The following is a 144,179-nucleotide window of genomic DNA, read 5'->3' as shown; positions in this document are numbered from 1 at the left end:
CCTTGCACACAAGTAGGTCCACGAGGTGCGCTCACCATTGGCATCACTGCTTATTGACCTTATACCCACCATCAAGAATGGTGGTCTTTTATTGGCTGTTGGTGATATAACCAAATCTGTTTCAATCATTAATCCTATTGGGATTGAAGTAGATCCTATATACAGCTTTAATGTTTGTTTTCCAACGATGCTTGTTTAAGAAAACGCCATAGACAATAAAGAGAAATATAATGTTTGTTTTGAGGACTAAAACAAACATTAGCACCCGTTGCTTAAACAAACATCATGTTGTAATTGATGTTGTAAGATGATAAGAGCGCCCCTCACTTCACACGGGTGTGATTTCTTTATATACAGCCTACTGTAGCCTATGAACATGATGGGATGACTTTAAACACCAAATATATTTCAAGGTTTTGGGCCTGTCTTTTCTTTCAGGTCTTATTACACATTTTGCCATTGCACAAACAACCATATTGCCCAACATGACCAATGAAACCACCACCAGTGTCACTGTGACTGCAACAAACGCCACCAATGGAAACGTCACCGATGGAAACGTCACCGATGGAAACGTCACCAATGGAAACGTCACCGATGGAAACGTCACCAATGGAAACGCCACCAATGGAAACGTCACCAATGGAAACGTCACCAATGGAAACGTCACCAATGGAAACACCACTGGTAATGCCACTTGTGTTGCGTGTCACCCTCCCCCCTTCTGTCTCCCCATTTCCTGTCAAACTACTGTGTACTTAGTTACTACCCGAGTGGAATAGAAGAGAGTGGCGACACGCTTTGATCTCGCCGCAAAGCGGGTGCCTATGGGCTATAGTTCCAAACATTGGAACTATCCCATTGAGATAGAATGAGCACTTCCGCATTCTATTGTTACAATGGGAGTCAACGCTAGTGTCGCCACTCTCTTACTAGATTACTCTGGTTACTACCTACCAGTAAGACGCCCTGAGGGCGAGGTCCTGCGCACGCATCCGCCTGGGTGACGGCAGACTGCTGGCCGAGCGCTGGCGCTTTGGCATGGGGGGTCAGATCAACATATGGAATGAATTCTGTACTGACCATATGGAGCATGTCTTGAGTGTACAGGGTTTGATGAGGTCAGATCTACATATGGAATGTCAGAACAGGTCAGCTCCATATATGGAGATCTAAGAGGGGGCAGTGTCTTGAGTGTACATGGTTTGGTGCAATTTGAGATCTAATGGTCAGCCCACTGAAGAGAAAAATGGATGAGGACATCTCCTCACACTGCAGTCTTATTTGAGTGAGTTCCCAAAAAAACTATTTAGATTTGTGAAAGGTGAAAAATCAGCTTCCTCACACCCGACATACGCTGTAGTGTAAGCAACAGTATGTCATGCACATGTGTACGTTCAGATGGTTTAGGCAACCCACTGAGGAGAAAAATTAATGAGGACAGACAGAAGGACAGTTTTAATAATGTTATAGTAGTGTAGAAGGGTTATAGTAGGAGAGTAGCATAACAGACTGGACCAAATTCGATTAGTCTCTAGACATTTAGAGTCTATTAACACTAATTAGTGTCTATTTCCAAACCGGACTAGTGGAAACGTGATGTACTGTTAAATAATGAAAGGGGTGTACTCATGGACACACAGATTATACTGTACACACTAAACAGCTCATACTATACCGGTGAAATTGATACCAAACTGAACAGAGCTAACAGACAATAGCAAATGGTGCAAAGATAAGCTGTGAATTATGTTACCTGTTACTTGTTACCTTGAATGATGTCCTTATAATTATATCTAACCTGTTCAATGATGCCCTTCATGTTGAAAGATGCCCTTCATATCTGCCACTTCATCTCTCACTGTCCCAGAACCCACCACAACATCTGAGATTCCTACAGCCAAGACTATGACTATGCCTTCCACTGTGACAACTGCCATTGTGACAACTGCCATTGTGACACCTTCCACTGTGAAACCTACCAAACCTACCAAACCTACCAAACCTACCGAACCTACCATCGGGCCAAGCAGTACGTCCTTCCATATTCTCTTCTTCAATTCTCAAAAGTTGACTTATTTTAAATATTGAAGTTTTCAGATGTTTAGATGTGTCAGTTGCCAGTTTATTTTGCTGGTCATGATTTTGATCTCCCTTTGTTTTGTTACATATACTCATTCATAAAAGCTGAATAAATGGAATAAATAAAATCTTCATTGTTGAACCAGGTACCACTGCCACCAAAGGATCAAAGAACCCACTCGATCCAGGTGAGTTTACTACAAAACAGAATAATATTTTCTCTCTGTTATGACTAATTATCTACTACTATTTATAACGATTAACATTTTCAAATCCAGACAACAGTGCACAATGAGACAGAATAAATTGTACTCTTTTTTGCCCTTACACTCATGAATTGCATGAATGGCCACCCACTGCAGCCATTTACGTTACACTCATTGTGGGCCTCGTCGTTCTACTTGGGGTGGGAGCAGCCTACTGTTTCCTAAGTCGGCGATCTAGAGTGAGTATTCTGTATGTCTCAAATGACAACCCTCTATGCTATGTGAAACGTGCGTGCGTGCGTGCGTGCGTGCGTGCGTGCGTGCGTGCGTGCGTGCGTGCTTGTGTGCATGCATTCATGCGCAATATAGGCTACAGTATACATACAGCATGCTTACAGTATCTGTGTGTGTTAAGAACCACCTGACCCTGCTACTTCTACAGAGGTACATGGTTGACCAGCATTCCAGACAGGAGGATGACGCTGAGATTCCCCTGAACGATATGGATGAGAGATCTCCTGACACAGCATCACAGAACGGTATGTCAATGTCTCAATGACTCTGTTGGAGGGGATGCTACTGAAGCAGCACATGCTTGTTTGATTGTGATGTCCTGGTTGTGCGGGTTCCGGTGTCACAAACCTTTTCTGTAGTATTACAACCTGAACCTTGTATGGTGATCTTTAAGCTTTTAGATTAGTTTAGCATTGTTATTTATACTGTTATTATGTCGGTGTATTGTGGAGCACCCCCAACCTGAGTTTTTCCACAGTGCATGTATTTGGATATCCTTGTGACAATATCTTGAATCTAGAATCTTGAATCTATGTTCCCTCATTTCCTGGTCTAGTTTTCTAGGTTCTGTGTTTCTGTTTGCCCCAGCTGTAACTGATTTGCACCTCTCATGTTGATATCAGTCAGTCCTTGGTGACTGGGGAACTCATCACTTCTTGACTACTGAGATTAGGGACCATGCAGTCTAGCCTTGGATTAAGACTATTTTATAGTCTTAGTGACCAGCACTTTCACCAGTAGCCTAAAGCCTATAGTACTTATAGGCCTACAGTACATGCTTGCACCAAAATGTAATGTTAACTAGCGGTCCGGAGTCTAATGTACAGTATTAGTCCAGATTTTTTCAATAGATTTTAGTTCCGTCTGTGTCGGATTCTGTTGGAAATTCCCTGTATTCCTCAATGGGCGGTAGTGAGAGGGTGCATCTGGTGAAAGTCGAAATTACACTCAATGTAAACAGGAAGTAAATGAGGGAAACAAAATTCGGTTCGGGGCACAGATGGGATTAAAATATGGACTAATACATTGCATAAAGACTCTGGACTGCTAGAATGTGAGGACAACTCACACAACCTGTGAATCACACGCCAAGTAATCTCGCCTCACCAGGATTTCCACATCGGAGGAAAGCCTGGTCTCTGTTCCAAAAGTGCTGTGTGAACCGGTCTGGAATGGATGATATCGTTACTTCATGTTGTAGTATTGTTTTGTAGTCATCAGGCAGGAACAATCAAACAGAACTTCCTTTCCCCTCAAACTGGAAGAATAACAATAAAAGCTCTCGTAGCCTGTAGCTTTTATTGAGAAAAATCGGTTTGAGGGAAAAGTAAGTTCCGGAAGATTGATGACTACAAAACAATAATACAACATGACGTATCGATATCATCCGCTCCCGACCGGATCATAAACCCGAAATGGAATGGTGCCCACTGCCCAGGCTACATGCCAAGGCACCAGAAGAAATAGAAACTTTTTTTATTGTTGTGTTTTGATGTTTGATGATTTATTTTTTTAAGAGTGGTCCTTTTGAATTGTAAGAAACATCATAATTCTTACTGTTATGCAATGATGTTTTCTAATGAAACTTGAAACTTGTCATCATTGTATTGTGTCACATGGTGTTGTCTGTGACGTTCACTTTCACCTGTCTCTCCGGTGTTAAAAAATGGGTTTTGAACACCACTTTGCCTAGTGGCTCTCTGCATTTGGGTTCCCACTACTGACACTGGCTTCTAATGTTATCAACCCATAATCACCAGTATGTTCTTATCGAGACCATGTCAAGACCATGCAATGGAGCCAGTATGGACATGTCCTACGTACTGCCTACCGTGAGTAGTATAGGCGACTAGAAATTACTGCCGCCAAAGCAAAAACATTGTGAAACTCATGGTGAAACTGCACTATACAACAACTTTACTTACGTCACGTGGCCGGTTAAGACTGAGGTTAGGGTTAGTAATAGGGTTAGTAGCCGGACGATGCACCAAATGTGACGTCGGACAATGGCTGACAACAACAAGAACGTCAATATGTAGGAAATGTCCATACTTGCTCCATTGCATGGTCTTGATAAGAACATATTGGTGATTATTGGTTTTGTGTGTATTCCTGCACTATCTGCATTGAGAGATCTCTGAACATAGAAATTGATTTATTGGAGATTCTGCCTTTCAACTATTGTGTATACATTTTGTTTTGATTGTATTGTTCCACCTTTTGCTTTGGCAATGTAAACGTATGTTTACACACACACACACACACACACACACACACACACACACACACACACACACACACACACACACACACACACACACACACACACACACACACACACACACACACACACACACACACCAAATTTCTCTATGTGTAAAGCCTAAACCACACCTTCAGTTGCAAGGAGTTGCATTGGTGTGGTTTATCTCAAAATGGTTTTGTTGCAAGGAGTTGCAACAGGTGTGGTTTGGGCTTAAGATAGGGTCCAACAAGTTGTACAACTATCTAAATAAATGATTCTGTGGACAGATCATCCATTCGAATATATTAACGAGAGATTAAAGAGAGAATTGTCAGAATAAACAAAAAAGAGAGGACGCATCCCACACATTACATACGTATAAAAGTTACTGCCAAGGAGCATTGTTACAACATTGTTATTACCATGGAGCATTGTTATAAATGTACGATGATCATTTGATCATGTAATGGTAATAGATTAATCTGTATGACGGCACAGTTTGATCTTTACAATTTAGGCATTTAGCAGATGGTCTTAATCCAGAGCGATTTACAGTAAGCAGGAACAATACAAGGTAATCAAATACATGGAAATAGTCATCAAGAATCATAAACAAGCTAAGAACCTAATATCTGTCTACAGTAGATTATCTGTGCAGTGAAGCTATGAGTATACATTTTAGAGTGCTATGTGCTACGTCAACATAAAATGCTAACTATAAAATGCTGAATTATAAATCTTTCAGGGATGCAGACATTTTCTGACAGTGGGGACACAAAAGAGGCCAAGGACTCTGAACCAGAGGACACACCTGGAGGACAAGAGGAGCATAAAGGTTAGAATAGTTGTCTGAACAAACCAGTGTTGGTTTTGAGAGCAGATTAGTTTAGTCATAGTCATAGTCTTTTGAATACAATTGAATTTAGTTTTAGTCATAATTTTAGTCATCTGAAATGTTTTATTATTAGTCTAGTTTTAGTCGACTAAATATAGGTTTTTATTCAACTAAATCTACAGTTGGTTTTGTCGACAAAAACTAATTTTTGCAGGCCTTGATGGCATCGCAATGGCTGATTTTACTCTTGGTTGCATTCTGAAAATCGCCAATCTACAAGCTCACGTGTTGCAGATCTGCTATTTTCAGAGTGCAATAGCCGAGCAAAACCAAACATAAATGATTTGTCTTTTAGTTATAGTGGATCTCTATTCCACTAGTCCCTCCCTAACATTTACAGTATGTTAGTCTAGTTTTTATTTGTTGAAATTGTCAATATATATGTCATAGTTTTAGTCATCATAGCTTAGTTTTTATTTTGTTTTCGTCAGTGAAAAAACGTAGTCGACAAACTTAATTTTTTCTTCTTAGTTTTAGTTGACAAAATCAACACTGGGACAAACAAGTCTCACATTCAGCTTTGACAGTTTACAAGAGAACACAAGATGAGATTTGATGATATTCACATGGGTAAATTGGAACCCATGCAATAATAGTGGAATGACTGTGCACAGGATTACATTAGATAATTGACACTGGGTGGGGGGGAAATGGGTTGCTAAAATAGTGCTTTAATCATTTATTTAAAAAAAATAAAAGAATCATAACAAACCTTGGGTAAGCCTGGGCCATGTACATAAACTGAACACGAGTGGCCTAACAATAGCTGGCATGATAAGAGTGCATTCATGCGTGCGTGTGCATGTGGCCTATGTCAAGGTATTTCAGAGAATATGCCCAGTTCAGGAATCAGGATCAGTATGGTTACAGATAAAATACAATCTAGCAAGATTACTGGCATCTCTTATTTGTGTTAACGTTGCTAGAACGGTCAATAATAAGTTAATAACCCATGGGAGTGCACTGTGGCCGGAGTATGCTGTGTCACCTGCAGCTTCCTCTTTAGCAAGAACAGTCAAACTGAATAAAAGGAAGTGCTCACCACAGTACTGAGGCATTTCATAATTTACCGTATGTAAAACAAAAAAGTGGCTAATACAACATGAACGTTCATGTAGAATGATGATTCATGATGAGTTCTTGATGAGTTCTTGATTCATGATGATGTCCCTTTTCATGAATGCCTCCATCCTGCAGTATATTGCAGACCATCATATCTTCAACATAGCACAGCAGATAAAGCCAAATATATTGTGAATTTGTGACACACAACTCCAGTGTCTCTCAACCGGACTACTACCGTATACTTGAGTTACCAAACAGTTTGTCATAACTTCTGCTAACAAAAACAAGAACCAAAATTGGTTTCCCCAAACACTACCACTTGATGGCGGGGCAAAAGTGAAGCAGAATTCTATCGGTCAAAGAGATTGTTGTACGCTGTGTATGCTTGCTGATTACATAATTGTTTTCTTTAGAAATTTGAGAAAACTTTTTGGACAGAGGTCACACAGTCATAAGTCTGATTTTGTCAGATTATTCGTACAACGGTGATGTGTGGTGGACATATAGCATATCTACAAGCACGTGTAGTGCACTTTATTTGTGGCATGTTTTCTCACCACCAGACACATTCAGTGTATCACAATTCTGAACAAGAAGGAAACTCAGAATGACGTACACAGCCTCCTGTGTCCACAACGTTACAAAATGAGAACCTGAGATGAGTCAGATCAAGTCAAGATAAAGCCTTTTTGGTTTTGTATCGCACATTTCATGCTCAAAATCAAATACAAACGAAATAGATACAAAATATGCACACCATAAGATTAAGAACACAACATAAATGTATGATGAAGGTCAAAGGCTGGGATGGAATAGAGTCCCAAATGATAGTGAACACATTAAGCCCAATTAAATGCAAACCGTTGTTTGGGTAAGGGTCTAAGAGGCGAGAGTGGATGTGGCATCAGGTTATTAACAGTCACTTGACTCACTTAGCACTGCACTATGAGCTATTTGTAATATAAAGCATACTTGTAAATGGCTCTGATTATTTATTTTATTATATCCTTTCGTTTCAAGATGAGAAAAACTGTAGGATGAGAAAAAACATTTTGAAAAGTTCTGTGCAATGCTGAAATCAACCACTTGATGGAAATGGAAGCCAGGCTGACACCGAGCAGTTGGTTGTAACTGATTTAGGAAGTTTGTACCCAATGTTTTTCTCAGTTGTAGTGTAGTAATCAGACATTTTAGGCAGTCAGTTTGATTTAAATGTATAATATAAAAAAAAGCTTCAAAGGAAATGGGTTGCCCAACAGGGATACAAATTCACCATAATTACATGCAGGCCATAATCTTAAATATGTCCAGTGTAGCACGTAGGACTCAATACAGTTGTTGTACAGTAACCTGGCTACAAATTAAATGTATGATATTGGCCTGGGCCGTGGCTCAGCGGTTCAGGCACCTTGGCCGGTAGTCCGAGTCTGACAGTGTGCCGCGGGTTCGACTCCCGATCCCGGCGGCCTTTACTGCATGTCACTCCCCCATCACTCTCCCCCATTTCCTGTCAGCCTACTGTCTGTCCCTCTATAAAAATATATATATATTATATATAAATAAAGGCGAGAGCCACAAAAATCAATTAAATGTATGATACTACTAATACTATACTGATATCATGTTTTGATGTATCTTAGTAGTGCTTGCTTGAAAAATTACTATAGCTTGTATAATAGTTGCTACCGAGTATGCACAAGGTCCAGATTTCTGCCAAACTATCGCAAACATTCACAAGTACAAGTGTCCTCAAGTGTCCAACATCATTTTAACTCCTTTACACGCTTTTTAACGGACTTTTTAGAAATAAATTAAAAAAGACAATTATGTATTCCTTTCTCCATTTCCATTGCTGCTCTTTGTTTGTTATTGAATGAAATGTCCTTATTTTCCTTCGAGTTCTTCCCAGGTTTGGTTACAAGTGGTTTCAATCATGTCTGAACCTGCCTCAATGCCCTGGGCCACACTTTGCTCAAATGGACAATTTTCATTGCCAGTTGTAAAAGTAACTACTTTGCAAATGGGCTTCTTTTCCTGTCCTGGGAAAAGGTGAACATAAATGTATTTAGAAGGTTTCACACAGCAGGTACGTAGACAGGCATCCGATCCAGGTTGCTAATTGGGATATACTGCTATACAGGTGCACCTGGCCTTCAAAACAGATAATAAATCATTCTGAAGACCAATACTGTAATAACCTATAGGCTACATCAGGGGTGGGCAACTTTGACGATGGAGAGGGCCACTATATTTCCACACTCACTCCCTAGGGCCATATATTACTGTCGTAGCAAAAATAGCTATATTTTTGCTATATTCGAATTGAAATCTTTTTTTGCTATTTTTGAATTGGAATCCTGAAAATTAACATTTTGATGTAATTTCAAATGCCTTTAATTATACGTGTGTTGAGCATTGGGCTACTAATTTAGACTGCAGTAATTAAAGCGGGTCATGTTTGCATGTTGTGGAATTGTAAACAGCTGAAACCAATATTATATCAGTATTCTGACATTAACCTGAGGGCCGCATTGAGTGAAGGTGGGGGCCGCATGTGGCCCCCGGGCCGCCAGTTGCCCACCCCTGGGCTACATGATATTGTGCGTGCATGTATGCATATGCATGCATTGCACACACACGCGCGCGCACACACGCACGTGTTATTATTTATATTATTATTTATTATGAGCAAACATTTGTAAAATAGCAGATTTTGGACATTTTGTTTTCCAAAGAGCAAAGGCACGTTTGTGAGTTAAAGCATATCATTAATTGAGGCATCCCATGATAAATAATTGCGAATTGAATTGCCTTAATACTTAAATTCAACTTATAGCCAATAAAAACAGACAATTAGAGACTCACTGAACATTTTTCTATTACTGTAAGTATAGGCCCTATACTTTAACTTCAGATCTGCTGGGAACAGGAGTCTAAAAAACACCACCACCAACATAATAATTTCCTTGTCAGTTATCACATATAGAGGCAAGAATTGCCTGCCTGTTCAGTTTCTAATGACAGATGTCTCTTCCGATCTAGGTCCAGTGAACGAGAATGCTTTGCAGGTTGAGCATGAGTCACCCTCTAATAGCTACCAGCAGCTTCCCAAAACCAGACTGTGTTGCGCTTACTTTTCTGTAGTTTAGAAGATGTATTTATTTTTTGCCTGAGGGAGAGCAGAGTCAGGGAGGATGAGAAAGTACCACGGAAAGCACCATCTCTGAGTCATGATGTCTGAAAAGTAGATTTTCTCAATGAAAATGTCTGGGTTTCTGAGGCTACTGTGAGAGTTCAGGTTTTTGCTTGTTGTCGCCTTTGTAGGGATGTGCTGTATGGTGCTTTGAGAACGTCCTCATTTGAGAAAGTACATGTATTAAAAAAAAAAAAAAGGATAAAATGTACATGTTTGGCGTAATGTAATCGAATAGTCAAAAAAGTGATATTCTACCAAACAACCAAAGTATTATTTTCCATGTTCTTCATCAAAACAGATAGAATGTCTTGGAAGTCTATCTCTCTTGGTCATGGACATTAACAATCAGGCTATAACATAGCTATGTCTGGAACACCCTGCAGTCACCGATTCTAGCCTATTCCACCCCCTGTCTCCCTTCATACGCATCAGCTCGGGGTCAGGTAATGATGGGGGTTGGCATACTTTCCCACAGCCATCAACAGCTGTGTGGCTGTGGCTCATTCAGACCTGGTCAGTAATCACCTTATTTTACTGGCCGGCCCAGGGGGCCCCCTTGTCAGGTGGGTAAGGCGAGAAGCCCCCCCTAAACTGTGGGCAGAACCACTTGAGGCCACGTGATTGAAACTGCTGTTCTTATGCAGCAGGTAATTACAAGACACAGCAGTGCTGACAGTCAATCTTTATATAGACATATACTTGGGCGAAATGTATTTACAGTATTGTACAATTTATTTTACTTTTTTATATTCCTATATTACTTTATTTATTTAAGGATAATCATATTATGGAACATTTTCAAATAACATTTCTTTGTCCACAGGTTTTTATTTGTAACCAAAAAAAGGCAAATTGTATGAATTCAGTGCTTGGTGTTTTTCCATTTGATTTCTAAAGACTTTACGCCTGCAGTTTGAGTTGTGCCACTTCGGTTTATAGCAATATAATTTGAAATGGATTATAGTTTATCCATGTTAGAATTGTAATTTATTTTAGATAAATACATTTTTCGGAAATAATAACTTTTATAGATGTTTTATTTTTTTCCTTTTTAAGTGGTGAAAATAGCTGTGGTGTATTCGAATGCTGTGCCCCCCCCACACACAGAATTTTAATTTATTTTAGATAAATCCGGACAGTTTGAGCTTCAGTTTTCGGATCCAAACGACATTACAGTTGAACCAACCAATAGGAAGGAGTTAAAGCAGGGTAATAGATATTTACAGTATTGACAGTTCATTAGAGAAACAGAAAATATAGATTGAGAGTCCACAAACTGCCAGCACTATCAGGTTCACAATAACAAGTGCAAATAGTAATATGAAAATAAAAATGGACTTCTTTCTGCTGTATTCACAGCCAAGGCTGAGTATAAATCATAATGACTACAACATAGGGAATCTGTCTCAGCTCGGTATTCTCAACAACCACTAATGTTTAATGTTTCTGGTGTTATTCCCAGCTGAGACTGAGGACAAACCTGCTGCAGACACGTCCAGCACTGATCCTCCTGCCTCAGCTCTGTCCGCTGATTCTGTGGACAAAGTAGTTCCAGAGGAGACCTCAGTTGCTACCCCTCCTGCAGAAGAGAATTCTGAAGACAAGACTGATGACGAAGGCACCATGGACACCTCCAACCAAACTTCACTGGACTCCCTGAAAGAGCTCAATGGAAACAACAGCAACAATGTGATCATGACGAAGACACCAGGTTGGTGCCATGGGCTTTAGGTTACTCTTTTATGTTTCTCCAAGACTAAGAGCTGTAGCTAAGTGCCAATGTTATAAAATTGTGATTCAAAAGTAAAAGTATTGTAAAAATCACACTCGTGTGAAGTGAGGGGTGCTCTTATCATATCATATGTCAAACTCAAGGCCCGGGGGCCAAATCAGGCCCGTGGATGAATTATCTTTGGCCCGCGGGATGATATTTAATTAGTATTAGAACTGGCCCTCTGGTATATTGCACGGACCACCATAATACTACAAGTCCGACAATTCACTGCGAGTGCATTGGCACATATCACATACTATGAAATCAGTGCTTGGTGAGGATCATAGAACAGGAAACTGAGCTTAATAATAATGCTTTTTCAGTTTTAAATGCATTTACTTTTTTGCTGTTTGCCTGGGACGTCCTCATGACCGCGGTGCCCGTGTGTTGAAACACAGTCCGGCCCTCGACCTCGACCGATTTCTTTATTTTGGCCCACTGTGTATTTGAGTTTGACATCCCTGTATCATCATAGATCACATTCCGTGCTCAGCCAATCAGCTGGGCACATTCCGTGCTCAAACGAACAGACACACATACAAAGCTGTGCATAGGAGGGGGTAGCGCCCCTCAAAAATGCTTATCACAAATCATCGCTGTCAGACAGAAACCTTGTACCGCTTTATCTCCGCATTCAGCGTTATTGTCACATCACAGGTAAAAAAGAGGGTGAAATCAGTTTTTGTGCATAGTTCCCATCATGTAATTATTTCCATGAAAAACAAAGAAAGGGAAGAGGGGGTGTGGTAAGGAGATCAAGGCAGGAAAAGAAAGAAAGTTTGAGCGCTTTTACCACTGTATGTGTCTACAAGCTTTTACCAGTGTCTACAAGCTTTTACCACAAACGGTACAAGCAAAAGGTCTCTTATTCTTTCATGAATTAAGGCCCTATTTTATACTTTGTCGTATGGAAGTGTCGCAAAAACGTGGCAAAAATAGCCAACATGTCACAGTAGCCGTTTTGAACGTACAAGGTTTCCGTCCGACAGCAATGAGATTTTGTTATTCTATTTTGTAACCCATTTTTCACCCCTGTGTCAATTATCTAATGTGATCCTGGGCTCTACACACCCTCCGCCAACCTAGTCCCCATATATGGGGGACATGGGGAAAGCAACGGACTTGAACTCATGCTTCCTTCATGCCTGAGTGTCCAAGTTGCTCCTGACAGTGGGGAGTTTCCCTGGTTGGACATTTTGTTATTCTTGGTTGTAACCATTTTCAGAAAACTGTCCTCCAGTGACCCCACACTCTTCAGCGTATCCTCATGCCTCAGTGGAATCTGTATCTTGATTTTTAGTTCCAGATAATTATTTAGGTATTTATGTTTAGGTATAGTGGAGAGAGTCCCGTGTGAGAGGGTAGAGAGAGAGGATGACTCATGAGCTAGATTCAAACCTGTTGAGTCACAACCGGGGCTACCATACCTACTGGCTAGATCACTTGAGCTCTTCCCAGAATCTCTGGGCCAAGAGGTCAGGCACAGCAGTAGTTTGACCTGCTACTGTATATCGTGATATGATATGTACACTTCCGACGAATCCAGGTGTAGGCAATCAATACTGAAGTGTCAAGCTGTGCTTAATGGTAGCCTACAGGGCACCCCTCCGTGGATGTGTCTATACACTGACAACATTTCAACACTGGGAAAAGAAGTCACTCAGTACTTGCTTGAGCTTTTAGTACTGTAAAGTGTTGAAATGCAGAGGTAGAGGCCTACCTCTGCATGGGGTTGATGTTGACAGGTCTATGTCCATCTTTTAGGTCCAACATGCCACCTGCTCACATTTCAGTGAATTTCTTTTAATTGGGTGAGGGAAGCTGAATGAACAACTTGACATTCATGCAGGATCTACTGTACATTAAAGAGTTGTGAAACTCTCACTACTTTCTCGGAATGTTCCATTCCCACACACTTGGAAATAGTAACTTTTATAGATGTTTTATTTATTTTTATTTTTAGTGGTGAAAATAGCTGTGGTGTATTCGAATGCTGTGCCCCCACACTAAACACAAGCTGTAAATGTCACAAATCATCAGTAGTACTCAGATTGTTTTGTAAAAGTAACAATACAAAGAAATTGTAATTGAGAAATTCAAAAGTATTGGCAAAATCAATGATTCACCATGCAACTGCAACATGCAACTATGCAACTACTTCAAAACTAATCAGTTTTGTATTTATTTGCACAGATAGCAACATTATTCAGCAACAACATAATAAAAACAGATTGTGCAGAGATTGAAAAACCCTATGGGGTTTATAAAATTAATCTCACCTTAATTCATAACAAAAAATGCAATACAGTAAACCGAAATTAAAACATATAATCAACAATCCATTCTCATGTTTTCCATCTTTTGACCTGAACTGCACCCAGGCGTTATCTTCCCTGAGGTTCCCCTGGACAGCCCAGTGTGAGGATGACAGACAGACCACATCTCTTGGACCAGTGGTAAGTACACATTTCAACCTCAGCTTTCATACGTACATACGGCGAACATTTTGGTCTTACTTCACCAGGGGGGGGGGGGGGGGTGTGAAGTAAGATGGCAAGTAGGAGAAAAATGGCAGCTGTGTGAATATGGTTTATTTATCCATTGTAATGATATGAGACATCCTCTGTAATACAAAATTACTAATGTCAAAAACCAAAAAGGTCAATCATTTCGCTACACAAATGTAATAATGGTATTGATTCATATAATCATGTTTCCAGTGATCAGCAAAAATAAGAGGGATTGTCATTTTACTTCTCTCACCTCCTGCTCCCTCCACCCTGCCCCCAGTGGCAGCTGCTGTAGCACTCAGCCAGCTCAAGTGTTGGTAAAGGGAGAGCCTCAACAGTCCCAGAAATGACTCCTGGGAAGTGCCAAGTTTCATGCTCCCGTCCTGAATTAACCACTTAAACCCTGGATACTTACTTGACCAGAGTCCCCCATGGGCCTATAGGCTCCTTCCCCTTTTCCCTCTACACCAAATAGCTGAACGTGTTGCAACACGACCCGTTGTGAGCTTGTAGATCAGCCTATTTAACAGAATGTTCACCCCCAGAATAGGGACGCTATGGGTTCATGTGGCTAACGTAATATAAATAGAGGAGTCATAACCATCAAAATCTACTGATAGCGCAAGGTCATTAACATGCGGATGTCTCCGCTTCCCCACCCTTGTAAATCACTTTGATAAGTTTTACATACAGTGGTGTATATAAATAAATACACACTGTGGACGCAGTGAGGATGCTTATTCCTGCAGAGAGATGTTTGTAACCGTCATTTGCATTCCGCAAGTGAGCCTTGTTGCCAGTGGCTATACTGTAGGTTCAGTATCAACAACTTTTATCACACACAAGAGTGGCGAGAGTGAGTTGACTTTTTTATTTTTTATTTATTTATTACATGTCTCTAAAAATGGATATAGGTACGGTATCATACAGTATAACATTCCTTTTAACCGATTCCCTCCTGTTAGGCGGTAACGTGAGGCCAGTGCCAGTGAAATGCACAACATAAACAAAGAAAAAGAGCCCTCATCCTGCCGACCCGGAAGTGATTGTCCTCCATTGTCACGCCAGTCTCGCTCCAGGCTGTGTAGCGCCGACCGGACAGACTATTATTATGCTTAGCACGACCTCGAATTAATGTTTTATTAAGCTCCCCACCTCGTGTAATATTGCTTAATTAAATGACATTAAAGAAACCCGAGATTTCGCAGGTTTGGCACATGGTTACAAGCATTAAACTCAAGAAATCGCAGGTTCGGCATAGATTGGGTTAATTGCTTGAAGGCAGAATATTTCATAATTTTGTGTGTTATTTTGCCACAAGGTAAAGGGTTTTCTTTTGTGTGGTTCTTAGATATTTACAAGCTTTTGCCACAAACAGTATACAACCAAAAGGTCTCTTAGCTTTTTCCACAAAAAAAGAAAAAGAAAATAATATATACAGTATAAATCCATAGCAGAAATAGCTCCATATATTTCACGCTTACAGAATCACTGCTGCTCTTGTGCATGAAGCAGTTTGTTTTTGCAACTGTACTACAGACCATTATGTACAGTACTTCTACTGGATGAGACACTCCAGCCAATGGGATTTTTGTACAATTTTATTTGATGCGCCACGCACGCACGCACGCCACGCCACGCCACGTCACGCACGCACGCACGCACGCACGCACGCACGCACGCACGCACGCACGCACGCACACAAGAGAGCATCAGTGTTCCCTTTGGAAATCTGCAGAAACAGTCAATTGCCTTCAAACATCCTCATTTCATTTGGGACTTTAATTGCTCTGATACTTTAATAATTGTGTGAATTCTGAAGTAATTTATAGTCTGTGCCTCTGTGGTGGAAAAACACTTTTAACAGCGCCAATCAAAATCCACAAAAAATTAAAGGAAATTAAATTACATTGAGAATGATAGGCTAAACGTAAATGGAAAAGAAGAAAACAAAATGGCTTTGCTTTCTGCCTGTCCTTCTGGTGCAATTGGTTATTGGTACCTCCCAGACGGGTCCCCCCACTCCCCCCCGGTCTAGTCGTCACAAGCTTGAGGACGTTTGGCCCATATCCGCACCTGTGCTTTCTCCCTCTCTTTATCTGCTCAGAAGCTTGCCGCCATGCACCCAGAGGCCAGGGCCATGAGGCCGGAGGAATTCACACCACACTTAACAGCCGATGATAGGAGCCCCACATCTGAGGGCTCTCTGCATGGCTCCAACATGTAGTGCGTTAGCAGTCATGGATCATGTCCCTATATGCACAAACAGACACACACAGACACAGGCGCAGGCACGCACACACGCACAGCCGTGCACGCACGCACGCACGCACGCACGCACGCACGCACGCACGCACGCACGCACGCACGCACGCACACACACACACACACACACACAAAAGGCTTCCAAAATCTGTAGCATCTTCCTGTCATCAGAGGCTGTCAGTTCTCAACTTCTCACTCTCTCAATCCGTGGCATCGCTCCCTGTCATCAGAGCCTTGTCATTTCTCACTCTCTCAGACCAACCAGTTTATCTTTGACTCTTCCTGTGCTGGGTCAGATTTTGTATGTAGTGTGTAGATCAAAGATTGCTAAAGTAAAACTTTCAGCCTCAGCAAAGCTCCAGAAAGAAGGCAGTTTCGGGCGGATTCTGTATTCAGTATTCCTGTCAGCAAAGATAGTTCCAGCCAATCATTCTCAAGTGTTTTCTTGTGTTGTGTATGGTTTCTTCGGTATCTTCTTTGCTTTATACATGATATTAGCAGTTGAATCATTCTGTAAAAGCTTAAGTCCAACGACCAGACAATAAAACAGACAGATCCAGTATATTGCTGAACAATCTTATTATCTTATTCTGCTGTTGCAGTTGTTGTACTCTTCCGTCCATCCGTATGTGAATTTCCAAAGTATTTTTTAACATTGGGATTCAGCAGAGTCCTAGCCTGTAGTAGCCCTCCAGCCTACAACCTACCCCAGCCTATTTAGTCCCTGGATCAGGTTAGAGGGGGTAAAGATTTGTCAGCAAACCCATGGCGCCTTTCCTGTGGCTGATGGATAGGACTTCTCCCCTTCTTTCTCCAGGGTTTATTGTGTGAGGGATTAGCTTTGTGTTGGTGGCCAGGGGGTTCAAGAGAGGGGTGTAATAGCTTTGTGTTGGTGGCCAGGGGGTTCAAGAGAGGGGTGTAATAGCTTTGTGTTGGTGGCCAGGGGGTTCAAGAGAGGGGTGTAATAGCTTTGTGTTGGTGGCCATGGGGTTCAAGAGAGGGGTGTAATAGTGTGTTGGTGGCCAGGGGGTTCAAGAGAGGGGTGTAATAGCTTTGTGTTGGTGGCCATGGGGTTCAAGAGAGGGGTGTAATAGTGTGTTGGTGGCCAGGGGGTTCAAGAGAGGGGTGTAATAGCTTTGTGTTGGTGGCCATGGGGTTCAAGAGAGGGGTGTAATAGTGTGTTGGTGGCCAGGGGGTTCAAGAGAGGGGTGTAATAGCTTTGTGTTGGTGGCCAGGGGGTTCAAGAGAGGGTGTAATAGCTTTGTGTTGGTGGCCAGGGGGTTCAAGAGAGGGGTGTAATAGCTTTGTGTTGGTGGCCAGGGGGTTCAAGAGAGGGGTGTAATAGCTTTAACCAGGGGGTTCAAGAGAGGGGTGTAATAGCTTTAACCAGGGGGTTCAAGAGAGGGGTGTAATAGCTTTAACCAGGGGGTTCAAGAGAGGGGTGTAATAGCTTTGTGTTGGTGGCCAGGGGGTTCAAGAGAGGGGTGTAATAGCTTTAACCACTTAAGCCCTATTTTATACGTTGACGTACGGTGGTGTCGATAGATGATCGAGCCATTTCCAGAGGCAAAGGTTATTTGGTGGTCCTTCCTTGGCATAGAAAAGTTTGGGAACCCCGGATCTTCTATTTTGTATTTAAAGTCTAAAAAAATCTAGTGTGAACTGAGCGGTGCAACTATATATTTATTGTTATTGTCACTGTACTGTACTGTACTGTGCTCTGGACTGTACTTACTGATAATATTTGGAAAAAACCTTTGAGAAATGACAGAGTTACCGTGTGGGGGTCACCGGAACATCCAGACCTCCAGGAACGCGCACAGGGGGCCGGCCCGGTTCCGGCGAGCCTTCCCACGGTCGAGAAACGGTCGAGAAACGGTCGAGTTACTGTGTTGCAGCTTTCCGTGCTCGGACAGACACAGGGACACAGGGACACGCATACATACATAGGGACATACAGCTGCGTAATGGAGGCACCACTCAAAAACACCATAGTCAGAAAGTTATTTAAAGTTTTTATTTATAATGAGAACAAAACAGAACAGAAGAGCTGTGCCACTGCCCACTGGTGACACATGAAAAGCTTTTGGAATTAAACCATTATACTGTCATCTTACATTCACCGACCTGACATTGTAGTTTCTAATAATAGTAGCGTCTAGAGTGCTTATGCAAGACAAAATCAGAAGACAATCTAGCACACACACACACACACACACACACACACACACACACACACACACACACACACACACACACACACACACACACACACACACACACACACACACACACACGCACACAATGTAACATGTGCAACTGTTCTTCTCACACATACTGTAGTAGAATAGCTAGTGACGCAGAAAGAAAAGAAAGAAAAAGAAAAGGAGGGGAGAGGAAGAGTGAGAAAGACAAGATGTGAAGGATTGACTCCATCCCACCTGTTTCCTGTGATGAGTAAGTGCACTGCAGTTGAAAGTCCCCTCGCCATCGTATGGCTGGAGATAATGGACATGGGGGATCTGATGGGTCATAAAGCAGCATAATTAGACCTGTTATTTTACAGTCAGGATGTGGGCCTCATGTCTGACAAGCAACACTGGAGAGTGTCTCCCGTGTGTGTGTGTGTGTGTGTGTGTGTGTGTGTGTGTGTGTGTGTGTGTGTGTGTGTGTGTGTGTGTGTGTGTGTGTGTGTGTGTGTGTGTGTGTGTGTGTGTGTGTGTGTGTGTTTGCATGTGCGCGCGTGCGTGTGCACGCGTGCGTGCGTGCATGCATGCTTGCGTGCACGTGAACTTGTGACTGACAGACACACAAAAATAGAGACTAAAGGGGGGAGATAGAGAGAGACTGACAGAAGGATAGACAAAACAAAACAAAAATAACTCAGACAGGAAACCACAAAAGGCAGTACATGAGCAGCGTGCGATCAGTGTGTTGGTAGTTCAGAGACAGGTCATGGAGATGTCTGGTCCAGCCAGCCTGATGTGTATCATGAGGTCTTTGTGACGGAGCTGATGGAACCAAAGCTGTCATCCTACTGCTGTGCATACAAGTGAATGTAAATGTAAGAATACGGTCCCGTTATTTTTTCTGTACTCTTCACTTAATTGACCTATAGGACACAACCTAAACATGAAACAAAAGTCCCAAAATGACTTTTAGAACTCGTCAAGACAATAAATCGTTAAAATTGTGGATGTAGATTGTAAAATAAATTGCCTCGTAACCATTTGAACACATTTCATTCTCTCATAGTTATCCTTATTTTGGCCATGTCATTCATTACAGGCAAAAAAATAAAATAAAAAAGCACAACTAGAAGCTGACGATATGATGTGTTGTTGTGAGCTTGTAGATCTTCTATTTTGGCAATGATTATATATTAGGCTAGAGCTGAATAACAGCCACTCTGCACATACGGTGTTGCTGGATGCAGGATCCCTATTTGGCTAATGACAGCAATTGGGCCAAACTTCCTGCCTGGATGTGAGGATTTGGTGTGGTTGAGATTGGTGGGTTAAGTCAGTTGTCTCACCTGGGCAGCTTTACAGCAGAGAGACACTCCCTCTCACATGTGCATGTGTGCACACATACACACTCTCACTCACTTGTGTGCACTCTCTTGCCCACACGCAGCCACAGTTCTCACATGCACGCATGCACGCACGCACACATTCATGCATGCATGCTCTCTCTTATACACACACATGCACGCACGCACGCACGCACGCTTTTAGCGACTAAAAGAGTGTTATTGAAATATGGAGCTTCATTATGCAATGTCATTTTCATATATCATCATGTGTATTGAATTTTATATTAAATAATCCATTATAGGGACATTAAAGGTTCTCCCTCTAGTCTCTAGTTAGTATGATAGAATTGCATAGCTTGTGTAAAATGGTCAATGAGAGAAACTGTATCAGATGCAATGTAAAACAAACCAGCATAGGTGGGCGTTATCAGCTACTTCCCCAATCAGAGAATAAGTGTAAATAGATAATTCACTGGCATAAAGCATAGACTGACGTGAAGCAAAAATCATTGAGTGCAAGTGCATGTTCATTTTGAGGGTCAGCCATTAGGCGTAGAGATGAGATGGCTGTCTGGGAGACAGAAGGGCCCCGGGGTCTACTGAGACAGAGTCCCCGAGAGAGTTACTTAACCCCTAACCGCTAGCTTGTCTGAGACAAAGATTTAAGACAATGATTTAATTAAATCATTTTGAATAATCAATTCAACTATTTCAGTCATAGTCTCATAGAGATAATATGATGACAGCTGTTTTAACTGACTGAAATGAATTAAGGATCAAGTGGTCTTAGCACTATATAGAAAGGAATTCACTGGTATCAAATATAACTTCTCCTGAGGTTATTACCCTGTGAGTGCCTGTTTTAACTCCATCAAAATAAGATTAGGATTTCTGTTTTTATTATTGCAATATGATATTGTTTGTGCTGCTTGCCAAGCTGTGGTAGGCTATCAATGGTGGAATTACAAACTATATCGGTCCACAGGAAACAAACGGTTACAGGGGAGAGAGATGCAATAGGCCATAATTCACACTGCGGCGATTACGTTAATGAAATGCCACCCCTTTGACACCCTGCTTTTTCAATGCAAAATGCCAACATGTCCGCCATGTGAATATGGTCTATGTTCTCTGCTCTCCGTGAGCTGTGTGTGGATGGCTGTCAAATAGCTAGCTCAATGCTCAGGTGTAGTCACACCCAGAGCCATTGACATTGAAAGAGTAAACGGAAGGGGGACAGAAACACAACATGTATTGTGTGTGGTCATCAACATCCATGATGTTGCAATGTTTGGAACTACCGGTATTGGTGCTCAATGGAAACGTTACTTCCACATTCTTCTTATTCTTGTTACTTGCGCAAGCAGAGCACGCAAGTACTGCGATCGGCTGGGTATGTATGTTGGTGTTGTCCACCTACCAATAAGTATGTATGTACTGTATGTCGGTGTTGTCCACCGGCCAATAAGGGACCACCATCTTGATGACTTAACTAAGGTACGTTTGGTGATCTGCTGGGTATGTATGTATGTCGGGGTAAGAATGGTGGTCCCTTATTGGCTGTTGATGGTGACGTAACTAAGGTACGTTTCAAGGTTGGTATAAGGTCAATAACGGGTCTAAAGGATTTAGAACAGCAGTTGTAATAGACATTAGTTAGTAGCAGTACTTGCGCGCTCTGCTTGCACACAAGTAGGCCATGCATGGCCTACTTGTGTGCAAGGCGCAAGTTGGCACCTCGACAGAGTGCATTTCTAGTTGTTATCTGTGACACTACAAAACAAATTCCATTGAATATAATGAATATTATGTGAATATTCTTTGTTTACATGAATCACTATTGCTGTAAAACAATTGGCCCGATGGCGTGAGCGGAGATTGACTCAGGCCAGATGTGACTGCTTAAATCAGTCTTTAGTAGTCGTCAGTGGCGTGCACAGATATACACTAGGTGGTGCTAGAGCACCTGCCCTTTGCCCTCTGGACAGCAATGTGCCCTTTTGAAAAAAATAAAATATATATATATATATTTTATGACCATGGTGACATTGATCAATTCTTGATAAAAAGCTTCTAATATATTATTTATGCCCCACAATATATAAATCTCACACTATTAAGGCAACCGGCCGGTTCCACACGCTGCACAAGGTGCCCTTTTTCACTTGACCTGCCCCTCTAAATGTCTGTGCACACAACTGGTAGTTGTCATCACCCATCCTAGTGTAAGTGTTCAAACACACCACATGGACCCTGGTTGTTGAATTGGACTTTTACTTGTCATTATTGCACAGGGACCCTTTGAAGTTACAGAAAAAACCCAGCAATTTAACCAATTATATGTGTGACAGTTGTGCCATTAGAACATTTCACAATGATAGACAGTTTGAATTATATGTGTGAAAGTACACAATTTTGGCGTATTTGTCCTTTGACTTCTCTGGATAATTTTTGGTCATTATCTTTCACTTTTTTGTCAAACTTTACGTACCAAAGGAAAAAGGGGTCAGAGACAACTCTATTGCTTTACAAACAGTTTAGGCAGGGTTAATTGTTCACATATCAATTGATCATGTATTTTGCTTTCATAAAAAAGATGGGTGTGCTGATATAGTGAGTGTTGCAATAGAACTCAAAAGGGAGTGTGCTATGGTGAATAACATCATAGCTGTGATCAAAGGAAGGCTGATCAAGTGCATTTTTAATGAGAGACTCTGTTTCACTTACACGGTGTCCCTCTCAGTTTCATTGTATCTCAATCTAACAGGATTGGACTGTCCCCTCTCCTTACAAGAAAACAATTGTCACTGACCCACATTTAATAGCATTAATAGAATTGCAGTGCATGCTGTACATTTATCTGGCGTGTTAGCTTCTTCAGTTGCACTGACAACATCCAGAGGTTGCAATGTTTGGAACTACCGGTATTGGTGCTCAATGGAAACGTTACTTCCACATTCTTCGTATTCTTGTTACTTAAAACATACCTTTTTATACTGTATAAAAAGGTATGTTTTTCCTTCACTGCGTTCCTTGACCTTCAGAGGCTCCTGGGTTGAAGCCTGTGCCAAGGGTCAGAGGTCAGACAACCCTAATTAAAGGGTCCATACTGACTGTGAGGAGAGTGATGTGGCCATGGTGTGAGAGTCAGCTGGAGCACATTCTTTACCTGTCACAAAGCAAGTCTCTGCAGAGGAATATGAGGCTTCTGCACGATGGCTTCTCTTGTATATTGTTTCCCATTTTGTACTTCCTCTTTCATGCAAACATACATACAGAAAGGACATACATTACTGTATATACACAGTCAGCTACACGATTATGTATAACATTGGCCCATAAGGGTTTACTGTGTGAATGTTAAATTTCCTTATCCCACCTGAAGGCACCACATCTAAAAGATCTAGAAGATATGTAATTCCAGTATTTTAAAGGCATTTTACCTTTAACCTTTTCAAGTCCATCTCCTTTGTTACATAAATATGTAGATAACAGATAAGGGAAGGCTCGAAGACCAATTTGTTGGAAATATATTTAAGATATAACCAATTTGTTGCATATAAAATGCAGAAGGGACAATTAATGATTCACCAATAATATAAAGGACTGTATAACTGAATTACTGAGCTGCACAGAGCTATAACTGTAAAAATACTTTTAAGAAAGTAATCCAAGAGTACTAATAAATACTCAGCACCACAATGGTAAAAAAATGGTTACCAAACCTTTTAGATAACAATTAGCTTTAACAGGATTACTTTAAGAGAAAGATCAACATCCAAATGTTAATCTGAGCAGGAAATACTCTTTTAGAAAAATACCTTAAGTACCCAATTAAAAAGATGAGTCCACCAGAAGAATGATTGTCCAGTCAGAGCAGAATATGGTTTGGTCAATTCATTTTCAGATCAGAGAGACAGAACAGATACCCACATACAGCCAAATTACATAATCTCTCACCCTGTGCCCCAAAATGCACAGGGTTCTCTCTCCCGGACACATCATGTTCCAGGCATTAATACTGTAGATCACGTCAGTTGTTGATAAACTTTCATTGGCTGAATAGACAGTTAATTTCCACAATATGCCACGCTGGCGCTGGTTGTCGAGCACTTATTGGACCAGCACATGGATGATGAGACTGGTATCGTGACAGCTTCCTTGGTTCCGTCATTGAGGGCCATAAACCGGGAAAGCACAGAGGCTGGCGTTGCTATGGCAACCTGAAGATAACATTCTTTCCCTGCTAGCTGTAAACTTTCGACAGAGAGAAAGACTCCTATCTACTTTTCTCACTAGGCACCAAGGTCAAATACATGCAGTTCTCATATCAAAATAGACCTCTCAGTATGCGAGTTAACTTTGACTGGGGACAGACATTATGGAGACTGAATAAGGAATCAACAAGATATTAAATCTGAATGTGACGTCAGGAAATCCATAATATAAATATGATAAAATAATATAAAGGATAAGATGAACAACCCGGAGTAAACAGGCAGTAGGCTAGGAGTAAACTGATGATAAAAGGGCAAGATGACAAAATATGACCTATATGGAACACGGTCTGGGCCAAAGGGAACATTTACACAATTCCACAAAAATAACAGACCTACAATAACTCAAAATTATCCATCATCCTTAGGACTACTATTGAGACGAAGTCACAAAGTTCCACCTGTCCCTGTCTTGATTTTCTGATGACCATCAGATGACCATACATGCTGCCCCTTAACCCCTAGTGTTTCAGACAGTTTTAACAAAACCAACATGTTTAGTCCATGTTTTGGCAGCTGCCTGCAAAAGTGCCACGGAAGACATGTCTCAGGTTAGATTGGGCCATACTATCAGCAAGGGAAAGACGAGAGGCGAGAGATGCGAAATAAAAAATAAACATTAATTCATTCATTTCAATTTGTGGTCATTATTTTACACTGAATATAATACAGAAAGTCCCCCTCCTGAGCTTGTCAAGAGACACTAAACACCATCTCGGCCTACATAAATAGAATATTGCTCTTCATCACAGGCTTTGTGGAAGGCCTATAGTCTTAGTTGTGGCCAGTGGCCACCAACATGCTCTGACATTTTGTGGTCTGTACTATTTCAAGCTAGACTTTTGTTCTATTTTTGCACCATGAAGTTCGATCCATCAGTGCCTATAAAATGGAAATATCTGGGTACATACACTGCTGTATAGCATTACTTCATGAATAATGTTGCGGGACAATGCACTCTGATGAAAGGCGTGGTACATTCCCCATGTCTGAAGAAGATATAGCTTCTTTGTGTCAAATTAATATGAAAAGTGACACAGTTCATCAGGTACAGTAACCATTCACCTGTATCAGCAACATGAAATAAGGATACTGTAAAAAATATATAATAATAATCTAAGTAGAGGTAGTAGCAATTCACTGTAGTTTGGAAAGTTATCAGTCAACAGAAGAAGCTCCTAAGCTTTGTTTACAGACCTGAACCCTTAGGGCAGATTTGTCAACTAGATAAACGTTGAGGATTGTGCCTTAAATGTTGGATTAGATCGCTAATAGAATCTGTCAGTTCTTAGAGCTATGTTGTACATTTTCAGAAACAACATTTCCGTGTGGGCTTGTTGTGTGTTCTGTAACAGGAACATTCAACCTTTTTTTGTTTGTAGAAGGAAGTTTGTACGTTTAGAAGACAAAGATGTGTGATTGTGTGTATGTGAAAGTCACCATTGAAATTTGAATGTTTACGCGCTACACTTTGAAACAGATCAAACTGCACCGGGTACTGAATGACAGCTGTTTTCATTCCACAATACCATGAGACAAGCTTTCACAAAGCATATTATTGCAATAGTCCCACTGTGTCTGTCTGCAACATGAATATTATAAAACTAGAAAAAGTGTCCTTCTGGGCACAGGTCTCCACCAGGAGGATAGGAGTGTGTGTGATATTTGGCAAAATGGGTACAAAGCGGGCTACTCCTGAAAACTTTAGAAGCCAATCGTAGCCAATCAGGATGGATTCTGAGAAATCAAACAAACCTGTCTTGATCACATGACTATGGAGAGCATGTGTACCGGTTTGCGTGAAATTTTGATAAAATCTGAAGGAGTAATATTAGAACATGTGTTTTACATATGTCGGCCTCCTGGTGGCGCTATAAAGAGCAGATTTCCAGGCAAAGGTTTTTCTTTGGCCTCTAGGGAGTGTGCATACAAAGTTTTACACAGATCCATGCAGTTAGAGGTAAAAACACTAATCGGCCAGTTATAGCGCCACCATGAGTCTGAGTTGAAAATGTTCCAGTGACATTTCTTCCTCTGCCTAGTTGGAATGTGCGTGCACAATTTCACGGAAATCACACGATGTGTTCATGATTTGCGGCATTTTGTTTGAAACTGAGCACTCCTGCGAACTTCGGAAGCCAATATTAGCCAATCAGGATGGAGTCTGAAAAATCTGAAAGACCGGTTTCGTTGAATGGCTCTAGAGAGACTGTGTACCAATTTGCGTGATGTTTGGACCAAATCTGTAGGTGTACTGTCCATTTTTATTTATTTTTAAACCTTGGGGCAGAGGTTCAGCTGTGGCATTCAGGGAGTGTGTGTGCAGAGTCTGCGATCAAGCCAACGGTGCCGGAGATTAGCTGTCCACAGACGGACAGACGGACGGACGGATGGACACACGGACCGATCTGTGTACAACTTGTATTTGCGCACTCCCTAGAGGCCACTTTTTCTAGTTTTGTTCTGTAGTCTGTAGAGTTTTGATGTTCTCTGCCACATGACATTACAACTACTGCTACAGTATAAGGTTGTTGATTTTAACAAGTTAAAGAAAACACCCTCATATAGCTAATGCTGTGTTTTCACCATATGCAGTATGCTCACTGATTCGCCCACCACCACACACCCCCAGATGGTTGTTTTAAACATTCCCAGGCTGGTCTTTGTGGGGTTTTCACGGGGCTGGTGTGATCAGCAGCCCATGGTGACAGACGGACATTCACCTGTTGGATTCCCCTCAGGCCTCGACTCTGCATTCCACAGCCACTTCTGCTCACACTGATGACTTTATTGTACCTCTGCCTCTGACTATGCTATACACACACTACGTAGTGTGGTGGTTTTCACCTCAGCATTTTCCATTCACATTACACAAGGAACCTGTTGAGCTATTTAAAATAGATGCAAATTATGTTAAAGAAAATAAAAACCTAGTGTAGTGTAGGACTTTGAACTGTGGTGGTGAACCAGTTTCATATTCGGATCTGAAAATGTCATTGACCGTATAGTCAAGAAGCAGTGTTGCTCTTTGTGCATGACCCTGACATCTCTCATTATAGCTCACTCCTGGGTCATTACCCACTGGTTAAGTGGCTGGGTTAAGACAATAGTTTAGTGTCTACTCCTCAGGATGAAGTGCCTTGGATGTTTAATGGTTGTATCCTTTGCAGACTAGCCTTTGTGATTTGTGACTTTTAGTATCCTGGACAACCTGCAGGATAAATGGCATAACATTTGAGTTGACTACCCACTGTAACAGCCTAACAGGGACAAATCTGTCAGCATCCTAGAGTATCCTAGAGAATTCCCCAGATAACTTAGCCATTCAATTTTAATGGCATTTGACTGATCCCATGCAGAAATAGGCTACTCAGCAACTCTGATCCCGAAGCAAGAAATATACCTATCTGCATAGAAGAAAGGTAGAAGTGTTGGTTGTTGTTTTTAAAACAACTAGATATGGAATTTTAGAATTTCAGGTCATGTCAGATGTACTTGGACTTTTCTACACTTGCTGACCTTGTAAATCACAGTTCTAATTTATGTAGGAAGTGTGCCATCTGCATTTGACTGTTGATTACTTAGCCTTGGAGCAGTTAGTCCATCACACATCAGAAGCTGCTTCAGTTGTTCCTCCTGTTTTTACATGCCTGATGTTATCTCAGCAATAGCCCCAATAAAGACATTTATTATTACATGTTACTTTCACATATGTAATTACCTCGGCGAAGGAGGTAATGTTTTTGACCCTGTCTGTCTGTCTGTCTGTCTGTCGGATATCACTCATGGATTTGCACAAAACTTCGGGGATAGGGTTGTCCTGGGCCAAGGAAGAACTGATTAACTTTTCATGCTGAATTGCCAAAGTGTGCATGGTAGAGGGCGTGGTCTCTTGCAAAAGACACATAACATCTGAAAAGATTTACATAACATAATGTTTGATGCAAACAAAGATGCATTACTGGCCCAGGAAGAACTGATTAACTGGTCAGATGCATCCTGTTCAATAAGCCTATCTCACAGAATTTCCCCGCCCCCCTTAATACGCCCCCTTTCGGGGTTAGTGGTGATAGCGTGACGTCACTCCATAGACGCTACATGTTAACAGAGGTAATTTAAGAAGTCTACAACTTTTGTTTTCTCAAGGTAAGGTTTGTTCTATCTGTTCGAGCTGATTTACCATCTTGTTTGCTTCATAATAATATTGGTCTGTCACATTTTTACATTAGAAAATGTACTTAGATTCTCCAGAGAAAAAAAACGTGTAAATGCTAATGTTAAAGACACCACTATTTACCGGAAGTGGGCGTGGAAAGCGGGCTGTGAGATAGGCCTATTGACCAAAAGGGGATGTGGGCACCACAACCATTGCAATCAAGCTCAATGATTTCAACACCTTGTAGACAAACTGCCACCTTGGAGGAGCACGTCAGTTTCTAGTTTATGCTCAAATTTCCATTAACTGAACTAAATAAAAACTACAATAAAAAATGAAAACTGTAAAAACACTAACTATTAGCATTTTAGAAAATAAAAACGAGCAAATCCTCTCTACAGAGATCTCCATTATACACATGGGCACAAAAGGGACACAGACAGATGGTTAAAACGGGTGCTATGACAACGGGTATTGCATACTAGGTTCCCAACTTGCATCGTAGGCCAGTGGCCGACGGGTCACGGGCACAGGTCTAGTAAAACAAATTGTATAAAGAGAACGGCTGTACACAAATGTATCTATATTATTGTGCATCTTCTGTAATGAAACTCCACAGTGCTCAATAAACACATCACAAACAACAACTAAAAAAACAACAATTAGGCCATGGACGAACAGTCATAATATCAATTATTCTGTGTACCAATTGCCTTTTCCAGTATGTTAAGACAATTACACAAAACAAGTAGTGAATGTCATAGAAGAAAGAAGGATTTATGTGGAAAAGACCTAAATCCTTGAAATGGTTCTGACATGGCTTAAAGTGATGTCCACACAGAGACAATCTGCCCCAGTAGAGAAAAACCTAGCTAACAAAACCATTTACTTGTTACCATTTTTTGCTTTTCTATTGGCAGACTGGATTGAAACATATGAACCATCATTCCATGGGATTCAGTTCAGCATTTAAATTTTTCTTAACAAGGGACTAAATCCCTTGAGGAATGTCCAGTCTTTCAGCAGCTAGGTTTTTCCTGCTCTCGCTGTAGAGACCAACTAGCCAACACAGATCTCTATCTCTCCCTGTGGCCCAGGGCAGGTGTATGCATGTGAGGCCTTATACCTGCAACTCAACCCCCGTCTCCGTAGTCACGTTACCGGTCCCAAAGTGAACCTCCTCTTTATTGGGCACAGTTGAGATGAACTCAGGTCACATTTGAGATTGTAATGGGTAGACCCAAGGTCAGTTTAGGGAACAAAACAACCCCTTTTGAAGGGCGCTTGCCCCTCCTATATCCAGCATTTAGTGTATGTTCACAAACTTTGTCCTACACAAACATTAAATTCCCATTGACAATGAATGGAGAATTTTACGTCATTATAGTGTCTGAGCAAATCGGCATAGTGTCTATTTTTGTCCTACATAAACATTAATTTCCCATTGACAATGCATGGAGAATTTTACGTTATAGTGTCTGAGCAAATTGGCATAGTGTCTATTTTACGTCATGATGATGTACGATGATAAGAGCGCCCCTGCCCCTCACTTCACATGGGTGGGCTTTGAATGGATGTCAAAGGCCCTCAAATCTGAGGCATTAAGCAGTATTTCTACTTATAGTATTAAGGGCATCCTAAAAGCCAAATTCATGGCCAAATTCAATAACTAATCCATATATTATTTATTCTACGGTGTGCTGAAAAAACAAAAGGAAGGAAACAAATATTTTATACCAAACTAGAGGTATAAAAGCTTCTGGTCGTTAGACCTTCTTTCGGGACTGAATGATTGAAAGCTCGCAATAAATTCTTAGATACTTGTATTTACTTAAATATCTAAGAACACTTGTTGCTGTATCTATGCAAAGTAAAGCATTTACTGTATTTCTCCACCAACGTATTTCAGTAAGTAGATATGTATACGCTGCTTATAGAATTTTACACCACAGCCTTCACACCAGATATTTACAAAGCCCACACGGGATATTATGTTGATCCACCTAATCCATGACTTGGGGATGAACCCTCCAAAGAGCGTATTCAGGTCACCTGAAGGAGTGTAGACGCCCGTTCAGAAGAGGCTTAATGGTTATTCATAAATCACATTTGCTAGATGTAGAGTGGGATTATGTCAGGGATCCTTTCACTCAAACAGATGTTTCTTCGCAGAGGTCAAAGGTCGTGGCAAAGGTCTCATAAACTTGGCCCAAAGCAGAAGGTATATGGTTGATGGCGGGACATGTGACTGTGGGACAGGACACATAACTTCCAGAAAACCAGCTCAAAGGAATTTGTATGGATGAGTAACGTAAAGAGAGAGGCAAAGAAGCCCTGGCACTCATTTATTATGGCTCCAAAGAGATTGCTTGATTGACCTAGATCAGAGGTTGCCATAGTTTCAGCAGTCATGTACCCCCGGTGACACGCAACACCACAGGTGATGAATATAAAAGTAGATTAGACATAGATAGATTAATAGATTGATATTATTTTAATATACTTAAATTTAGCATATACCAGCAGCTGTTGCAACACACTCTGCACATGCATGCGAGAGAGAGAGACATTTGTAAGAATACAAGCACTCGTCAGGTGGGTGACACTGAAACAGAATTTCCCCTGCCCTGTGGGATCAATAAAGTGTATTTTACACTGATTAATGACCTTGAGGTTTATTGAGTGTCTCTGGTCATCAACAGATGTGTGCCTTTACAGTGTTGTGATGCTTTATACGCTTTTGTAATTTGAAGCCTGTATGGTGTCTGCAAACCAAAACCAAATGTTACAACCAGACAATAAAGCAATTAAGCCCCAAAAGGCCGTGGTAGTAGGTACACAGGGATTTTAGAACAGCTAACAACGCCCCATAGCTTAGCACTGTAACCCGCAGCCTTGCATGGCTTAGTGCTTTTATACAACTTTCACCAACAAATCATAGACACAATAATGTTAATGTTTTCCCACTCTGTTTTATTTTCTTTCAGGTTAAGAAAGATTTCATGAAAATGGTGGAAGGAATGAAAACGCTCAACTCTGGAGGTCATATTTTATTCATCATAATATTGTTAAAGCTTACACACTGCATCATTGCAATGACGTTTTTGGCAGTAAAATATAGGATGAATATGAAAATAAGGATGAATTTAAAAGTATGCAAACAAAATTAGTATTTACTTATTTTTTTTACATCATATTGGCAATGGAACGGGCTGCTTTGAATATGACATTGGAAATGATGGACCATGGATTTTAATAGATCATATTAGTAAAATAGGTTTCATACTTGAATTGTTAAGTAAATGAATTGGAACTCCTTTTTATTTTTATATTTTTTTTTATCTGTTTTATTTTATATTGTACATGATGTTGTGCTCTATTTCATGTTTGTCCAAAACTGTCAATTAAGACAGATTTTTGAGTGGTGTAAACCACTCCTACAACTGGCTTTGTTAGTCTGTCTGTCTGTCTGTCTGTCTGTGCTCAAAAAATGAGCACGGTTGCTATGGTCACCCAGTTCACACGGGTGTGATTTCATTACGTCAGACATTACGTCAGACCACAGCTATATAAGACCTTACACCACTCAGTTCACACGGGTGTGATTTTTTTTAAAACATCTTCACGATTATTGGTTCAGATGTGAGGACTATTTGTTAATACATTAATTGTTTTTGTATAGACATATTATATTGATGATAATTTGCAACTAAATTGATTTGTCAAATCAAGTAGGCCTATTTCATAGTTTGCTTTCCTGTTAGAAAGATAATTTACCATTGTAGTCCTGCCACGTTGTTTTCTGAAATTCTGTCTGCTTCATGACATTAATAATGGTTATCTTCAGCTGTGTATTTGTCTTGTTTTTTTATAGGATGTTTTCTGTGGTGTATACAGTACTGTATCATTTCATTGGACATCCTTCAATATATTGATTCAATTGTTTTCAATTTAAAGTCGAGATAAGGCTTCAAAATTCACATCAAGTAAAGTCATTATAGCTTTATGTACAGTATGTACTTGTACAGTATATGCTTTTGAAGTCACCATGTGTGGCTTGTGTTCATCACTAACCCTATTGATGTACATTTAACACTTTCAACACTCTCAATGACTCTCATCATTGTTTATTGAATATTTATTCCTTGTTTAGTTAACAACTTCTCATATGACAGTGATTTTATTGTTCTTGACTACTTGACTTTTTACTGTAGCAACTCTTTGTAATTGCTTTTTAATTGCATAGAATTTTTCTGTGCAAATAATAAACTCAACTCAACATAACTATTAATTGGAAATTATTTCTATACAAAATGTGTACAAAACCTATGGGAAGGTGTCATCATAACTACACACTAACTAATACCATTTAGCTATAGAGCGTCGCAGTCCCGCCTCCTACCCTGGACCAGAAAATGAAACCCAATGCATTATTCTCATAGACATTTCTTAAAGTATTTATTTAAAGACGGTTACGCCGCGGACAAAGCCAACTCGAGTCGTGACAACTCATGACAACACAAACAATATTTTGGACCAAACAAATAATTAGAAAGAAGAAAAAAACGGCAGGTTACAACACTTTTTTTGTTGTTTTTCTTCTTTGTAATTATTTGTTTGGTCCAAAATATTGTTTGTGTTGTCATGAGTTGTCACGACTCGAGTTGGCTTTGTCCGCGCCGTAACCGTCTTTAAATAAATACTTTAAGAAATGTCTATGAGAATAATGCATTGGATTTCATTTCCTGGTCCAGGGTAGGAGGCGGGACTGCGACGCTCTATTATAATACATATTATGCAATATAACATGCAACAAAACAATACGTCCATTTAATACACTACACAACAATGTATATTGTCTGTAACAGCAGACATAAATGTTATTATATTCATAGTATAACCTGTTTAATAGAAAGAGAATGAGGCCAGAGACATGACATTTCTTCTGTGGCTCCTTTGGCCTGTGTGATATGAGTGAGAGTGAAGAATCCATTTTATGGGTAATCCTATAGGAAGCTGGTGGCGCTTACCATGACCCATAGGTCATGATGAAAGTGACACCAACAAGTATGACAGGAATGAAAGACGTGGGAGTAGTGGGACAGCAGCAAAGAGAAGAGGGCAGGGGATATCCACATGACTTCCTTTACAAGTTATTTTATCTACTAGCACCTGTGCCTTAACTGCGAGACGCCGAGACACATGCAAATATCCCTACTTAAATTACATCATGCAAACAAAGCTCTCAGATCCTGATGCACAGATAAGTGAGTTCAATGAAAAGAAATTGAATGAACAATATTATGTTTGATACTCTGTGATTAGTATAGTATAGTTCCTTATATAGTCTAGATATCATAACCATAATTACTCATTTATATTCCTAAATTAAACAATGCAGAATGGAACAAAGCAAACAGAGCCTTATTTGCAAACATAGGTGTAAAGTGAGGCATAAAGTGAGCCACAAAACGTATAGGCCTCAGTTTGTCCTCATTTGTCATTTCTCCTCATGACTTGAAATTGTTATTCAAGTAATTAGTGTTTTTTCAACAACACTAATTCTCTGCTGCTAGGCCTACTGCACCCTTCACTTGATACACTTGCACCCCTCGCTCATTTTACCATAAGTGCAAACATGAGCTCCATGCAGGTGCAATCACATTTGCTTCAAAGTGACAGTGTTAAAAGACAGGAATTCCCTGACACAGTGCCACACACATTCCTGGGTCAACTCTGAGGAAGGAAGGGCAGTACGCTAGTCCTCAATTTTTAAAGTAGGCTACATTTTAACAGTGAAAAGCTCATTATTGGCGATAATAATTCATGTAATAAGATAGACCTGGTGTAAGTTAAGTTTCCTTAGACAGACAGTTATCAGAGACATCTAGTGCTGACATCAGGTCACTGTAGAAACTCCATATATGCATGGGTTTGGACGACTGGCCTCGTCATCGTGACAGGCATTCGGCCGACCCTATATAAAGAGTGGTTGTTGCCCTTGAGAAAGGGATGCAAGCAGCATTTGCTACGCTCCACGGGAGAGACTCCATTGCCCTCCATACGAGACAGCGATATTTGGCCTTACAACCCAGATATCGTTGTGTCCGAGATTTAGACATAGCGGTTAAGTTCTCACCGGACACCACTGTGGCGGGTCCTACTCAGACAACCTTCCCGAACTGAGTAGTATTGAGCAAGCGAGCACACACACACACACACACACACACACACACACACACACACACACACACACACACACACACACACACACACACACACACACACACACACACACACACACACACACACACACACACACACACACACACACACTGAGGGCTGGTTTTGTATGTATTCAATTCATCAAGACACAGAAATCATCAATACTAGGAGCAGTAAATATATATTTACAATCTAGTTCATCAATGGAGGCTAATTTATTTTGGCAAGCTAGAACAGGGGTTCTCAACCCGTGGGTCGCGACCCCTCGGGGTCGGCCAAAGCATTTCCGGGGGTCCCCAGCCAAAAACGTTGAGAACCCCTGAGCTAGAAGACATCCAAGGGGTCCATATTGCAGACAGGTGCTCTTTTTGGTAACTCAAAGGATTTTATTTAGAACCCTTTTAAACACCATGAGACCTTTCATTTGGTTTTGGCCATCTGAGGTGAGGTGGTGCTATATCAGTGCCTGTTACCATGCGCTTCTATTCTCCCTTCCATGATAAGTGCTAACCACACAACCCGTATCCATGCACCAGCGGGGCATTCCTTAATCCACCATGAAGGCTGGCTAAAGCGCTGCACTGGACCAGAGCGGTTCTATATGCGAGCCTGGAGCCCCACAGCTAGACCCCCTTTGCATGATCTGACCACAGTCATGAGATGACATGCGCCAAAATCCAAAAGCAACCAAGTGTGGCAGAACCCTAGCTTGCTCTTCCTCCTCACACCCTCTGAACTGGATCCAAATGTCTCAGGATCCTCCTATTTATATGCTGTGTATATTTACAACAGGCTGCATGATTGGGATGCTACTGCAGAGTGAGAGCAAACGGAGAATGTGGTGGTGGGTGGGCATTGGAGAGAGGGGGGGGATTCTGAAGGGGATAAGGAGTTTGTCAGAGGTGACCATTGTCACATCAGTTTTACATGTAAAAAAGTGGGTGAAATTGTTGTGCGTACTAGTTCCCATCGTGTATTTTTTTTCAATAAAAACTAAGACAGGGAAGAGAGAGGGGGGGGATAAAGAGATCAAGGCAGAAAAATAAAGAAAGTTTGAGCTGTGTGGGTAAACAAGCCACAAACGGTACAACCACAAACGGTACAACCAAAAGGTTTCTTAGCTTATTTACAAAAAAATGAAAGGAAAAAAGGAAAAAAATATATATACACATTGTACCTGAGATATAAGAATACGATATATACAGTATAAGGTGTGTGAGCATAGCAGCCGCTGTGTACTGTGCATTATACAGTATATAGCCTACTTAAGGACATTATTAAAGGTGCTAGGACATATGTGGTCACGGTGTTTCTATTGTCTTTTCTTTTTCTATAGAGAGGGCGAGGTCGCGCTGAAACAACAGAACTTCTTAATACGGCACAGTTGAGAATCAGGAGTTAAACTATAAATCTGGTGTCAGTGAGGTCAGATGTAGAGTTGCTGACCGGCTCCATATATGCAGATCTAGTATGTCAAACCATGTATGGCTATCCAGGGTTTGATGAGGTCAGTGTCGTGATCTTCATATATGTAGATCCAGGTGATGATAGTCAGCTCCACATATGGAGATCCATGTGTTGTACCAACTTGGTTAATTTGTAAGTGTGACTCGCGTTGAGGCATCCACTGGTTATCATGAGACTGTCACAATATGGCCATATATTGACATTGAAGAAAGAAAGGCCTAGCAACTCACTTTAATTCTCCAGAAGACTTTTATTCAGCGACACTGCAAGCAGGACATACAACGTTTCGACTGTTAAAAGTCTTTATCAAGTACAGTATAAGTGAGATAACAGGAAATGATGTATTTTATACAGAATGTGAACAAAGCCATCAGCCCCAGCTGGTGACAAGGGGTGGCTCCAAGAATTAACTGTGATTCCTTATTAGTAACCATGATTATCTAGACATTCCCATATATTTCCCCCGATTTTTCATTGACCAAAAAATGCACAATGAAAAACAGGTATGGCCATGGGTTCATGGTCATACCTGGCCATACTGTATAGCGTGTCTTGAGTGTAGAGGGTTTGATGATGTCCGAACGACATCGTTGTGATGTTCATATATGGAGACAGCCATATATGGAGCGTGTCACGAGGCCTGATGGACTGACAACCATGTATGGAGGCATGAGTGACGGAGCAACGGACGTGTTTTGCAGGTTTTCAATATGTCGCAATAAATATATAGTAATAAATATATAGTGCAGTCACATAATGTAAGTGGATGCTTTTATTAATCTGAACAGTGCAGTATAATAGTGGAAAACATTAAAAATACATGCATGGTACAAATAGTGTTACAAATATTTCCTGCTGACATGTCATCTGTCCTGACAGACCACTGTATGCAGAGATGAATGTCAAACAGAGATTCACTGCAGTGAGTACTATGAACTGTATTGACATGGCAATTTGATGTCCGTTAGCGAGGTATAGTGGTGGCGTGGGCACGCACGCACGCACGCACGCACGCACGCACGCACGCACGCACGCACGCACTTGCATTCACACATTCTTGTGTTTCCTTTTGACAGTGATACTTACACATGTCCTGCACAGTTGGGCTCAGCCATTCATCAACACCCTGTATAAAGCAGCCAGGTTGTGAGATGTTCAAAACGATAAAGTCTTACAGATATGTCAGGAATGCAAAGATGACCTGCAGAACTGTTACATTTATGAAATTGGTAGTTATTATTTTATACTAAAAATATTGTACAGTATGTGTGATTTAAAAGAGCAACACTAATTGTTTATCATTTAGATCACAGTCACACCGTCACACGCTGCATGTTTACTTTTCAATTTGGATAGACATTGCACACCATGGCCTTGACATTACAAGGCCATGGTGGCCTCCTATGATGCATGGAGTGTTCCATGCTCTTGGCCAAGGTCTGTGTGCGGAACATGTTCTAGCCTGGACAGCCCCTTCTGGCACAGGTGTGAGACTTTGAGCCTTTGAGAGGAAGTTGCTGTGCTGATCAATTCCTCACTGTCAACGCTCACTATAATCTCTTTGACTCTCGTTTCAGCAAAGGAAACATAAAGTAAAGTATAACATAAGTCTGAGAACAACATTGATACATAAAAAAAAGACAGGACATTGTGTATTACAAAAGACACTATTTGTCTACAATTACAATGTAGGCATTTAGCTTCTCATTCAATGACTTACACATGCTTATTATAAATAATCACATAAGTAGAGCAGAGAGAACCATGTAGGGCCTCAGAGAGACTAGGATACTAGGACATCATCGAATCTACCATCTGTCTAAACACATTCTAAATCACATTCTTAACGTTTGTGGTCAGGAGGAAAAATGAAAACATGCAAATCGAAGAATAAATTAAAATAAGAACAAGTGACCAAGATATCTCATTGTCTGCATATAGTAGCCTCTTGGTTAATTGTGAGATTCAATCAAAATGTATATATTATTATTATAATATTAATATTTGTGTCTCCTTATATGCTCTGGTAGGACGTTCTAATTATTCTATTTAATAATTTACCGACAGCTGATGTTTCCATCTATCTATCTTTTTTGTTATGGTTTTCACTTCTCCAACGAGCCAGCGTGACCCACATATCCATTTGTAAATGATCTGCAGGAAGCAGGAAGACAGTTATAAATTCCCAGTTTTGCCCTGGGTGGCAGTTTGAGGGATAGATGACTGGAACCACTCAGCCTTTGTTTCCCATTCCGTTATGAGGTCATTAGGGTCTCCTGTCTGCGTGAGCTGTTCTGGACGAAGCAGAGAAGATGAGACTGGTCAGCAGGATCTGACCAAATTCAACTTCTCTTCCCTGTCATTGTCTCTTTACCCCCGACCCTAATCAACAGAAGATCTCCAGTAGACAGAAGGTGAAACCTCTTAATTAGTGTGCATACAGACAGGTTAATGAGGGTGTCTAAAAGAATGGTTTACAACCATGAATAAAGTCTGTATAGCCAACTAGAACTAATGACGGCTATGTGCCCTTGAGCAAGACCTCAGCTCTTTCCTGTGAGCTCTTTCTCAATATGGCATGCTTTTTTAAGCACTATAGCCAAATTAGCCATAGATCATCATATTCTGCAATGCTAAACAATAGCTGTTTACTACAAAGCAGTGAAGTGAATGAAACTGTGTGTGTTACCATTTATAAAAGGTTTGGTGTGTTTGTTTCTATAATTGCAGCCTCCAGTACGTGTTCATTCCATGGCTGGCAGGGTGAGGAGGCCAGGGCAAGACTTATTTAAGGGGGGGGGGGGGGGGGGGGGATAAAAGAGACATGATGCAGAATGTTTGAAGGCATGTGGCATCCAGGATATTCAGTGCACACTAAAGGGGACGTCCATTCCAGAGAGGTTCTACTGTATGTGACGTACAGTGCCTCATCCTCTCATTCACATACTCCTATTTTCATTATCATTATTGAAGTTCCAACCTCTTTCGGTGAGCCATTCGTTGTTCAGTGACACACTTTTCAATAGCCCCACCCTCCCTGCAATATGAAATGTTGTCTCATGGCGTCTCTCTCTGTAGTACAAGCCATTAGATCATAGCCACATTTTATTTAAGGGTAGAAATGAAGAGTCAATGAAACAGACATCTAGCCTATTTCAGGTTTACATTTAGATTTTTGTCATTGATGTCCTTCTACAGAGAACTCAGTCTGCTTTCACTGAATCCCACTACTATGCATGTTTGAAAAATCTAAAAAATTGTACAGCAACAGCGAGGAAAATATGTGAGTGTGTGACATGCAACGCATACTGCACAGCACCATGTCTGATGCCCATCTCAAATGATGCTCCATAAATGGCCACCAAGTATTTTTATCTTAACATGACCTTGTGCACCACACTGAGCACACATTCTCACATTCACCACATCCAAAATATGACAGCTCAGTTTCTCTCCATGTTGTGCTTTGTCACCATGACTGCAACAGGACATCCCTCATGTTCCCGCTATAGGGGAGAACGGGGTAAGATGAGCCAGTGTGTTGAACCGATTTACACAAATAACATTTCTACACATCAGGTAGAATGAACGTTATATCAATATTACCCAGGTCAAAAATTTTAGATAAGTTGGTGATTTGCCAAAGGATAATTCAAAATATATAGGCCTATATTAGAGTATTAGACAATCTTATGGTATGTACATTTTATTCATTAAGCTAAAGTCCCAGATTATTACCCAGCTTGGTTGCTTGATTCTGATCAATATTCAATATTCTATAGCCTTGAATCGATTATATAGTCAATGGTCAATCACTGAAAGTATCGTTCTGTTGTTTTTGAACAGCACAATGACAGATTGTGTGCTCAATAGCAGACGCTGTCTAATCAAAGACTCAGAGCACCTGGCTCATCTGGCTGCTTGATTTTTGCCGTATCCAACATTTTGCAGACATGTAAACAAAACACAATGTAATTTAAGCTAATGTACAGCAAAACAACAATAATGTTGATTCTATTTAATCATCATGTTGTTTTCTGAGAAGGAAACAACATGTCCGGGTCGGTATAAGCTCTCGCTCTTTGGACCACAAGTCATGGGTTCGATCCCGGGCAGCGCCAACTCAACGTATGAGTAGCACGGCTTGGGTGCGGCAAGTCATGCGGGAAGTACTGGGAGCTGATGGTAGGTGTTGCGCTCCACCTCAGCAATCCATCTCCCAGGGGTCTAGTGTATTATAACAGGGACATGACTCCTGCGTGTTACCAGCATATACCGACAACACTCCCGACCTACTTCTAGTCTACTTTTCGTAAGCAATTGAATCTTATTAAAATAAATCAAATCGTTTCGTTGTTACTTTTGTCAATGTATTAATTTCGTCTGTTTCTTTCTCCATGGGGAGCTGGTCATTATTGAGAAATAAACCCCTGTCCCCCCGTCTATGAGGTTTATTTCCTGCTCCCCACTGATATCCGTTTAAGATTTTTCTCTTTGTTGTTCCTGCACAAAATTTGTTTCTCATCTCTTCTTTCTTTGTTTTTGTTTGCATGTTTTTGCTTTTTTTTTTGCTTTTTTTTTTTTTTACTTTTATCATTTCGGTTACTCTAGCTGTTCCGTTTTTATGTGCAAATAAACGTCATACAGCTAAATAATGTAACCTTAAAAAACGGATGTATTTGTATTGTTATTACATTTTATATGAGTATTTCACCATTTCAGTGGTGTTTTTTTCCTTGTGTATCCATACACCTGTCTGTCCTGCCAAGCTGAGCAGACCATAAAGTTTTGGAACACCCTGTCAGGGAGGTCACATGGATGCCACTCTTACTTTGTACTTTGTGTTGTTTCATTTTCCTGTGCTGGTGCAGGTTTAATAGAAAGAGTCTCATCCTGGCTACTGCTCAATGTATCTAAATTATCATCTGAACAAACACGTGCTGTATTTCACTCAGATTTTTTTGTTTTAATAGAAAAATCATGTTATATCCGTTGTTGACGGATATGACAGAATTAGAATACATAATGTATTCTAATTCCTTCAGAGGTTAGATGTATGTTTTATAGTCACATATTTGTTATCCATGAGTCAGGAGTTACAGGACACTTTGACTTTGACACTTTAAACAGTGGCACAGATTTTCTGTGGCGATCAAACCTGTGATGTTTTGGTTGTCTCTCTAAACCACTTGGCCCCCGTTTTTGAGCGGTATGTAAGAGAATGTAGTAGAAAGCTATTCTACCATGTGTCCTATTAACCACATTCCCTATTCTGGGGGCAAACATGCAGCTAATCTCTGTGACGATATTTTGGTGTAGAGGGGAAAAAGGAGGGGTCCTAGTGTAGAGCCCTGGGAGACCGTTCAATGAAGTAGAGTTTAAGTGATTAAGATCCCACACACGGGGTTATGACTTTGGAGAGTGAAGGGATGTCCATGTATGACCTTGGTCAGGGGAACTCTGATGGGAATATGATAAAAGAGATGACGTGGATCATTAACACGGCCCAGAGCCCTCTTCAAAGACCCCTCTGTTCATGTGAAGCACAGTGTGAAATTAGCAGGCAGATCAGCAACGATATGAACACAGAGCTCACTTCAAAGTGATGACTAAACTGCTATAGGCAGGTTGCTTTAGAGCTCTGTCTGCGTCCATGTCTTTAGTCATTATTGATGTCCATTGCCGCTTTAATTGTGATGGCTCTATCACTTTAACAAAGAAACTGTTGTTCAAAATATTTGGTTACCAGTGGTATTATGTTATTATATATATTTTGTTTGTTTTTGTCCTCGTTTATGTATGCAAAACTATATGCATGAATGTATTTGTTGTATTGTTCTGTATTTGCTGTATGTTGTTGGACCCCCTCGAAAACGAGATGATACATCTCAAGGGGATATCCTTTTCTCAATAAAATACAGTATATGTGTCTTGCCAAATTGTGTTTTGCTTGTTATCACACTCACACGAAATAAGAGTCAGTTGCATACAATTGCATACAATGCAGTTACCCAATAGAGGGCACCAATATCAGTGCTACATTGACTTTTTGCCATACTGTTAGCTGAGCTCATTATTAGCATGGAAATTACTGTTGTGTTGACATGCAACAAATCTGCCACTGCAAGTGTACATTCAATTCAGATTTTTTTAATCCAATCAAAGTGGTTGTGATCAACTTTATTTTGGATTTACCTAAATTGAACTATTTATTTTCATCCTTTTCTGACATGACATCCATGTATACTATATACAACTTAGTGACAAGTAAACGCATTAGATTGAGAAATTACATAGAGAAATGATATAGCATCCACCCATGAAGAAATTAAATAATGCTAATGAACAACTAAACATAGTCAAAGATATAAGAAGCCTACATTTGATATATTGTTTAAATGAAGGTAAAAGCTTGCCAAGTCATAGACATGACTATTGTAAAAGAGAAAAAGGGGGTAGGGGTTTGTGTGTGTGTGTGTGTGTGTGTGTGTGTGTGTGTGTGTGTGTGTGTGTGTGTGTGTGTGTGTGTGTGTGTGTGTGTGTGCGTGTGTGTGCGTGCATGCTTGCGTGTGTGCGTGTGCGTGTGTGTGGAGGGGGTGGGGTGGGGGGGAGGCGGACTTTTACATCCCATCCAATGGACTTTCTTAAATTAGCCATGGGGGCAGGAGGCTCCCTCCCTGGCCTGACAGAAGGAGGAGTCTGGGGTCTAGTCACAGTCTTCTGTGTTAGTATTACCTGCACAGCCCTATAACATTCACTGCAGTTGTGTGGCACGGTGGATGCGTGAGGGAGCCTGTGAGGAGAGAGACAGAGAGCAAGAGAGAGATAGAGAGAGAGAGAGAGAGAGAGAGAGAGAGAGAGAGACTATTTTATTTATTTGGGGGATAGGAGTCTGTCTATTTCTGCTGACTCGTAAAACAAATTGCAAGACAACTAGCAGCGGACATGGCTGGTTGTCTGCAAAGCTCAGGGACCTGTAAAACACGGGAGCTTTTCAGATGTCTCCTTGTTACTTTTGCTCTGGGCTTCTTTGCTTCAGTGGATGCAGAGCCCTTTGACCCGGCTTTCCTTTATCGCCATAGAACTGGACCTGATGAGGACAACATCGTCATCGCCAACAATGGAATTAGGGTTCCCTTTGGGAGGTCTGTGTATTTGGACCCTGTCAATGACCTGGTGACCGAGGTGCAGCCTGGTGACCGGTGTCACATCACTGTTTTGGACAATGACCCGCTGGCCCAGACACCTGGAATGCTGAGCCCGAAAAAGTTCCCCTGTGAATTCGGAGCTGATGAGGTGAAATACACTCACTTTGGCTCCCGGAGTCCCAGCAAGGATCGGGTAAAGCTCCAGCTGCGATATGACTCCCATACAGACACGGTCATCATCCCCTTCATGCTGGAGGTGGAGGTGGTATTCCAGCAGCTCGAGATCCTCACCAGGAATATGCCACTCAATGTGGAGAAACTTAACAGCGACAGCAACCCCATTGACAAAAAAGGTCTGGAGTTTTCCTACGAGGAAGGTGTGACACAGTGTAAGATGACCACTCTGGTTGGCGCCGGAGGACTCCCCAGGTATGGAACACTTTTGAATAACCCCCCCAATGGCCAGATGATTGACTGTGATGAGTTTGTTAAGCAGGGCATTCGCTACAAGCACACTGCAACGACCAAGTCACCAAATAGAGACTATATTCCAATGATGGTAGAGCTGCAGGACAATGAGGGCAATGCCATAATGCAAGAGCATTTCCAGATGATGGTTAGAATAAGAGAGGGAACCGAGAACACTGCCCCTAAGCCCAGCTTTGTAGCTATGATGATGATGGAGATTGATCAATTTGTGATGACAGCAATAACGAGTGATATGCTGGCCGCTGAGGATGTTGAATCCGATCAAGATGATTTAATTTTCAACATGACTTCACCTCTGGGCTATCAGCAGGGCTACTTCATCAGCACAGACGATCAGAACCTGCCCATCACATCCTTCTATCAGAGAGACATAAAAGACCTTAAAATAGCTTACAAGCCCCCTTCAGAGGACTCGGAGGCAGAGAGGATTTTCCAGCTTGATTTTGAAATCGTAGACACTGATGGAGCTGTGTCCGAAAGCTTCGCTTTTATGATAGTGGTGAAGCCTATGAATACGTTGGCCCCTGTGGCGACCAAAAATACAGGGCAGCTATTGTTTGAAGGACAGTCCAGAGCTCTGTCCAGCTCCCAGAATTTAGAGATCAGTGATGAGGATAACCTAGAGGACGTACAAATTACTGTTGTAGATGGCTTAAAACACGGAGAGCTAACCGTGCTTGGCAGCGGTAGGAAATTCTTCACACCTGCCGATTTAGATGCTGGTATTGTGGTGTACCAGCATGATGGCAGTGACACCTACAGTGACAATATTATCTTTAGAATGACTGACGGCAAGAACGAGGTGGAGTTTTTGTTCCCCATCACTATTGCCCCCACCGATGACGAGCCCCCCATTATCAATGCCAACACTGGCCTGGTGCTGTTTAAAAATGAGGTCATGCAGCTCTCCCCGTTCATTCTGAGTGCCACCGATATTGATTCAGAAGACTCTACCATTACATTTATTCTGGAAGCTCCATACTCAACTGTGGGAGAGCTGCTTCTCAGGCAAGTTGAGACCCCCTCTGACCCCTCTCTCTGGAAGTTCAGTGCGACAGATGAGATGTTTGAGCAGGTGGTGGCCGAGTGGTTTCAGCAAGATATAATGGATGGAAAGCTCTTCTATCGCCACATTGGCCCCCACAGCACCACCACTGTAAATGACCAGTTTGTATTCCGGGTCCAAGATGATAATGATCCCCCGAACCAGTCAGGCGAGCATGTTTTCACCATAAAAATCCACCCTGTTGATGACCTCCCCCCAGAGCTCTATCCGGGCACCACCCTTCACATGGCAGTGCAAGAGTATGAGCTGACACACTTCAAAAATAAATTGTTGCGTTATACAGATCTGGATTCAGATGACAGAGACCTGAAGTACACCGTCATAAACCCCCCCACAGACACAGATGAGAACAACCCAGCCCCTCTGGGTGACATTGTTCTGACTGACAGCCCTGACATTGCCGTTTCCGAGTTCACACAGGCCCAGGTCAATCACCACAAAGTGGCTTACAAGCCCCCTGATCAGGAACTGGGCATCACTCCAAAAGTTGTTCAATTCACATTCCTTGTGGAGGACACTGCTGGTAACTCAGTAGATGGGCTATTCACCATTTTTTTACAGCCAGTTGACAACAAACCCCCCGTAATCACCAACACTGGGTTCACTGTTCTGGAGAGAAACTCTTATGTCATCACTAAGAAAGAGCTGCATGCCACAGACCAGGATACCGATGATCAAAATATCGAGTTCACTGTGACCCAGATTCCCCTCTTTGGACAATTGCAGTATTTAGGTATTGCCATGTCAAATGGTGAGACATTTTTGCTGGAAGACATAGAAAATGGCCATCTGACTTACATTCATCGCGGAGATGAATCCCTCAGTGATACCATCAAGGTTGATGTCAGTGATGGCTTTCATGAGGTGCCCATCATCATTAAGATTGCCATTGAACCCGTTGATGATGAGGCCCCCACAATCATGCTCCCGGCTGGCCTGCTGGGGTCTGCCATCGACGTGCTGGAGAACGGAGCAACAGAAATTACGACCAACGTCATTCAGGGTCGTGACGACGACACAGATGACCTTTTGCTCACTTTCATCGTTGAGGAGCCTCCCAGGCTGGGGGAGATCCTGGTAAACGGGGGACCTGCAGAGAGATTCACTCAGCAGGACCTTATCAATGGGGTGGTGGTGTATGCCCACACATCAGGTGAAATTGGACCATTTAAGGAATATGACTCCTTCAACCTCACCCTGTCTGATATGTCGGACCAATGGGTTGTCGGGGGAAACAAGGTTCAAGGTGTGAGGGTTCACGTTACCATCCTCCCCCTTGACAGTATCCCGCCTATTGTCAGTGTTGGAGAGCAGTTTGTGGTGATTGAAGGAGAGAAGAATGTCATTACATTCGAGCACATCGAGGCTGAGGATATCGACACAGACAATGAGGATATTTTGTGCACCATCATCGTCCAGCCAACATCTGGCTACGTGGAGAATATTGCCCCAGCCCCAGGCTCTGAGAAGTCTAGGGCAGGCACGGCCATCACTGCCTTTAGCATTAAAGACATTGGCCTTGGTCATATCTACTATGTCCAGAGCATTCACAAAGGTGTGGAACCTGTTGAAGATCGCTTCACCTTCCGCTGTTCAGATGGTATCAACTTCTCTGAGCGCCACTTCTTCCCCATTGTTATCATTCCAGCTAATGACGAAAAACCGGAGATTTTCATCCGCGAGTTTGTAGTAATGGAAGGCATGAGTCTGGTCATTGACACGCCCATCCTGAATGCAGCTGATGCTGATATCCCCGGGGATGAGTTGGACTTTGAGATCATCAAGTACCCTGAGCATGGCACAATTGTTCAGCAGCTCACCACTGGCACACTCCCAGTTGACAAATTCAATCTGGAACAAATCAAGGAGTCATCTAACATTGTGTATGAACATGATGACTCAGAGACCAAGGAGGACAGCTTTGAAATCAGGCTTTCAGATGGGAAGCACACTGTGGAAAAGAAGGTTATCATCATGGTTATTCCTGTTGATGATGAGACACCAAGAATGACAATAAACGATGGTCTTGAAGTTGAGATTAGTGAGACCAAAATAATCAATAACAATGTTTTGAAGGCCACAGACCTTGACTCTGAAGACAAAGAGCTGACATACATTGTACGCTATGGCCCAAGCCAAGGCTACCTTCAGCGCATCTCCAAATATGGGAATGTTTTGGGCAATATCACCCTTGGGATGAACTTCACACAGGATGAAATTGACAAACATCTCATTCAGTATGTGCACACAGGTCAAGAGGGAATCCGCGACTTGCTGAAGTTTGATGTCACAGACGGCCTTAACCCTCTCATTGACCGCTACTTCTACATCAACATTGGAAGCATTGACATGGTCTTCCCAGATGTCATCAACAAAGGCGTGACTCTCAAAGAAGGAGGCAAAGTAACTCTTACTACTGACCTGCTCAGCACCACTGACATCAACAGTCCTGATGAATACCTCACCTTCAGCATCACTCGAGCACCCAGCAGGGGTCATCTGGAGTGCACTGACTTCCCAGGTGTTCCTATCTCCACCTTCACTCAAATGCAGCTCGCTGGCAACAAGATCTATTACATCCATACCTCTGACGATGAGATGAAGATGGACAGCTTCGAGTTTGAAGTTACTGATGGTTACAATCCCGTCTTCCGTACATTCAGAGTGTCCATCACTGATGTAGACAATAAAAAACCTGTCTTGGCCATCAGCAAACTAGTTTTGGGAGAGGGAGAAGCCAAACTCATCACACCATTTGAATTGACGGTAGAGGATCGTGATACACCTGACAACCTGCTACGCTTCATAGTCACCCAAGTGCCAGTCCACGGGCAGCTGCTTTTTAACAACACCCAACCGATCACCACATTCACCAAGCAAGACCTGAATGAGAACCTCATCACGTATAAGCATGACGGCACAGAGACCAATGAGGATAGCTTCTCCTTCACAGTCACGGATGGCACGCACACTGACTTCTACGTCTTCCCTGACACCATCTATGAAACACGCAAGCCCCAGATGATGACTATTCATATTAACACGGTGGACAACGGGGTTCCACAGATTGTAGTGAACAAGGCTGCTGCCACACTAAGGGTGCTCCATTCCGGACACGTGGGATTCCTGATCACCAGCAAGGCCCTGAAGTCTGAAGACAGAGACAGCCAGCGCAAAGTCTTGAAGTACAACATTGCTGAGGCTCCCCTGCATGGATTCATCATGAACACCGCCCTGGGCAATGATAGCATCAAGGCCTTCACACAAGGTAAGCTAACATTGCATTCTCAGTAATGGTGTTGCTGTGCTTAGGAGAGCTACCCCACCTTACACTCGTTAAAAGCTAAAAAAGAGTAAATGTGAAATAGTGTAGAATGGGTAAAAGGGAAGCCAACCATTATGAACGGCATCATCAAAAATGTAATTCTTCCAGTATGTTTGTATGAAGATACATGAAGAAAGAAAATGCTTGGTGTAGGCCTACTTAAGTGACGATATTCAGACCGCGGCCATCTTGCCAGCAAGGTGCTAACTATAGGTGCAACTTCCCATAGACAGCCCATTCATCCAAACAGAAAGGTCCTATCTGATTGTATTAAACAACGTCAAACTCACCAACATTGCAGCTGTACGGGAAGCTTGAATTATCCTCTTTCAATCTGTAAAGTTTTTGTTTCATAAAAATCCACCATAGTATGAGCTACTTCCTGTCAAGAAATTATGTGCATGTTATTTTTTCCTAAGTGTCAGAGTTTTGGAGTGCTCGTTGGATATCACTCAACAGCTCTGCGTACCACCTGTTTTGAATTTGCACATAATGCAGGAGGCTGCTTTACAAAAAACGAGTGCTTCCAAACTCCAATACATCACCTGCAAGAAATTCCTTACAACGAGCACTCCCAAACTCTGACACTTAGGGGAAAAAAATAACCTGCACATAATTTCTTGAAATGAAGTAGCTCATAACATGTCTACAGTGGATTTTTATGAAACAAACACTTTGCAGATAGAAAGAGGATAATTCAAGCTTTTTGTACAGTTGCAATGTTGGTAAGTTTGACATTGTTTAATACAATCAGATAGGACTTTTCTGTTTGGATGAATGGGCTGTCTATGGGAAGTTGCACCTAGTTAGCACCTTGCTGGCAAGATGGCCGCGGTCTGAATATCGTCAATAGTAGTTATAATTATGTCATACAAATAAAAGTTAAATAAATCTATAAAATGTATCTTTGCTTTTAAATTGATATATTTGCATATGTACAGTAATGGATTGGATACATTTATTTTCAGCTGATATAGGCTATAATTCAGATAAAATTGTCATGGCTGTTTTAAAAAATAAATTTGCTGACTATGTAATAAATTGTAGCCTGAGGGTTGTAACTGAACCTCAGTTAAAAAGTGGGCTAATCTTCTCACTTTCTGAAGTACTTAACCTCACACTCTGTCTCTCAATCTTTCTCACTCTGTTAGCCGACATTGACAATATGAAGATCTGTTACATCCTTCTTGATGGGAGCAACGCCACCAGTGACATCTTCTACTTTACAGTTGAAGACAACGGTAGGAAACACTCAACATGTCAACCTTGTGCTTTTTGACAGTGCTAGACATGAACATTACTTCGGTATCACATCTGGCTTGCAGGGATTCCTTTGATTTTAGTCATCTTTTAGGGGCATCTTCCTGGCCTCTGTCAATCTCCTGGGTGTTTGCATCACAAAGACTTAAAGCAGTTGGCCATGACGGACGGAGAGTCCCCCTGTCTTGTTATGTTCCACTGGAAAGGATGGGAGGTTTAAAGAACAGAGGTCAAAGGGGCCTCAGGCCAAATGGTGACTGGGTGTAAAAGTAAAATATGTGGAAGAACCGGGCAATGACTAAAGCTCTAACCTTTATTGTTAGTGGATAATAGGATTTTTTCTTTTTAGGGTCCTTTTCAGTGTTGTCAATAGGTGCCCCTGCCTTTATGTTTGAAGTGATGCTATATGACACTATCTTGTGGTACTGTTGAGTCAAATGTTCTACTTTATGAGTCAACAGTACAACATAATAGTATCATAGCGTCACTTCAACAGTGTTGACATAAATTAATTTCCTTTTCTTGGAATCAATACCACACAATCAATGATAGTACACTATTGTCCTAAATATAAGACTACGTTACAATCAGAGTCGTCTTATATTCGGCGCAATACGGGTATATGTTTTGCATTTAGCATATTGAACACATTTTTGCTTTGCAATTTCATACGGTAGATGCCGAGTTCAACTCTTGTCTATGGTGATGATACCACTAGCTGCGTCTTCACGTGCGTTTCCAAGATAGCCTATTTACCTTGCGTGGAGGTCTCGATGTATTTGCAGAAGTGGAATGGACTCCAGCACTTATCTATGTTTATGTTCTATTTTATGTTTCATACTGTATGTCATCAGCATTCGGGCATCCTCCACATTTTCACCAACATCATTACTCTCCTTCTCAAGGGATCCTCAGCTCACAGCGCTTTGGATTTCAGTAGCTGTGTGTATTTATATGTCATGGAAATGTACTTTTGGTTTGAGGTCACATGATCCTCACTTCTTGAATATCATAAATACCCACAGGTCTTACATGTCTTACATGACAAGCTTGTAGTCATTTCTGTTGCCCACGCTCGCGCGAGTGTGTGTGTATGTGTGTGTGTGTGTGTGTGTGTGTGTGTGTGTGTGTGTGTGTGTGTGTGCGTGCGTGCGTGCGCGTGCGTGCATGCGTGCGTGCGTGCGTGCGTGTCACTTGAATCACATTTGTAGGATACAGATATGAAAAGTTTCTCTGCCCTATATTAAATAGATTAATATAGGGCACAACATACTGTATATAGCTGATGCAAAGCAGTAAAAAGGCAACAGGTGGAGCACACTTTTCTATTTTAACCTCAGCTGTAAAACCTAAATAAACCTCCAAGGTTTAGAAATGCAATCCATGTAGAAGGGAAAGTTTGGTCTATAATTATGCTGGAAGGAGGACCATGGCTAGTGGCAATAAAATCACCATCGCACTCTTTGGTAAGGTAAGCTTAGGTTGTAGCTTTTGTGTGGCTAATTCCTGTATTTTGTCAAAGCCTTAATGATTATATTAGCCTGAGGACCTAACAAGTAGGTATTTTATTTGATCTTTAGGACAAATACCACATTGGAATTTGCCTAAAGTATTGTCATTTCTTTATCTCTAAGGCTGTCTTGACTCACTGTGTGTTAAATGGTGTTTAAATGACAGGAAGGGAGCACAAGGGTTTCAATTAGCTACAATTTCCTGCTAGCTCAGCTTAACCAGGTGCTGGCCTGAAGGACTTAAACCACCTATCCAGCTGGAAATCTTTCTTTCTATCAGACTCCAATTCACATGTAGACGGCATAGATACCGTAAGGCTTCCAGTACTCATACCAACATTAGTCTTAACTGTGCATACAGTATAAATAAATACATGTGTGCACGTGCACGCACGCACACACACACACACACACACACACACACACACACACACACACACACACACACACACACACACACACACACACACACACACACACACACACACACACACACACACACACACACAGACAAAGATCAAATGAAAGCAAGGTGATCCTGGCAGTGAGTGAAGGTAGTCTAATCATTGAAGTTAAGGTTGTCCTGCAGGACAACTTGTTGGGGCATGTTAAACACCATGATGGTCAGCCATTATGTGGACTGTTTGTTAAACCAGGAAACCTTTGGTTTACTATAATTAAGTGGTTTATTCACTTTATTTAGTGTCTCAATAATGTAAATCATGAAAGACAAAATTATCTTTCAAATTTAACATTAGAGTAAACATAAAAATAATCTCAAATGATTATGATTCATCGGTCATTAAAGCGGGTTGGCCACTGAATGTGATTGGCCTCACCTGTAAGCTTCCTACAGTAGATGTATTGGCTGTTGTATCTACCATGTCTCAGCAGAGTTGCGCTATTATAAGTCACTGGGCCAGGATCCTTTAAAAACTACCTGTTACTACTGTACATGCAGCACATGTTGGGGGCTCACTCTGCAAACTGGTCAAGACTGTGGATGTATGCGTGTGTGTGAGCGGCGAGCTCGCACACGCACGCACGCACGCACGCACGCACGCACGCACGCACGCACACACACATGCACACACACACACACACACACACACACACACACACACACACAGTTGGTCTTCCCTTGTGTAGCAACACTTGCTATGCTTCAGATGTTTTATACCACTTTGTGCAGCTTTGTGTATAACGTATAGGGGTTCCCACTAAAACACTGGGGTCATTTTAATGTCCGCCCAGTCTTTTGTGTGCACCCCAGGCAAGTAAGTTTGTAAGTTGCTTGATTATATTTTTAGATATTTTATATTTATTTGATCAGACCCTCCTACAGTATTATTAGCCCATTCAAAGCCCAAGACCAATTTCCCTTGTGGACAATAAAGTTTACTTTGATTCAACTTCATGTTAACCAGGTTAGACTCATTTAGAACACACACATCCTTGGTTTTGGTAACTGATATTGTCCTATTGCATAAGGGGACAGTCACATTTTATTATTTTACTTATTTATTTATTTACATTTAAAATGTCTAACGTTAGAAAACTTAAATTAAAATAAAACTGAAAAAATCCAATTACAAAAGTAATAGGAAAATGCTGCATTAGAATGACAACATCAGTCACCAGAACCAGGGACGGTATAGCCTAGACATGCAGCCCTCCCATATAAGCCCACATTCAACTTCAAACTCCATGTTAGACTTATTGAAAACATATAGGTCCTATATGTTTTCAATAAGTCTAACATGGAGTTTGAAGTTGAATGTGGGCTTATATGGGAGGGCTGCATGTCTAATGAAATATCAACTATCTAAGTATTGAATCAAACAACTTCAAATCCGTCTGGGGTGCACACACAAGTCTGAGTAGAAAATTAACCTATATTGTACCCCTTTAAATTTGAATACTGATGGGTTTGCCGACCTCAATAATGAAAGTCAGCTGGGACAGCCTGTGTGTGGCACCTCTGCCATAACAGAAGTGTGTCCATCGTAATGTATGCATGACGATGTCTCAGTGAGAGGTCAGAGGTCCCAGCGGACACTCAGTTCCAGGCAGGGGGTCTCAGAGTAGACTTGGTGGTCAGCAGTTGCATTCCAAGGCCCCCACAAGACAGTCAGGACTCAGGACCCAGCGAGGCTCTGTGGAGACTAGTGCCTGTTTAACTTTTCACCCCTCCACAGAGGTGTCATGGCAGGAATGTGGCTCAGGTGTGTAAATCAGTCAGTGAGATCAGACACCCCGAAATAGACATGTCAATCATATAGATACTGTAAACAGAGAGAGAGACTGGACTGACAGATTCAACCTGCTTACTCTCAGATATCCTGACATGCATGACGTTTGAGAAGTTCAAGCTACTGAAGTTCAAGAACAGTGGCCTGTTCATGATCTTTGAAACACCCAGTATCTCGAACTAACACATAATTTCAGAAACATTTTATTTTTATTCTTTTATTATGTAAGATGAAGAAGAGTGATTAACATATGCTCACATAAAGCGGCGCACAATTTTAAGTGTAACTGTACGATGAGGGAAAGTAATTATAACTGATGCTCTGATAAGCCAGGAGGAACCATACCTGTGTGTGAAGTGTCCCACGGTTTACGTGTAAGATGAAGAACAGTAATTAACTGATGCTCAGTGATAACCCAGGAGGAACCATACTGTAGCTGTGAACAAGCTGTTCCGCGGTTTAAGTGAAGAACATTGATTAATGGGATGAACTGAGCAATTCTACTACCTCATCTCCAGATCGCTAACCTGCCGGCAGATACTCTTGTCTATGATGAGGGATGGGTTGCTCGCACTACTGTTACAGGTCAGTAGGATCCCTAACAGTTGTGTGCACTGTGCAGGCATATACTGTCCTGTAGGTGTGTGGCTTTGTTTGTTTAAAAATAGTAATTTGATCTCCTGTAAAGTTATAGATCTGAAATGTCCACTTTCCATGAATTCTCATGAAATTGTATATTTTACATTTGCAGACATTCACGTAGCACTTATTATAACATTCTTGTAACATTCTTAGAACAACTTTAAATGAGTGAATAGTTATAAGAGATTGGTGCCTTGCTGAAGGACCAATTGACAGGATATAGGGCCACTCACTCTGGCAAAGCAAATGTTGTCTTTCTGGTTAGAAGAGAAAACTGTCTTCCAATGCCAGTGGCCTCAACCACTGGTCATTCCCACTGTCTGCTGGGAATTTCTACAGGAGAAGTAATAAACAAGCAGTGACCAGGTTACAAACTCCCTACAGCCATTCACAATGTGTGGGAAAACAAGGCAGTAAATACTTGTTTTTTACAAGTGGGTGCATGGCTCACATTGTGTATAGGCCTACCCTCTCCTTGTCCATCAGGCATGAGCTCCAGGAAGCCACAGGCTATGAGAAGAAGGCCTCAGTTTAGTGTCAGACTTGTCCAGACAGTTATGGTGTTTCTTCCGTCTTCTTTGTATCAGTAATCAGTTTATTTTTTTAAATGCCCCAAGATGGACAGTGGGAGAGTTATTGTATGATCTTCAATGCATACTGGTCCTTACGCTACTCTACTGAATCCAGTGCCTGTCCAATGGATATGTGGCATAACATTCTTAAAAGTTTGAGAAACAAAAGGAGTCGCGATCAAGTGTTGCGATCAAGTGATCAAAAAAGCAAAAGAGAGAACAGTGCTTCCAAATTATATTTGAAATACACCTAGATAGACAGCAAAAAAACTAGATATGGAATTGTGTATCTCAAACAGTTAGCCGACCAGTTTTCACAAAATGCTCGTTTGACTTTGGCAAGCTCAGACGGACAAAGGTCTAAGGTTTCACTAGAATTGCAATTAAACTATACTGATGCACTGATTGACACAAAGACAGACAAAGAACACTACCTCTATGTACTCAGTCTTCTTTTTTAATAGAGCTAGATAATATTCTTTTCCAGCTCTGGAGGGAGATCTTAGGCCCATGGGTGTTATGTGATCATTCGGGAGTAGGAATGCACTTCATCTGAGCCTCAAGACTCCAGGGGCCACAGACAGAACGGCCCTAGTAATGAAGTGGGGCGACATTGCGACGTGTGTGTGTGTGTGTGTGTGTGTGTGTGTGTGTGTGTGTGTGTGTGTGTGTGTGTGTGTGTGTGTGTGTGTGTGTGTGTGTGTGTGTGTGTGTGTGTGTGTGTGTGTGTGTGTGTGTGTGCGTGTGTGCGTGCGTGCATGCGTGAGTGCTTGAGGAGGATCTCCTTTCAAAGACCCCCTCACCACCACCCGTTTCCCCTTTGCTTTCCTGGCTCCCCCAGAAATCCAAACTGATCTCTGATAGACCGATAACCCATAGATTCCGTCTGCAGTGCATGGTGCCTCTTCAACAGAATGGCCGGAATGGGCCTGGGGGGCTGGTGGGACGTATGCATGTACGTGTGTGCATGGGTGTGCAGCTGTGTTTATACGCACCTGTATGACTGCATCTGTACACGCATACTTTTTTTCTTTTTTTTAAAAAAATCGCCTGACATGGTCAAGTGTCTTTCTTTACAGTAGTACAGTAACCTGTATATGCCTATAGAGCGGCTCATATAGGTCACAGTCATGTTACACCTAACTGTGTCTGTGCACTTGAGCTGTCTGCTGTGTCAACAGCCAGCAAACGATTTATGGCCTGTGGTGCCACTGTTTTGGGGGGAGCACACTGTAAGAAGCTGGGGAATCTCTCACTCCCCCCCCCCCCCCCCCCTCCTTGAACAGTTCTCTTTCCCACTTTGGAGGACCAATACTTCCTTAATATGATCTTTCATCGTTCTGGTCTATTCTGTTGATTCGTTTCTTCTCAGCCAAAGTGAGCATCAAACATATCTGAGGTTTGCAGAAATCTACAATGCCACACTTTCTTTCTTTTACTTTTTTTTGTTCTCCAGTCCCTTTCATTTGGTGACTCTTGATTTGTGTGTGGCTGGAGGTGTTCTGCTGGTGGTGTTGAGTTATAATGTCTGGCTCCAGCAGTTATTCTTATCTGCTCTCATATGGCAAAGCTGTTTCTGCCCGCCAGTAGGTTTTCAGAGGTGACACTATGGCTTCCAGAAGGAGAATGCACCATGGAAATTAGGGCTGTAACGATACATTTTAACAGCGATACGATAGTATCACGATACATACATGGTTGACGATACGATATGGGCAATACGATACGAAGACCACAGAAAATCTAATGAATGTTCAAAGTTCAGGTTTTTTGGGTGCAATTCAGCTCAGAAAAAAAAAAAAAAAAAAGAATACAAAAACCTTTTTTTGAATGTCACCAGACCTTTAAAATCGATAAAGTAAGTATTTAGCAAAGCAATGAAATCTGTGTGCAACATGTGGATAGTACAGGGAAAATGTATGAATATGGATATAAATGAGTAAACGCAGTGATTCTCTGGCAAATATGTGGACATTATATTTGAAGTAACATATGGACAAACCTGTACCTTGACACATTTATCAATAGACCAAGTGTAGCAACACACCCAATTGCTCTACTGTTTATTCTTCATTGTGTACTCAGATTCACTTTAGCTATACTACTGGGACGTTTCTCTTTCCGGGGTCTACACAAAGCACCACATTACATCACATGACAATATTTTATTGTTTAAAAAAAATAAGTTAAAAGTTATATAAGAAATAAATAAAACAAGTAAATAATAAAATATTTTATTGTGGATTACATACATTGTCATACAGTAAATCAAACAAGTTCAGCCGCAGGTTTACAGTAGAGTACACTATCAGTATCCTATATCAAAACAAGTCATAAGACAATCCCAAACATTCTGTGATACCACTCTACTCCTACTGTATACTGCTTTGGTAGCATAGCTTTCTTCAGTGTGATGCCAAGTGTGTGTCTGTGCCACTAGGGTAAACTACACGGGTCAAAAGGGATACAGGGGTCGACACTGTGTCTCCTTGTGATTTGCAGTGCATTGCGGGGGGTCGTGTCACTGTACTCCTTACTGTGGTGTGCAGATTTACAACACTGCTGCAACATGCTGTTGATGATACCAATGATGTCCGGTAGCCTTGATTCCAGTTATTAATATGTCCTCCACCTCCGGCTTTCCGCAGATGAAGTCTCTGGAATTCATAGGGCAAGTTAAGTTCAGCTGTTGAGTTGAGTTCAGCATTTGAAAAAAATAATGTTTTCTATCAACAAAAGTAAAAATACAAAAAAGGGAATGTGAGATCTTAATCATCATCAATGGATGGACCATATGTGAATGCAGACATATTAAGATGCCATGCCAGGCATAGCTGCATGGAACAGAATGATTAATGAGGAAATCTAATAATGTTTCTGGTCCTCCCATCTTGTCAGTCACTGAGTGAGGATATTCTTGGATGGTTGCTCTTCCCTTGCATCATGCTGTTTAGACGTCAAAGTGAAGTCTCTCTAATGATACCCACTCTCCCACTGTCTATCTATGGTGTGTGGCACAGCTATGTAAATAGGAGCTGGTGAGGAATGTGCAATCAAAGGAGTCTGGCATTAAGGGTTTGTGTGCTCCTGAAGCTCCAGTGTACGTAATGTTTTTAGGTTTGATTGCTGACTCTACTTGAAGCACTTTGCGTAGACCGGTATGGTCATTATGGCCACATACGTACAATGGGGTGCATACATTGGTTTAGACATACTAACGGTCCGACAGGCATTAGTCCGACAACGCCGTGGCTCCCGACATGCGTGGCCGGTTACAACTAACCTGTGGCTGTTTAAAACTCACCCGTGGCTCCCGACATGGGTGGAAGCTGGTTAAAACAAACCTGTGGCAGGTTAAAACTAACCCGTGGCTTCCTGTGAGGTTAGGTTTAGGTTTGGGGTTTTGGGTAGGGTGTCAGACTAATGCCTGTCGACTAATGCCCTAATTGCACTGGATTTTTGATTGGGATATTGGGTTTTATATCGATGACACTTTAAAGGTTATGGTTTTATTCATGGCAATGGTTAAGGGCTAACTCTAAGGCTAACTCTAATCCACAGTGAGATCTCAAATGCTGGTGCTATAATTTCATGCTGAACAGCAACCTTGGTTATGTGACCTTATAGTTACAAGGTCAGCAGCAAATATTAGGTTCCTGGCCCTCCTACACTGCATGCAGAACAAAACATGCAAGTGTTCACAGGAGACCTTTTTATTGGATCTTAGCAAACCTGTGCATAAGGCGCCACATTATGTACATCTCGTTCTCGCTAGCTCGTTTCCGGCATGATCTCTTGACTAAGCAGCAACTTAGAGCCTCCTGGAGTGCATCCCAACTCAGGCCTAAAAGCATGAAAATGTCAGCCAACGATTCTTGATATGCTGCTTCTCTGATATACTGTAGGCCCCTGCCGTGCTGTAGCTATGCCGACGATTAGCATCAATCACCCTATGGCTAATTTATTAAGGGACTGAAAACGGGGACATCTGGAAACGTGTTTGGCCTATAAAACATTTCATCCCCGGAGAAATTATTAGTATTGTCAGTTTGAATGAAAGTCTAGGAAATGTGAGCTTGTGGCTGAGCTGATACGCACATTACGCAGTCTAACTGTTTGTCATAAAAATTGCAATAAATTAGTTCATAAATGATCTACGACCTCAGGGAGACTGCATGGTGAACAGGCATTTCGACTTCTATTTCTGTTACTTTCATAAAAGTGTCACAGTTGTGGTTCCGGAGTAGCACAGCCATTGCTTAACCCCTCATTCTGTCCCCAAGTTATTGCTCTCATAAATACCAAGCTTAATTATCTTCTCAATGACGGTTCAATGAGTTCAAAGTTTCATCTATCAATCAAATATGTCAATCACTCAAACTGACATGTATCCAGTTACCATCAAATGTATCTGCTTTTGGTTTGATTTTAAGTTGCATGCCAGCTATGTGTCACAATCCATGACATGTGCTTTGTTTTTCATGTGTTCATTGTTTTCTAGTCATAGTCAGTGTTTTATTTTCTGTTGTGTTCCTTTGATTCTGTTGTTGTTTATTTCCAGTTAGAGTTTACCTAGTCTCTCGAGACAGACTGAGGAAAAGAAGGCACTAGTGTTTTCCCTTTGTTTGGCAGATGGGTTCCCAGATTGGAGTTTACCTTACACATGTGTACCATTATGTTGTAGTATTATTCTGTGACTTCCTGTCTGCCGCTGTACCTGCCCTGTCTAACCTTGTGATTTTTCAGTGTTTCCGCCTGTGTCCTCTTAGTTCCCCCAGCCTATCCCAGTGTTGATTGTCAGTTGTGTTCACCTGTGTCCTGTTATCCCTGTGTCTTTATACACCCCTATTCTCTCAGTTCCTTTGTCAGTTAGATTGTTGTTCCTATTTGAGTTCTGCTAAACTCTGTTGCATTTGAGCTCCGCGTCCTCTTCTTATCTGTCTGTGTTTGGGTCCTAAACCTCCTGCCTCGCACTCGTGACACTCCGAAAACAACATAAGGCAGCTTGTACAATATTACAAGCAGCAAGATTGAGAATTTCTTCTCTTCTGAATTGTGAACAATAATGTATAGTGGAGACATATCGCTTAAAAAAAGTAATCCATGGCTGCAGGAGATCTGGGCCACCCAGTCTGTGGCCTGCTGTCCTCTTCAGTTGTTCATTCCCACTCCCAGCACAATGCCGACACAGGGTGTGTGTGTGTGTGTGTGTGTGTGTGTGTGTGTGTGTGTGTGTGTGTGTGTGTGTGTGTGTGTGTGTGTGTGTGTGTGTGTGTCCACGTGCAGTGGGGGTTACAGCTGTCAATCTGCCCATAATCTGCAGAAAGAAAGGGGAATAGAGGGAGGGAGAAAGAAAAGGCAGCAAGCGGGCGCACTAGAATGGATGTATTAAACAGGAATATATAGAAAAGGATGACACAAAGGGACAAGAGAGACGGTTCTGATACTTCTGGTTCGAAGATGCCTCCTGGTGTCCCTGTGAAAAGGAACAGCACCTTCTGTCTACACAGTGCAATAAAGCCAATGAGAAAGCACAGAGACCACTCAGAGAGCTTTTGGAACATGGCCTGAATAAGTTATTGACATTCAGCTTAAATGAATGTTAATATCTTCAGACAAATAAGGCTCTAAGCCTGATGTCATTTCAAGCATGTGACATTACATCTGCGACTGCGTTTCAGATCTACATGTGGGGCTAGTTTCTCGAGACAGACTGTGACTAATTCAAAGGAAAAGAGGGAGCTGTTTTTCCTTTGTTTTGCTAATGGGTACCCAGATTGCATGTAGGGTGGAATAGGTCTGCATAGCTATTTTTGATGTTGGACTTGGAAGTCCTATTTGCAACAATCAATTACATTGGAGGAAGATATCATGATCAATGTGATCATTACATGTTAGTCTCATTCTTGTAAAACTGGTTTCATGTTGCACTGAACAATACAGGTAGCACAGTGTACATTTACCTGTATCAGGTTATTTAAATTGATTATAATCCAATGTATTTGCTGGGATTGTTACTTGACATGAATGTACATGTCACTGTCATTAGTCATGGGAATATCGCCCAGTAACTTATGGCAGAAATACATTCTGAATTCAACCACAGAAAACGCCTGCCCCAGGTCTTGAAGCAGAACAACGAAGGCTGCCAGTATATATTCTGGATGCTGAAACAGAGAGGTCTCTTTGTCTGTGCTGTGTGTACATTTGATAATCCTAGATGATAACGACTCCACTAAGCTTCTCTGTACTGTAGGCTATATCAGCCCCAAAGCAGGCCTGCCGCCAAGGCACACTTTCCACATCGCAAAGAAAGCCCCCCAACAATTTGTCATTCATGGTCTGCCAGATAGTTTTGAAGATGAGATGTATTTTATGTCATAGTAGAACAAGTGCCTCTCTAAGGTTGTTTGATGTTTAAGTTCCACAAAGCTCCGCTTGGTTCCTGTCCATTAGGTCAGGTTTGATACAATCATGTCATAAAGCTGTAGCAGAATGCAGAATGCGTGTGTGAGGGGTTTATACCACTGTACAGGAACATGGACGACACACTTACTGTAGGTCACATGTGAGGAAGCCGTTCAAAGACTTCTACTGTTGATCATGTGTGCTGTACCTACAGTATGAACCTCTGAAGAATTTTGGGCAGGCAAAGGCAGGCATGATACATGTTTCCTTGTATTTTTAGCTTTGACAGTCAGAAACATGAGCATGGTGAAGGTTAGCCTGCCTGCTGGGCTACTGTGAAAGTTGAAGCTCTGTGTCTCCAACTCGAAGCAAAGGCCTGTGTGTGACTGTGTATGTGTGTGTGCGTGTGCGTGCGTGCCTGCGTGTGTGTGCCTGCGCGTACATAACTCATCATAACATCAATTCAAGCAGGAGAAAAAATCTCCAACTCTTATTCCACATAATATAGCATGCAATCTGTTATGTCTTGGCATGACTATATAGTCTTCATGTTGTCATGTGGGTTGGAGGAAGCGGGCAAGCGCAGCCGTCCCATCTTCCTAAATGAATACCCACACAGATCATACCTCCCCGCACGCAAAACCCCCAACGTGTTTTCATTCTCCCCAGTCACATAGCAGAAAGACCACAGTGCCTTTCTCAGTCACTGAGGTAAATCCTAAATCCATGCCGGCTCATTGTGCAAGGAAGCACAAGCCCCATGCAATTGTCCTCTGTAGAGTGAGGTGTTTGTTTTTCCTGCTCCTCTTCTGACAGGCAAGGTGTCCGGTTCACCTCTGTGTCTCGACCTCAACCATACCCTAAGTTTTTGTTTTATATTTTTTGAGGCATTTCGTGTTTCATTAGATAACACAGCAGCCAGAGAAGCCAACACAATTAGAACTGGTAAATAAGTTTGAAGTTCCTTCCCTTGTGGTATTAAAGTGGGCTGAAAAAAGGGTGAAAAAAAAGGTTAAGGCACTCCACTAAAAAAACCTTTATTGTCATTTGGCTAAGCTAGGCAAAGATAAAAAAATAAAAAAAGACCTACACGTTTCGGCTATAGAGCCTTCATCAGGGTCCAAGGCACTCAACTGAGCGGAGTGCCTTGGATTTATTTTGAGTTCACCCCTTTTTTCACCTTTGGATATCAGCCCACTTAAAGTACCGCAAGGGAAGGAACTTCAAACGCATTTACCTATTATTGAACCCAATGAGCACCTGTTTTTACCTATTATTGAACCCAATGAGCAGCTGTTTTTCAGTTACTGACAACTACAGACCATGCAGTGCTTCCTCTTCTCTCTATTCAACCATTTTAACTGGGTTTGTGTGCCTGTATGGTACAGGAAATAATAACTGACAGATTCACCCGGGCGGTTTGCCCCATGTTCGATTCGAATTTGTGGATTGGAAAGAAGTGGCCATTATTCATCACTAAATGTCTGTTTTTGTGTTTAGACAAACTCGGTCGGACCCTCTTTAGCCCACTGAACATATGAAGCAGTGTGAGGTCGACATGTCCTCTGTTGCTGTGACCAGCCATGCACAGCCAAGGAGAAACAGCCACGTCTAATCAGCCTAAACCTAAAGAACCCACTGAGGCCTGGCCATTCGCACAAAAGGTCAGAGGTCACTGGGCCTGTGAGACCAAAGGATAAAACAGACAGAGGGGTACTTACTTGGCGGCGGTATAAAAAAAGGCCTCACAAAAACTGTGATAATGCAACGAAAGTGTTCAGCCTAAAGAATCTCTGAAGCAGCTGTGTCAAGGGAGCTGACCGAGAGTAGTCTGCCGGCGCTCGTTTGAGGGATTACCTGAGTCATGAGATAGTACGGATTAAGAGCAGGATTGGGCATGGAGCTGCGGATCAGTGGCAGGTGACTCTGCGCTTTAGCCGATTCATGTCGGATGCTGCTCGGTTCAAATGTGTGTTTTATGAGCACGGCCCCCTCTCTCACAGACGATAATGAGGGTTCTTACAAGTTAGCAGAGAAAATGACCTACATTACAAACATGTAATTTGTTTAGTGTCACAAACTCACAGTACTACACACACACACACACACACACACGCACGCACGCACGCACGCACACGCACACACCAACTAATTCACATTTTGCTGTCACACCTGGTGATGAGAAATGGTAGCTAATGGAGCTTCAAAGTCTTACCGAACAGTATAATTAAAAATAACTATTGAGAGAGAGAGGGGGGTCATGGGGTGACCGGAGATAGAGAGCGGTAAAGAAGGCAAGGTCATTAAAAAAAAAGTCCCTGGCACAAAACGTATGTGAAATAAATGAATTTATTTTGCACTGTACGTTCTTGTCTAGCCGACATAGGTGGGATAGAAGAATTGATGTGGGGGTGAAGGATTGACACAGAGAGTGCGCATGAGTGGGAAAGGAAGTGAGAGATACAAGGCGACACTCGAAGCGTTGTGAAGTGGGATTTAGTGAAGCTGTGGTATTAAGTTATCATGTTACCCTTCCAAATTTAAAATGGCTCCTAACGGATGCCTTTCAAGCTGGAGTGCTGAAAACGGATTTCAATTGAGACGCCTCAGTGGTTCTTTACAACAACAAATGGAAGTGGAGGGAATTAAGTGCATTGACTTAAATGCATTAGCATATTGTACAATTACTTTATTACTACTATTATTTATTTATATGTATCTCAATACTACTAGATCTTAATGGTACACTTCACAATACCAACTCTGCATTCCATCCGTATACTAAGAAATACACATAAGTATATTATTATTACTACTTTTATTTAGACTATTCACTATATATATATATTTTTTTTTTAATCTCTATTCACTAATATACCACTACTTATATTACTTTGTCTATATTACTTACTATGTTACAAGTGCATGATTACTAGTCTGCTATATGTATTTTACAATAGCTTGCTATGTTTGTACATTTGTTATAGGTGGAAACAAACTAAAGCCTCAGCCGTTCCGTCTCAACTGGTCCTGGATCAGCCTGGAGAAGGAGTATTACCTGGTGGATGAAGACTCTAAATTCCTGGAGGTGACGCTCAAACGCCGGGGTTACCTGGGAGAAACCTCTTTCGTCAGTAAGTGATGACAGTCTTTCATCTGACATCTGTCAACTTTGAAACTGATTACACGGTCTAATTAATCCAAGTGATCATTTCACTAGGGATTTTGGTTCCATTTCTATGCTCTCTGAGTTAAATTCACATGGATTGACTGCATATAATTGTGAAAAAACTTTACTTTACTTTATTTGTTTATTTAGACAGGACCCTGCATATTAATGGACATCACATATGTATGCAAAGTAAATATACCGGATTTAGCAAAGATGCTAAATGCATGCAAAAGATGCATCGGCAGTGCCCACACAAAACATAAAAACAAAACAGGCAGACAGTGGAAATGTACAAAGGTGTAGTGCGTTTACACAGTGTGTTTATTGTAAAGCTTATTATTAATTTGTTATACGTAATAAGCCTTTGGTTTCGTTACAGCGTAGAGTTGGAAGTGTAGATACAGTATAACACATAACACAGTAGAGAGTAATTCATCACTGTTAACTCAGATTGCCCTATTTTGAAAGATGGCAGGCCTAGACAACAAGCCCCTATTAAACTGTCAATTTGGTGAAAGACTGATTGCCCTCTTCTTAACTGTCCCCTCAGACTTTACTGATGTATTACTGTGCCATTTGAAAAGGCTGCTGTACCATAAAACACCAAGCTAGACTGTCCCTTTGGTAATCTACACAGATTCCCTCTAAAGCTGGCCCCAGTTTACCCTATAGTTAAACTGAATCATTCTAACAACCAGTCACACCCAAAAGGATGCACCAATACTGCTGTCCAGTTTGAGTGATGTTTCACTTCCTGTGTCCTCTGGGAAAGAAACTGTCTTAGTCTTAGTTAATAAAATATGTTTTAGTCCTTTCCAACAGACATAAATTAGACTTGTTTTGTGATAGCTTTCAATCTCACCTTTTGTTGTCCAACCATCATAGCCATTGGCAAGTTAATCACACTGAACATTCCATCTGAGCATCAGCAATACAGTGTACATGCAGCAATACAACTTAAATATGGAGTGTTCACTTACAGTTGGAAGTGTAATTCTTTTATTTATTTATTACTCATGACAAAACTTTCTCACTCTCTTTCTCACGTACACATGTATCGCAGCCTCAACTAAAAACACAATCATGAAACACCTCAGCTTTAAAAAGACCTGTGCCTGAACTCCCTGTTTCCTATCAATCAAAGTTCTCAAATTTGGCATGTGCCCTGCCACCTCTTCCGCCTTACCCATCAGGCATCGCCACTAAGGATGGCACAGCGGAGAAGGACAAGGACTTCCGTGGGAAAGCCCAGAAGCAGGTCCAGTTCAACCCAGGCCAGACCACAGCCACGTGGAGGGTGAAGATCTTCACTGACCAGGAGTTTGAGATCTCGGAGACCTTTGAGATCCAGCTCTCTGACCCAGTCATGTCTGTGCTGGAGTACCCCGACACTGCCACAGTTGAGATCGTGGACCCCGGAGATGGTAGGAATCCTATTAGTCTATGTGCATTCAAATCACGTGCCCTGTGTTAATGGCAATGGTGGGAAGTACTTAAGTACAGTTTTGAGGTTACCTACTTTTACTTGGCTGGAGTATTTCCAATTCCCAATACTCTTACTTGCATTTTTGTACTCCGATTATTTGAAAACACAAGTTACTAGTTACTTTGTAGATTTGAATTAATATTACAAAACATACATTAACCACTTCAGCCGCATTTAAACCTGGCCATTTGAAAATAGCCCATCTACAAGCTCACAACGAGTGTTTCTACATTGCAGTACTGTTACTTTCATTTAAGTAAAGAAATAGTAGTAGTACTTTTTCCACCACTGGTTAATGGCGAAAGATCTCTAACATCCTGACCTTCCTTAGAAGAAGAGTTAAATAAATAAGTAGGCTAACAGTAACAACGATACTGACAGATTGGTGATAGATTCTGTGCTGCTCAGCTTGTTGGTTTTTCTCCCCCAAACAGAGTCGACAGTGTTCATCCCTGAAGCAGAGTACAGGATTGAAGAGGACATCGGAGAGCTGATTGTGCCTGTCCGTCGCTCTGGAGACGTCAGCCAGGAGCTCATGGTGGTCTGCTTCACTCAGCAAGGTTCATTCATATGAAAGAATTCACCCGGTCATAAACTACATTTTATGCTTTTGTGCATGCGTGAAAGAAACAATCTTTCATGCCCTAGATGTAGAAATGTCTGGCCAAAGGTGCATTGTCTGGGCTGATATGTTTCCTCTTATTTTGACAGATCCTCTCTTATGGGAGTCCCGGGCACAAACTTTTTCCAAGTGGGGTTCTGGGCCCTAATACATATTAATGTGGGGGTCCTTGACATGAAAATGTTCGAGAATTACCAGTTGGCATACAGTACACACAGTAATCCTAACGCTGTCATTTGATCACTGAAAATGTATCAGTTATGTCTTGACATGGCACCTGTCACCCAACTAAAATACCCAACAACATTCGTAACCTTATCATCCCATATTTACTCCTCAGCCACGGCCACTGGCACCATCCCTAGCTCCGTGCTGTCCTACTCCGACTACATCACGCGGGCCGAGGACCACACCAGCGTGCTGCGATTCGACAAAGGAGAGCGCGAGAAGCCCTGCCGGATCATCATCATCGACGACTCGCTGTACGAGGAAGAGGAGAGCTTCAACATCAGCCTCAGCATGCCCATGGGGGGCCAGGTGGGCGCCAGCTTCCCCAGCGCCAAGGTGACTATCCTGGCAGACAGCGATGATGGTGAGTACAGTGGTTGAGGTGTGTTTGTATTATTATTATGGCATGGCACCGAAGGGGCCTAGCCACCCAACCCAAATTGTGGGTATCTATAGTAGGTTGGCATGGCACAGCACAGCACAGAGCCCTGTGTATGATCTCAATCTACAGTTGATTTAACATGAAGTCTAGGGAGAGTGGAACTACACATACTGTGGTTACATTCATGTTTACAGTGAGAACAGGTGCGGTTGATATCTTACACTTGATCTAAGCAGTGTCATTAATCTACAACAAGTACACTCATGGCGCCTGACCAAAGCCTTGCACTGAAAAAGCAAAAGCAACTCTTTCTCCTTGTATGCAGTGTTTCCTTGAGGTTCTTTGAGTGTTTACTCTCTGTGCCCTGTTGCCCATTCCTGAATGTTACACTCCTGTTTACTTAACATATGTGGAGAGTGAGACAAAGAGCCAAGAGACAATCTTACTCATAGTTAACTGCTGGTCTATGTTTCTATCTGTCTGCCTTGCTGCAATCTGGCTTTCTATTAGTCTGCTTGTCTTCCTGCCTACAGGATGTGCATGTGCTTACCTGTGTCTGTGTGTCTGTGTGTCTGCCTGTATTTACTCCTGCCTGTCTCTCTCTGTGTCTATTTGTCTGCCTTTGTGCTTGTTAAAGTCTTAGACAACTAGATGTTTCTAGTTGTAGTTAACGACAAACAGGTGCTGAGGTCGAGACTAGCAACTCATCTTGATGCTATGTTATAGTATGGTATACTATGCTATGCTATTCGCTGTCTGACAGATGAAGGGACTTTAAACATGCATGTTTTCGCTCCAGAGCCCCCCATCTTCATTGGCATTCAGTGAAGCACATGGGGAAACAGAGAAGGCATCTTTTTGTCTGTAGGGGCCAAAAGGCAGGTGGTGTTGAGCAAGGGCCTATTGTGGAGGGATTTCAAATGACAGGCATGTTTTCACTCCAGCCCTCTGTTTGATGGTATTCAACGCTGTGTTGAGCTTATTTGTGTTAAGAGATATCTCAGCCAGGCTATACAGTTTGAAGGTTAAATTTCAAATTCAAGAGGATTTTTTTTACATACTTATAATTTGTCCCTAGCTTTTTTTGGTGTGCATATCAAATTTCCATTTCTGAGGACATGTGGTGCATGAATGAGCATATATATATATAATATTATAATCAATCTTTTTTGTTTAATGCTCACTGAAAATAAATGATTTTGTACTGAAAAACGTGTTGTGACGTGTGACGAAGTATAAGTCAGCCTTGACTGCGGCTCCTTCCAGCCTGGTACCCTCCTACCCATCTCTCTCCTCCTCCTGTCTCTACTGTGTCTCTCCCACCATTCAATCAAGGCTCATTTCCCGGACTCACTTGTTCCAATGACAGACGCGCTCGTAGAACAAGCATGCCTCCCAAGCAATTTGGAACTGGAGCACAATTGAAACTTTATGTATAAATAATCAGTGTACATTCCCAGACATGCGGAGAGACAAGAGGAGCCTCCTCAATGTAAACCTCTATTGAGACTCTGCTTCTTGGTGGGTCCTCAAGGAGTGACACCCTCCGCCATAAAGCTGGATGGATGTGTGTGTGTGTGTGTGTGTGTGTGTGTGTGTGTGTGTGTGTGTGTGTGTGTGTGTGTGTGTGCGTGCGTGCGTGCGTGCGTGCGTGCGTGCGAGAGAGAGAGTATATGGCTGCACATTTGTGCACTGATGAGTGTGTTAATGTTATTGTGTGTGTGTGTGTGTGTGTGTGTGTGTGTGTGTGTGTGTGTGTGTGTGTGTGTGTGTGTGTGTGTGTGTGTGTGTGTGTGTGTGTAAAACCATCTGCCTGGCTGAGTAAACCTGTGGTTTGGACTCAGGCCAATATCAGGCCTCCATTGTTATTTGTCTGGCTCTTCCTCCCAGTGATCTTTAACGTTGCCATGTTGGCACGTCTTACCCCCCAGCTCACCCCTTCGTCACTAAGTAGTAAATAGTTAGGTTGGTGGCCGAGATGCATTGAGAGTGTGTCAGTTGTCCTCACTACAGCAGGACACTTTTCTGTTGTACCATCAGCCATCTTCTCAACAAAACCAACTCTCGACAGTCCTGTTTCAAGGACATATTTGCTAAACTAAAGCCTAGTTCAGACAAAAAATATAAGTTGTCTTACGATAGTGTCGTGCTCCTAAAATAACGATCTACAAGCTCACAACGCATCGCATCCATGACATGTAGGCTATTTGCGGCACACAACACCAGGAGCATTAAGCATTAGAACATTGCGAAGAAAAAGAGCATCAATCTCAATTACCCCTTCCCAGATGTTTGCTAGACTTGAGTACTTTCCAAGAACAAGAGGACTTAGTAGAGATGTTTGCTATAGGTATAAGGCTATAAGCCTTTGCCTGTAGAGACGTTTGCTAGAGGTATAGACTTTGCTATACTACTGCAGTGCAGTGCTAGTCGATGAGCATCACTGAACATATGGATTGACAGTCTATAAACAGGCGATAGACCTAAATCTGCATCAGTTAATCTGTGATATGAACATGGGATTTATGGGGGGGTGAGGAGAGATGAATTGGAACTGTGGGTTTCTGGGATGTGCATTCCTGCCTCTTCCCTCTCTGTCTGTGTTTTCCAAACGCATCCCCCTTCACCCGCCTTCCTTATCACCTGCAACATCAGCAGACGTATAGAGAACATCCCTGCCCTCTGTGCGTGTGCGCAGACTGTGTGCACACACACACACATAAACACACACAGACACATGCATCTTCCGTCTTCAGGTGTATCCTGAAGGCCTTGGCATTGAGTTCAGACAGAGCTGTCTGGCTTTAGATTAGGGGAAAGAGGGGTGGATGAGGGCAGGATAAAGAGGGGTGACAGCTCTCTTCCTGTGTGGAGTTACAAATGACAGAGCTGACCCAGTCAGCCACGCCACACTGTCTGTTTGTCCCTCAACCCATGTTTAAAACCGAAACATTATTAGTATCATAACAGGCAGTGTATTGTCCAGACTCAGACAATACATTGACAGAGTTTCACTTATTCCAAGATACTTTCAAGGCGTACAACTTTAAGCTGTAATGATTAGAATTAAGTAACATTGTGATTGATTGACAATTGACAATGTGGTCAATTTATATTCTATAAGAAAAAATCCTTCTGCACACCTACAATGGACAGGTGCGTCGGATATCTGGAACTGAGAAGTAGAGAAAAAATAATCCTGCACACTGTCTTCACTTGAGTTTAGATTTATTGAGCAACGTTTCGGTCGTCAGACCTTCATCAGGCATAAAAGCCTTTTTATTTATTTATATTCTCAAATCTTTTTTTGAGACATACCAGAACTGAAGATGTGCCATTTAGATGGCATAGAATTAAATCAGTCGGGCATCGATTGATCATTCCCAGATGTTATCCTACTGAGGGCTATGACAAATTGTTCAAAACATGTTCTTTTCTTCTCGATTCTCTCTTTTCCTATATTCCGACTCATCCTGTGACGTGACAATAAAGTAGATTCTGATTGTGTCACCTCTCCATCTGCCCCACAGAGCCTTCATTGTACTTTGGGGAGCCTGAGTACACGGTGGATGAGAGTTCAGGTTATGTGGAAGTGAGAGTGTGGAGAACAGGGACAGACCTGTCCAAGACTGCGACCGTCACTGTCCGTTCCAGGAAGAACGAGCCAGTCTCAGCTGAAGGTAAGACCTGGTGCACTTGGTGAATTCAATGAATACTTACTATGTTCTTTAAGTACCACAGACGAATAACAGTCTAAGTCCACACTATTGATCCATAATATATAAATGATAGATAAGGGTTCAGGACAACGAGGCCTTTTCGTGGAGGGGTCAGTCTGAAATTTGGACTTAGACTGTTTTTCGTCTGTGGTACTCACTGTGTCTTGTACATTTTGCACAGTTTTGCAGTAGTTTTATTATTTGTAAATATGTAAATATGGCAACTTTTCCCATAACACTCGTCAGTGTTACTTGCTGATTGAGTTTTAAATATGCTATATATATATTTATATAGCAGCTATATAAATAATGTTGCATTGCATTGCATTGGAGTCACCTCTATATCTCTGTGTCTCTCTGCCAGCTGGCCTGGACTATGTCGGCATCAGTCGTAACCTAGACTTCGCTCCAGGAGTGACCATGCAGACATTCAGGGTGACCATCCTGGATGACCTGGGCCAGCCAGAGCTGGAGGGCCCGGAGACCTTTGACCTGGTGCTGAGGATGCCCATGAACGCTGTGCTGGGAGAGCCCAGCAAAACCACCATCACCATCAACGATTCAGTCTCGGACGGTGAGTCTCGCACATGAACACACACAGGCACATATCTTTTTTTAAATATTTACAGTAGTTCACACGGCCTATAGACATGAGCAACCACAATTACCATTGTATTTGACTTTGTACTGGCTTATTTACGTACATTTTTCCATTTTCCATTCAATGTGAGAAGAAACACAGGTTCCAAACAACAGTCAGTATCCCTCTTCTAAAGCATTGTGAACTAAGGCTATGAATAAGTCTTAACGCGGCCACATCCCTGTGTTTATAGTGCCTAAGGTGCAGTTCAAGGAGGGCAGCTACAAGGTGGATGAGGCCGATGGGGAGGTCACGGTCACAGTGTACCGCAGCGGTGACATTAGCCTTGGCTCTACGGTGCGCTGCTACACCCGCCAGGGATCTGCTCAGGTCATGATGGACTACAACGAGAGGCCCAACACTGACGCTTCAGTCATCACCTTCCTACCGGGTCAGAACCGACGTCATACTGTATCTGTCTGTCTGTCTGTCTGTCTGTCTGTCTGTCTGTCTGTCTGTCTGTCTGTCTGTCTGTCTGTCTGTCTGTCTGTGTCTGTCTGTCTGTCTGTCTGTCTGTCTGTCTGTCTGTCTGTCTGTCTGTCTGTCTGTCTGTCTCTTTCTGCCTTCCCTATTTCTCTCTGTAAGTCTTAGTCGTAACCCGTGTCTCTCTCTCACTCCCTGCATGTCCCTCCATCTCTCCCGTCTCCAGGTGAGAGTGAGAAGCCGTGCGTGGTGACGCTGGTGGACGACTCCATCCACGAGGAGGACGAGGAGCTCCGTCTGGTCCTGGGATCCCCCAAGAGCAAATCTCCCTACGGAGCGTCCATAGGAGAGCAGAAAGAGACACTGGTCACCGTCACAGACGAGAAAGACAGTATGTTGCATTTCTTTAGTATTTCGGTGAAGTATATTATATATTATATGCTTGTGTTATATTGCTTGCTTGTTTTATCCTGTACCATTACTTATTGTTGTTTACTTACATATTGTTTTTCATGTTGTGGATTGTTTTTATTCTTTTATTCTTCTGTGAAGCACTTTGTAACTTCGTTTCGAAAGGTGCTATATAAATAAAGATTATTATTATTATTATTATTATTATTAAAACGCACATATTTGCAGTTGAAATGATTGCACATAAAAACAAGGAAACGTAACACATTTTGGTCACGTTGAAAGTCTGAGGTGCTCGATACGACAGTCCAATTTCCCTTCCTCTCTCCTCAGAGCCTGTCATCCGCTTCTCGGAGATCAAGTACAGCGTGCGTGAGCCCCAGGTGAAAGGAGACGTGGCGATCGTGAAGATTCCTATCCTTCGTACCGGAGACACCTCCAAGGTCTCTGTGGTCAGGGTTCACACCAAGGACGGCTCTGCCACCTCGGGGGAGGACTATAACCCCCTGTCAGAGGGTAAGGGACCAAAGCATTCATACATATATTATTATTATTAGAGAAGAACCACGTTAGCCTTAAAGCATGCACTCGCTCTCTCTCCTTAAAGTTGGGCAATTTCTCAAAAAATTTCAAACGTATAAAAAATTCAGAAATGTGTAAAAAATGGCTAAAATAGCAGATTTGTAATCGGCATAGATTGTCAATCGGCTATTTTGGCTAGTTGTCGCACAATGAATTATATATACTGTAGGTTCATCATTATTTGTATTGCCACTTTCCTACCATGTCGCTCAAAGTGCTCTCCAAGCAACAGGACAGATACACATGCAAGGAGAACACGACAGAGAAACATTGTAGTAGAAAGACAACTCTGAATGAACAACCATGGCTACATAAAGCTGCACATGGTAGTGTACTGTAACAATGACATCCGGACATGATGAGCTGTTATTACTGGACTTGCTCTTCAACAGGCACAGTCAATATGAAGAATGTGTTTATTATTATGTGGGCTGACTCTAGTGTGTGTGTGTGTGTGTGTGTGTGTGTGTGTGTGTGTGTGTGTGTGTGTGTGTGTGTGTGTGTGTGTGTGTGTGCGTAAAGATGTGGAGTTCAAGGCCGGGGAAAAGGAGCATTTTGTGGAAATTGAGATCCTGTATGACGGTCAAAGGGAGATGAGAGAGGCTTTTATCGTCCACATGAAACCTGATGAGAACATGGTGGCTGAGATACAGGTGACACACCACGCATGCACGAACACAAGCACACACACAGAAAACCATCACAAGAAGCCCTGAGCTGTGCCATGGGGCACACTCTTGTACAGTACGGAGTACCTCGGCACGTGAGCATGCGTCCTGTGTCGGTGTGTTTAAAATAGAGAGGCAGCAGCTGCCACTGCTGTCAGCACGGCACAGTCACAGACCCATATAAAAAGCTTGTCCCGCTGGAGAGGGATGCTGGGAGGAATGTGTGCCATGAGCCAAACAGTAGACTGACCTATAAACACAGCTATGTGCATTCTATACAGTCACTGACTGTACTCTGCAAGGGACTGCCACCTTTCACCTGATAGGAAAATGTTTGTACTGTTAAATATATTATTAGGCTAGTTATGACCAAGCAGCTAGTCACTAGTTGACTACTAGACCAATAAACTGACTGGCAGAGTCTTAGACGAGCTGCATTTTTGACCAACACATTTTGTTGGTCTAAAATGTGTACTGTATGTGCTGCCATAAAACAAACTTTCTTTTCTTTTATGTTGTATGTGCATCCTAACTCACACATGCAACCTCTAGGCAAGCCGAGATCTGGTCACAGCTTATCACAAATTGTGTTTTTTACTGTGGCTAGATGGATGAATTCATGAATGGATGGAGGGATGGATGGAGTTTAAGACATCATTCATTTCGAACCACAGACAAAATGTTAAAATAAATCAAATCATATGGATCTTGTAATTTAAATGGGAATGACGTGGCTTCAATGTAGAACTTTGGATTGCACGCACGCACGCACGCACGCACGCACGCACGCACGCACGCACGCACGCACGCCTGACTGACTGACTGACGCCATGAAAAGGATGGCTGAATGAATAAATTAATGAGTGAATGAGTAGATGAATGTACTTTCACTAAGCCTAGTATGAATGCTAATTCCCGCCAGATGAACAAGGCCATGGTGTACATTGAGGAGATGGACAGTGTGGCTGACGTCACCTTCCCCGCCGTGCCCCTGGTGGTCTCGCTGCTCATGTACGACGACACGGCACGTGCCAAAGACAACCCCCACCCCTCCACCGGCTACCCCGTTGTGTGTGTGACGGTAAGTAGGACTGTGCCCATCTGATGGCCGTAGTGAGTATAGTAGTACACATGAAGGACATGAAGAACTCACTAAGAAGACATGGCGTTTACACTGTCAAATGGATACCTCCATGCTGAGGATTTAACTGTGTAGACAGACTCTAATACAACAAGCAAGTTGTCATGTTTGTTCTAACCCCTGCACACTTCGACACACAGGCCTGCAACCCCAAGTACCACGACTTCGACAAGACAGGCTCCATCTGCTCATCAGAGAACATCAACGACACCCTGACCGAGTACCGCTGGCTGGTTAGTGCCCCCACCGGCTCGGACGGAGTCACCAGCCCCATGAAGGAGGTGGACACCAACACCTTCTTCACCAACACCAAGTCCATCACCCTGGACTCCATCTACTTCCAGGCCGGCTCCAGGGTCCAGTGTGCCGCCCGGGCCTTCAACATCAACGGAGACGCAGGCTTGGAACTTTCCAGCCCCATCGCCGTCGTCAGCAAGGAGGAGGGTGAGCGCTGTAGAAAAGAGGGGGATGGGGTGGAGGAGGAATGAGCACTGGAGGAGATTACGTTGTGTATCGCAGTGCGTGTGATTTCAATACAATCCCTAGGACCAACCAATCCACAGGCCAACCAGTAGGGCTCAGCAGTGACAAGACATTTGCAATTTGCATAATGACTAAACTGCGACATAATAAACTTAGGTAATACATAAATAAATACAAACAATGAGTGCTCATTGTTTGTATTTCGAGCACTTAATGGTATAGTTGAGGTTCTTACATTTGGATATCCCACAGTTCTTGTCAGGTAGTTGTTTTTAATTTTGCACTACAGTTGTCTACTGGAACCTTAGTCAGTAATCTAACCGCGGAATAGTAACTATAAATGATATGTTTTTGTATGGCATAATATGGTAGAGTCTAGTACCTATAATTAAATCAAATGTCTTTCTCTTAGGTATGTGTCAGCCTCGTGTTCCAGGTACAGTTGGAGCTGAGCCGTTCTCTGCTAAAATACGCTACACCGGACCAGACGATCCAGACTTCCCAAACCTCATCAAACTTACTGTCAACATGCCTCACATGGACGGTGAGTGGCCAACTCTGTTCCACACAAACAGCCTGCATCAACATGACCATTTCAACCATTTTAGGCAACAATTCATAATTCACAATCATACATGTTTTCTTAATTTAGCCTACCGGTATGCCTCCAATTTCCTTTTCATAATTTCCTTTTATAATAACTTTATTTATATATCCCTTTCACATGATTTGTTTAATGTTTCCTATTATGTTCCTGGTGAGTTTGTACAATTTCAACCACCCTGAAGTTGAGGAACAGAGTCTCATCTCTCTGACCAACAGGAATGCTACCTGTGGTCTCCACGCGACCCATGTCCAACTTCGAGCTCACCCTGAGCCCTGATGGCACACGGGTAGGAAACCATCGCTGCTCCAACCTGCTGGACTTCAACGAGATCCAGACGGGCCACGGCTTCATCACCGACGCCACCAAGAACCCCGAGATCATCGGCGAGACCTCCCCCTACCAGTACAGTGTGGCCATGCGCTCTGCCAACTCGCTCCGCTTCTATAGGAACCTCAACCTGGAGGCCTGTCTCTGGGAGTTCACCACCTTCTACGACATGTCTGAGCTGCTCAATGACTGTGGAGGATCCATTGGCACGGACGGACAGGTACACATCTACACACGACCGCACTCCTCACCACTGTCCTTGCACCATTCTGACATACTTCTTTGTCACTCACTACTGACTTCCTTTCTCATGCATTACCACACTTCCTCTCTCTGCACCTTATTCTTTCTGTAGGTCGAAAAAGAAAGACACAATGTAACTCCTTCTGACCTTCTCTATACAGTACTTCTCCATCAGCACTCCCAGCAAGGGCAAACACATCTCTTCTGTAGTGCTGTTCTTGGCATAAAATCCATACTGCTGCTCCCTCTAGCTTCCACTATTCTTTCACATAATACTGTGGCTAATCAGCTTTATACTTCTGTAATTACTACAGCTTTGTACATCACCCTTGTACCAGTATACAGTACATACATTCTGCTATTTTTGAAAATGTAGATTTGTATAGGGCTCCCAGAGTTAATATTGTAAATTATACAGTATAAATGTCATACTTGACAGATCATGTCGTAGTTATTGTTTTGACTAATTGTGTTTGTGTTGCATTTGTATGGAGGTAAAGGTGAAAGCATTTGTGTTTCTCTCTCCAGCACACTGACACACGTCTCGTCCAAGGAAGCGCCAAGCTTTTATAATGCCTCGAAACAAATCCTAATAAAACGTTCAACGTTCAATGTGACACGAGCATGTTCTCCCCTTCAGGTGTTGAACCTTGTGCAGTCGTACGTGACGCTGCGTGTCCCTCTCTACGTGTCCTACGTCTTCCACTCTCCCGTGGCCGTGGGGGGCTGGCAGCACTTTGACCTGCAGTCCGAGCTGAAGCTCACCTTTGTGTACGACACGGCCATCCTGTGGCAGGACGGCATCGGCAGTCCACCTGAGGCCGAGCTGCAAGGTAACCGGCGCGCGTATCTACACACACTGTGAAACCCTGAAGTGTTCGTTGAACTCTGATATTGTGCAAATGTAACCAAATCGACTCGTAAGCCTCCGTTTGGTTACATGTGTACACTATCAGAGCTATAAACGGATAAATGAAAAATGTTCAAATACTCAAAATATGCATTTTAACCCTAAGTGATGCCACAAGCATAAGCAAGTACGTACTGTATATGGAAATACATGTTCAGAAGCAATGTGAAATGTTTGTAGGAGCCATGTATCCAACCAGCATGAGGATCAACGAGGAGGGACGTCTGGTGGTCAACTTCAAGACGGAGGCTCGCTTCAGGGGCCAGTTTGTCATGTCTCATCCAGGTATACATCCATGTTCACGCACGCACGCACGCACGCACACACGCACGCACGTACGCACGCACGCACGCACACACACACACACACACACACACACACACACACACACACACACACACACACACACACACACACACACACACACACACACACACACACTCTCTCTTAACTTACAGTATCCCATACGGCAGGGTCATTCTATATTGCCAGCTCCTATTGGATTCCACTGTGGCCCACATCCTCTCTGCATCTATTTCTGGTCTTCAACACTGGGGGTCCTTCCTGTGCCAAAGCACCGGGGGTCACAACAGCAAATGTCAAAATGACCCCAGACCGTTTACGGCATGGAGACAAATAGCACAGACAATCTAGAATGTCAATGTTTCAACGCAAATGCACCCCCATGTCTGCATGTACTGAAAACTCTGACAGTATGAAACAAATGTGACATTACACTATTATTGTTATTATTATTGTTATAATTATTATTATTATTATTTTTGTCTTATGTTAAATGCATATGAACCTGTGTGTGTGTGTGTGTGTGTGTGTGTGTGTGTGCGTTTACGTGTGTGTGTGTGTGTGTGTGTGTTTGTGTGTGTGTGTGTGTGTTGTCTCCCAGGATCCGGCCTGTCATCCATGGTGATGTGTGCAGACCACCCTGGCTTGACCTTCAGTCTGTCCTTGGTGCGGACAGAGCCCACCTACAATCAGCCCATGCAGCAGTGGAGCTTCGTCTCTGACTTTGCTGTGAGATACTCTCAATAATACCTGTGTGTGTGTGCGTGTGCGTGTGTGTGCGTGTGTGTGTGTGTGTGTGTGTGTGTGTGTGTGTGTGTGTGTGTGTGTGTGTGTGTGTGAATGAATGTGTGGTTTGGACTCCTCCATTATTTGTCTCCCAGACAGTGATCAGTAAGATTGCCATGTTGGCACTCCACTACAACCCCCTATATCCTCTTCCTTCCCCTCCACCACAAATACTGTACTTTGTAGGAGTGCAACAGTTAAAATAATCAATATTAAACATTAATAGATTTTAATGAAATCATTGAGTTTTCTAAAATATAAATTTCATTCGCCTCCACAAATAAAATAGATGATCTGAAAATAGATGATCTTCAAGCTCACAACATATCGTGAATGCGTTGTACCTTGTAGATCAGCTATTGTCTGCATCTGTATAAAACAGGGCTCACGTGGTTAATCAGACTAATTGATTTAGTCAATTACATCAATTTGCGTCAATTAGTTGTTGAAAGATGTTATTTCATTAATTGGAAGAGTAATCACTATGGGACAATAATGGACAGTCGCAGCCCTAATGCTTAGCATGTGTATTTGTGTGTGTGACCTGCAGGTGCGGGACTACTCAGGGACCTACACGGTGAAGTTGATCCCGTGCAGTGCGTCTCCCAACGGCGAGTTCAGCATCCCTCCCGTCTGCCACCCCAGGGAGCCGCTCACCTTCGACATGTCCATCCGCTTCCAGCAGGTCAGCAGGGCAAAGAGAACATCAACTTAATGACTATAAATGCCAGGAGAAATCTCGGAATAGTCCCAAACACACATTGCTCTCTAGTCTAGAGCATGGGTCTTTAACAGGGTGGTCCGGGACCCCTAGGGAGTAAAGCCTTTGTTCTGTATTGCAGGTGAGCGACCCAGTGGCAGCTGAGTTCAGTTTGAACACTCAGATGTTCCTGCTGTCTAAGAAGGAGCTGTGGTTGTCTGATGGATCCATGGGCTTCGGAGAGGGATCAGACACTGCTTTCCAAGAAGGTACTGCAACACTGAGCCCTAGTGGAGATTAATGATCATTACAGCTGCAGACCCTGGTTGTCTCTCCTGCACTGCCTAAAAATGAAGCAGAAATACCTATAGTAACTACAACAACTGGTGGATTTCAAAGCATCAGTTTCAGGGACGCATACTTAAATTTAGCTGTTAGAATAAAAATTAAGATTTACCATTAAACCATTGAATTGTGCATCTGGGGTGGGCTACTTGACTTCCTAAACCAGTTTACTTCCTAAACCAGGCTCCTCCATCTATGGTCGTGTGATGGTGGACCCGGTGCAGAACCTGGGAGACTCCTTCTCCTGTAGCATTGAGAAGGTTTTCCTCTGCACCGGGGCGGACGGATACGTCCCCAAGTACAACCCCACTAACAAGGAGTATGGCTGCCTGGCCGACGCTCCCTCACTGCTCTACCGCTTCAAGATCCTGGTAAGATCGAGCACAGTCACAGCAAGGAAATGGGTGTTGTAGAGGCAGCATTTATGTACATCTCAAATTGTACCTCTGCTCTCCTAACATTCTGCAGGACAAAGCCCAACCAGAGACACAGGCCACAGTGTTTGGAGATGTATCCTTTGAGGCTACTCTGGCCCTGGACACCCTTGGAGGTCTGCCTCTGGTCAAACAGCCTGGATCAGATGGCTTCTCACTCTCCTCAGCTCCTCTCTTCCAGGTCTGGATAAATGCACACACACACGCACGCACACACACACACACACACACACACACACACACACACACACACACACACACACACACACACACACACACACACACACACACACACACACACACACATGGTAGACATAGGGGTGACCCATATTATCTGGTAAAAATGGTTAGGGCTCTAATGCCTGACAACAAGTCCCCGGTTTGATTCCGGATTCTGAAATTAGACAAAAACAATAACCGTATGACGTTTTCGTATTTTGCTGAAACATCCTGTGTGTCTGTGCTTCAGGTTGCTGCCGGTCGTGAGTGGTTCATCCACACCATCTACACCGTCCGCTCCCGAGAGAACGCCAACCGCCACCTCGGCAAGCGCAGCCTCGAGTACCTGCAGCACAGCCTGTCGTCTGTGGCCGACCAGCCCCAGGCCCTCGACTCTGAACTGGCCGTGCGCCGTCGCCGTGCTGCACCTGCCCTCCCCGCTCCCGATTTGACCAAGGACATCGGCGAGGACAACAACCGCGGCACCAATATCCAGCACATCTCCCTGGACCGCTCGGACCGCATGGTGGTCAACCAGCGCCAGTCCCCCGGCCGCGACCGCAACCACGAGCCCTACCTGGAGCAACCCCTGCTGGAGAGCTCGGGCAGGGAGCAGACAGACTCGTCCACCTTGCCCATGCTGGTGGGCCTCGCCGGCCTGGTCCTCCTTGTCTGCCTGATTGCCGTCGTGGTTTTACTGCTGCTACGGCGCAAGAGGAAGGAGAAGAAGACCAGTCAGTTGCCTTCTAGTTCCTCCTACGCTACCTCCTCTTCCTCCGCCTACAGCAGCTACAGTGGAGGGCCTCCGGGCGTGTGGAACAGGTCAGACAGCTCTGAAGTCTAACGACACCCCAACAGTCCCTGACACCTGATAAGACTATGCCAGTCTCCTCCACCACAGTGCCTCTTCCTCAAAGCCCAACTCCTTAAAAGCACTGAAGAAAAGATCAAGCCAGATCTCTGAACTCTGGACGGTGCTGTATGTCAGTGCTCTTTCAGGCCCTCTATGTACAGGTAGCATACGTTACGCACGCCAGAGTTACTGATCCCCCAATGAAGCACTGTGGGTAACTCATCATGTCATTTACCTAATGTGTGTATTTACAGGTTGCTGCGCCCTCTATCTTGCAGTCTGTAATAAATTGGCACTAAAAAGGCCGGGGCTGCAGCCCACCCACCATCTGAGGATTGTAAAATGAACATATTTTAACTTTTTAAGCCTTTCCTAGTTACTTAAAAATGCAATGTATTCACACCAGCAAACAAAGGTCAACCTTATTTCTACTTGGTGAAGTATGAGATTTTTATTGTTCTCCCAAAAAAGAAAAGAAATTTTAGTTTACCATTGAACTTGTTTTTATTATTGTAATTCATTGTGTCAACCATTATCTTGTTAATTCTTTTGTGGAGAGCAGAGTAAAATGGATTGAATGTTGAATGTTAGCCAAGGCTGACCTTAGCGAATGGTGAAATGATAAATTGATGTGTTGTTTTTGTAATGTTGACAATGCAATGACACTCTTGTGCTTTACAAAAGCCACGGGTGCACTTGCCCACTGCAGAATGCCATTACGGTGCTATTCAAAGGGATTGTAATTGTGTCATTTTTATTCTTTTTTGAGAGTGCTACTGAACTATCCTTCAGAGATTGTTTTTATACATTTTTTTCAGGTCTTTTGAGAATGTGTTTTAAAAATCACATGCAAATCAATCTGTGTAAATACTAAATAGCAATGCAGGACTACAAGAACAGAACATGGTATTAATACACTGGTGAAACTTGAAAAATAAAAGTTATTATATAATAAATAAATCTACGCTGTGTATGACAAGTCCTGAGAAAACCAATGCAATACAAATGTCATCTTTTTCATAGGTTAATGCCATTGGTCATCCTTTAATCAATGAAGCCATATTTTATACTTCACCGTATGGCAGTGCTGCACAAAAGTAGTGAAAATAGACCTAAGCTTTAATCTTGTAGATGTATTTTTGCTACATTGACACCAGGTTGAAAGTTGTTACTTCTGTCTGTGGGTTAATATTTCTCCAATGAAAAGTATTAAGATCCTGTCACTAAATAACGACATTAGATCAATCGGAACACAGATCCCCCCCCCCCCCCCCAATTCTTGAAAGTAATGGTTTTGGACAAGGCTACCCAAAAACATCAAGTTTCCCTCTATTGTTGATAAAACGCATCAAATCAATCAATCTGCTTAACGGAACACCTGTTTTGTTTGTTAATTTTACATGCCTTATTCTCTAGAAATTATTTTGGAAAAGAATATTTATTTTTCAATAACTTCCAGATCTCTTGATCTACATACAAGACACAAGATTAACGCTAAAATAATTTCTGTCCACAAGGCAACTATTTTGTTTGTCAACATGCTTCATTTATTTTATTAAAAATGTTTTGGAAATCTGTCTTAAGGTCACATGAATAGTGCACTACACACTTGAGTGTCGATGTTAAAAAAATGTATTTAAAACAAGGCCGTTTTCTTTTCTTTACAAAAGGTTTATTTGTGACGTTCAAAAAGACATTTTCTACTTCACATAGGAAGGTAATAGAACAAAAGGATATTAAAAAAGGGGTACATCATTGTTTACAAGCAATGGAATGTGGTACAACCAACAAGCATAAATACATTTATCTTAACTCAAGTACTAGAAAGAAAAACGTCAAAATGTTGAAAACAACAAAAATCAACCAAAAACTGCACAGCTGCAGTGCGTACATACTGAGGGTGAGCGACATGGCAGACCTGAGCACTTCCTAGAAAATAAAATAACGTTCTAGAACCAAACGCTAATGTAACCACTTACGGTAAGCCTGATATTAAAAAGAAATGGCCAATCTACAAGCTCACAACGCATCGTGACGTATTGTAAGCTTGTAGATCGGCTATTCTCTCAAACCAGGTCTCGCCGCAAAATAAGGAAGGAAGGGTTAATGTGGTTATTAAAGTAGCGAAATAGTAATTCAGTCCACTGGGAGGTTTTCCTTTTGCGTGTACAGTACGACATCACCATCATCACAACCCTTAAAGAACAAACAGACGCTACAACTGAACCTAGAACTAGAGCTGGCTGCCGCTGTTACCTCCCTCTGCTCGAGGGGTGGGTTGGCTTTCACAACTTGAGCTTTTTCCTGCGCCCACGTCCATCTGGGGTCCCCTCAGACTTGCGTTTTTGTGCCTGGGGAAACATGAATGTAAGTGGTGGTAAATGATTAGGACATGGAAGAGAAAAGAAACCTGTCTCAGACTTCACAAGCAGATAGTTCTGCATGATTGTCAATGTGCTGCAGAATATTGTCAATTCCTTATTCCACTGAGAGTAGAAAGAGAGAAAGGGGGTATAAAACACATTTCCAATCAGCATTAAATGCCATGCATCATCTGCAAATGTAATAAGTAAAATAGTAAATGTAAGACAATTTGCGACCTTAATTTCACTGATGTTATTTTAATGCATTTTAAGCACTACTACATAGGAACTGTGAATCATGACCTTGCAATAATTTGAAAACTCATCATTTGAACTGTGACCACTGCTGCTAGCTGAGGATAGTGGTTGTCTTACCGAGCCAGTCTTTGGGCCTCGCTTCTTCTTTTCTGCCTTCTCTCTCTCCTCTAGTTCCATGTTCTCTCGCTCTATCAACGTGATCAGGGTGTTGCATCTCCTCTGGAGCTCCTGCACACACAAGCATGAATAGTCTTATAATACCTATATATCATATTAGTACAGCGGATTACCAAAAAATTGTGCACTTTTTCAAAAAAGCATGAAACTTTTACCATAGTTAGATGATACCATGAGGTGTATTTTCAGATGTGGAGTCAAGTCTGATTTGACCTCTGAGGCCCGGGAGAGGTCAAATTCTAAATGGCTGCTTAGCTCCAATATATAAAGGAATCGTTCAGTTTGTGATAAAAGCATGAAATCTGGTACACATATAGCCAAGGGCATCCCAAACATAATTGGATGTGGAGGCATCCTGAATTTTCAACATGGCACCCATGGCAGCCATTTTTCAAAATGCCACCATTGACATCCTATTATAAGGCAATATTTTCTAAATTTCCTTATGCTTTAAGTAGCATGTGACATATCAAACTAGGGGGTTTTCATGATGCTAAATCCATTCCAAGCATTAGTTTGGGCTAATTGGCCAAATTGGGCTAAATTTGGCCATAGCAAATTTAGCCCAATGAGTGTTTTTATGCAAAACTAATGCTTGGAATAGATTCAGCATCATGAAAACCCCCTAGTTTGATATGTCACATGCTATTTTTTAATGAATTGGTTCAGAACCCTAAAAGTTGGTTCGGAACTGGAACTAAAAGATGGCCGCCGGTTCTGTGAAAGCGCCAAGGTTCCAAGAATCTAGAAAGGAACCAGTTCTAGAACCAAAGTTCTTTGGTGGAAACGGGGTCTCATAGTCACAGGAACACAGTAGGTAAAAACACTTCACCTACAGTAGGAGAGATTATCTCAGTACTCACCATGGCCGTCCTGGACTTGAGAAACCAGTCAAAGCGGAATTGTGGCGAGTTGCGTATGCACTGGCGCAGCTCGTCGTACACGCTCTCCTTGTCGAAGCCTAGCTTGTGTAGCATGCATATCAGGAAGCGGTCCTCCTCCTCCGTGTAGTTCTTTCCCTTGTTGGTGCCGTAGGAGATGCGCAGCTGGTGGAACGGGGCCTTATAGCGCCCAATCTGAACGAACACACACACACACAAACACACGTTAACTTGGATGTGATGGGAATAGAGCGTCGCAGTCCCGCCCCATTTCAGAACGACGAGTATTTATTTAAAGACCTTTTAAGCCTCGTACAACTCGAGTTGTGACAAATCATGACAACAAACGTGTTTTTGGGCCGAACAAATTAGAAACATTAGAAAGAAGAAAAAAAACGTCTTTTGTTGTTTCTCCTCTTTGTAATTATTTTGTCGGCCCAAAATATTGTTTTTGTTGTCATGATTTGTCACAACTCGAGTTAGCTTTGTCCGTGGCATAAACGTCTTTAAATAAATACTTTGAAAAGCCTATGGGGAAAATGAACAGGGAATTCCCTTCTGGGTCTCTCGTCGTCATGAAACGCTCTATTAAAAGACATACTTTATCTGAATTTACAAAACAGGGAGGGCAGAGTTACTGTCCTAATTACAACTCTAAGAGACAAGTACGACTTTACTAGTGAAAGAGCTGAACATTAGCCATCTAACAAACTTAATTAGGTCTTTTAAACGGCAGTAGGATGGCATAATTGGCATATGGCTGACGGTTTGCTACCTTGGAGTCCAGTGCCTTCTTAATGCTTATCCTCCTCTGGATCCTGGCCTCTCCTCTCTCGATCTGAGCCATGATCTTCTCAATGTCCTGAAGCTCGTTGCAGCGCTCCCAAAACACGGCTATTAGAAAACACGAGCACAAATATTGATATACTAGAATATACTGTATATAAACAAATTCCACAAGCTCTTTTCTCTCTCACTGTAGTCGTCCCCTATAGAGCGTCGCAGTCCCGCCTCCTACCCTGGACCAGGAAATGAAACCCAATGCATTATTCTCATAGACATTTCTTAAAGTATTTATTTAAAGACGGTTACGCCGCGGACAAAGCCAACTCGAGTCGTGACAACTCATGACAACACAAACAATATTTTGGACCAAACAAATAATTAGAAAGAAGAAAAAAACTTTTTGTTGTTTTTCTTCTTTGTAATTATTTGTTTGGTCCAAAATATTGTTTGTGTTGTCATGAGTTGTCACGACTCGAGTTGGCTTTGTCCGCGGCGTAACCGTCTTTAAATAAATACTTTAAGAAATGTCTATGAGAATAATGCATTGGGTTTCATTTCCTGGTCCAGGGTAGGAGGCGGGACTGCGACGCTCTATACAAACAGGTGCTACCATGCACAGAGAACATGCCAATAATCATACTTGTGCAACAAAAATATCAGGTCTACACGCTCACAACGCTTCGGGCCCGACACTGTAACTGTCCTACATTATGTAAGTAGCCTTGCCAAGCCATGAGGCTCATTCTGTAGCGTGAGGCAGCTTGATGTACAAGTACACCTCCTGGACATGACGCTAGTATGTCACAGGGACTTACCCCCAATCCAACCCTTGATGCTGAGTGTCAAGCAGGGAGGCACTGGGTCCCATTTTCTTTCTCTCCGAGTCTTTGGTACTGTATGACCCGGCCGGGGATTGCAGTTGAACCCCGACCTCCCAGTCTCAGGGCGGACACTAACCACAAGGCCACTGCGCTGGTCCTACATTATGTAGAAATGGTGAATTGTTGCATTACCGGAATATTCCATGACTTCCTCAGGCGTCTTGCCCTCCACCTCTCTGGCGATGTTCTCGATGTCGTCTCTCCCCCACTTCTCGTTGGCTTTGATGAACTGATTAAAGTCACGTTTGTTCCAAATGGTGAAACCCTGCAGAGAAGAGAAGCAACTGGTGAAAACGTGTCCAGTAATGCAGAGGTGAGAAAGAAACCACCGGAGCAGCTCCGAATAACTTATAGTAAGGTTTTGCAGCAAATCTTTGTAAATATTTGAGGGAGGTGGTCCTTGGGCCTACAAAGTTGTGGACGCCTGGTCTATGACGTATGACTTCAAATTTGGCCATGGTTTCAGCCAGGACAGGTCATAAGAAGTACTGAGCCATAGAGTAAGACAGAGTTACGACGACTCCGTTCACTTCATGGGGCCAGTCCAATGGCAGCTCTTTTACATAGACTTCCATTGGCGAATAGTGACAAAGGCCTGAACCGGAAGTTTACAGAATGCATTGGAGTCTATAGGCGTTACAGTGACAAACGAGTTACATGAACCACGTGACCGGGCTGTTTTCTGCCCCCTCAATGTCGTAACTCTGTCTTACTCTATGGCTCTGGGACAGTCTAGTTTGTTTTAATCTTAATGCAAGGTGGTTCTGGAGGTGGAGCAAAAATAAAGCTACTTCTTTAAGCTAGAAAAGTATGTATTTAGCCACTTTATAATGCTAGCAATTTATTCTGGTCCCAAGTTATTTTCAACGGTGCAGGTCTCCCTTTCCCAAAACAAATCAGACCTTCCTTCTATGGCAGGGGTTTTCGAATAACTGTCTACTCTAAATTTGCGAGAGTGAAAACAAAACAGACCCTCCCAGCAGGAGGCTCTGAATCAAGAGGTGAGAAGCTACAAATTACATGGCAGAGGACAAATCAAACTGTTAAACAGAGGAGGGTACCGCCACACTCAATTACTGCAACACTCTGCCTTGCCGTTCTTAATCCACCATGTGGCCGGGAGGGCACTGGGTGTCTGGGAAGCATTTCACATCTAATGCATTCTATTGAATGTGTGAAGGATCGTGTTCAAGATCAAACAGTCTCAGTACCTGTGAGAGAAGGTTCTCCTTCTCTTCCAGCTCCTCGTCCGACAGGGCCTCGGCCTCGTCGATCTTGGCTTGTTCCTCCTTCTGGTGCTGGGCAGAGTTTGGCATTTCTGGGTTACGGGGAACCTGAAAGGGGAGGCAACGCACGTTCAGTTAGAGTTAGAATTTCATTCAATGTTAATGTGCTGGGGAAAAGGTTGTTACCGAGTGAGGAGGTGATTTGCATTACCTTGTAGCCAATGGTCTTCCTGTAATAGAGAATCTCTTTCTCGAGCAGCTCAAAGAGACGTGGAGGGAAGAACTGGAAGTCCTGGACATTGGGCTGCTTGGGTGGACGAGGAGCCTGGAAAGGAACAAGTGAGGTGTCTTCAAAAAAACGTTTCTTGCTTGCAAAGTTTTAGGAGGTTCAGTAACTTGCTAATGTGAGCTATATTGGCTAAAATTCATTGTTTGGTATTTTGCTAAACAATGAAACTACATGGAATCCTTCCGTTGACACTGCTGAAACTCAAATAAAACCGTCTGTGTTAAGACGGTTTACAGTTTAATGCATGAAAAGCCCCTTTTAAAACAGAAATAGACTGGCCCTACAGTACCTTGGGTGCTTTTGGCTCGCTGACTCTCAGTGCTTCTCTGAAGTAAGCATCCACAGCGTAGTTGGCCTTCCTCTCTCTCTTGGGCGGCTCAATCCAGTTGGTGATGACCTGAAGGAACAGAGGGCAACATGAAATACACATCTTTAAAATACACAACACATACGTAATCTGTAAACGGCTGAAGATGCAACATTTGCTACTTTACTATATGAACAGGAAGGGGGTATGTTTTGATTAGATGTATTATTATATATTTCTAGTATTTCTATTTCTTTATTTGGATCTGCTCTGTAAGGAATTCATTAGATCATCACTTGAACAAGACTTCCGTGAACTCAGGATGGGGGTACTGGTATACGAGTAGTCAAGTATTTAACCCACCTTTTTCTTCTCCCTGTAGTCCTCTCCTTCAAAGTTGTAGACACTGGTGTTCTCTGTGTCCATGGAGAAGTTTCTCAGGGAGGTCTCGCCCATGTTGGACATTTTATCCTTCATCTCCATAGTCTAGTTAGCATACAAGATTGGTATAGTTAAATCAAAGAAATAATACCCTGCGTTAAATAACATAAACAAACAATTCGTTTGTAATTATAAATATTATATGTGGCAATTTTATTTAATTTGACAGTACAATGGCAGAAGCAAAACACAAAAAAGACCAAGGTTTAAATTACAGTAACGTACGTGTCCCTGTAACGTAACGCCATTTTATTCTGTGTGTATGCTTGCTGATGTAGCCATCTTCATGGTCTCACACCTGCAATGTTTGTTCTCTCACCTTCTTCTCTCCCCGCTCCAGGATCACATTGATGTCGTCATCTGTGATGTCGCTCTCCTTAGAAGCGAACACGTGTGTGGCGCCGTGACGAATGATAGAAAGCATCTCGTCCTTGCCCAACTTGTTGGCGCTGGGGTCCACTAGCCTTCCTAAAATACAGGAGTAAAAAAATAAATAAAAGAAAAGAGTCCATAGTTGAATGTTTACATTGATTCGTCCCCACACATTTCGGTGTTGTCACTGCTGTTGTATCTTACTGACTCACCTGCCAGTGAGGAGCCCCCTCTGGGATAGAGCATTCGTCCTACTCCTCCCGCCCAACACTCCCCGCTGACAGGTGCCGCCCTCAGACCGTAGCGGTACATGCAATGACCAATATCACCCTCCCTGCCCGGCTTAGTTCCCTCCCCTGAAAACGAGCTAATTGTGTTCGCATAGACGGCAGCCTGGAAACCAGACGAATCTGCCAGTGCAACATAATTTTTTGCCCTTGGCAGAATTGGTCTGGCACCGCTTATTGCGATTGGATTTCACTCCCTCCAAAAGTAGTGAGGGACTAATAAGGGACCAGTATGCAAATATGGGGCAGGTTTATCACCAGATGCATTTTTGTATTTGTCCCTTCCACACAAGAGATTCCAGACTAATATCTCGCTGATTTTAGTCCATGCCAGGCTAGGGGGAACCACGGTGGATTCGAACCCACAACCCCCATGGTGATGGGCAGGGAACACTAAAGGTTTTGGTACCTTGTTGGATGACGATGGAGTCGAGGCGGAGTTTCATCTCGGCTCTCTCCACAATCCTCTCCTCCACTGTGTTCTCTGTGATGAAGCGGAACACGCGCACCTGCTTCTGCTGACCAATCCTGTGAGCTCGGTCCTGAGAGCGACAAGTGGGAACAACCATTCATACAAAGCTATAGGAACATGGCTAAAAATGAAGGTTGGGCGGTATTTCGGTTTCACGGTTTGATACAGTTTAATTATATCATTAAAGGTGTAGTGAAACGGAAATGGTGGACATTTTATTTTGAAGTTTCAGACGGTTTCAAGTTGAAACACTGCTTTGAAGTTTCTGAACCAATCAGAGCGTCGCATCCCTTCAGGCGATGGGACGGTAGCTATGCTACACGCAGTATGCATGGTGTGTGTTAACTGTGTTTGTTTACAAGTCAGATGGTCGGCCAGCTGTACCACTTTGCTGATATGTGGCTTCTACCCTATAATGTTTTCAGATACATATTTTAGCGTGATGATTAAGTTGAAACCGAATAATACACTGTCTGGATGTTATTTTGAATGGGAATAAAAACGGAGGATTTCTGTAATCAGTAGCAGCTGTGCTGCACGGATGCGCACATATGGGGAATTAAACGGGTGAGCTTCATTTTTATTGGCTTTTATCGATGTGGGCCTCGACACGTCATCACGTAGTACGTTTTTAGGAAGTAATAAAAATTCGATTTTTATGGACTTTTGATATAAAAATACACAAAAATGAGACTGACTTTTCTTGTGGAGTACTGACCATGGCCTGCAGGTCGACTTGTGGGTTCCAGTCTGAGTCATAGAGGATGACTACGTCAGCTGTGGCAAGGTTAATGCCCAGACCGCCAGCCCTGGTACTCAACATGAAGATGAACTTAGGGCTGTTGGGCTCATTGAATGCATTGATGGAGATCTGGAAAACACAAAACATGATGACGAGGTAAATTACTTGTTCTAATATGACTTCGAAGCTGTACTAATTCCAGTAGCCTACTACTAAATGTAATAATAATTCATGTTTACTTATGTATTTCTTTTAATCGTATTTCAGTTTAATTACAGAATAGAGTTAAGAATGACAAACAGGATGGAGAAGAGGATATTGAAATACAGATCAAAACATGCATTAGAACCAATGAGATGAGAGTTTCAAACAAACAGCCAACCTGTCTCTCCTCATGCGGGGTCTGACCGTCCAGACGACAGTAGTTGAAGTTCCTCCACATGCAGTAGTCCTCCAAGATGTCCAGTATCCTCGTCATCTGACTAAAGATCAGAATACGAGAACCTGCAAAAAGAGGGATAGGAAGTTAGTGTCCGGCAGTCAAATATACAGGAAACTGGGGCAGGTGGGTCAGTTAACCCAGTTAACCCTTTTGGTGTTATTGCATTATGTTATGCTTTAACTATTGAAAAATAGCAGACCTACAAGCTCATAGCGCGCCACCGAGTGGCGCGCTACGAGCTTGTAGGTCTGCTATTTTTTTTAAATCGAAGAACGACATAGAAACATAGCTTTTTCAGAAAACTGTCAGGATGTAGAAGACATTTTTAGAATCTGATCTCAGGTCAAAATGGGTTAAGAGTAGACCACCGTCAAACGTCTCTGCTCACCCTGCTCCTTCATCTTAGGAAGCAGCTTGTCCAGCACAGCCATCTTGCCACTGTTGACCACCAGGTGGAGGTCGGTGGTGTAGGGGGGTCCAGGCTCAGCTCCGTCAAACAGGTACGGGTGGTTGCAGCACTTCCTCAGCTGCATGAGCACATTCAGCAGGCGCATCTTGTCCGTCTTCCCTGCAGAGTTGAGGATGTCGATGTCCTTCATCAGAATCTTGGTGTACCTGAGTTTTATGACAATATTCATTGTAATGCATTAGTATTAAAAAACGTAATCTTTATAGCAATAAATTAACTAAAGTTTATGATAGCAAAAACATTAGTTGCACCATTAACTATTACTAAGACATTACAACATTCTCTCTCTGTCTCTTAAACTTACTGACAATACTTAGGGACACTTACCACTCTCTTTGCATCTTGCTCAGGCCCACATACATCTTAACCTCTTTCTTAGGAAGCAGAGACTTCTCCACATCGGCTTTGATACGACGGAGCAAGAAGGGACGCAGGACCTAAACCAAAATACAATGTAGTTCAATGCAAAGAAGTTGCCTGAATACACACAGACATTTTTGCTGGTAAAAATATAACTATTCTCTAGAAGTAGAATATTCTCTGTCCATAAACATACGTACAGTGTGAAGACGCTCCACAAGCTTTGTATCACCCAGGCAGTTGTTTGTGTCGAACCAGGAATCAAAGTCCTTTGAAAACAAACAGAAGCTCAATTAGTTTTGTCGATGTGACATACCTAGTCTTCTAAATTGAGGGACCACAACATTAGTACATAAATATACCTCTGAGGAGTTGAAGACATCAGGCAGCAGGAAGTTGAGCAGCGCCCACAGCTCATGGAGGTTGTTCTGCAGGGGTGTTCCAGTCAGCAGGAGACGATTGGTGGTCTTGAACTCACGCACAATTTCTGACAGCTACAGTAAGAGGAAACATATACATAATTATGTCAAATTACTGTCAAGGAGAATCAAACAAAGTATAATTTCATGACATGCTTTAGAAAGAAATCTAATTTGTGCTCGATGTGATCCTGATTTCTTATTTAAGTGATGGAAGGCAGATGCCCTAACCTTTGATTTCTCATTCTTGATCCTATGGGCCTCGTCAATGACCAAGTACCGCCAGTTGAACTTCTTAAAGACTGCCTTCTCAATGATGAGCATCTCATAGGAGGTGACGCACACGTCCCACTCCCCCGGCAGCAACACGTCTCTGATCAGGGCCGTCTGGAGTAGAAAACAACCACATTTATTTCATAACATTACATTTACGGATGTTACAACTTGCCCACTTGCGAGCTTGTAGATCGTATATTTTCACTACTTCTTAATTCATATTTTTTTATTTCTGGAATTACTTAGATGGGTTTTTGCTTGTTTTAAAATTCATCAAATATATTTTTTAATATATATTTTTTCTTTAATGTCGGAAAAGAACCCATTAAGACCCATAAAAAATTGGTCCGTGACCCACAAACCCACTGTTGGGAAAAAGTGATCTAAACAACATACTGCGGTGCTGTGATGGAAAACAGCTGAATCTTGCTTGCCTTTATGCATTATGGATTAAGAGTGCCGATCAGGAATGTGCCATGTATGTATGTATGTATGCATGCATGCACATTGTTGGTAGAAAATGTAAATCTTATAGTCTAGAGACATTAATGATCATGATTCATGAATAAATAGCTACAAACCAACAATGTCAGTCTGACCCATGCCTACCCTCTGGTCTCGGTCTCCGATGAGGCAAACGGCGCGGAGTGAAGGCACCCAGCGCTTGAACTCGTTCATCCAATTGTAGAGTGTGGACTTGGGTACCAGCACCATGTGGGGTCCAGGGATGTTTCTGTAGTGCTTCATATAACCCAGAAGGGAGATGGTCTGCAGGGTCTTCCCCAAACCCTGAAGAGGGAAGAAAAAATATATGTGGGTTGTAAGTGAGAGCACGAGTAACAGAGCCCACACACACATTTGTAATGGGAACATTTCTTTGCATGTACCATTTCGTCAGCGAGGATGCCATTGATTCCGTTCTCGTACAGAGAGATGAGCCAGTTTAGACCACGGACCTGGTAGTCTCTCATTTTGCCAGCTTTGACATCTGGTTTTGGATATACAGAGAAACATGACTTTGTTAGGAACTTCATAACAGTTGCCATTGGCATAATACCGTTGTTTCTCAAGTCAACGCAAAAGCAGATACTTGGTGCGGGTGTTGGTGGCAGTGAACTGGCTATTGTTTCAGTTCCCCCAAAAAGACTAAATGTAAACCTGAATCTGAATTAGTGTCCATGAGCAAGAAATTCCAAGTACACCTGAAGTGACCACAGTGGAAGACTGCCTGATCTTTTAAATATTTAAATGAATGTAAGGCAAGTCATTGACCTTTATCAACATCTTCCTTGAAAAATCTAATTTTCACAAAATATGCTTACAGGAAGGAGAGTTGTCAAAGCGTGTGCAGATGTTAGTGGTTTTGTTGCTCTCGCTTAGAAGTTCCTCATCTTCCTCTTGCTCTGTGCGACGATGACGATTACTGATGAATATAAAAGATATGATCAATATTTATTAAGATGAGAGGGGTCAGTAGAAAATGTTTTCTAATGAGACAGCTGTGCTAAATGGACACAAAACTATACACACCAAAAGACACAGTATAATTGTATACAAAGTAAGCAGATATGATATATCCCCAATACTTATTTACATTGTAACAAAAAAAAACAACACAGTCAGGGCAAGATAGTGACTCAATGTTATAGTGTGATAGGCCACTAGAGTTAAAGAAGAAATAGTTCAAAACATTGTGGCGTTTAGTGCGGATTGGAGCAACCTGGGGCCCCCAACTTGGCTCCTACACCTGGTATGACTATTGTCTGGTGCGGATCTGTGAGTCTGTGGCACCCAGGCGCCCCAGTGTGGCTATTGTGACAGCAGACCCCTGAAGAGTGTTTGTGGCAAGTTTGGGATGGGAGCAACAGTTTGTCTCCACAATTTACGTTTGTGACGTGCACCATCTACCCACCGTCGGTTGACACTATAGGCAATTAGGATAGGATAAGATGTAGTCATATACTCACTCTCCAATAGAAAGCAAGTTTTGCTTCTCATCTTTCTTGACACGGGGACTCCCTGGTAGGTCACTTGAGTCAAAGAAGAAATGGTTCAAAACATTGTGGCGTTTAGTGCGGATTGGAGCAACCTGGGGCCCCCAACATGGCTCCTACGCCTGGTATGACTATTGTTTGGTGCGGATCGGATGCGTCTGTGGCACCCAGGCGCCCCTGGTGTGGCTATTGTGACAGCAGAAACCTGAGGAGTGTTTGTGGCAAGTTTGGGATGGGAGCAACAGTTTGTCTCCACAATTTACTTTTGTGACGTACACCCACTGTCGGTTGACACTATAGGCAATTAGGATGGGATAAGATGTAGTCATATACTCACTCTCCAACAGAAAGCAAGTTTTGCTTCTCATCTTTCTTGACACGGGGACGCCCTGGTTTCATCTTCAGTGGAGACGTGGGGGTCTTCTGTGCTGCTGGTTGAATGAAATGAGCAAACACCTCTGTTTGCTTCAACAAATACTCAAATCTGTTGGTCCGGTCTGTTGCCTATTTATATGATGCAAAAACAAGGACAGAAAAAAGTAATAATATTTCACAATAACATATTACAAAAAGTACAATAAATCATGTAAATCCCATGGTTACACTGTAAGTAGTGGTGTCGTACCATCTTCTCTTCATATCCTTCCTTCGTCTGGGATGAGGTTGCATCTTGCACGTCTGCTCCAGCTTCTGATGAGGACGCATCCGGCCCAGTTTCTGAGGATGACTCCTTTCCAGCCTCTGGTGAGTCTAATTTCTCCTAAACAATAACAAACAGCACAAAGGGAAATCTAGCTTAAATACTGCAGCATCCCTCACTTAATTTCAGACCAAAACAAAGACGAGGTTAAGACAGCTGACCTGCTTTCATGATGATTTGGCTGGTACAGTCAAAACGGTTTATACAACAGGTTACAGGAATTCATGGCTCTTTTGATTGATTGAATTTTGACCATTTAATAGATATATAACAGTATAGTCTAAGTCTACTTGCCAGAATGTGAACCCAGGCATGTTGAGTACACCAAGGTTTTATGTTAGAAATGTTGAGTATGGGTCCCCAGAATGTAGAAACTGCTGGATGCCAACTTGCACATGTTGAGCAATTTTCATAATTTGTGACCATACTATTAACAACCAAGGCAGCATGTGCATGTGACATGTCAATCTAGGGGGTTTTCATGATGCTGAATTCATTCCAAGCATTAGTTTCGCACAAAAAACACTCCTTTGGCTAAAACGGCCATAGCTGTGATGATGTCAAGTGGCTATGGCCATTTTAACCCATCCATCCATCTTCAACTGCTTATCCGCAGTCGGGTCGCGGGGGCAACAGCTCCACCAGAGTGCTCCAGACCTCCCTCTCCAGAGCAACATTAGTGACTTACTCCTGGGGGATTCCGAGATGTTCCAAGGCCAGTGAGTCGATGTGTTTCCTCCAACTGCGCCTTGTCTCCCCCGGGGTCTCGTCCCAGTGGGACGTGTGTCGAGGACCTCCCTAGGGCACCCCATTCGACTGGTATCATGTATATAATCGGCGAAATCATCCGTTATCAGCACGTTTGAATGGTGCCAAAATGTTGATACTGGCATCCTCACTGTTCAGTATGTCATTATCTGCGATTGTAGCAGTCATTATCACTGATGTCCTGACGGAGGCGCGCCGTGTCTGGTGGCCATGAGCTACATGAGGCACCGCCGAGCGAGGCGCTAGCTGAGCGAGTCGCCGTGCCGAGCGTTGCGAAGGCCACCAGACCCGACTCAGCGCCGTCCTGATAGGCAGAGAATAGTATATATTAGTAGCTCCTAGTTCCATGCACCAAAATGACACGTCCACCAGGGGGAAACCTTGACCAGGCTATGTGGTGAGGATGCCAGTATCAACATTTTGGCACCATTCAAACATGCTGATAACGGATGATTTCGCCGTTCCAATGCAGAGATAACGGTCGAATCGGCTGCCTAGGGAGGCGCCCGAGAGGCATCCTAACCAGATGCCCAAACCACCTCAGCTGGCTCCTTTCCAGGCGAAGGAGCAGCGGTTCTACTCAGAGTCTCTCTCGTGTGACTGAACTTCTCACCCTATCTCTAAGGGAGATGCCAGCCACCCGTCGAAGAAAACTCATTTCGGCCGCTTGTATTCGCGACCTTATTCTTTCGGTCATGCCCCACACTTCATGACCATAGGTGAGAGTAGGAACGAAGATTGCTCGGTAGACGGAGAGCTTTGCCTTCTGGCTCAACTCTCTTTTCGTCACAACAGTGCGGTACAGCGACTGCAATACCGCCCCTCCGCTCCGATTCTCCGGCTGATCTCCTTCTCCGTCCTCCCCTCACTCGTGAACAAGACCCCGAGATACTTGAACTCCTTCATCTGGGGTAATGCCTCATTCCCTACCCGGACTGCACAATCCACCGGTTTCCTGCTGAGAACCATGGCGTCAGAGTTGGAGACGCTGATCCTCATCCCAGCCGCCGTACACTCTGCTGCCAATTTTTGCTAAACTAATGCTTGGGATTCAGCATCATGAAAAGCCCCTAGATTGACATGTCACATGCTACATAAAGCATGATGACATTTTGACTTTGTTAATGGTATGGTCACATTATGCCAATTATGAAAATTGCTCAACATATGCAAGTTTCTACATGCTGGGGACCCATACTCAATATTTCTAATTCTAACAAACCCTTGGTGTCCGGATTCACAATGGGGCTCTAGGGCTGCCAAGTAGACTAGTACAGGCAGTACAGTCAAAAGTTATGTTAAGGATAACACAAAAAGCCCAAAGGACTTGTTTCCATTGTGGTCTGACCTGTACCAGCTAGGGGTAGAGGTTCGCACTTCGCTAGGATGGATGGATCACAGTTTGCATCTCCTTGCTTCTTTCAAGTTCTTTGCGAACATAACATGAATCATCCGAATAAACGAAAAACACGCATTGAGTGAGTCGAGTATAGAACAATGACCACAGTGCAGCTAGTGGCTAGCAGCGGGGCCAGGCTAGCAACCGCTCTTTCTTATGAAACACACATTGGTAATGGCTAGCTCATCCGCTAACAACAGAACAGAGAAACTTCCAACCGGTTCTATTCCAGAGACACGGACGGGGGACTGGGAGTCTGGGACACCCAACAGATAGGAGGTAGAACACCAACTCGATGGACTTTTAACGCGATGATGTGTGGTGGACCACCGTCCCCTCATGTCTCTCACCTCCACTCCTCCGACTGTCTCTGCCACTTCAGCCTTTTCTTCCCGCTGTTCCACGCTGTTTGCACTTTCGGACATTTTGGCCAAATGTACCGTTTAGATTGGGGGAAATCCCGTTATCCCGTGAGGTGTTTTTGTGGCTCCGCTGAACTGCCTTTGTTGATTTAACAGTATGGCGTGGTAAAAGCAGTGATCGTAATGTTTATAATAATGAAAGACAGAGTGGATATGATGACTACACGCAGCTAGCTAACTGCTAGTCTAGTCTATCTCCGTCATTCACCCGCGTTCTAACCTCGCGTCACCGGGCTTTTTCCACCACGGAGGAAAACACAGCGCCAACTCCAACTGTGCAGTCAGTGTTGCCAGATTTTGCGAGAGAAATAAGCATAGCAACCAGGGTCTATGCATGAAAATAAGCCCAAAGAATAATATTAGAAAATAGAGTCATACAAGTTCCCCACAACAAATTATATCATTCTAATTAAATTATAAATGAGTGGCAATGTTATCACATACATGGGTTCCATAGAGGCAGATAAAATGGCAACAAATGTAAAAAAGAAAATACATTGAAGACTAACAGGAGCACTCATTCAAGGCTTCTTCAAATATGCATGCACCTCTCTACGAGAGTGCCCTGTGGTCACTGCAGGGACACCAGTGGAGCACGCAAGGTTCCGAACATGTACGAATGCAGAATATAAGGAGCCTACCCTCTTGTCCCAAATGTTATTGAAGCATGCCCGCTTTAACATTTGGGGCAAGAGGGTAATGTTCTGAGCCTTAATTTATATATTGATTTATATGCACAACTCTAGTGCTCACTAGAACAGGCTCCTGGTCACATGACAAACCACGTTGTTGTATTTAGTAATGAAATTAAATGAAATGATTACTATATTTACCCAGGGTATCTGGGCTAAGCTCAAGAACTTGTTTCCAGCCAGGCCCTGCTCATAGAACACATTTCATCGTAGTGGTTCAATGCCTTGTTCAAGGGCACTTCAGCGGTGGTAATTTTAACGTGTCGGACCGCTGATTCGAACTGGCGACCTTTCGGTATCAAGACCGCTCTGCAATCCGTTCGGCCACAATGATAGTACTTTGTAGTCCCCCCACCGATAGCCTACACTTGTACATAATACATGTATTTGTTTTCACAACACACGTTTCATTGGCTACATTGAATCTTATCGTGCTTGGTCCTAAATGTTTTTATTATTGTTTATATTCAGCGAGTAGTGTCAAATGACGTAACTTCCTGTAGCCAGGGTTGCCAAGTCCGCTTATTATATGCGACTTTGGGCTTTTTTGTCTGTAAAGGCTATTGGTTTGATTGATTGAAATATTTATTAACAGTTTGCAGAATTACAGTACATTTCAAGCACAAACTCAATACAAAGACTGTTAACTGTGAGTGGACGACCCAATTAAGCATTACACTTGTTTACAAGAGGGTCCACCTTGTTCAATTCATCAAAACATTTAGAGACGTACAAATAGACACTTCTATATACCGGTAGTCAAAGAACAGAACAGGAATTAATCATAAAGGAGGTAAAAAGGGAAAAGAAACATATACAGTGAGGGGAAAAAAGGGTGGGCGGTGGGGGGGAATCACGGTGGGGGGGAATCAGATTTTACGGGGGCCAGTTTCGAATTGCAGCCGTCCGTAGGTGCCCTTTGAGAGCGGTTTTGAAGGAGTCAAGGGATTCACGTGTCTTAATGACTGTTGGTAGGGCGTTCCACATTTTGGTGGCATAGGAGCGAAAATAATGTAGTCCCTTGTTTGTGCCGAATCTGGGTTGTACATGGTTCGTTGCACTCCCTCTGGTGTTGTGGGTGTGGACATCGTTAACATTAAGGAAGTATCTAGACAGGTAGGGTATCTTGGTGGTGTATCGAATCTTGTGGACCAGACCCATTGCAAGATGCTGTACTCTGTCGTCGACCCTAAGCCATTCCAGCCTGTCAAAGTGGGCAAGGGTGAGGTGGGTTCGGGGGGTGAGGCCAAGTAGGAGCCTGACCAGTTTGTTTTGGGAAGTATGGAGCCTAGTTTTAAGGGCCTTTGAGGTGCTGTGGTACCAGGAGGTGCATGCATAGTCAAATAAACCTTGTACGAGGGCTCCTGTTAAGGTATTCAAGGTGTTTTTGTTGACCAGTGAGGAGATCCTGTAAAGGAATCTTGTTCTTTGGTTGACTTTTTTGATTACGTTGGTGGCCATTTTATCACCGGAAAGATTAGCCTCCAGGATGGAACCTAGGTAGGTAATTTCATCTTTACGTGTGATAACATTGTCACCCACTCTAACCAAGAAGCCATTTGCCTTGCTGAGATTACTATTAGATCCAAAGAGAATGGATTCAGTTTTTCCCAGGTGTAAAGATAGTTTGTTATCAGTGAGCCAGGTGCAGATTCTACCGAGTTCAGAGCTGGCCTTTTCAACCTGCAGTTTGTTCCTGTCCAAGACTAGCAGTGCAGAGTCATCTGCGAACAGGAACAAGTTGCAGTCACAAGCTGATGTCAACTCATGTAGTTTACAAATATTAGGAACAGTAAAGGCCCTAGTATGCTTCTTTGTGGAGCGCCACAGCTCACTGGGAGGGGGGGGACAGTGTTCCATTCACCTCCACCATCTGTTCTCTCCCCTCCAGGTAGGATTGCATCCTGCTCACTGATGTGCTATCAAAACCAATTGCTTTTAGCTTGTTAACCAGTATGGAGTGGTTTACGGTGTCAAAAGCCTTTTGGAGGTCCAGCTTGACCATGCCGCAGTATTTGCCAGCATCCACCTCATGTTTGATGTGGTCGCTCAAATGGAGAAGGCATGTGTCAGTGGAGTGGGATGTTCTGAAGCCAGATTAGAACTCGTACATTCATTTATTTGTGGCAAGATACTTTTCAACCTGTTCATAGACAATTTTTTCCATCACTTTCGAGATGGAGCTTAGAATAGAAATAGGGCGGTAGTTGCCGGGGTCTAATTTACTCCCTTTCTTGTGCAAGGGGGTTACTTTGGCCAGTTTGAAATCTTGGGGGACCTGTCCCTGTTTGATGGAGAGGTTTACTATGTGTGTGATGATTGGAGCTATAGAGATGGCTGAGTCTGAGAAATTTGGAGGGAATATTGTCAAGGCCAGTGGCCTTGTGGGGTTGGAGGGCACTCAATTTCTTAAGTACCTCATCAGTTGTTACCATAACTAGTTTAAAATCGGCTTTACAAACACCTAGGTTTCTGTAGAAGGTTTTAATGTGCTCTACACCAAAGAGCCCAGAGTGGGAGGGCAGTTTGTTAACCAGAGTTGTTGCTATGTTTGTAAAGAAGATGTTCAAGTAGTTGGCCACATCAAGCTTGTCAGTGTCGTTCGATTTGATGTTTATGTTTGAAAACCTGGTTTTTAGTCTGACCGCAGCCTAGTTGATTGTTTAGTAGCTTCCAGAGCTCACGAGGATTCTTTTTGTTTTCCTCTGCTTTATCATTGATAAAGTTACTTGCGCTGATTTAGTCATGGTAGTTACAATGTTTCTTAGCTTGTTTCGTTGGGTTTTTAGGATGCCCAGTTGGGTTTGGAGATCACTGTCGAAGCGCTTGGCTAGCTTGGACTTGCATTTAAGAAGTTCAGAGCATTTTTTGTCTCATTCATCCATGGCTCCGAGCGGGTTTTGACCCTGATGGTTCTCAAAGGAGCCATGGTGTTAAGTACAGTTGAAAATTTGGTTTTGAAGCCAGCCATGCTTCTTCGACTAGTGTGCTCCTGAGCTCGTCGGACCAATCCAGACTCTCCAGTTCAATGTTAAAGGCCTTGCTAGAGTAGGTTTTGAGGTCCCTAGACCTAGATCACAGAATCTACTGAATGACTTGAACACAGGTGCTTCCTTACGTTGCATGTCTGTATTATAGTCGCCAATCAGGATTCTCTCTACACATTCTTTCCCAGCTAAGCACCCCTCAAGTATGTCATAGAAACCATGTTGGTCCGGCGGTCTATAGACGGTGCCAACTAATACTGATTTTGCATTTTTGGTAGTTGCAGCCTTGCAGGTTGCGCTTTTTTGGGGGGGTTGTTTCTAAAGTTTCCAGTCATTCTCACACATTTCCATGTCAAGGACACCCAGATTAATGTATTGGGAGTATAGGCCGTGCGTTTTGATATGTTGTTACTAACATTATTTATCAAACAAAAAAACAGTTGAACGCGTTTCTGTTGCAATTTGTTCGGGGACATTTCTCAAAATGCCTGCACTAAGGTGACAGCACAAGCTGGAATCACCGGCCGGGCAGGGACCAATGGCCTCCCCCCGAGTCCCCTGCCCAGGGAAGAGTGCCACCAAGTCCCTCCGACTGTCAGCGTTTCCAGACCTGAGCCGACAGCCGCGGCCGTGTGCTGCTGCCAGACAGCGTCTTTTCCGGATTTTTAGACAGCTGGTGGATGGAAAAGAAGCTCCACCCATGCGCGACGGCCAGATTCCCGGGCAGTCAGCCGCGTGGGTGGAGCTTAATTTCCATCCACCAGCTGTCTAAAAACCCGGAAAAGACACGCCCAGACAGCAGAAAACGGCCGCGCCTGTCTGGTAGGTCTGGCAACAGCTACGGCGTTTCCAGACCTGAGCCGACAGCCGCGGCCGTTTTCTCTGTCGGCCAGCGTCTTTTCCGGGTTTTTAGACAGTCAGCCGCGGGGGTGGAGCTTAATTTCCATCCACCAGCTGTCTAAAAACCCGGAAAAGACGCTGGCCGACAGAGAAAATGGCCGCGGCTGTCGGCTCAGGTCTGGAAACGCTGACAGCTCTAGCTGTCACTTCTCTCTCACACCTCGGTTTTTCGGCTGCAGCTTGCCCGGGGAGCGACCCATCCTGACAATGACCACTATAGCCAGATATTATCCCGCTTATTACATGGCTACCAATAAATTGACCCAAAACAACAAAAAAAGTATTTCATAAGTTCACGCTGGCTGCATCTGCCCAGCTGCAGGGCTGGAACACTGTCGGAAAACAAGTAAGTGAGTTGATCAAATTGATTCCATTTTCGGGTAGGCCTACTGCTTTGTCTATCTCTCACTCAAATGTTTTCAAAAACATTTTTGAGAGCAATGTTTAGATATAAATGGCATTGTGTGTCAAGTGTGTGTGTGTGTGTTTACATGGCTGTCATGTTGGAAACAGCAGTAAATCAAGTGGGGTGCAGCCGCGCAGCTGGTGCTCAGAGGGTTTGATTAGGCAGCGGTCTGTTATAGAGCGGAGCATTATCAAGAAATAACTCACCGCTGAATTCAGCGATTGACCAATCAGAATCAAGCATTCAACCAAGCCAACTATTAACTACCGTTTATCTGTCACTGTCCCTTGTGTGTCCTGTGTGCACACTGTACATGTATCAGACTACTGTCATTTTTAAATGTTCCATATCAGACTACAGTCAGTTTTAAATGTTCCATAGTTGATGCTGGAGGCGGGATCACTTCCAGAGCTAAATTGGATTTGCTGTGCAGTGACTCGATCCGTTTCATGACATCCAGGGCAGTATTATGCGTGTCTTAAGTACCAGGTCTTGGAGTCTTAACTTTAGACCTGGAAGCGTGGTCAATGCCATTTGGCTATTCTGAGTGGCCAAATGGCATTGATCATGCCTCCAGGTCTTAAGTTAAGTAATAAGACCTGGTACTTAAGACACACATAATACTGCCCCCAATGTCATACCCTAGAAATGTGAAATTGTCATTTCGCTAAGCTCATTGTCTATTCAATGAGTCTACGAAACCGAGATGAAGTCCTCATCCGGCAAGCAGCACCACAATCTAATTGACCTTTGAGAATATATGACCCTTTCTCCTACGACCACTTAAGGAAGTGGTTTTACTTTTCAACCTTTTTCATATCAAGTCCCATTATTTATTTGACGTTTGAGCACCATTTCATGAGATTTAGCCTCTCAGACCCAAACCTTCCATGCTTTGTTGATGTGGTACCATTAGGAGAGGTAACAGGCAAACATTGATCAAAATTACAATTCTTCTGACTACATTCTCTAATTGTGTAGACTTCTTGTAAATTAAATAATGCAGATGTTTAACAATAATTAAACATAATTTTACCCTTTCAAGAGTTAAAGATCTATAAGTGTCCATTTGGTTACCAACAGTCCATTTAGCAGGGGACCCCCTGGAACCTCCTCAACGACCATTGGTGGTCCTTAGACCACTGGTTGAGAACCACTGTTTTAAGGACTTGTAGCCTACTGTCCTTTGGAACTTGATATATAGACTGTGAGCCAGGGGGGCATTAGTCTGGCATTAGTCGGACCGACTAATGCTCATAGTGATTTATACATGGTATACATGTCTAGAGTTAGAAAATATGTGATAGCATTGCACCAGTGGTAGTAAATCTACTAGTTGACCTTGTTGGTACTAGTTAAGAAAAGGCCTCAAGATCAGGTAGATTATAGTTAAGTCACCATTGTACACAGTTTTTAAATGTACAAATATTGATTTTCTAAAGAAAAAAAAAAAAAATATATATATATATATATATTTACATAATAGGTAGTTACTAGTCGACTAGTAAACTAGGCAACTAGTCAACTAGTAAAAATGACTAGAAGTGAATGTCCTAGTCTGAAGCAGTCAAAGACAAGGAGCATGTTAATACAGGCTGCGCCGAATTTGATACAATGAACAGCAGGATACAATCAGATCCATTATCTGTCTATCAGCAACACACGGTTCTTGTAAGGACGGGTCGCGCACGCGTCCTTCAAAATCCCACTAGGACGGCCGCGAGGTTGCGACACAGCAACATACACGTTACTAAAATAATATGGGGGGGAAAAGACTCCATGTAATTCGTAAGTTAAGATCATTATCTGTCGCTCCTCATCTTATTATTGTACAAAAGCATTATTCAACCTGTTCTGTTGTACTGTTCCGCATGTTTCTACACTATACTGCCCATGCCTAACAGAATACGGGGAATTTCAGTATTACCCGTATTGCTTCCAAGTAGGGGTGCACGATTATGAAACAGATATCCGATCTCCGATTATTTGCAGGGTCATATCTGCCGATACAGATTCTGACCGATTCCGAGTCAGTATTCAATCAATCAATAAATAGCCTATACTCTTTTCCAAGTGTGAAAGTTGAGATGAGTACACAAATTAAATGTAGATTTTATTTTGAATTATTTGTGCTGGTGAAAACAGATTAAATAAGCTGTATTATTTTGAGACCGTTCCGATAACGATATGGATTTTTTATGGCCGATATGGCCTATTCCGATTATGCTACAGATTAATCGTGCATCCCTACTTCCAAGATCATCGGACTCCCTACACCCACACTTTCTGATATCATATGAACAATAAGGCCATCACACGGCTAGCACTTTCAATATCTAATGACACTGATCATCACTGATCTGGGTGGGTGGGTGCGTCTGAGCACAAAAACAGCATGGTTGTTTTTCACCACCTGTGCGCAACCTAACACACACACAAACAAACACACACGCACATATTAACTGTATATATGGTGATTTCGGGTGTGCCAGTACAGTACAGTACAATACAGTGGAGGGTACAGTAGAGGGACCCCCACGGTAACTCGGTCATTTCTCAACCGCTTCAGACGCAGGGCGGCTCGCCGGAATCGGGGGACGGCACCCTGGGTGCGTTCCTGTGGGTCTGGAACCCCCCCCCCCCCTACACACACACATGGAGTTGCACCACTCACTTCACACGGGTGTGATTTTTTTAACTCATGCCATATGGACAAAGATACAGAACCTTTGCACACACACTCCCTGGATGCCAACGATGAACCTCTGCCCCGCATTTTCCAGAACGGCCTGTTATAGCGCCACCATGAGGCAGCTTTTCACATTGTTTACCTAAAACTGCACCGATCTGCGTGAAACGTTGCATGCACACTCCCTAGAGGCCAAGGACAAACCTTTGACCTGCATTTTCCACATCTGCCTTTTATAGCGCCACCAGGAGGCCGAATTTTGTAAAACACATTTTTGGATATTACTCCTCCAGATTCTGTCCAAAAATCTCAAAAATCGTTACACAGTATCTCTATGGTCATGTGCTCAAGTCGGATCTGTCCGATATTTCATATTCCATCCTAATTGGCTATAATTGGCTTTCACAGTTTGCAAGATTGCCCCGTTTTGAACAAAAGCCTCAAATCATGAACGCAGCATGCAATTTACGTTAAATCTTTCACACATTTTCTTACTAGGCTGAGGAATATATCCCACCCTTTTCACATTGGCCTGTTATAGCGCCACCAACAGGTTGATTTTTGCAAAACACATTTTTGGAACAAAATGCCTCAAATCATCCAATTGCCATCAAAGGCAAACATATTACTTATTTATATTACTCCTAAACATTTTGCCAAACATCTCACACAGTCCTATCCTCCTGGTGGAGACCTGTGCCCAGAAGGGCACTTTTTCTAGTTCTCTCTCATTTACTGCCGAGATCGCCTTTTGACGCCTATTTTAATATAAATTGATTACAGTTCACAACTGTGTTCTGTATGCGCTTGTAACACAGGGTGCGATTTAAAAAAAAAAAAACACACACACACACACACACACACGGAAGTGAAAATTCCACTGGCTAATGCTGTCTATGGGGCGCTGTTTTTAAAAACGTAATATCTCAGATTCTTCTTTTTGGCTTTAAACAAGCTTGATTTGCGCCTCATTTCTCTAAACTATATGATCCCCGGTACAAAATGCATGTTTTGGGTGAATTAAATAACAATTGCGGCAACGGTTACATAGCAATAATTCTCTTAGTTCTCTCGGTTACTGAGTGAGACGGCTTTCAAACACACTCCGTGCTTCCCCTATAGGCCAGTGCCAAAGAAATCCGCGCTATGAGCTTACAAGACGGGTCACTTCCGTCTGCCCTGGAAGTAGTAGCCGTTCATATTTGAGCCAAATTCTCATTCCAGGCTATGTGCCGCTGCGCGGTGGATTTACTGTCTTAGCGTTTCAAAAGTTTAGACTTTTATAAGGTCTCAAAGATCGCAGTTTGTCTCATTTTGAGGAGAAAAAGGACTATTAAGCGTGCACATCGGATCCGTGTGGAGGCTGTCTAACATGAGAGTAAAAGCAAAAATAAATAAATAATAATAATAATAATAATATTTTTAATTATAGGATTGGGCATTTTATTTTGAAGTTTCAGCCTCAAACGGCAGGATCTGAGTTTCTGAACCAATCAGAGCGTCGCCGCATCCCTTCAGGCTATAGGACGTAGCTCTGTCGCACATGCAGTGTTGTTTTCAATGTGACAGACACGGGCAGCAAAGCTCATGGCTTATTTATAACCTAAATTTATAATGTTTTCAGATACATATTTTAGCATGTTGATTACGTTTACATTTAAGTTGACACTGCCTGGATGTCATCTTCAATGAGATTATAAACGGAGTAGTTCTGTAATCAAAACCAGCTTGGAGGATGACACAGCAATGGGAATCAAACTGGTGAATTTAATCCATATTCATTAATATGCATGCACGTTTTTATTTCAAAGGGAGCAATTCAAATTAGATTTGTATGGACTTCTGATATAAAAATGGCCTATTTTTTGGCATCCATTGTTAGGTATGACCATAATGATGACCACGGATATGGTCTAAAAGTGTGAAAAACGTATTTTTCATTTCACTAGGTCTTTAAATGAAATTAAAAACAGATTTTTACGTTCTGGCACGGAGGGGGGTCCATGTTCTTAGCATAGATTCGGTTAAATGACACCAAATGGGGTGTTGGCGGTAAATGAGTTAAGATGGAATCGCTAAAACAGGAACCCCACCCTAGTTAGTCATGGGTGAAAATATATATTTCAGAGGGTTGTATGGAGGGATGAAAATACAGCTGAATAGAACGTACCATGATGCCGTACCAATGGTCCACTTTCTCACCACACCACCCGTGGAAATGGTTTCACCCTTTCGTGAAGTGATCTGAGGAGTGTCCTCATAACACAGGAAGAAACTGAAAGGGCCATACATGGACAAACATACATAACACACAAACTGTTATTGTACAATACTACAACAACATTCCTATTATTTTATTGCTATTTTGTTTCGTTTTTTCTTGTTGCTATTCGCTACAATGTCGAGAGGACGTACCGATAATCTTTACTCTCTTGTCTTGGACCAGGGGTTCTCAACGTTTTTGGCTGGGGACCCCCGGAAATGCTTTGGCCATGTCTCACGACACCCGCCCCGCCCCTTCCCACCACTAATGCAAATTGACCGCTACAATAACCTTAATAATAGAGAAAATACATCATAAATAAATACTGAAACCAGATATAATCATTAAGGAAAGTTTATGCATGCACTATGTGTACTATGTAAACTCTCAATTTACATGTTCCATCCATTAAGTTGAAAAATATATATATATATCTATATAATTTGGCGACCCCGAGGGGTCGCGACCCCCAGGTTGAGAAATAGTGAGTGTGATTATTATCGTCCCATTACGAATGTCCAAGACAGCGGTCTTGGACATTCGTAATGGGACGATAATAATCACTCACTATTTTGGGTCACTGTCTGTATCTTTAGGTGTGTTTCCATTACGTTTTTTTGCGCATTAAGGGCTCCATTTTCGTTCGAGCTTTCTAAATACAGTATTTGAGGATTTAGCAGTGGGGAAGGGGTGTTCCCCCACTAAAGTTGGTATTTTGGTTACCTGTCTAAATCCCTAAAACACCTCCGTTACCCGTTACATTATGCATAGGTGTGGTTTGGGCGTTACAATAATTAAACCAATCACTGTGCCACATTCCATTGCCTTTAAGAGATCCCTTATCCGTTGCCGTTATGCCCAGTGCTATTGCTTCATAGCCTTAGTCTCCCATGGAAGAGTGATGCGTTGCTTGCCTTGAAGTCTCACTTGTGCTGCACTAGGCGCAAATACCGGTGTCGGGATAATAGATAGCGGGTGACGCTGGACCAAAATACCATTTAGGGACAGAGCAAGCTTTATAGGATGTAGCCTACAATATCACAGCGGATGAGATGCGTTGAATCAACACTGTACTGTGGTAAGAAGTACAAATTCTGTGTGTGTCGTGTTTGCGAGGAGCAGCAGGCAGTCGGGGAGAAAAACATCTTTATTATAGGCTATTATTTATAGTCCCTTAAATAGAAAGTCAGGAAATTACTTTAATATTTAGGCTACAATCGAGTGATTCTAGTCTTACCAGCTATATAGTTTAATATTTAATTAAATTCCGAGGAGCTGGATGGACAAAAACCTGTCCCCGGACAGCCTCTGCACAGCATAAAGGACTTGTAGCCTAATTGCCAACCAGGCAGTCCGTGTATAATATTTTTGTATAGCCTAAAAGAACGTCAAAAAGAAAAATATATGTCATATAACGGTAAGGCTCACTTTACTGGCAAAATAGTGCCACTTACTGCTTATTTCATGAACTTATTTTGTATCTCCCATGAGTCGCATTATCAGTGGATGGAAACAACCGATAATGCGCAATTTATTTTTTCGACTTAATGAACATACGCTTCCTATTTCCTTGAAGGCTTAATGGAATCATACATGCTGTCTTCATTCTGCTCTACGTCATCTCCGCTGCCCGTCTGCAGCAGCCACTCCACGTTCCAGCGCATGCGCGTGTACATCACAGTGTCAGCCCGGGCATCGTAGGGCACTGGCCCGCAGCAACGGAACATGGTCACCAGTACTTTGTCTATCTGACACTGGCCAATGTAGAAGTGAGATGGGCTGATGGAGAGGAGAGAGACTGTTAGTTAGACTGTTTTATTATACTATCTACACTGGTTTAAACCACTTTGGCCTTTATTTTAAAGGTCATATGGCGATGTAGCGCATAAATAGTAAAATCCAAAAGCCAATCTACAAGCTCACAGCGCATCACACCAAGTTGTGAGCTTGTAGATTGAAAATATTTTTCCAGGTTGCAAAGTGGTTAAATTCTGCTACTTGAATAGACATTACTTAACCACTCGAACCCCAGCATCCCTATTCTGGGCATGTCATAAATACAGTACCAACCTAAAAACTCAAAACATGTTGCTTGTAGATCAACTATTTTCAGTTAAAACATTTGGGGGGACAAAAGGATAGTTCCCTGGGTGACTGCGGTCAATGAAGGATTTTTAAATTGGTTGAATAGTAAGAGAATGAAAGCGGCTTCACTTTGAACATTTTCACTTTTGTTTTATTCCACATTTTTTACAGTAATTTTATATTTTAGAATGCATATCCTATCTGTATTAAGTAAAAAATATATATATACTTGATTTTGTTCATTAATCTGTACAGCACAAAAGGTTGGTTATTCAACATTCCTGAACTCATGTAAATAAAATGAACATCTTCTCTCTCAAGTGAAATATCACCTAGGATGTATGGTCTGATCCAGAGATAGGATGTTGTTGACGGCATAGTACAGCACCAGCTGCTCCAACCTCATACACAGCTGGTGGGAGAAGTCTAGCAGCTGTGTGCGTCGTGCGTCGCGCGCACACGCACACGCACGCACACACACACACACACACACACACACACACACACACACACACACACACACACACACACACACACACACACACACACACACACACAGAAATTTGGTCAGTTAAATCCGAGTATTACGTGACAACCGAGTATAAACATAAAAAGATAGATGAAGTGCCCAGTCTGTAGAGCCTTTAACACCTGGCAGTGTGTTTTAACAGCGGGCGATTTGTCTATATGGGAGCCGGCAACTACTGGTGATAGCAGGCAGGCGATAAGGTGATAGTCGAATAGTGGGCAGAGGGACGATGTTGGAAATCTGTTGGATCAGGTTTGATCCCAGCACCTCCAACTCATTGTATGATAAGACATGCTATAGGAGGCCGGACGGTTAGATCAACCGTCTGGGCACCTAGGCTGCTGAACCAGCCTTACGGTGTGCCGCGGGTTCGACTCCCGATCCCGGCGGCCTTTGCCGCATGTCTTCCCCCCATCTCTCCCCATAACCTGTCAGACTACTTTCATCCTATCAATAAAAGGCAGAAAATGCCCCAAAAATATAAAAAAAGAAAAGAGAAGACATGCTATAGGACGGCTGCAATAAGTACTGGGAGCTGAGAATTGTGTTGATGTGGGAGCAATCCATCTCCCTGGTCTAGATGCCCTCGTTCAGCTGGTACCGACAATAAGCCACTTTGACTCAGTTACTGAGTCAAAGTGGCTTTGTATGGCTTTGTATTTTTCCTGTTTTTCATGTGTCTATGAGGTGACTACTTCATTAGACACCCTGGAGTCGTTTTATGTGCAATGGTCTATTTCCTTTGTATTTAGGGTTTCTTCCTGGAGGCTGAACCCTTGACAGTCAAACGGGCCAATGAAATAAACACTGATAGTGTGACGTATATCTATCGCACGCACCCACGCATCTTCCCCTCATTATAATTTTTTTGACAACAACAATTTTCATGACAACCCTTTGTGGGCGGAGCTGCCACAAACACGTGTGAATTAGTTTGAACATGGCAGCGCAGGTTGCTCTGTGCCTAAACTGCAACAGCTGTCAAACAGTCATTTCACACATTACCAGTTCACAGCAGACGTCCATTACATTGTTTTTCATTAGCTTGGAAGCAAGTAGATTTCACATGGTCCTGGCTGGCACTGCTCACTTCAAGATGAATCAAGAAAATATACTTGCTGTCCAGCTGCTCTGCTATGCTGTTTGGAAGGAATTCAGGTTTCTTTTATAATCATTCAGTGGTGGGGCTTTAATTCAGAGTGGTGTAGTGTGCATTCTTCTTGGCTGTTGTAGTCAATATGTAATACGTATACGAGGCTGTAAAGGCAAGAATTAGAAGTATACTTATGTTTGTTTCGCGCTGCCGTCTTGTGTTGCCATGTCTGGCTATTACATGCGACTTGGGATTGTTTTTATATAAGTCACTTGCAGAGTAGTTGTTGACTTGACCAGTGGTTCATGTGAAGGACCCTCAGATTAATATGATGTTAAAAGGATTGGTGTTGTTGAAACGTTTTCATGAATATTCAAGACAAGTTTTGTGACTTGTTTTCGTGGACCTGGCCGTTTGTTTCTTCAAATCTGGCAACACGACTTTTGCTGAGAATTTCAGCAAACACACACACACACAGCAAATGTCATTGCAGTCAGAAGGAACAGCATATTCAAGTTGTAAAATGAGTTGATCATTGATCATCATGATTCTGCTGTTAAACTAAACGATTTAATTGGATGATGAGGTGGATGCTGATTGTGACGTTAAAGCACCATCTGACGGAGGATCAAGATAATTGGAGGAAATAAATAAATCAATTATATAAAAAAACAGGTTTGATATGGTATGGATGCGTGGATTATGCCTATGCATGGATAAATCGTGGCAGTATAAGTGCATAATGGTGCTTATCCGACATCTCAGAAATATGAGAAGTGTTAACTTCTAACATTCACACATGTTACATTACCACTTAGTCCTCCTTCTGTCCTTTTGTAAACAAATGGGTAGAGCCATGGGCTGTCATTTTATAAGGAGGGGGAGGGACTAGGACAAGCGGGTGGTCTTAAAGGAGGAGGCAGAGGGACTGGATTAGATGAGTGGTGCTAAGGTTAAATTCACGTGTCCACATAAAAATGTCATTTTCACAAATACTGTACACTTTTTTGAAAAAGTTCTTCCTATAATAGGCTACCTGATGATCATGTTTTAGGGTGGAAAAAAACCACGGCACTCCATCTTTAAAATAAATAAGTAAGTAATAAGTATTTTTCGATAACTGGATTAAAACCAAAAAGAATCAAATTGTGCAGTTATCTAAAAGGTAAAAAAAAAGGGGGAAAAAAATAGTGATATTTCCTTAGGAGGTCAACTGCAACGGATGTAAGAGTGGGTCCTGGTCCACACCACCTGTAGTGAGAACACTTACTTCTGTGCAGATGTAGGACGGTGGAGGGGTTTCCACTGTCATGCGGCTCCGAGCTGTGGATTCCAGGTATCTGAAGAAAGGCTGAGAAATGTCCAGGAGCCTTTGCACCTCCTTCTCTGCAGCCTCCTTCTCTGAATGGCTGCACAGAACACAATGCCAGAAACATAAATAAGTTTACCGCATATCAAATAAAGGGTACCTCTTTTCAAATTTCAAATACTATTCATTCATTCAACGGTAACCTGTATTCTGCATTTCTTTTTAATCCTGAAGCAATCCCGACAGCAACAATATAAAAGATCAACAGACAAGATTGTTGAAATAGTGACCATGAGAAATACAACCATACAAACAAACTATAGGTTACAAAGGTAACCCTTGTTAATTAAATAGACGAGCAAAGAAACTCGCTTTAGGAGATTGTGACTTCGTCATAATCACAGAAGCATTACATTATACACTCACAGGCAAATGATTGACTGGGTTTGGGACCAATGGGAGCCTTGACCACCCCCTCCAGCTTGGTGGTATAAAGGCAGGCCCCACCCATTGTCCTCACTTTTGTGAAACTTCTCATGAGAGAACACACAGCATTACAAACCTTCAGTTAAAACAGTTATAGACAGGCAATGGACGGTTATTACTAGGTACATTCCTAAATCGTATGAGTATATTCAGTTTTGGGTGACGTTGCAAGAGATTCTGTTGCGCAAATACTATGTGGTGAATACAGTGGTGAGTGTTGTAGTTAATAACACCATCAATAATAATAAACCTCAGAGCAACTCTGACATACAGAATTGAGAAATTAGTTGACCCAATTTATCTATGGTGGGATCTCGTGAATTGTGCGTATAACCCACTACAGTGACAGAATCATTAGATTCTATACGTTTATTTTAAAAGGTAAAATAATAATAGCGGTAGCATTATGTAGTAATGTAATATCAGGTTCCACCTGCAGAATAAAGATATTAGAACAGATTATCTAGTGGCTGAAGTAACCTAATATTCAGATGAAGGAGTTCCAATCCATTCCTTGATTTTAGTGAATGGGTTTCAAAGCACTTTGACATGGGTACAAACTCAGTCAGGAGGAGGCATGGACAAGCATGTACAGAGGGGGATTGATACAGAGCACTTGGGATATTTAATATGAATTCAGTCTGCGACTAATCCTATTATTGGGAATGCTAGAGGCTATATATGGCAAGTATATGCAGAATATGGCCTATGCTGCATATGCCATATTCAGGTTCATATAATGTGTGTGTGTGTGTGTGTGTGTGTGTGTGTGTGTGTGTGTATATATATATATATATATATATATATATATATATATATATATATATATATATATATATATATCCATGTGTGGGGTTGTCAGCTTGGGCGGGAGGTATGGCCAAAAAGGTTTGGGAACCGCTCCTCTATTATAATTAAATTATTCACTCAGAAATCAGCCATAGTTACAACACTACTATAATAAATTAGTTCTTCATTCACTACCTGAGGCTGTTATCAAGGTCACTCTGCAAAATATCAGCTTGATCCATCAGGGCACGGAGATGCAGTTCAATGGGTAGAAGTTTGTGATCCATCCATTTGTGACTGTTGTCTTCGCATGTGGGAACGATGCCACAGGTCGACTTGCACGTCTCCTCACCACACAGTGGCAGCCATCCGCCGCAGCAGAACGCCTTCCGCAATTTCTTGTATTCATCTAAAAGGGGATTTTAGTTGTCGAACTTAGAAATAAGGTTACACAAACAATATAGCATGGAGCATTATTTAAATAGATTACATGAAAATGCAATTACAAGTCGATTAAACCTGTGAAGTTAAAAGTTAAACTAAAGTAGCAATGCCAGATCTCCTCACCTTCTGATGAAACCTCTGTTGAGGAGGCCAACTGCCCGTCAAAGAACATTTCTCTTAGTTCTCTATCTTCTTCTTCTTCTATTTACTGTACCAAGTTGATCTGGTGAATAAATCGATCAGATCAGCTATATTTTAGCCAGACCACACCAATACAACTACTCTCAACAAAACAGTTTTGAGGCCAAACCAGTCCACACCAATGCAACTCCTTGCAACTGGGCATAAATGGTTGCAACCAAGTAGCCTAGTCGCAATTATTTTCATTGGTAACAGTCACCCCTTGGCCCTTTTCCATCTTGCCCCACGGTATCCGGAGAACTCGCCAGTTTACCATCTCGCCGCGGCGAAAAGTGGAGAGCACTAGCCGCGAATTTTACAAAAGTGAAGACATGTCGCCGACTCGGCGGAACTGTGTACAGCTCGCCGGGATCTGTGGACAGCTCACCGGACAGCTCGCCTTGGTGTGATATGTAGCCTAGAATGTTGTTCAGAAGACAGAAGACTTGTTAACTGTTGTTTTGGAGGGGAGAATAAAGTGACTAACTGCCTCAATGAAATGTGTGAATGCTAATGCTATGTCTTGATGGAAGTATTACCCATCATCATTTACCCTATATTTGCATTAGAACCATTAACTGGACATCCCCCAAACAACAATGGGGGCTCAGGCTCTTAAAGGAGCAGTGTTATAAAAGTGCAGTGAACTTAAAGGGATTTGCCAAAAACCTCCTTGCCAAAAATAGTACATTTTAAACACAAGAGCATGTACAATGTAAACCTTTTTAAAGTAGCCTAGTCTTTATTGAACAACTGAAAGTGATTTATCTAAATGTCTGTGGCACCAACACACCTGTACATTTAGTTCAACTTTTATAAATGGCATGTTTTTGTCTTCACACATTTGGCCAAATAAGTAGTTGAAAAGGCACTATGTTGCAAATATATGTTTAATATCAGTATACCACACAGAAACATGTGCACAATTTCACATGGAATCACATTTTGCCATCTTTTTTCTCCATCGGGTCAACACCTGTGCAAATTAAACGCTCTATATAAAGAGAAGTTTGTCAGAATACAAGTCTGTTTGGGCAGTCAGTCATGCCAAAACAGACAAGTAATACATTAGCTGTCACTGCATTTGTCACAACTCCAAACACTTACTAAATTCCTTCATAACAATAGACCCAGATAGAACCAGGCATTGTGAATAACTAGAAATGTAACAACTATCAATTAAAGGTGTAAGGTGTGTTGAAATAAAAATAAATTGTAGGAAATGAAATGAAATGATTACTATATTTACCCAGGGTATCTGGGCTAAGCTCAAGAACTTGTTTCCAGCCAGGCCCTGAGATATTCGTGCTTTGGGGCGAGATATCCACACTTTGGGGGCGAGCCATCTTCACTTTTCGAAATTCCGGGGAAAAGGGGCAAGCGGACCTGTTACCTTTGCGGTGACATGGCTGGCGAGATCTCCGCACTTTTCGCGGTGAGTCGGAAAACTGAGGAGTTCTCTGTTATTCCACCCCACTACTCTACCTTAGCTGTATTGATTAATAGCTAGGAGACCACATGGTATGCATGACATTAAGAAATCAGATTTGTTGAAATAACAAACATAATTCATGTTGGTGATTATATAAAAGGTAGGCCTATCATATAAATGTATAATTGTTGAGTTCACTAACTTTACTCTGTATATCCATGGACATAATAATAGCATGATGATGCAATTTCAAAACATATGGGCCACATGGAAGAAATGTGTTTAATAAAACTAAGTGGATTGTTTACACAGACAGCAGTGAAAGAAAGCAGTCGCCGTCTGTCTCATGTTATTCTTTCTTGATTTTACAGAGTAGGCCTACAGAGATCGACTACTATACTACGGTATACAATCAAATAAATCTGTATAGCCTACAAGATAATTTCAGATTTCAGCATGGAAAGGGAGGGATATACCGGTACAAATTAACACTTTTCGCCGGGGTGAGTTGGTAAAGGGGCGAGTTTTGTTGTTGCATTGGTAGCTCTGAGTCTGACTCCCCAATCCCCATAGGACCAGTTATGCTAGGAGGAAGTTTCGATAAGTTGATGGTAGTCATGTTTAGCGAAATTGTTTTGTTTTCTGTACATTAAACAGTGAGATGAGGTGTGCATTTGCATATGAATTGAAGCCCCATTTATTTGATGAACCGCTTTAAAATGGTGTTTAGGGCTAAAGATACTAAGTATTAAGTCAATATGGTCGGTGATGATGATGATGCTCAGCTGGGCCAAGTGATGCGCAGTTTGCCCAGTGCTGCCAGGAAGTGCCCAGTTGGCCTACCCCCCCCCCCCTACTACTACAGGTGCAGCGTGGAATTCCGTTCCCCTCGTATTTGTGTTCCCACCGGCACCCAGTAATCTAGTAAGAGTGGTGACACGCTTTGATCTCGCCGCAGAGCGGGTGCCTGCCTATGGGCGATAGTTCCAAACATTGCTCCTATGGCTGGAACTATTAAATTGAGATAGAATGAGCACTTCCGCATTCCATTGTTACAATGAGAGTCAACGGGAGTGTCATTACTCTCTTACTAGATTACTTACTCTGCCGGCACCTATAGCCAGAAACGGAAGTCCCTCACAGTCCCACGTCTTTTCCCCTGATGGCAAAACCCCATGCCATTAATTAATTCATTCAAGTTGAATTTATTCTCGAAGTCGTTTACTTGTCGTCGAGTAATACTAGGTTTCACATAAAAACATCACAATAAATACAGCAGAAGATCAGGGAAAGGAAAATAAATGGTAAATGGTGCATATATGGTGCATATATATATAGCGCCTTGGCTTTATCCAAGGCGCTTTACATAGATTGTGCATCAATTCACCCATTCACACATACATTCATACACTGATGGCAGCAGAAACCATGCAAAGCACTAGCCAGCACATCAGCAGCAATTAGGGGTTCAGTGTCTTGCTCAAGGACACTTCGACACTCTGGGGGAGCCCGGGTTCGAACTGGCAACCTTGCGGTTACCATCCAGCCACTCTACCCCTGAGCCACTGCCGCCGAAAACAGAAGTTATGTGAATTACATAAGGTTTACAAATAAAAGCCAAGACAAATGTCAATCTAAAAACAGTTACATATTGTGGGGATATGCTCACCTGCAAGGTTTTAAAATTACTCAAGCGTATCAAAGTGGTCAATTTTAATGTAGTTTGCAGGTCATTCCATGTATTGGGGCCACAGAAACTAAAAGCAGATAGGCCTATAGGCTACCAAATTCAGAGTTAACTTGAATTTTGGGAAATTACTTGATCGGTTCCCCATAATCCAAGACAGACAGGAACACTGCCTCAACTACCCTCTTTCTGCTAAATGACAGGAAAGCTGGCTTTATTTCTATACAAAACACACATTTTCTGTCACAGTTTACCAGCAAGGAACTGTGACTCTTTCAATATCAACTCCATTCATAGAAGATATGCGAATGTCATTATAGGAGATATTTTTGGCTCTGGAGAATCTAATGCAGGTGGCCTGGCAGCCAAATACGGCCCTTTGGCTAGGTTACTTGGAAATTAGAAAATAAAACATACATTCAAATTTTACCTTTTGCATGGACTAAAACGGCATTACTGTTTATTCATGTACACAATCTGTTTCATGCAGTGAATTGTGTGTGATTGACAACCTGTTACCATCCTTGTCACCCCTCAAAATTGTCCGCTCATGCCAAATAAAGAAAGGCCGAATGCAGAGGTTTCAACAAAATATGGATTACTAAGTATTTATTTACTGAAGTCAGAGGTAATAATTACAATTTACAATTTAGGCATTTAGCAGACACTCTTAATCCAGAGCGACTTACATTAAGCAATAACAAAAGCATGGCATACATCACATATATAAAAAGTAGTTATCATGAATCATGCGTAAGCTAAGAACATAACAGTGGAGTATCTATGTAAACTATACATACTATACTATATTATATATTATACATGTGTACTATAAAGTGCTATGACTACATAAAATGCAATTCTAGTGCTGTCTACGTGACAAGCTATAAGTCTGTTTAAAATACTATCTAAGTCTACATAAAGTGCTATCTAAGGGGCTAGGCTAGGGCAAGTGCTACGGGCCATGGTGGAGTCTGAAGAGGTGGGTTTTCAGACTACGGCGGAATAATAATACTCTTACCAGTTTGTCAAAAACAATGCCATTTACTGCTTTATATATATATATATATATATATATATATATATATATATATATAAATAAAAATAGCCTTTTTGGCTCGGCCCAATATTTTCTGTTTTGGCCCCTTGGGAAAAATAATTGCCCACCCCTGATCCAATGCCTAAAAGTAACGGGGTACATTTTGACTGGGGAACACATTTAAAGGAGAATTCCATACTAGAAGTCTTTCTTACCTTTATTTGTAGTTACATCCCCACCAAAGAGGTCCAGGTGTTATTTTGTGCAAAAGTGCATTATTGGGTATTTCCCCTACCATAAGCCCTCAACGAATTGAATTGCATTGCATTGAATATAATGGGGATATGGGTTGTGCTAATTCGCTTATTTACATCGCTCAAAAATCTATTTTTTTGTATATATCCTCTCTTCATAATGTAAAGAGTATCCCAAGCGGCACACTTTACTAATTATTTCGATGGAAATAAGCGAATTGGTACAAAAACCCAACCCCCATTGAGGGCTTATGGTAGGGGAAATAGCCAATAATGCACTTTTGCACAAAATAACACCTGGACCTCTTTGGTGGGGACGTAACAACTACAAACTAGAAAAAGTGCCCTTCTGGGCACAGGTCTCCACCAGGAGGATAGGAGTGTGTGTGATGTTTGGCAAAATGTTTAGGAGCAATATAAACGTGTGTGTGTGTGTGTGTGTGTGTGTGTGTGTGTGTGTGTGTGTGTGTGTGTGTGTGTGTGTGTGTGTGTGTGTGAGACGCAGCTTGGCCTGTTGTAGCGCCACCATGAAGCTGATTTGAAAACTGTCAAGTGGCATTTCTTCCTCAGCCTAGTGGGAATATGCATGCACAGTTTCACCACAATCGGACACTGCGTTGAGTAGTTGTGGCGATTTGTACAAAACGGGTACAAAGCAGGGTACTCCTGAAAAGTTTAGAAGCCAATCGTAGCCAATGAGGGTGGATTATGAGAAATCAAACAAACCCGTCTTGATCACATGACTATGGAGAGCATGTGTACCGATTTGCGTGACATTTGGATAAAATCTGAAGGAGTAATATTAGAAAATGTATTTTACATATGTCGGCCTCCTGGTGGCGCTATAAAGAGCAGATGTGAAACATTCCAGGCAAAGGTTTTTCCTTGGCCTATGGGAGTTGGCATACAAAGTTATCCACAGATCCGTGCAGTTAGAGGTAAAAACACTTTTCGGCCAGTATAGCGCCACCATGAGGCTGAGTTGAAAATGTTCATGTGGCATGTCTTCCTCGGCCTAGTGGGAATGTGCGTGCACAATTTCACGGAAATCACACGATGTGTTCATGATTTGCAGCATTTTGTTTGAAACTGAGCACTCCTGCGAACTTTGGAAGCCAATCTTAGCCAATCAGGATGGAGTCTGTAAACTTGTGTGTGTGTGCAAAAACACACACGCTCATGTACAAATGGAATGCTGCAATCTCTATAACAAAACCATAATTAAACCATTATTAAAGTCAACATTGAAAAAGATTCTAGATGACTAGCACTCTGACATTTATGTCCTTCAATGTTAAGGGCATCAATAATCCCATAAAAAGGAAAAAGATTCTCAACTATTTAAAGAATCAAGACTGCAGCATTGCATTCATTCAGGAAAGCCACTTGACTGATGCAGAGCATGTGAAGTTGAAAAGAGATTGGGTTGGGTCAGTATTTTATTCCTCTTTTAATTCCAGATCAAGAGGGGTGACCATACTATGTCACAAACAGTTAAACCTAAAAATACGTTCTCAAGAAAAAGATACTGCTGGTAGATGGATAATCCTCAAATGTGACATAAACCACGAACCATTTACACTTATTAACCTATATGGCCCCAACAAAGATGATGCATCCTTTTTTAGGAATATTCTATTATCCTCTGCACAAAACTATGGCACATGTATCCTTGGAGGTGACTATAATTTGACACTGAGCTCATCAGATAGATCTAATAAGAACCCCCAGCCATTAAGTGCCGCAGCTAAAGTTGTAAGGGATGGTATGTCTGAAATGGGGTTGGTCGATGTTTGGAGAGTTCTTAACCCACTGGAGAGGGAATACTCATTTCATTCTGTGGTTCATGACACTTACTCCAGATTAGACTTGTTTTTAACAACTAAAACACTACTTCACAATGTAATAGAATGTAAATATCTAGCCTCCACAATATCGGATCACTGCCCATTGAAATTGAAGGTGAAACAATACTCTGACAAACCTAAAACTAAGCGTTGGAGATTCAAGCCATATCTCCTTAACGACCCTGATTTTGTTAACTTCTTAGAAAAGCAAATCGATGACTTTTTAATAATTAATGCTAACTCCGCCTCCCCAAGCATAATTTGGGAGACACTGAAAGCTTTCCTAAGAGGCCAGATAACGTCTTTTGGAGCTTCTAAACAAAGAAAAAGTAGACAGTATTTAAACACACTAGATAAAGAAATTCACGAACTAGAGAAAAAACATGCAGAAACCAATAGAGCTGAAACCTTTCACATACTAGTAAAAAAGCGGCTTGAATATAGCAATTTAACCACTAGCCAAGTAGAAGCAGATATGGCTAGAACCAAATACCACTACTATGAAAAGGGGGACAAAACCGGCAAACTACTTAGCTGGCAAATAAGAAAAGAAGATATGGCAAAAACAATAGACTCAATCAAATCTAAGGATGGTGACGTATTACATAAACCTGAAGAGATAAACCAGCGTTTTGAAATGTTTTACCATGATCTATATAAATCTGAAAATCAAAACTCAACTGCTACAAAATGTGAGGACTTCTTGGGAAACTTACCGATTACTAAGCTTCCTGTAGAAGTGAGAACTAACCTTGAGACAGAAATATCGAAGGAAGAAATCACCAAGGCTATTAACTCATTGCAAACGGGCAAAGCACCCGGTCCAGACGGCCTACCTGCCGAATTTTATAAACAGTTCATAAATAAATTAATCCGCCCTTATATGGACATGCTCAAAGATAGTCTCAATAATGGTAAATTACCACCAAGTCTAGAATTGGCAACAATCAATGTACTTCCTAAGCCCTCTAAGGACAAACAACTTTGTGACTCCTATAGGCCCCTGTCAATGCTAAATGTGGATTATAAAATATTTTCTAAAGTACTCGCACTAAGAATGGACCCTGTGATGTCTCTCTTAATCCACGAGGATCAGACAGGTTTTATTCAGCAGCGACAGGGTTCAGATAATATCAGAAAACTTTTTCATATTATTGAGCTCTCTAAACAAACAGATGACTCAAGATTTGTAATCTCGATGGATGCTCGAAAAGCTTTTGATACAATAGAATTTGAATATCTTTTTTATACACTGAAGCAGATGAATTTTGGTGATGTCTTCATCAATTATATTAAGATGCTTTATTGCTCTCCGAAGGCACAAGTGTTGACAAATGGTATACTTTCCAAACCTTTCCAATTGGCACGTGGAGTACGACAGGGCTGCCCACTTTCCGTATATCTGTTCGCCGCGGCCATTGAACCGTTGGCGGTGGCAATTCGGAACAACAGCAATAAATAATGCCACTAAATAGTGTTACTACCCACAATACCCACCCATTGGTTTCCCATTTCAAATGGGCACCAAAAAGTTTTAAATACCTGGGAATCCAAATATCTAATGACCTGAGCCAAATATACCAAAATAACTATTTGCCTATTATGGAAAAATTTAAAACCGACCTATACAAATGGAAAGACCTACCAATTTCCTTAATTGGACGTGTTAATGTGGTCAAGATGAATGTTCTGCCTAAACTAATTTATTTGTTCCAGTCAATCCCACTCAGCTGCCCACCAAGCCTGTTTACATCACTGAACAAAATCATCTCAATGTTTTTGTGGTCCCAGAAACGGGCTAGGATCAGGTTAAAAGCACTACAGGCTCCCCTGAATAAAGGGGGCTTAAATCTCCCCAACTTCAGACTGTATTACCTAGCCTGTCAATCACGTGTTATTTGGTGTTGGCTCAATAGTGAGAGGCTGTCCACACCAGCATGGGTTAAATTGGAAGGAAACATAATCCATCCCACTCCACTACAGATAATCCCTTATATAGACACGCAAAAAACCCTTAATTCTATTACTAAAAACCAGATTATACATCATACTTTTGCATGTTGGAAAGAAACTATTAAACTAATGGGAAAACAAAATACCTTGTTAATGAGCATGCCTTTGTGGAACAACCCTTGTGTCCCCAAAATTATTAGTGATGGGATATCTGAAAACTGGAGATCCAAGGGAATCAGTGAGATAAGAGACTTGTATAATCAAAACATTTTTTCTGATTTTAATTCCCTGAGAGCGAAATATAACTTACCAACATCCAACTTTTTTAAATATTTACAGATACGGAATTGGGTAAAAAATAACAGTTATAGCTATCCCCATATGACTGAAACACCAATAGAGAAACTGTTTAACACTACAAACTCATCGAAGGGCCTTGTATCTAAGATGTACACACTGATGAACAACGAGCAGAAAGATGACAAGATGCTACAACAAAAAAATAAATGGGAAAAAGACATTAAACACAAATATACTATGAAAGAATGGCAGTCATTGCTCCAGAGCACCCAAACAACTTTAACAAATACAAACCACAGGTTAATTCAATTTAATATATTACACAGAATTTACTACACACCTCACAGATTATATCAATTTAGCCACGAGACATCACCCAATTGTCTTCGATGCCAACACGTTAAAGGAGATCTAATCCACACGTTCTGGAATTGCCGGAAGTTAAATTATTATTGGAAATTCATATTTGAACAACTTTCTAAAATTATTGGAAAAAATGTGACTCCTGACGCACGAATAGCTATTCTGGGTGATGTCTCTATGCTGAGCAATCTTGACGTCTTTGAAAAGAAATTTATCCTGTTAGCAATGTCTGCTGCAAAAAAATGTATTCTCTGTCATTGGAAATCCGAACCCCCTCCCCCGACTAAACAATGGTGGGCAGAACTCCTATCTTATTGTACACCGGAAAAAATCATGTATAATGTAAAGGGAAAAATGTCGCACTTTCAGAAGATCTGGGGTCGGGCAATGGATTACATTCCAAACATGGGACGTGAACTGGAGAGGGCTAATTGAAGTATAATGGAGATTGTTGATGTTATCACTGTTACAATTGTCTATCTGTCATTCTTGTTGTTGTCATGTTTATTATTTATGTTTTTAGCACAGACGATCATGGACAAAAGAAAATCATGCATTTGTTAGTTTCTTGTACTAGGAAGGGTCGGGGAAGGGTTGGGGTTGTTTAGTTAGGAAATGTATTTATTTATAGGTTGCATTTTATAAACTGTATGTAAATGAAATGTTAAAAGCAAATAAAAGATAATAATTCAAAAAGGATGGAGTCTGAGAAATCTGAAAGACCCGTTTCGTTGAATGGCTCTAGAGAGACTGTGTACCAATTTGCGTGATGTTTGGACAAAATCTGTAGGTGTACTGTCCAAAAAACTAGTTTTGCACAAAGCGGCCTCCTGGTGGCGCTATAACAGGCCATTCTGGAAATTTTGGGGCAGAGGTTCATCGTTGGCATCCAGGGAGTGTGTGTGCAAAATTTGGCATCGACCGGGTTAACGGTGCCGGAGATTAGCTGTTCACAGACGGAAGGACGGACACACACACACACGGACACACGGACGGACAGACGGACGGACGGAGTGCAAAACATACTCTCTCCCCATGCCTTCGGCCTGGTGGAGACAATAAAGGTAAGAAACTAATAAAGCCTTCTAGTATGGAATTCTCCTTTAAACACAACATGTGTTTACAGTATGTAAACACGACCTAAGCATGACCCCGCTGGGCAGTGGCGGATCTACTAAAGGCAAGAGCAGGCAGCCACCTCCCATGGCTACGTTTCTGCCTCCCCTCCAGGAATGACCGTTTATTTAAAATTATATGCCGCCTATAGCCGATACACAGGGCAGACAGACAGTGTATTAGACATAAGAATACACATCTACCGGTATTCTCTGTGTGTCCTCCTGCGTTGCAGCATGTCTGGAGGGGTCTGACGTTTGAGTGTTTTCACACTCTGGTGTGCTGCAACCCATTCACAGTGACAACGTATAAACACCACACACACACACACACACACACACACACACACACACACACACACACACACACACACACACACAAATCATTGACGATGATGATCCCGACTTTGGATGGATTGGACTGAGGACATTATGGATTGATGCAGAGGATTCCCGCTGGTGGTGTCTCATTGTACAGGAAATCTCACTTACATCCTAACAGAAACAATAGATAATGCTGTGGAAATATATGTTATATTATATATTTATAACAAATTAAGTTACTTACAGAGCAATTAATGAAGAAGACAGCAGAATTGTCCCCCAAGATTACTGGCACTCACCGAAGACAAACGAACCTGACGGCTGTTGGCTCTGTGGTCTGGAAGATAAAGGATAGAACACTGGAGGGATGGACGGACGGACGGACAGACAGACAGGAAGGCTCCAGACTTCCCAAAACAAACTGGTCAGGCTACTACTTGGCCTCACTCCCCGAACCCACCTCACCCCTGCCCACTTTGACAGGCTGGAATGGCTTAGGGTTGACGACAGAGTACAGCACCTTGCAATGGGTCTGGTCCACAAGATTCGCTACACCACCAAGATACCCATGTACCTGTCTAAATACTTCCTTAATGTCAACGAAGTCCACACCCACAACACCAGAGGGAGTTCAACAAACCATGTGCAACCCAGATTCGGCACAAACAAGGGATTAAATTAATTTCGCTCCTATGCCACCAAAATGTGGAACGCCCTACCAACAGTCATTAAGACATGCGAATCCCTTGACTCGTTCAAAACTGCTCTCAAAGGGCACCTACGGACGGCTGCAATTAGAAACTGGCCCCCGTATAAGCTGAATCCCCCACCCACACCTGTTTCCCCTCACTGTATATGTTTCTTTTCCCTTTTTACCTCCTATGATGATTGCTTTTTGACTATATAGTTGTGTATATTCGTACGTCTCTAAATGTTTTGATGAATTGAAAATGGTGGGCCCTATTGTAAACAAGTGTAATGCTTTATGGTGTCGTCCACTCACTGTTAACAGTTTTTGTATTGAGTTGTACTTGAAATGTATTCTGCAAACAGTTTGCAGAATACATTTCAAGTATCAGACAGACAGACTTGGACATTGTTTTGGCCTAACTGGCCATTATACTAAAATGGGCAGGAACAGCATGTTCCTGCCCATTTTACCAGAGGTGGACAGCGTCATGAGCCAACTAACTTAGGCAAAAAAATCACATGAGTGGTGCAACTCTCTGAGTCCGAAACGGTTGAGAAATGACAGAGTTACCGTGTGGGCGTCCCTCTACTGTACCCTCCACTGTACTGTACTGTCACTGTACTGTACTGGCACACCCAAAATCATCATATATACACTTAATATGTGCGTGTGTGTTTGTGTGTGTTAGGTTGCGCAAAGGTGGTGAAAAACAACCATGCTGTTTTCGTGCTCAGACAGACATCCAGTTACACCTTTCATCAAGGTCAATCAGAATTGAGGACAACTGGTCAAGCGCTCCAAACAAATGGTCTCCACCAAATCTGAAACAAAAAGCAAACATCATATGTGCCCATGGTCAAATAATCAAAATCTGTGACACTAAATAATATTTACATTTGATTTGCTAATACATTTTGTGCCATGCATAAATGCATTATTGAACATTACATTTCAAAAACACAACGCCACCAGTCCTATTTTGTAAATATTAAGTCTTCACCAAGAAGATAAAGAATACAGAGGAGTCAACCGATGATGTGTTGTACTCACCAGACAGGTCGGGACATGACATAGTGAATGTCAGGCCTCTGGAAGCCATTGAAGGTAGAGGCAGTGGCCACAGTGTAGGTGCCCATGTTCTCAGGAGCCAGTCGCCCACCTTCATGTCAGGCAGGCTGCACAGCTCTACAATGCGGTCCAGACTGTCACATGTTAGATACTGCAGGGGTATATAACCTCATCCATGCACCAACCTTCTCTTGTTTGTGATTATATTTCCAAGCACCAACCTTCTATTGTTTGTGGTTTATATTTCCAGACACCAACCTTCTCTCCAGGGGTCACCGTGGTGGACATTTATGTCAAAATTCTGCTATTGCCTGGCATGCACGAAGCAGTCCAAGCTGTGTTGGGGAAAAAAAGAGAGAAAAAAAAGTGAAGATGTTGCGGGCAGGATGATAAGTCGTAAACCTTGTCCGACTACTTATCAATGGTGGTGGAAAGTGTGGAGGCAATTGAACGTGCGTGGGCTGAGAGTAGTGGGGTCAAAGCTGCAGCTCTGTCCATGGAGTGGGGTTTCTATTGTTGTTGCAAGATATTCCCAGGCACCAACATGGCCTGCATGCATGTGGGCATGCATGGCCCCTCCTTCCCCTGTGAGCACATGTCCATCCATCACCTGTGGAACAACCAGCATGATGTGAGCTACGTGGTGAAGGAGAATGACAGCTACATCCTCATCGTCAATTGAGGGAGAAGAGCACATCCCTGGATCCCTCTTCCACGTCCATGTTGCATAAATATCAGTACTCGCATGTTTTACTTAAAGTAAAAGTATCAATAGCCTACCTATGGAGAGAAGGTCTAAAGGCAATGAAGACATTTTCACGAAAATATAGAAACCTCTACTTGACCGCTTACCATCGGTTGTCCTTAGCTAAAGGTAGATGTGACATCATTGAAAACCCTGGTCAACGAGGACACTCAGGACAGTAACGCCTGGTTTGTCTCTAGCTGATGAATTGTTTTGAAAATGCTTGATGTGTCTTTGTATAGCTGATGTATTGCCCTAATGAACTAATACAAAAATAACCAATGATCATTTTTATTTTATTGTGTGTTTTGTTTTGTTTTGTTTTGTTTTGTTTTGTTTTGTTTTGTTTTTTGTTTTTTTATGTATTGAATGTAGGTGATTTAATGGGCACTATGATTGAATGACTCATGTGTATTGTATAACCTGAACTGCCCAAATAAATAAACAAAAAAAAAGAAGTACTGAAGAAGTATGTTTATATATATATTTTTAATATAATAGCAGCAATAAAGTAATTGTATTAGTGCATGATTCAACTTGTGCTTGTGACTGCAACTTGTTCCTGTTCGCAGATGACTCAGCACTGCTGGTCTCGGACAGGAACAACCTGCAGGTTGAAAAGGCCCTCAGCTCTGAACTCGGTAGAATCTGCACCTGGCTCGCTGATAACAAACTATCCTTACACCTGGGAAAAACTGAATCCATTCTCTTTGGATCAAATAGTAATCTCAGCAAGGCAGATGGCTTCATGGTTAGAGTGGGTGACAATATTATCACACGAAAAGATGAAATTACCTACCTAGGTTCCATCCTGGAGGGTAATCTTTCTGGTGATAAAATGGCCACCAACGTAATCAAAAAAGTCAACCAAAGAACAAGATTCCTTTCCTTTTTAGAAGGTTAGGGCTAGGGTTAGGTTTAGGTATAGTGTTACTGAGGTTAAGGTTAGGGTTAGGTTTAGGCTGTCAATCATAGCGGGTCGACTGCACAACCCGTGTAGGCTTTGGTATGTCGCGGTTCAGTGTGGCTTGTAGCGTACTAGCTGTAGTTGTGGTTTACTAACTGTAAATACATTATCTGTTCAAGTTTAAGCTTTTGACATTAAAATATCATGTGGTTCGACTTGGATCATATTTTCATGGCCCTTTGTCATAGATACTTACTCATCATTTGAATTGATAGAAGACATCCTGAAATATGGGTAGATCATTAGATTTGACTGCCATCTCATTTTGCCTTGCTTCCAGGACAACTTAAGCAAAAAGTGGTTCATCTTACCCCGTTCTCCCCTACAGATCGCACAGGACTTAAATGGCTAATGTGTAGGGCACCAGATGCTTGAACCTAGATGCAGGGCAATAGCATATCAAAAGACAAAGAGTATATAAACACAAAGAGCCATTTAGATTCAAAATCAGACCATCACTGCAGATGGTCTGATTTTGTCACTAATCATGGGTTTGACACTAAGGGTGCATAGTAGGTAAACATACTTAATCCCCTCAGTCAAAGGTAATCACACACATTTGACCGCAGTAACCTAGTCTTAGCCAACTAAAAAAATATACTGGCATAAAAGAAAGACACTAAAACATAATTGCCCAGACTCTTCCTTGAAATACTGTAGTCAGAATAAGTAGACACGGAAACATCAGGCATCCTCTCCAACTCATTCAGTAGAACTGAAGTGAGGCGTTTATTCAGCCTTTCCGGGTACTTCTGGTCTCACGGTCTGGTACTTCAGAGTAAGGGTATACAGGGAATTATAATACAAGTGTGATCATATCTCAACACTCAGCAAAACTTTTGTGTTTAAACCTAACCCTAATCTGTAAAACAAGCGCCCCCTCAGCGACCATCGAGGTATCGACTCCCGGGCTCAGCAAAAAAGACTTCCATGAAGCAAGCAAGCTGACAGAGCAGACCAGCACCTCATCAGAACAGCATCCTCAGTTAACTTAGAAGACCACAATGGTAATATGTCTTTCTAAATTCTATCTTATACTCTTCAGATCAAAATGTAGAATGTCTACAACAGTCCAAAACATGATTCATATTTAATAACAATGACTGAAGTTTAGCTAATGTCGCCTTTGTTACATTGTTAAAACAACGGCTTCTTGGGGTGAAATTAGAACTACGGCACAATTAAGTTCATGAATGCAATGTTGTCCGATTCAATGATAAAAACTGTATTATGGTGACATATGTCAGATTAGCCCGTTTTGATGGCCTCTAACGGCGGTGTTTTTTAAATTGTGGCAACCTAGTCTGATTATTTTTAATGTTTGTATCGAGCACTATGATGAATTGAAAACTGTGGACCCAGCTATTGTAAACAAGTGCAATGCGTTATGGTGTCGTCCACAGTTAGTTTTGCATTGAGTTGTGCTTTAAATGTACTCTCCAAATGTACTGTTAATAAATATAGGCCTACTTCAATCATCAATCAATCAAAACGCGTTACGTTATATGTGACAGCCAAGTAGGCCTATGGATGGACTTTTGTTTGCTCTGTTTGTTTAGAGCACTAAACGTTACGTTATGTGGCAGCCATGACTGTCTTTAAACACTGAATGGTAGGCTACGACCGCGGTGAAGTTGTTTTCAGGTTGGATATCTTTGCATCTGCCCGTCTGAATGCTGCGTTCACATCACTTGATGCAAAGCAACAGTCTACCATTCATTGTCAATGGAAGCCAGCGACACGAAGATGCAAATGTGTCGTTTTGCATCTTTGTATAATTGTTTCTCTGTAGTTGTCCTGTGCAGTATATTCCAGTGTGTTGTGTTGCAGGCTTTCCATGTCTCTGTTTTGGTCTGAAATGAAGTGAGGGATGCTGCAGTATTACAATCTCCTCCTGCAAGCGCAGTGTATTTACAAATTCTCCTCGATCACCTCAGATCCTGACCGCGTATCCTAGGCCTACTAAATTCCTCAGCCAGATGTTTTGACAAATATATTGTCCGAAAGGTTTAAGTTTCCAAATCAATTTGCAAAACTTAGTTGATAACATTTGAACAAAAAGCAAGTTAATAAATAAAAATCACACCCGTGTGAAGTAAGTGGTGCAACTCCGTGTGGGGGTCCCCGGGTGGGGTGGGGGGGGGGGGGAGTTCCAGACCCACAGGAATGCACCCAGGGTGCCGGCCCGATTCCGGCGAGCCGGCCCGCGTCCGAAACGGTTGAGAAATTACAGCGTTACCGTGTGGGGGTCCCTCTACTGTACTCTCTACTGTACTGTACTGTACTGTCACTGTACTATACTGGCACACCCAAAATCACCATATATACAATTAATATGTGCGTGTGTGTTTGTGTGTGTTAGGTTGCGCACAGGTGGTGAAAAACAACCATGCTGTTTTCGTGCTCAGACGCACCCAGGCAGGCAGGCACCCACACACATACTCACTTAAGGAAGTGGTTGCACTAAAAATGTTTTGATGGATAAATGCAAAATATTATATAGTAACTGTCGGGTAGAAACTGATGCTGATGTTTTTTGAGTGGTGCCTCCGCTCCAATACGCTGCAACACGGTAACTCTGTCACTCGACCGTTCCGGATGCGGTCCGTCTCACCGGAACCGCCCCTAGGGTTCTGCTTGACGTTTCTTCCTAAGGGGAGTTTTTTGTCACCACTGTCGTGCTCAGGGTGGGAGCTCTGTCAGTTCTCTGCTCTACATGTAAAGTGGCTTGAGACAACTTGTTATGATTTGACACTTTAATACAATTGAATTGAATTAAGATAGATTTCCCTTTGTGCTGTTTGTTGATATTATTAACACATTTTTCTGTCCTAATTGTTTTTGCATCATATAAATAGGCAACAGACCAGACCAACAGATTTGAGGAGCTGTTGAAGCAAACAGAGGTGTTGTTTGCCACCACTAACATCTGCGCATACTTTGATGGCTCTCCTCCCTGTAAGCAGTTTTTGTAAAAAATAAAACAAATAAAATAAAATAAAAGGGAAAAAGGGGGGGGGGGGGGGCAAAGGTCAATGCCTTGCCTTACATTCGTACAGTTACACATTCAAAAGATCAGGCAGATTTCCATTGTGGCCACTTCTGGAGTCTGTGTCTTTGTTCAAGGACCTTAATTAGTTTACAGTATTTTTGGGGGAACTGTAGGCTGCCACCAACACCCGTACGTATATGCTTTTGCGTTGACTTGAGAAACAAGGGCATTATGCCAATGGCAACTGTTATGAAGTCACTATAAGTCATGTTTCTCTGCATATCCAAAACCAGATGTCGGACCGGGCAAAATGAAAGACTACCAGGTCCGTGGCCTAAACTGGCTCATCTCTCTGTACAAGAGCGGAATCAACGGCATCCTCGCTGATGAAATGGTACATGCAAAAAAAAATGTTCCCATTACAAATTTGTGTGGTTGTGTCCCTCTGTTACTCGCCATCTCACTTACAACTTGGATATGTGTTTCTTCTTTCTTCTTCAGGGTTTGGGGAAGACCCTGCAGACCATCTCCCTGCTGGGTTACATGAAGCGAAACACCGCTGAACCCCACAAGGTGCTGGTAGTGGTACACACGTCCACCCTCTACAATTGGATGAACGAGTTCAAGCGCTGGGTGCCTTCACTCCGCGCCATTTGCCTCATCGGAGACCATGACCAGAGGGTAGGCATGGGTCAGACTGACATTGTTGGGTTGTGGCTATTTATTCATGATCATTAATGTCTCTAGACCAGGGCTACTCAACTTAAGCTGGCCCAGGGGCCACTCAGCAAAGTAACGTTTACACATTTATTTTGTAACAGACACAGACTATATGACTAGTGTAAAAATGAAGGAAACACACAATCAAAAGCCACATTTCCATAAGGCAAACCTCAATGAACAAAAACATTGTGATTAATGAATCTTCATTCACAAAATGTGAAGAGAACATATAACAAACAGATTATCACAGGTGAATAAATAAGTAAGTGGTTAATACTCAGCTGACATCAGGCCATATCACTTTCTCTTGGAACAAACAATACAATACCTACAATCATGGAAATAACTATTAATTATAATTACTAGTCCTTACCCGATATTGCTCCCCATAAATATTGTTAATTACCGTTCATTTTTACTTGTAAAATATGTTTGTGTTTTCTTTTTTTGCTGTTTGCACTAATTGTAAGCCATAGTGTTGCGTGAGTGGGGAGACACTACACGCACGCACGCACGCACGCACACACACACACACACACACACACACACACACACACACCAATATGATGAAGTATGATGATAATTATATTTTTATTGGTATGACCATGCCCACGGGCCGTGGGTTGAGCACTGCTCTAGAGTATAAGATACGTATTTTCTACCAACATACATACACATTCCTGGCCAGCACTCTTATCCATAGTGCATAAAGCAAGATTAAGCTGTTTTCCATCACAATACCACAGTATGATGTTTAGATCATTCATATTGCTCATGTTGACACAAGTGTGTGTGGAATCCGCCAATGTTTTGTGATGATCAGCCTACCTTTTTGGTTCAGTAATAAATAAATGAAATCACACCTGTGTGAAGTGAGGGGCGCTCATATCATCGTACATCATCATGAGGTAACATGTCCATTTTCTCAGACACATATGACGTAAATTCTCCATTCATTGTCAATGGGAATTGAATATTTGTGTAGGACTAAAATAGCCGATTTGCTCAGACACAAATTACGTAAATCTTCCATTCATTGTTAATGGGAACTTGGGAAGTTAATGTTTGTGTAGGACAAAAATAGCCGATTTGCTCAGACACATGACATAAATTCTCCATTCATTATCAATGGGAATTTAATGTTTGTGTAAGACAAAATCTACACTAATAGCTGAATATTTCTGTCGAGGATTGTCCTAATTGTCATTAGGCAAATCATAAGGCTACAAACAACATGCCACCAGTAGTCTACTAGTCTATCTGTTCATTCTGGCTTTGATGACTTATAGTGAAATGGATGTTGTAACATCCATAAATGTAATTGTTGTGAAAATGATTGGTTGTTTTCTACTCCAGAAGGCCCTGATCGAAGACGTGCTGCTGCCGGGGGACTGGGACGTGTGCGTCACCTCCTATGAGATGCTCATCATTGAGAAGGCAGTTTTTAAGAAGTTCAACTGGCGGTACTTGGTCATTGATGAGGGCCATAAGAATGAGAAATCAAAGGTCAGGGCATCTGCCTTCCATCACTTAAAGGGGAATTCCACTCATTTTCAACATTTTACTATGTCATTAATATCTTGATGACATCAAGATGTACTTCACAATGTTAATGATTTTTTTCCAGACCTACAGTTCTAGGAAACACAGAATGGGGGACTTTTTTATTATTTCCACACAACAGCTCTAAGGTATATTAATGACATAGTAAAATGTTGAAAATAAGTGGAATTCCCCTTTAAATAAGAAATAAGGATCACATCAAGCACAAATTAGATTTATTTCTAAAGCACGTCATGAAATTATACTTTGTTTGTTTCTCCTTGACAAAACAGTCAAACGGTAATTTGGCATAATTATGTATATGTTTCCTTTTACTGTAGCTGCCAGAAATTGTGCGTGAGTTCAAGACCACCAATCGTCTCCTGCTGACTGGAACACCCCTGCAGAACAACCGCCATCAGCTGTGGGCGCTGCTCAACTTCCTGCTGCCTGATGTCTTCAACTCCTCAGAGGTATATTTATGTACTAATGTTGTGGTCCCTCAATTTAAAAGAATAGGGGCTCCATTTTTGTCGCCACCGTTTCCCGCAACGCGGCCCGCAAGTCAGCCGCTGCCCGAAAACTTCCGCTTTCCCCTAAATTGCTATTTTGGTCACACACATTTGGGAAGGCGATAGTGGAGTTTAAAAGCACCCGTAAGCCGTATGCCAGCAGCCAAATTAGTTTGGCATAGCGGCGCGCCATGCGCCTGGCTGCAATGGAGATGTCCGTGGAGTGGGCTGCTTCATCTCTCCTTATTCTCCTTGTAGAAGCCATTTCACAGTATTTTCTGATTATTATTTCTGTTATTATTTAGCCTTAATATGTTGATTGTTGGCTAATTGGATTATTGTTTGGGCACAGACGGGCACGCCTCCCAGGCCTAGGCTTTAATTATGGACAGGTGTGGGGGGGAAATTATGCACCTACGTGGAAACACGGTTTTTACCAGTAGCACAGAGAACAGAAAGAATGTGAGCCAAGAGAACAGAAAGAATGTCATATATGCACTTTATTTTCTATTAAAGCAAAGCAAAATGATTTCTGCCTGTGCACATTGGATTTCTTTATGCCTGCATACGCCTACAACCACGGAATGGGTGCATCAGTGAGTTTGTCAACAATCTGTTTGGAAGCTGACAAACAGCACTTATAACACTCCTATTGCATCTCTTTGTATTTTTCCTATAATCAGCAGAAGTGAGTGCCTGCCACTTCCTTGTGTCCATTGTGTTTATATAATTGTATAGTCAAAGAAGTTATTTGTGCCAGGCATTGTGCGGTGATTCCATTTGCGCAGCAAATGGGGTTCAATCCGATTTACCAAACATTCCTTTTCGCTTCATACCGTTCCGTAGAGACAGCCTACACGCACGATCTATATACCAAATGAAAGCCCTAATTTCGTAGTTTACATAGACATTTAAAAAATTAGCGAGATTTGAGCGAGTTATGACTCAATGAAAAGACGAGTGCATGGTGGGGAAAAAAAGAAAACGGCACATGGGGGGGTAACGGAGGTGTTTTAGGGATTTAGACAGGTAACCAAAATACCAACTTTAGTGGGGGTACACCCCTTCCCCACTGCAAAATCCCCAAACAGTGTATTTAGAAAGATCGCACAAAGATGGAGCCCTAGGTATGTCATATCTTAAGTACATACTAATTGAGCTTCTGTTTGTTTTCAAAGGACTTTGATTCCTGGTTCGACACAAACAACTGCCTGGGTGATACAAAGCTTGTGGAGCGTCTTCACACTGTACGTATGTTTAAGGACAGAGAATATCAAAAATAGTTATACCGTCATGTATTCAGGGCCAGGCGGTTGTTGCATTGAACTACATTGTATTTTGGTGTAGGTCCTGCGTCCCTTCTTGCTCCGTCGTATCAAAGCCGATGTGGAGATGTCTCTGCTTCCCAAGAAAGAGGTTAAGATTTATGTGGGCCTGAGCAAGATGCAAAGAGAGTGGTAAGTGTCCCTAACTAGTATTGTCATTAACTTAAAGCGACAGAGAGAGAGAATTTCCAGGTTATCAGTGAGGTGGGGGCTCTTGTTGTAAGCACAATGATCAGCACCATTAGCACTGTTTACCTCTCCTCAGAAACGGTTACATGTCTGGAGCGATGTGAGACAAAGTCACAAATGAAATACGATCGTCGGGAAGCGTGATGGCTGAACATGGACAGAGCTCGAAGCTTTAAAGATACAGGGCTTTGAAAATCATGTTATAATGGAGGCTCAATGGAGCTGGATTTAAAAATCCCATAGCTGGTGGGGATGGCAACCGGAGCAATGCTAAAAGGTAAATTGACAGTTGGCGCTTTCATATTATGGAGCATACGGTTGTCTACGAACATGTTCGTAGTTGGCTGATGCCGTACCCTAGCCTAGGGGGTCCGAATATGTTTGTAGATGGCGCAGAAAGAACTAGAAATGCACTCTATCAAGCTGCCAACTTGTACTTCGCACACAAGTTGGCCATGCATGGCTACTTGTGCGCGAGCAGAGTGCGCAACCTACTGTCCGTTCCTCTATAAAATATAACAAATACAAATACTGCTCTTGTTAGATGGTTTTCTAATATAATTGGGGTACTTCATTTCGTCAAATAATATAACTCATTGTTTTACAACATATTACCATTGTAACGTTTCACCCACTATTGAACCCATGACCCACGGTTCACTAGTCTGGCCCATGTCTGGGCAACAACCCCCTTCCCCAGAGGAGGGAGTTATGACCAAATATCACGATGCAACAATATCATTATGCTTACAATATTAAGAATTCTATTACATTTATTATGACGATTTCATTATGAAGTTTTAAGTTAAGAGTAGTGGTAAAATGTAGACTATATTTTTTGGGTAGTTAATCATTCAGTCTATCCACTATTGAGAGTGTTTTCTCTCTTTAATTACAGCAGCAGTATTTATTTTAGAAGCTTAAGTCCTTGTATCAGTAAGTCTGGAATAGATTAGTAAAGATACTGAGATATACAGAAGGGGGCAGTAATGCAACTATTATGGATGCCAACTGCCATAATACCCCACGAAGAAGAAGGATCTGTAAATCTGTGTTCCACCAAATGGGTCTAGAGAGGAAAAGCCAGGCTCTGCATTCAGCCAGGCTTTATGATCCTGGCTCGATAAATCCACCCATTCTAAGCCTCGCTTGGCTTTAGTGGAATGGAATAAACCAGGCTGTACAGACCAGGATTTAACAAACCTGGTTTTGGCTTAAATCTTGGATTAGTTCATCCAAGTTTCGTGAAACGGGCCCCTGGTCTATAGACCACCAAACGTGCGAGAATGTCTTGTCTATGTATGTTCTCTTTCCCAATGCAAGCTTCTTTGGCAAATGGGTACATAGAAGCTTCTTTGGCAAACGGGTAAATAGAAACGAACACTATCAGCATCCATGGACTTTATGGATTCAAATTTGTTACGTTATCCACATATGTCCGTTTTTAGATAAACATACATAGTTACGTCATAACCCAATCCCTGATTGGCCGAGCGACGCCACCAACACACGGCCCCAATCCAATCGGTCGAGGGGCCACTGACCAACTTAACTCAAGCTGCCAACTTACGCACTGATTGGCCGAGCGGCGCCACCAAAAACGCACAATCCCTGATTGGATTGGCCGAGTGATGCCACCAAAGACAATACACAATCCCAGATTGGCCGAGGGTGTCAAGGAAAATTCACAATCCCCGATTAGCCTAAGGAGTCACGGATATACGCAGCCAAAAAACGTACTTGCGCTGCTCTCCTCGCGCAAGTAATTAATCATAGTCATAGCCTCTAATAATAAATATATGGTCACGCCTCGTGACATCACGCCTCCATCTCCATATATGGAGCTGATCTACCCCACCCGTCCTTCCTCTTCGATGCCTCCCTTTTGACTGATACCTGTCCATTCAAACTCTAGACGGGCCTGCCCAAAGTTATTAGTGCAGCCGCTCCTGGCAGCTGGCGAAGTTCTCAACAGGCCCGAAAATTAAGGCCTGACCCTACCTGGGCCCTCATCAAACCGTGTACACTCAAGATACTGCCCCCGCTGCCACCCTTAGATCTCCATATATGGACCTGACTTGTGTTGACATTCCATATGTTGATCTGACCTCATCAAACCCTGTATGCTCAAGACACGCTCCATATATGGCCTAATGGCCAGACCTCATCAAACCCTGTACACTCAAGACACTGCCCCTGCTGCCACCCTTAGATTTCCATAGGGGTTCCCAGTTCGAACCCGGGCTCCCCCAGAGTTAGTGTCGAAGTGTCCTTGAGCAAGACACTGAACCCCTAATTGCTCCTGATGTGCAGGTTGGTGCCCGGCATTGGTGTGTGAATGGGTGAATGTAATGCACAATCTCTGCAAAACGCCTGCTGTATAAATGCACCATTTACCATATGGAGCTGACCTGTTCTGACATTCCTTATGTTGATCTGACCTCATACACTCCCCTGTACACTCAAGACATGCTCCATATATAGCGAGTAGTAGTACAGAATTCATTCCATATGTTGATCTGACCCCCATGCCAAAGCGCCAGCGCTCGCCCAGCAGTCTGCTGTCACCCATGCGGATGCATGCATGGTCGCTTCTCGCCCTCAGGGTGTCTTACTGGTACTAATGAATTACAATTATTCATTGTTCAAACTCAGGTACACCAAGATTCGGATGAACATCGACTGCGACAACTCTGCAGGGGAGACGGACAAGATGCCATGTCTGTTGAATGTTGGACGTTTTCTGTTTTACGGAGCTGGGCACGGACTGCCCTACACCATCGCCTGCCACCTGGTGCTGGTGGTCAACAGTTGCAAGATGGCTGTGCTGGACAAGCTGCTTCCTAAGATGAAGGAGCAGGGTGAGCAGAGACGTTTGACGGTGGTCTACTCTTAACTGGCCCACCTGCCCCAGTTTCCTGTATTTGACTGCCGGACACTAACTTCCTAGACCTCTTTTTGCAGGTTCTCGTGTTCTGATCTTTAGTCAGATGACGAGGATACTGGACATCTTGGAGGACTACTGCATGTGGAGGAACTTCAACTACTGTCGTCTGGACGGTCAGACCCCGCATCAGGTTGGCTGTTTGTTTTAAACTCATCTGATTGGTTCTAAATTCTAATGCACCTTATGATCTGTATTTCAATATCCTCTTCTCCATCCTGTCTGTCATTCTTAACTCTATTCTGTATTAAAGTGAAATACCATTAAAAGAAATACATTAGTAGACATGAATTGTTTTTAAACATGCAAGTAGGCAGTAAGAATTAGTACAGCTTCTAATAATAATTTAAGAAAGTAATATTAGAACAAGTCATTTACCTCGTCATCATGTTGTGTTTTCCAGATCTCCAGCAACAGCTCTGAGTCTAAGTTCATCTTCATGTTGAGTGCTGGTGGAGATGCTGGAGATGCTAGTGGTCTGGGCATGAACCTGACAGCTGACGTAGCCATCCTCTATGACTCAGACTGGAACCCACAAAACGAAAAGCAGGCTGTGGTCAGTACTCGAACAAGAAAAGTCCTCACTTCTATTTGACAGAGCAGTAAAATAATATTAGGATTTTATTGTGCAATTGTAATCCCACATGTATTGAGTTTTGTTGGCAACACAGATCAGATACTCATTGAGTCATAGTGAAGAACGTCATGGGGTACTAACTATGGCTTTTACACTTTGTATTAATAGAACACAAGTTATATTTCAATTGAAAGTTGAGTAGTGTACCTTTCTGGGAAAGGGGTGGGAGAGGGTTTTGCCAGCATCGTTCATGTGAACTACTCTGTCCACGGTTATTCATTGCAATGAAGAAAAATTGTTGGCGAGCACGGGTTGAATGCATGCTTCAAGCCGGCCAGACCACCCAACCATGCGCTATACAAAGCGATTCTCATAATTTCAATAGGCTTACATATTAAATCATAAACATACTATTTCACATGAACAATGGTGAAACTAAGATATGGGGATAATATTATACATTGCAATGAAATCGCATCGCGTTTTCATTATAATACTGCTGGGTTGAACACACCGTCACAGCCTTGCGCTGCAATTGGCTAAAAGTTTAAATCCCCCCGACGTCCCGACTAGTAAACTGTAGTGGATATAAACAGTGCATTCAGCCAGAGGGGGCCAAAGGGAGAGTGTGCGGTTGCAGGAACACCTCAGCATCACAATTTAGGGAAAGATGGAGGGAAAAAAAGGCCAAAAAATACATTTATATATATTTTCAATTTTGGATGAAAACTTGTCTATATCACCTTTAAAGGAGCATTCAGTGATTTGGGTGATTTGGAAAACCACCCAGTCCGCCCCGGTAACAAAATGTGCACATGCACGCTCTACAGTGGGGGGAAGTGCAACAGGCCAACAGCATGTGCACCAAGGCCCGCCCCCACTCGATCATGATTGGAGGAAGGCCCCTCTCATCCTGATTGGATGAAGGTTTTGCCACCCGCCACCAAAACTGAAACTAGGGTTTTTTGACCCCAGGGGCTCACTGGGGACAGGGAGGATTTCCTTATATGGTCAGCACACTCTATAGTAGGGAGGATTATCCAGAAAAAAAGACAAAATAAGTGATATTTGAATTTAGTCAAATCACTGAATATACCTTTAAGAAAACGCCATAGACAATAATGAGAAATGTAATGTTTGTTTTGAGTACTAAAACAAACATTAGCACCCGTTGCTTAAACAAATTATGTTGTAATTGATGTTGTAAGACAGGGGTGGGCAACTGGCGGCCCGGGGGCCACATGCAGCCCCCACCTTCACTAAATGTGGCCCTCAGGTTAATGTCACATACTGATATAATATTGGTTTCAGCTGTTTACAATTGCAAACATGACCCGCTTTAATTACTTCAGTCTAAATTAGTAGCTCATTGCTTCAACACAAGTATAATTAAAGGCATTTGAAATTACATAAAAATGTAAATTTTCAGGATTCCAATTCAAAAATAGCAAAAAAATAATTCAATTCGAATATAGCAAAAATAGCCGATCTACAAGCACAAAACGCGTCGCAGCACGACGCGTTTTGAGCTTGTAGATCGGCTATTTTTGCTACGACAGTAATATATGGCCCTAGGGAGTGAGTGTGGAAATAGTGGCCCTCTCCATCGTCAAAGTTGCCCACCCCTGTTGTAAGATGATAAGAGCGCCCCGATTTTTAAAATGAATGTAATAAGTAATTAGATCAGTCGGCCTCATGGTGCCGCTATAACAGCCTACTTTACATTTCGCCTTATAACTTTTGAACCGTAGGTCGTAAAATCTAAATTTATCTCCCAATATAGGCCACGCCCATACACAAATCACAAACGGAATGTCCAATCCACCCCGAATTGTCGAGGGTGGTTTAAAGGTGTAGTGAAATGAACACTTTTAGACCATATCCGTGGTCATCATAAGGGCATACCTAACAATGGCTGCCACAAAAATGGGCAAATTCTCATTTTTAAATCCCCTCCTTATTACTTACACATGATCACAGGGGTGACTTGACTTTGTAATTGGCTAGCTAAATCAGTGGGAATGGCCTATATCTGGGTCTGTGCCATCGAGCCAACCACCCTTTTCACCCTTTCCTGTACTACTTGCGGGTGCATGTGTTTGGTTATACATAGCAACAGTCCTACAGTCATGAGTCTGACACCCTACCCAAAACCTAAACCCCTAACCGCACGCGGACGGTTAGGGCTGCAGATTAGTTTTAATCTGCAGCACATGTCGGGAGCCACGGGTGATTTTTAACCCACAGCAGGTCTGTTTTAACCTGCAGTGTATGTTGGGAGTGACGGTGGACTAATGATGTTAGGACTGTTGGTATGTCTAACCAATGTATGCACCCCACGGGCAAGTGCCTCTAACACCAGACTGATTACACCTCAAAATACATACATTAATAATATCATCTATTACATCGCTGTACCCACACTGTACATCATTTGTTGTTCATATATTTGAACGGGTAAGGACTAGTGACCCTCAATAAAAACATAGAAAGAAAGCTATGTTTTCAGCATGATGTGATTTGTAAAACTTTTTAGCCATTTTCCTATATAGCTTTGTACGAATGGAACTGTTCCCACTCGTCTCTCTCAGGACCGAGCTCACATGATGCAGAAGCAGGTGCGTGTGTTCCGCTTCATAACAGAGAACACAGTGCAGGTGGAACCTTCCGGCTCCATCACAGAGAACCCAGCGGCGAAGGCCGAGATTAAACTCTGCCTCCGCTCCTTCGTCATCCAATCAGGTACCAAAAGCTTTAGTGGTCCACCTAGCTTAGCACGCTTTTCTTATAAATATATTTTTACGGGGTACAAGACAGTGGTAATGTCCCTGCCCAGGTTCGAATCCACTGTGGTGCATTCTAGCCTGGCATGGACTAATATCACTGCAAGATATTAGTCTGGAATCTCTGTGTGGAAGGGACAAATAAAAAAATGCCTCTGGTGATAAACCCATCCCATATTTGCATACTGGTCCCTGATTAGTCCCTCACTACTTTGGAGGGAGAGAAATCCAAGCACAAGTTAACTAAGCGGTGCCAGACCAAATCTGCCAACGGCAAACAAAATGTTGCACTGGCAGTTTTGTCTTGTTTCCACAGTAGGTGCATCCGGCTTTGTCAGGTGTCAAACACAATTAGCTCGTATTCAGGGGAGGGAAGCTGGGCAGGGAGGGTGATATTTGTCCCTGCATGTACTGTACTCCTACAGTCTGGGGGCGGCACCTGTCAGCAGGGAATGTTGGGCAGGAAATCACCATTTACTTCTCAATTTTTGCAGAGCATGTTTTAATCGTTTTAATCTGAATGCCACATTAAGAAATTAGGATCACATCAAATCAATCAAACAAAATATGGTACTTTCAAAACAGAAATGTCAATCTTCAATACTTGGTTGGGAATCCTTTTGGCTTCATCACTGCCTCGATACGCCGTGGCATTGAGGCAATCAGCCTGTGGCATTTGCTCATGGAAGCCCAGTTTTCCTTGATGCTTGCTATCAGATCTTCTTTGTTTTTGGGCTGGCACGTGCAGAGGGGGGGGTGGGGGGGCTAGGGGGGCAATAAGGGTTTATGTGGGGGCCAGTAAGGCTTGGGGGGCCAATAAGGGCTTGTGTGGGGGGCCAATAAGGGCTTGTGTGGGGGGCCAATAAGGGCTTGTGTGGGGGGCCATTTAAGGGCTTGTGTGCGGGGCAAATAAGGGCTTATGTGGGGGGCCAATAAGGGCTTATGAGGAGGGCCAATAAAGGCTTGTGTGGAGGGCCAATAAGGGCTTATGTGGAGGTGCCCCTCATTTTCCTCTTGACAATACCCCATAGATTCTCAATGGGGTTTAGGTCCGGCGAGTTGGCTGGCCAGTCAAGCACTGTGATGGCATGGGCATCAAACCAGGTTGTGGTGCTTCTGGCGGTATGGGCAGGGGCCAGGTCCTGCTGGAAGATGAAATCTGCATCTCCATACAGATCCTCACCAGTTCCAGACCCACAGGAACGCACCCAGGGTGCCGCCCCGCGTCCGAAACAGTTGAGAAATGACAGAGTTACCGTGTGGGGGTCCCTCTACTGTACCCTCTACTGTACTGTACTGTACTGTACTGTACTGTACTGTACTGTACTGTACTGTACTGTACTGTACTGTACTGTACTGTACTGTACTGTACTGTACTGTCACACCCAAAATCACCATATATACAGTTAAGATGTGCGTGTGTGTTTGTGTGTGTGTTAGGTTGCGCACAGGTGGTGAAAAACAACCATGCTGTTTTCGTGCTCAGACGCACCCAGCCAGCCACCCAGCCACACACATAGTCACTTAAGGAAGTGGTTGCACCACTTAAAAACAGTTGCTTTATGTTAGCCTATCGCTGCTAGCTCTGACTGACCCTGGCTGAGATGTCTCGAGTTGGTCCCGCCCACGTCCGTAGGTTGTGTCGGTTTAATGTCAAATTATTACCATCTGAACATCGTATGAAGAATCTGAAGGCAGACGCGGTAATCTACATGTGTCTGTTGTCCCGACGGGCTGAAAAAACACATCAACGGGCTGAAACAACCGTTTAAAACATTCAGTTATTTGGCACACTGGGTTGAATTAACATGAAGGCTCGTCCACGATCAAACACAACTCTGGTAAACGGCGTATGCGCGTTCACATTGAATTCAACACAGAGCGGCATAACAACCCGTTTTAAAAGTTTGCTTCATCGCATCCATTAATTTCTTCACGCCGTCGTAACAACATACACCTGTAGGTTACCGCGACTACAATTACATTTTCCATACGATGTTCAGAAGTGATGTTAAGAGAACAGAGAATAAATTCCGCAGCTAGAGGGTGGGAAGTGTCACAGACAGACAAGGCGATACAGCAGTGAGTCAAACCGATACATATTATGTTCACCCGAATTGCTGCTTTCTGGCGAATCCTACGGAACCGCAGGCATGCATTAATTGCTTAATTCAGCCATTTCTCCATTGATCACGCCTGCTATCAGCTGGTAATGTGTCAAAATCAAATGACTGTTTGTTGTGTGAAGAAAAAAAATCACACGTGTGTATGTGGCAGCTCCGCCCACAGAGGTTGTCGTATTTTTTTTTAAAAATGATAATGAGGAGGTGCGTCGTTGCGTGCAATATTTATACGTCACACTATCCGTGTTTATTTCATTGGCCCATTTGACTGTCAAGGGTTCAGCCTCCAGGAAGAAACCCTAAATACAACGTTATTACACCATTGCACATAAAAACGACTCCAGGGTGTCTAATGAAGTACTGTCACCTCATAAACACATGAAAACCTGGAAAAATACAAATATTGTGGCACTCCATCTTTAAGTAGCATGTGACATGTCAAACTAGGGGTTTTTCATGATTCTGAATCCATTCCAAGCATTAGCTTTGCACAAAATACACTCCTTGGGCTAAAAGCAACCATAGCCACTTGCCCAAATGTGCCCAAAATGT

General features: G+C 42.4%; 5 protein-coding genes across 6 annotated transcripts in view; 3 read left to right on the top strand and 2 right to left on the bottom strand.

Moving 5' to 3' along the window:
- The window catches only part of LOC306921688 (uncharacterized protein), a 33,760-nt gene extending 1,640 nt beyond the window's left edge, over window positions 1-32,120 (top strand). Inside the window, exons 2-10 of the mRNA XM_079498932.1 lie at window positions 439-687; window positions 1,871-2,032; window positions 2,229-2,270; window positions 2,445-2,527; window positions 2,731-2,827; window positions 5,573-5,662; window positions 11,446-11,694; window positions 14,139-14,213; window positions 31,488-32,120. Of these exons, the coding sequence (XP_079355058.1) occupies window positions 439-687; window positions 1,871-2,032; window positions 2,229-2,270; window positions 2,445-2,527; window positions 2,731-2,827; window positions 5,573-5,662; window positions 11,446-11,694; window positions 14,139-14,179 (1,013 nt within the window). The 3' untranslated portion in view covers window positions 14,180-14,213; window positions 31,488-32,120. The remainder of the gene's footprint in view (window positions 1-438; window positions 688-1,870; window positions 2,033-2,228; window positions 2,271-2,444; window positions 2,528-2,730; window positions 2,828-5,572; window positions 5,663-11,445; window positions 11,695-14,138; window positions 14,214-31,487) is intronic.
- Window positions 32,121-42,931: 10,811 nt separating this feature from the next.
- On the top strand, window positions 42,932-82,737 carry frem3 (Fras1 related extracellular matrix 3). Its single transcript, XM_079498117.1, has 24 exons — window positions 42,932-48,163; window positions 49,372-49,461; window positions 63,853-63,999; window positions 65,231-65,461; window positions 65,958-66,083; window positions 66,486-66,737; window positions 70,286-70,435; window positions 70,839-71,048; window positions 71,308-71,505; window positions 71,764-71,928; window positions 72,282-72,464; window positions 73,053-73,183; window positions 74,121-74,279; window positions 74,480-74,783; window positions 75,235-75,366; window positions 75,645-75,976; window positions 76,640-76,832; window positions 77,090-77,194; window positions 77,814-77,941; window positions 78,549-78,683; window positions 78,841-78,967; window positions 79,227-79,414; window positions 79,512-79,658; window positions 79,947-82,737. The coding sequence occupies exons 1-24, from the start codon at window positions 43,138-43,140 to the stop codon at window positions 80,538-80,540; spliced, it is 9,453 nt and encodes a 3,150-aa protein (XP_079354243.1). The 5' UTR covers window positions 42,932-43,137; the 3' UTR covers window positions 80,541-82,737.
- Window positions 82,200-97,576, bottom strand: LOC306921046 (SWI/SNF-related matrix-associated actin-dependent regulator of chromatin subfamily A member 5). Of its 2 annotated transcripts, XM_079498118.1 has the most exons (25): window positions 97,209-97,576; window positions 94,617-94,751; window positions 94,329-94,495; window positions 93,965-94,027; window positions 93,320-93,420; window positions 92,885-92,985; window positions 92,607-92,786; window positions 91,953-92,108; window positions 91,665-91,796; window positions 91,503-91,571; window positions 91,270-91,379; window positions 90,862-91,088; window positions 90,414-90,535; window positions 90,008-90,160; window positions 89,227-89,359; window positions 88,478-88,626; window positions 88,081-88,203; window positions 87,700-87,807; window positions 87,333-87,446; window positions 87,107-87,229; window positions 86,028-86,160; window positions 85,004-85,122; window positions 84,211-84,423; window positions 83,288-83,398; window positions 82,200-82,900 (listed from the first exon to the last, which is right to left on the bottom strand). In XM_079498118.1, the coding sequence occupies exons 1-25, from the start codon at window positions 97,281-97,283 to the stop codon at window positions 82,835-82,837; spliced, it is 3,183 nt and encodes a 1,060-aa protein (XP_079354244.1). In that variant the 5' UTR covers window positions 97,284-97,576; the 3' UTR covers window positions 82,200-82,834. The 2 variants fall into 2 exon arrangements, with proteins under 2 accessions (XP_079354244.1, XP_079354245.1); XM_079498119.1 differs by lacking the exon at window positions 93,965-94,027.
- Window positions 97,577-106,671: 9,095 nt separating this feature from the next.
- Window positions 106,672-126,273, bottom strand: LOC306921234 (UPF0575 protein C19orf67 homolog; the record flags this gene model as incomplete). Its single annotated transcript, XM_079498345.1, has 6 exons — window positions 106,672-106,681; window positions 107,125-107,229; window positions 108,811-108,996; window positions 109,635-109,735; window positions 112,195-112,333; window positions 126,188-126,273. 6 exons carry the CDS (start codon window positions 126,271-126,273, stop codon window positions 106,672-106,674), a joined length of 627 nt encoding a protein of 208 aa, XP_079354471.1.
- A 4,946-nt stretch (window positions 126,274-131,219) lies between these two features.
- LOC306921233 (SWI/SNF-related matrix-associated actin-dependent regulator of chromatin subfamily A member 5-like) lies at window positions 131,220-141,859 on the top strand (the record flags this gene model as incomplete). The annotated part of the gene is made up of 11 exons (XM_079498344.1): window positions 131,220-131,303; window positions 131,411-131,590; window positions 132,989-133,138; window positions 133,516-133,647; window positions 134,865-134,933; window positions 135,034-135,143; window positions 137,856-138,061; window positions 138,165-138,277; window positions 138,548-138,700; window positions 141,313-141,463; window positions 141,843-141,859. 11 exons carry the CDS (start codon window positions 131,220-131,222, stop codon window positions 141,857-141,859), a joined length of 1,365 nt encoding a protein of 454 aa, XP_079354470.1.
- Window positions 141,860-144,179: the final 2,320 nt, after the last annotated feature.

This window comes from Electrona antarctica, assembly GCF_951216825.1.
Source record: "Electrona antarctica genome assembly, chromosome: 4".
In the NCBI taxonomy this organism is placed as follows: Eukaryota; Metazoa; Chordata; class Actinopteri; order Myctophiformes; family Myctophidae; genus Electrona; species Electrona antarctica.
The sequence above is the reverse complement of the archived record's forward strand: the minus strand, read 5'-3'. Positions and strand labels throughout refer to the sequence as shown.

Excerpts from the sequence above, each read along its gene's own strand:
- frem3 (XM_079498117.1), top strand. The coding sequence starts at position 43,138 with ATGGCTGGTTGTCTGCAAAGCTCAGGGACCTGTAAAACACGGGAGCTT. Across the intron at positions 71,049-71,307 it reads CAACGATTCAGTCTCGGACG|TGCCTAAGGTGCAGTTCAAG; the intron begins GTGAGTCTCGCA and ends CTGTGTTTATAG. Across the intron at positions 77,195-77,813 it reads GTTTGTCATGTCTCATCCAG|GATCCGGCCTGTCATCCATG; the intron begins GTATACATCCAT and ends GTTGTCTCCCAG.
- LOC306921046 (XM_079498118.1), bottom strand. The coding sequence starts at position 97,283 with ATGTCCGAAAGTGCAAACAGCGTGGAACAGCGGGAAGAAAAGGCTGAA. Across the intron at positions 94,028-94,328 it reads AACTTGCTTTCTGTTGGAGA|TGACCTACCAGGGAGTCCCC; the intron begins GTGAGTATATGA and ends CTTTGACTCAAG. Across the intron at positions 93,421-93,964 it reads AACTTGCTTTCTATTGGAGA|TAATCGTCATCGTCGCACAG; the intron begins GTGAGTATATGA and ends TATATTCATCAG.